The sequence below is a fragment of the Pieris napi genome, chromosome 10 (assembly GCF_905475465.1).
Source record: "Pieris napi chromosome 10, ilPieNapi1.2, whole genome shotgun sequence".
In the NCBI taxonomy this organism is placed as follows: Eukaryota; Metazoa; Arthropoda; class Insecta; order Lepidoptera; family Pieridae; genus Pieris; species Pieris napi.
Window position 1 is genome coordinate 11,591,531 of NC_062243.1, and position 121,896 is coordinate 11,713,426.

Sequence of the window (121,896 nt, forward strand, 5' to 3'; positions counted from 1 at the left end):
TTATAATGGAAAACCTATACCAGGTATGCCAGGCTCACAACTGGCTCCTGTACCAATAATGAGAATGTATGGTATTACAATGGAAGGAAATTCAGTATGTTGTCATGTCCATGGCTTTACTCCCTACTTTTATGTAACTGTACCTTTGAACTTTGATGTATCATCTTGTTTGGAACTTAAGACAAACCTCAATAAGGCTATTTTAGAAGACTTGCGAAATAATAAAGATAGCATAAGAGAAGCCGTTTTAGAGGTCAAAATAGTAAAAGCAAAATCTATGATGTATTATAAAGGAGATAATCAAATAATGTATGCTAAAGTGTCAGTAGCATTGCCTAAACTAATAGCAGCTGCAAAAAGACTAATTGACAGGCAACCAACATCATTTAGTTTGAGTGATCCTTCTTTTTATGAAACAAATATAGACTTTGATATCCGTTTCATGGTTGATACATCAGTTGTAGGTTGCAGTTGGATTGAGTTACCATCTAAAAAGTGGTCTATTAGAAGTAAATCTGGTAAATTACCACCTGAATCCCGTTGCCAAATTGAAGTTGATGTAGCATGGAATAGTTTTATTTCTCATCAACCTGAAGGAGAGTGGTCAAAAGTTGCTCCTGTAAGGATATTAAGCTTTGATATTGAATGTGCAGGGAGGAAAGGGGTTTTCCCTGAACCTGAAAAAGATCCTGTTATTCAAATTGCTTCCATGGTAATCAGACAAGGAGAAACTGAACCATACCTAAGGAATGTATTTACATTAAATACATGTGCCCCTATAGTTGGGTCTCAAGTTTATAGCTTCCAATCAGAATCAGAACTCTTGTCAAAATGGTCAGATTTTTTCAGAGAACTAGATCCAGATATTATAACTGGATATAACATTAGTAACTTTGATTGGCCCTACTTAATAAATCGTGCAAAACACCTTAGAGTAGCAAATTTTGAATTTTTAGGGCGAATTCAAAACATTAGATCAGTAATAAAAGATTCTGTGCTACAATCTCGGCAAATGGGTAGAAGAGAAAATAAATCCATTAATTTTGAAGGAAGAGTTCCATTTGATTTACTTCAAGTCCTTATAAGAGATTATAAACTGAGATCTTACACATTAAATTCTGTTAGTTACCATTTTCTTCAAGAACAAAAAGAGGATGTCCACCATAGTATAATTACAGACTTACAAAATGAAAATGAACAAACTAGAAGAAGATTAGCAATGTATTGCTTAAAGGATGCTTATTTGCCAATTAAATTGCTTAATAAATTGATGTGTATAATAAATTTCATGGAAATGGCTAGAGTTACCGGTGTACCATTATTATGTCTTTTAACAAGAGGGCAACAAATAAAAGTTGTTAGCCAGCTCCTTCGCAAAGCTAAAGATGCTGGATATTTAATGCCAGCTTACCATGGCCAGGGTTCCGATGATCAGTTTGAAGGAGCAACTGTCATAGAACCTAAAAAAGGATATTATGCAGATCCCATATCCACTTTAGATTTTGCTTCATTGTATCCAAGTATAATGATGGCACATAATTTATGTTATACTACCTTAATCTCTCCAAATATGCAAAAGGAATTGAATCTTGATCCAGAAAATATTACTATTACGCCTCTGAATAACATGTTTGTTAAATCTAATGTAAGAAAAGGTCTTCTACCAGAAATTTTGGAGTCACTTTTGGCTGCAAGAAAAAAAGCAAAAGCAGATTTAAAAAAAGAAACAGACCCTTTTAAAAGGTCTGTACTAGATGGGCGACAGTTGGCGCTAAAGATAAGTGCAAATTCTGTGTATGGATTTACAGGTGCACAAGTTGGGAAACTACCTTGTCTTGAAATATCAGGAAGTGTTACTGCTTATGGTCGAACTATGATAGAGTTTACTAAAACGGAAGTAGAAAAGAAATATACTAAAGCAAATGGGTACAAGGAAGATGCTGTTGTTATTTATGGTGACACAGATTCTGTAATGGTAAAGTTTGGAGTAAAAACATTGGTAGAAAGTATGGAATTGGGAAAAGAAGCAGCTGATTTTGTCAGTTCTAAATTTGTAAAGCCGATTAAGCTAGAATTCGAAAAAGTCTATTACCCTTATCTACTAATCAATAAAAAAAGGTATGCCGGTCTTTATTTTACTAGGCCCGATACTTACGACAAAATGGATTGTAAGGGTATAGAAACTGTACGCAGAGATAACTGCCCTCTAGTTTCAAATATGATGAGCATGTGCCTTCAAAAACTTCTTATTGATAGAGATCCTGATGGAGCTGTCTCGTATGCTAAGCAAATAATTTCTGATTTACTATGTAACCGAATTGATATATCTCAACTTGTGATCACAAAAGAACTTGCCAAAAATGACTATGCAGCAAAACAAGCTCATGTAGAGTTAGCAAATAAAATGAAAAAACGAGATGCAGGCACAGCACCAAAACTTGGAGACAGAGTGCCTTATATAATATGTTGTGCTGCAAAAAATACACCAGCTTACATGAAAGCAGAAGATCCCATATTTGTATTAGAAAATAGTGTGCCCATAGACTTTAGCTATTATTTAGAAAATCAGCTATCTAAGCCATTATTAAGAATTTTTGAACCAATACTAGGGGAAAAGGCTGAATCTCTACTATTAAAAGGTGAACATACACGCACTAAAGCAATGGTGACATCTAAAGTTGGGGCATTAGCGGCTTTTACGAGAAAAAAAGAAAAATGTATTGGATGTAAAGTAGTTATATCAGATGATACAAAAGCCTTATGTGATCATTGCTTGGATAAGGAAGGCCAGCTTTATATAAGTGAAATGTTTAAAGTTAGGAATCTTCAAGAAAAGTTTTCAAGACTTTGGACTGAATGTCAAAGATGCCAAGGCAGTCTACATGAAGAGGTTTTGTGCACGAATAGAGATTGTACAATATTTTATATGAGAAAAAAAGTAGGTATGGAACTGGATACACAAGAAAAAAGAGTTTCGAGATTTGGTGAACCCCTGTGGTAATTCATATTCTAATAAAAATATGCACTGTGTTGTACTGAAAGAAAATAAAGATGTATAAGTTTTTTTTTACTTTTAACTTTTATTTCAACCAACTTTAACAAACAACAAATAATTTAATAACTTATTAGGAATTATTATTCATATAATAGTGTTCAAGCTGGATTTGACTTTTTTATTTAACTTATAAATAATTAAAAATAAATTTTAATTTATAAAAAAATATTTTAAAGAATATAATCTGCTATTATACAGCTATCTTTATAGATCTGAAATAATACTTTAAGTACTTATATAACTTTTTAAAGTTATGTTTTAAACTATAATAATATGATGTTAAATACATTGTTTACTTAAATGTAGTATCATGTAAAATTGGAATGCACACAAAAGCTACCATAGAATGTAAAAAATTATTCTGTGAAACATACTAAGAAACAGTAAAAAATCTAAATGTATGTAGACTGAACCTAAATACATTATCATCATTTCTTTATCATAATAAAGTAATGCAGGGTGCTTTTAATAGTTGAAGCATTTTATTTTAAAATGTATACTTTTTATTTAAACATAAGATATAATATATTTTTCAGTGTCAAGGATATGCCAACAAAATTTTCAGTAAAAAGCATAAAAGGTATCACAGCAATAATTTTAAAGATAATCTATATATACTTATAAAGTATATTTTACAAATTAGTTATGAATGTAAAATCCATAGCCTATTTTTTAATAATTAAAGAGAAGATGAAATCTTTATACAAAAACTCTTAGATAGAAGGGTATTTTTCCTCAACAACTTTATCTAGTTTCCTGAGATAGAGATCTATTAAGGTTTGTTTTCATATTTTTACATATATTAGGTACTGGAATTTCAAAGGGTGTTATATTTCCGGTGGCAGTAGTGGTGTATTTCATAATATCTTCTAAAGTCCTAATAAATGTGTCACAAGTGGATTTTAATAAGCTTGATGCTTCGTCAAGCTTCTGTAACAAAAAAAGAATCATTTGAAAGGAAATCTGCCTTAAATCATACTTTAAAACTAACTTAATAAAAATAAGATTCTTATAGTTGACCATACATGTGACTGTTGTTGCATGTGACTAGGTCAATTTTTCCACTAGTATGCTAGTATGATTAAGGAGCTGTTTTAAGGATAAGAACCTAAATAATCTAATTATTAAATATTTTAAAATAAGAACCAAGTTCAAATTCTTCTGTGTTTATCAAGCCTATCATTTGTTTTTATTAGTGACACCCAAGTCAATCATTTCTTTCCTTGAGTGCCTTCCAAATTGAAACATTTTATTAAAATAACTAGGTTGTAAGAGGTATGGGTGATGAACATAATCAATTTCTTGACTTATTACCTCCATGTCAGGACCAGTTTCCTGGCTAGCTGCACTTTTAACAGCATGCACTTGTTGCATTAATAAATCACAATAAAGATGCAATTCTGATTTCTTATCACTCAAGGAATCTTCAAATCCAATCACTGAAATTTTTTATCATAGGTTCAGTTATAATTTCATTATTCATGGAATTTCAGGCTAATAAGATGAAATGGCAGTACCTTTTGAATCAACAATTGACTCCAAACATGCTTTGGCACTACCTAAGGCTACCAACCATTTTTGTCGATCCTGGGGAGATGGTGCTCTAAGGTACATGTGTTGCTGGCCAGGTATTACTAAATCCATTCTAGTGTTATCAATATTATTAACTGAAAATATTTTAATATATAACTGATTAAGCACACGTCTAATTTAGGAGTATAATAATTAGTTTTAAAATAATATACCATTAATTTGACAAACTGAAACTTTCACTGAACCTTTACATCCTTGACTAGCTTCATCTTGAGATTTATAGTAAGATAATATTCCGTTTTCTAAGACGAACCATCTCGTCTGCCAGCCTAGAATTTAGTTGATTATGAAATTACAATAAATGAAACATATGGATATTTTATGTCATATTTATTTGAGAACGTACCGTTCCAGTAATTTGTCCACTTCCACAAAATACCTTCCATTACGTCCCTATAGTTATCTTTATTATAATCAAGAAATATAATTTTAAAAAAGTATAAATCAAATTCATGGAGGTATAACAACAATATTTTGATATTTATTTTCCCATCTTCAATATTTTTAATTTTTGGTGAACCTAATAACTTGACAAATTTCAAATGACATGTCAATTGTGAATTGAGTACAGATTATAATATATAAAGGGGGGATCGAATCCTACCATATTACCGTACGATCCATAAATAATTCAGCATAAGTATTCATATAACCACAGGGTTATATCACTATAACTTATACTGCACTCCTAATTTAATTTTATCTGTTGATATCATTATTTTTGGTAGGAAACTTATGCGGTGACTTGTAGTTACTGAGGCAGTCTGCTATTACTGTGCTTTTCTGTGAAGTAAACAACGAAGAACTCGCCAAGTGCCCAAGAGACTTGTATCTAGCTTCAGCCTTCAATAAATATATGCAATAGCCAATACGTTTAAAGAAGTCTGTGAACTGTGAAGTGTAAACTATTCAACTAAACCACCGCCCTTGTTCTTACTGGTTTTTTGTAACTTTATAAACAAAAATTATACCGCGTTTTAAATCTACTCGTCACTTTCCACTGAATATTTACAAATCTAAAAATTTGTATCTAATATTTTTTTTAGTTGAGCGACCTTTTCGAGAGAACTTCCTTGTCGATTATTTGGTTGGAAATTAAGTTACAACGATTCGATTTATTAAGATTATTTGATTTCAGTAAAAACCGCCTAAAATGGTTAATTTAAGTTTTATATTGATGCTAACTCTTATACAATTGTATATCTATGTTAGTACAGGTATGTTTTACAGTGGAAAAAAATATGAAGTCTTCATATCCCTAAACTTAACACCACATTGTATTTTCAGTGAACTCGTTAGAATGTTACGTTTGCGAAAACCAAGAAGACAACTCCGAGAAATGTGCTAAAACTATTTTGACCTGTGAATATAATCAAGATGTTTGTTTGACTGAGATCAAATGGGGCAGTACACCCTATTGGTCTCAAGGTGCTAAAAAGCAATATTATGTATCTAAGAGATGTTCCAATAAAACAGAATGTGCCCTGACAAGACAGCGCTATATGCCTTTGTGTACTAACATTTGGTATCAAGACTGGGTATGTTCAGATTGTTGCCAAGGAGATCGTTGTAATTATTATATTATTGTAAGTATTCATATTTTTTTCTTTTTCTAATTTTATTTATAAATAATAATACAAAAAGGTAACAGTTTGGTTTACAATATTAATTGATGGGGTTTTATTTTTTTCTGTGCAAATTTAGTGTCGTGAAGGTTTTATCATTTTTTGAAATAATAAATATTTTAAATTTATTTCTGTTTCAGAATGATGGTTCAAGTAAGAAACCCCTAAATATCACGGTACTTGTTGGAGCAGTTTTTACCATTATTTATGGTATCAGCAAATATTAGGATATCCATTTTAGTGAGCATTTCTTTTGCACAATATGAAATTATTGATGTATCATAGCTATAATGATAACTAATTAGAATAGTAATGTCTTCACAATGATGAATATCACTTGCATACTGATGTAATGCGGCAACATATGTGTGTGTATGTGTAGGGTAAAGTTTGTGACCAACACAGTCAGTACTGTGCATCTGAGTACTCTTGGTTGTACACCTGCTAGAGTTGTAGTTGAGCAATACTTAATTTTAAGTTTTTGTAAGCAATTCCGTCCCAATATTTTTAGTAATAATGTTATGTATGCATTTTAATTTTATTTTGCATTTTATTAAATAAATTATTCATAAGATAAAAAGAGATAACTTTAAGTTAGCCTTAGGTGTTGTGTTCTGATTTTTTGCAATAAGATTATTGTCTAAATAACTAAATGACTGTTACCTCCGTCCTTTTTTACAATTGATTTAAGAGCAAAATATATTTTTTAAATTCTTCATTTTATTTCATTCTCTTAAGCCATTTACAATTTTGCAATTTTGAGAAGCAGACATAAATTTAGTTTTGAGATCTGTGAAACTATTATTGACAACTTTGAAACAAGATTGTGACTTGAAATTAGTTTTAGAATACAGGCTTATGATTATTTTTATAATTACAAAGAAATCTCCTCTACTTCTTGACAAGACAAAAAAGAAGATCACAGAGAAGGATAAAAAATTATGGAAGTCTAATTTTGTCATTCAATCACAGGCTTTTAGTATTACAGTTGTAGAGACTATTCGGTGAGAGAGACACTCGTCAAGACTAAAATGATTATTTTTTACGTACAGGAATTAATCCTTAAAGTTACGCTTCGAAACAAAAGGTTTGCCAAATGCCAATTTAAATGATTGCCGATGTCGGCCACTGCTAGGGTTAGTAACCCCACATGCATCGCCTTAGGTGGTCTGAGTTTTCTTTTTTAACTGTGTAGTTTATACTCTCAAATTGATCTCTAGTCGAGGACTCTTCAGAGTTCAGCTCTCGCCTAGAAGTGCTGAGAATTGCATACATATAATATTACTCTGGTACTTCATAGTTCTATACCATTCCATAATCCATACGGTGAAATGCGAATTTAATTTGTATTTTGAAATTTGAATCCGTCCCGTGATGTGAAATGTCATACAAAATAACGACAGATAATTTGTTTATTGTCACTGTTATGCTGACGAATGCTGACTGCGACAGATGAACTGACGAATGACGGCTAATGGCGGTTGTAGAAGAATGAAGTGGTAGACGAAAGCTGAATAATTGACGTCGGCTTGATTGTAATAAGTGGATTTTCTAGATGATTCGTTAATTAAAGTAAAAAGTGAAATTCATATAAAACTATCAAGATAAAAATCCAACATGAATACACATAAACTTTTAGGGATACTTATTGTTTTGGTAAGCACGACATTGTTTAATTCTATGCTTTTGAATCGATTACAATTTGGACACGTATATGTAAACGATTTACAGTTTATAGCCAATTAATTAACAATTTCTCGCTGTTAATTATGCAAAACTTATGTTTCAGATATGCCACACTTTTTATAACCCAACTGATAGTGGAGCTGTACAAATTACACAAAGTAATTTAGATATGGTTTTAGGTAAGGTTGCTGTTTTAAGTGTCTAGTGTATTTATTTATTTACAATTATGTAATTGTAATATACTTTAAATTATATTTCAGCTTCAAATGAAATTGTATTTATTAATTTTTATGCTGACTGGTGTAAGTTCAGCAATATGCTGATGCCTATATTTGATGATGCGGCGGACGAAGTGTCAAAAGCCGGCTATGATCCTGGACAAGTGGTTATGGGGAAAGTTGACTGTGATAAGGAACCTTCTGTAGCTACAAGATTTCATATTACCAAATACCCTACTTTAAAATTATTCCGAAATGGATTACCAGCTAAAAAGGAGTACAGAGGTATTTTACTGCTCTCAAGAACCATAGAACTGTTTTAACCAATTTAAGATTCTGAATTATTTGGTTAAAAGTCAAAATTTGTACAATGCATGATGGTTAAAATTTGTCTTGTAGTATGTAATCAAATAATATTAAGAATTATTTTTGAACCCCTAGTAAAATCATCTGTGTATTTAAATAGTATAAATATTAATGTTGTTTGCTTTAAAGTGTTTTCTTAATGCAGTTCAAGCAAGTAATAAATAATTTAGATTAGATTGTTGTAAATATTATTTTTAAAGGTAAAATATGCCTATTTCAGGTCAGAGATCTGTAGAAGCTTTTGCAGAATTTATTAAGAAGCAGCTGACTGATTCGGTTGTAACATTTAGTTCTTTAAAAGAGCTTCACAGCTTGGCGGAAGATAAGAGGCACATCATAGGGTACATGGACAGAAGGGATCAAAAGGAGTATGAAGTATTGCGAAAGGTGGCTGCTACTTTGAAGGATGAGTGTATATTTCATGCTGGATTTGGAGATGCATCTCAACAAATGCATCCACCAGGTATGGAATATTTAAATGTTTTTTTATTTAAAAAAATTTACCTATTTTAATATAAGTCCCATAATAGAAACTTATTGTCACCTCCCCTACTAAGTTGATAAAACATATGGGGTAAAAAGTAAATGTTTTGGTTTAGAAGACCTACTTGCCAATAACAAAGATCAAACTGATATAAAACTGTATCTCTTTTTAAATATTACTCTTGTAGCTCAATAAGAATTGAAATATATGGTTTCATCTAAATATTTCTACTGAATATTTCTTTGAAATAAGGCCCTAACAATTTGTAACTTGCCATTCTATAATTTTTTCAATTTGAAATTTGCATAAATAAAGAAAAAGTTAATATATAATTTGACATTGAATTTTATAACTAACACTTATTTAACACACACACTGTTCACTTCAAATTTATGACACAATATTAATTGGTAACCTTGAAAAATGATTTGAATTGATAGGCATATACAATACCGGTGAAAGTTAAACTTAATAAGTTTAACTTTAACTTAACAAGTTAAACTTAATAAGTTTAACTTTCACTGGTATAAACTTGTTTGCTGTCATATTTTATAGATTTTTTTCAATATCTTACAAAAGTTTGTCAACAACTAATTATTTAATTATTGCTAATTATTTAACAAATACCTTGCTTAAACAGTAGCTAGCTTTATATTACAAACATCATGTTCAATAAACTTTCTAAGGACATTCTGAAACATTGAAAACCAATAAAGACAATTAAAATCATAATATTGTTTTTAATTATTTTGCTTAAATTATTTAATAATTAATTATGGTTCATATGTAAAATGTTATCCTGTGCCAGTACTTTTTGAGCCAATTCATTACTAACATCCTTACATACAAATCTTTCCTCTTTATAATATTAGTACAGATTATGCGTCAAAACGAAATTGTTAATTTACTGATTTGTAAGAAACAGCTTACAATTGACTTATATTTAACAACTTCAACCATGTAATAAGATTTTTAAATACGGCTGTGATGTTAAAAAACAATTGTTATTTTCCAGGACAACCAATTGTTGTCTTCAGAACTGACAGGAAAACGTCTGCTGATCCCGATGAAACTTACACGGGATCTCTATTAGATTTTGATCAGCTGCATAGTTGGGTTCAAAAGAAATGCATACCATTAGTCAGAGAAATAACATTTGAAAATGCAGAAGAACTCACTGAAGAAGGGTTGCCATTCCTGATTCTGTTCTATCATCCTGATCATCCGGAGAGTATTAAGAAGTATAAGGAAGTTGTTTCAATGGAACTGGAGTCTGAGAAACGTATGTAAATAAAATACAATTGTCCAAAAAAGCAATAATAATTATATAATTCAATGCAGTAATCAATAGGGGACATCTAAACCTACAATGTACAAATCCCTTTAAGAAAGTGTTTTTGAAAATCCACTCTATTGAAATTACTGGCTTTTGATTTGAATCTGTCAAAATTCAACTAGCCTTTAAAAAAAATATAGGCATAATATCTTAACCTTAATAATAAATAATCAATGTCGCTCAGTATGAGATTATTTATTTATTTATTTACAGGCAGCTTTATTAGTTTAAGTGTTGTCTTACAAATTCGAACTTTGCTTCAGATCTAGATAGAATGCCAAAAAGCCATAAAAGAAAGAACATGAAATACTAACCCCATTAGTCGATTTAGATTGACTAGTGTATGCATAGACTTCTTATGAGTTTTATGTTTAGTTTTTTTTAAAATAATATACTAACACTAGTCTGTAAGTTTATACAAACATAATGATGGATTATTTTGTCTGAACTAAATAAAATAATAATAATAATTACTCATAATCTGTCTTATTGCATTTAAACTAAACATCTCATCTGTCTCTTTTTATCACAGAGTTAATACAATTTGATGGAAAGGGACAAGGGTTACAACGGTGCAATTGGTCAGATTTTGTCATACTCCTGTTCACACAATTTTAAAGAGACAAAAAACTTTTAGATTAGATTCTAAAAATTATTGTGCATGTTACAGAAAATGTCAACTTCTTGACTGCGGACGGAGTGAAGTTTGAGCATCCTCTGCATCACCTTGGCAAGTCGGTAGCTGACCTGCCTCTGATTGCCATCGATTCCTTCAGGCATATGTACCTGTTCCCCGATTACAAGGAGATGGACAAGCCTGGCAGGCTGAAGGAGTATTTGAAAGATTTGTATTCCGGAAAATTGCATAGGTAATTATTTTAATGACACATGTTATTTTATTAAAATATTTTTTTTGAATTTTCCATGTCCATGCTCATTGTAATATATTGTAAAACATATATTTAAATTATTGCAATTCCTATCAGGTAAATTCCAATTTATCAAACAATCAAGTTCATCGGAATTGGTTCAGTAGTTTTTGAGATATAGGTATATACTCCAGGGGACGCGTATATAATATAGGGTATCTAGTTTATTAATTTATATAGGTAAAAACTTTGTTATTTGATTTTTTTAAATATATTAATTATTGCATTAAAATTTACAGAGAATTCCACTACGGCCCGGAATCACCCCAAGTGATTATGGTGAATAATGATGTCAAGGTGACCACACCGCCCGAGTCTACCTTCAAAAAGTTAGCTCCGTCCAAAAACAGGTACACCCTACTCAGAGACGAATTATAATTCGATTTCATTTCTAACTTATTTATTTGAATGAATTTTTTTAATGTACAAAATGCAAAATGTTCTCATTTCGTCAATACACCTGCTTCATTGTCTTCAAAGTGCTGTTTTGTTTATAAGAATCTAAAGTCCTTTTAAAAAAATCTAATTATTTTAACTAAAATCGGTCTCTTTTCATCTGAGCGTACCGACAATGTAACAGAAAGAGATGAAAGAGTTAAAAGTGCAATTAGATTTTTTTAATTTTGTGAATTAGTTCATAGCTTTTATAGAATATTGAAATTTTAGGTAGGATAATCGAATAATTGCAATTTTTTAAATAATTTCTGTAATGTATTAAAAATTATACTTGAGTGTTAAGGTCTTAGAACATCTGAACATCAGACAGTGACATGGTTTTCCTTAATTTGTATAAAAATATATATTTTGTATGAAAACTTCCTAAAATAGCATATAATTATATGGCATTTTTATTAAAAATATTCAGTTATTTTACTGTTGAAAAATACTTTACGTTATGTGACCGCTATCATAATAGGCTCACACATTGGTCACGTGACATACAAATTAGATTAGCCTTAAAAAATCACTTTTAATATCAATATGTTAAAGTCTGTTAAATTCTTTAAAACTAGAGGGCGCTATTACCACTAACCCGATAGCGTTTTTGCTTAATCGCCAAAGCTTTGAATATGATAAAGTAGCAATGGCGCGATGTACAGGAAATAACATTACGAGTCTCATATATGAATTGCGAATGAACTTGGCTTATGTATTCACTTAAATGTTCATATATCTGAGGATTGTTTAATTACATTAAACTCGTGAATTGTTAGTCTATTGCATTATGTTAAATTGTATACAAAATATTAAAATAAAATCGTAGAAAACAACTTTTGTTTTGATTACAAAGCATATAGCTGACATCGTCTTGTGTTAGGAATGAAATACGCAAAAATGTCGGCTGGGAAGTAGTATTTTATTTAATTGCAATAGTAAATATTTAAATTTACTAATTTCTATAAATTTCTGAATAATTTTAATTATTATATTAATAGTGGTTTTACATTACAATTATAAATATGCATTTATGTAGATCAACTGCGCATTAAATTATATTTTATTTCTTCATGGTTTATTTTATATCTACCCGTTAGCTATATTAGTTAAATCATTACTATATGTGAATAGATATGGAATATTTTATTATTGGTTTTATTATACCCATTATAAAATAATATTAATTTTTCTACTTAAATTCCAAGTACAAAGATATTGTTTACAAATAAATTCTCTGCTGAACCGATATAAAATTAACTAAATTAATTCAAAAACAAACAAGAGTTATCTTTTTATTATACTTGATTATATCTAATCTTTGATTTAATCCTTATATCTACTCTGATAGAAGATGATTGCTGATTTCTAAACGGCATTAGTCAATTGTCATTGTGAAATGGCGCCATTCCTTGATATTGACAAACGTCATTTTGTACTTGGGAATTAAGTAAAAAAATAAAAAAAATTTATTAAATGTAAATAATTATATGAACTTGCATACTTTCTAAAACTCGCAAATCAATTTACCCTCCAGTACACCAAGGAGAAATTATAATGTATAATTAAATATAATTATTATAAAATAGGCTTAAATATAGATTTAAATGTATTAAAAAATCTTTCAACGCACATTATGTATTGCAACTGATGTTATAAATGAGTTTGTATACAGAATTGAAAAACTTTTTTTGGATCTAGTGGAAAAAACAGATACAGTGCCAATAATAAACTATAAAGATAATTATATCAACGACGTTTTATCATGGTACACTTTCGCATTTATAATATTAGTTTTCAAAAAGATTTTTGTTTGTTTTATTTTCTCCATTTAAGTCACTTTTTCTGTTATTTATCTTAGACAAGTTTCACTGCAAATTAACTCTATCATCTATAGTTCGGTCGAGTGCAGTCTATTTCCCTTCCTTGTTAAATTTCTATCGTATTTTGACAGAATTCTGGCCTTGAAAGAAAAGTAGAGATAACTTAATAACTCCTTTGTTAAAACGTTTGACAGCTCTTGAAACTTGACACTCTGGCACTGACAGATGCGAGAGTTAACTTGCATTTTCCTTAATTTTAACTAAATAGGTTTAAATTGTTCTCGGTTTTGGTATACGCTTTTAAATATATTTTCTTTGCGATATATCCACGAATAAAATATTGGTACTAATACTCATGTACTTTTAGTTCTAGAGTTTCTATAAAAATACTACTAATTACAAGTATTTTTACAATAATTGTTTTACCAAAATGTCACTCATGCATTGACAATTAACACCTCAGTGAACCAGGATTGCTATACAGCAAACCAGTTAGTATTATTTTAAATTAAGAATAAACGTGTGTGACAATTATTAGATTATCCCAGTGCATTGTGCAATGCTCGCGAAAAAGACAATTATAGTTAACATTAGAATTAGTACCAATATGCCTTTTTGAATTTTTCCAGTCTTACTAGATTCTCAGGTATTCCAAAATGTATTAATCCGGAATAAGAATTGTCAATTATACTCTATCTCCCTCATTCACAATAGCTATTTGATTGTCCTTATCGCTGGTAAGACGTTGTTACCATGGTAACCATTTTACACGGAATAAACATCGTTGCCATAGTAATAAATGAGCTTGAGCCGATTGTAGTTTGAATAGTACACTGGTTTAGAATGCGTTTTGGAATATGGGCTCAGACCTATTGATTTGTATAAGCCGAGACTTCGCGATAACTAAGTTAATGTCAACTGTATTTAGATTTTAACATACACGAGTCAAGATTCTGAGTTCGCGCCACGTCTCGGCTCTAAATCTTACCTTCCGGTAGCACTCAGAGTAGTCAATTAAGAATAAAAGGTCACTTAAAGCATTTAGTAACTTAAGTTGACTATAGATCCATCCAGAATCTAAAAAAGCCTCAAGTTATGGGGACATTAAATTTCCTAGCTAAGTTTATATATAATCGACCATTATAGAAAATTGTCGACTCTGAGTACGGCTGATTTAGTATATCACTATGTGTCAAAGCAATAGATAATCAGTAAATTTAAATACAATGTGTAAATGATTGTACAAATTGTACGTTTTGTGAAGCGTGTAATTAAATTTTTAATCCTTTTTTTTGTTATTTTATTTTAGCCTCTAATGGTTAAAATTTCTCAATTATGTAAGTTTAATTAAACGAAAAACCTATTGCCCTAACCTAGAACCTCTAGAGTTATCTATTAATTTATTTGTACAATAAAAACGATTTACATAATGAACAAAAACATAGCACTTTGTATTTTATTGTTTACTAGCGACCCGCCCCGGCTTCGCACGGGTGAAATGCTGATACTAAATTCAGTTGTTATACATATAAACCTTCATCTTCAATCACTCTATCTATTAATAAAAACCGCATCAAAATCCGTTGCGTAGTTTTGAAGATTTAAGCATACATAGGGATATAGGGACAAAGAAAGCGACTTTGTTTTATACTATGTAGTGATTATGTACCCGGCGGCCTCGCCGATATTAAGCGATCTCATCCAGGCAACTCTGATAATAGAAAATATAAAAAGAATAGTATGCAAGTGCGAAACTTATAAAACAATCTTATAAATATAATACAGACAAATTAAAAAATTAAAAACAAAACATGAATGATACGGAATTTGACAGAAGCATACGATATCTGATATTATTTCCAAAAGATTGAAAACGTTGGTAAAAGATAGTAACTTGATGTATCTTAAATAAGTAAGATACATTTTTGCGTATATTTTATTAATTTTCTAGATTAGTGAACTGCGTTTCAATGTCTACAAAACCAAACTAATTATTGTTTCCGAAATGACCTCAGTACCTCGGTAGTAAATACAATAGTACCTACTTGATACTGGCTTCGAAACAACGATTAGGTATTTTAGACAGAGATTAAATCCAACTCTATGTTGAGATCTAATAACCCTTTAGCCAAGAAGGTATAATTACTTTTAAGTGCGTGTATTTATTTATCTTAAAGTATGATCGCATAGAAGAATATCCCAAAATGTCGTAAAACTATGAATATAATATGAATTCAATTTTTTTATTACCCTAGTTATGACGAGGGTCCCTCAACGGCGTCAAATGTGTCATTAGGAGTATCATACGGACTGTTGTGTAAAACAAACTGTGTTCGGGACATCGTTTTTGCCAGTTTTTGTCCATTTGGTCTATTTCGGCTGTCAGTGACTAAAGAGATAATCGTTTGTGGACCGCCGCTACGCTACGGGGAGTCGTTTGGCGAAATTCTCGTGATTTAATTTTTTATATCTTTGCACTACTATAGTCTATTCTAGTATTTACTTTTACCGATACTTTGTCTTTAAAAGTATAAAGTTTAGTTTTTACTATGGATTTAATTAAATTATAAATTATTTTTTGTTATTTTCGGGTAGTTTTCTATATAAGTAGGCTTGAGTTATACTATATATATAAATTTTTTGATCCGTTACTTTATTTTTTTAGCTCATTTTAGTATGTGCGTTGCCGGCCTTGAGGGAGGCGCATATTCTTTGCGATAAAAGAAATAATTTATATATAAATATTTTGTTAGCTATTCTTATATTTATTGTTATTATAGCTTCGAGAAAAAGTTGGCAAGAATTTCATTTGTTTTTTTCATTATACATACTCAAAAATTATAGACGAAATCATCAAAAACTAAAATGGCCATTTATAAAAGCCGTGCATAATAGTCCCTTATTTAAACTTACATTAGCTTAATTACCTGTAACAAGAATAAGAAGCTAAAAAAGCTGTTTTACTGCGCTGATCAGTCGTAATAATAGGCTTCAGGCCTTCTTGAGATATAAATGAAAATCTGCAATTAAAGATAAATTAATTATCACCTCTAAAATCCGAGATTTTCTATTAAAAACTGCCGTTTAACACATGTTAACCTATCAGAACCTTTTTATGTCAATATTCGATACTTATAAGCTGCTCAACTTTTAACATTATTACAATAGAGTTACATGAATAGGGAACTCCGTGCGAACCTGCCAGGCTGTATTGTGAACAGGTACTGAGTTATCTTGTTACACATTCATCTATTCACTCCTTTGAATGAATTTGATACTTTGCGAAGTTCCGATCAGATAACATCAGTATCCGTAGACTTATAAAGTGACAGATGAAGCATACTTCATGCACTTACCATTTTTATTAATTAATTTTTAAAGGAAAGAGGCTATTTTTGTTTTATCTAAGTAGAATCGTTGTTTCCTCCAATTGAATCTTGCGTTTAAGCACGTAATTGAGGTCGTGGGGTTTTTTCTTCTGTAATACCCTAGATTCATGATCTCCTATCGCAAATCCGAACATAATGATGACAAAAATGATATTGAAGTCCGTATTAAATCGGTATAAAGTAACAACTGTGGCTCGTGGTGCAGTTGGGTTAAATTTCTGATGAAACTTAAGTTTCGAGGCAGAGACAAAACGCTCATCATCCCCTTATCTTTGGCCTGTCTTCTGTCTAGCAAACAAAAATCATTTTTTTTTAAAGAGGCAGGCTGAAGTCTTTCGACAATATCGCACAGTCTATCGTATTTCGTTATAATTATAGTCCTTTTCATGAAAGAAGTCCCCCAGACGCGGCGCTGCAATCGCATAACGTAATGTTGTCATTTATGAGTAAAACATTTACCTATTTTATTTACATTTAGCAGATGTAATTTATCAAATAATATTATTTTCTGCATACTTCGATGAAACAATATTTCTGTTATGTAAAAAGTATATTTTTATTTACTTATATTAGCGGTGTTCTACCTACTTACAGGGAAAAGATGAGAAAATAGGGTAAAGAAAAGCAATACAATTTTTTATTCAGAGTTTTATTGAATAATTGTTGGGTTACAATTTTTTTCGAAGTACACGCCGCTATTATACCTTCGTTTGTAATTCTTGTTACAGTTTTCTCTGACACACCTGCAATTAAATTATGTACAATTAAAAATAATAGTAACTTTAAGTTTATAATGCTTATGTAATATGTAATATATGTTTTAATTTCAGTTACCTAGTCTCATCACGTTATGTATTTATTCAATTTTGTCGCAAAAACTAATTTAAATCATAAAAAAACCCATCAATACAGCAAAAAATTATTAAATGGCAACTCTAAAAAGTACCTGTTATGGCGCCAACTCTCTTCCGAACATTGTTTAGTGGTATTAAAACACCTTGATTCTTATGTTCCCCTTCACAGAACTCTTTTACCTTTAATATCATTTCTCGAGCCGAAGTTTTTACAACTTTTGGCATTGTAATCAATCTTTAAAATGCACTAAGCTAGTTAAAAATTCACAAAAATCTACCACAACAAACGAACTTGATAACATCGACGAATGACAACATTGCCGACCTGTCAAATTTAGTTCCAAAAATCACCGCGGGACTTCTTTCATGAAAAGCACTATAACATGGTAACTGACAAAGAAAATTATTGTGAATGACAAATTTGAAATTAGAATATAAATCCTAAATGAATCAATAAATGCGAAACAGAATCACGGTAACTGAGGTTGTATCGGCCAGTAGCAACTGAGAAGATCGTGCAGTTCCGCAATTACTATTTAATCAAATAATTACGCAGGACATAGCGAAACTAAGAACGTGTATAGCTAGTTATTTTGTCATTATTGAAATTGCTGTTGGCTACTCATTTAATTTTCTATGGATTCCATGCTTTAGGTGAATAAAGGAGCTGGTTTGTTCATGTTTATTTATTCAGAATATTTCGTTAAGTTAAATGGGAGATATGAAGCTTTACGCTATTAAATCACACTGCAAATGTGAAATTTAATTGTGAATTAAATTCTCTCTAGAATGCTATTTGGCCACTATTTATCTACTTACTGGGGATAATTACAATTGTTGAGGGAAACGTCGTTATATTATGTTCATCATAGGTTATCGACGAAGCTTGCTTGACGCCTATAACCACGATTTTTTTAGGACAGGGGACAAACGGGCTGTAAGCTCATCTGATGTTAAGTGATACCGCCGCCGATGGACGCTAAATGACAAAGGGGTCGCGAGTGCGTTGCCGGCCTTTAAAGAATTGGTTCTTACCAATAGTCTCTTGACTAAATCAATGTAACTGTGTTACTTTTTGTATGAAAAAAGTAAAGCCTTTATTCATTATAGCTACCTAATGATGCCATAAATTTTAGTATAATAAAAAACTAATAATACGCATAAATAATGTCTTCTCACATATACAATGTAAAATATTTTTCGCGCAATTAATAAGTATTTATCCTTAACTGATGGCATTTAACATTTCAAGGCGTGGGTGCCATTCGGACCGCGACAATACATGCAATTTGACACCATCTTGTCGGTACTTTGTAGAAATCGGGAACTCGGGCGCTAAGCAAAAGACAGGAAGTGGAGGACAACGTACGATAAAGCCAATTATCCGCCCTCGATATATGAAACCAGCAATTAGTGTAAAATATATTGAGCGGAAGCTCGATGCTGGTAGCTTTCGGACCATGGATCTATGATAATCTTTATACGCGAATATGAGCGATCAGTTTTATTTGCTCTCAAACATCACACATGTTACAAGAAGGACAATCGAATACTTATAAATATATGTTATACATATGTGAAAATAATACGAGAACTTAAGAAGGCGTCAGACCAGATCAATGCAACTTCCTCACAGTCGAGCCCGCGATATCTGAGCACACAATTCACGAGGTGACTCTTTGTATTGAAGTCGCAATGGTCCGCCAAGCATCCCGGAGGTCGTAGGTTCGATCCCCGGCTGTGCACCAATGGACTTTTGTTCTATGTGCGCATTTAACATTTGACAGCGTTTATGTCATAGGCAAGCTGTTATTAACAATAGCGACAATATTATTCAATTTTACTATATGTTAACTGTTAAGATAATTGGTTTACTCTGACTTGATTACTTTTTTAAAGTTGATGACCTTGATTACGCAGACACGTAGATAGCCAAACTGAAAGACCTGAAGAAACAGCAAAAGCGGGACGCGAAATAAATGTTCGGAAACCCATAAAATGTGCACTGATAGGAGGAACCAAAATCCTCTGATACTCGGCTCGGAGTCCAATAGTGCAGTTTACCTACCTCGGAAGTGCCACTGTCCGGTGGAACTGATGAGGATATTCCCTCTAGCCAAAGCTAGAGCCACAACTCACACGTGGGGTGAAGATTAAAATCTTTGGCTTCAACATGTTTTGCTGTGTGATGCCAAACGTGGAAAGCTACAATAGCCACCACGTAGCGAATCCAGGTCTTTGTTAACCGGCGCCCTCTGCCTCACCTACCCTAGGTAGGTATAAAGAAATATAAGTCAAGTTAATTGATAAATTTAGTATTGCAAAAATAATTAACTGTGTAATAGAGGCTTTTTAATGAAATTAGTCACGCAATATTTGAATTTTATAAACACAATTAATATACCTGTCCATGTTGCAGACATCATGAATTACATTTGCGTATCATCTTCATAACATAAAACTTTCAGTGAATACTTGTGACGCAGTTGGCAATAGTTGCCATGGCAACCAGTTTTGTTAGTGATCGAAAACAATCGAAGCTACCGCATTCATTAACAAGTGTATCTAATCTATCATTTGCCTCCACTGAATGAGCCGACGACAATTCGGCTGTCTTGTCCCGCTGTGAAATTTTACAGAACAAAAAAACGGTAGCTAAGATTTATGGCGTGAGGAGCGATCATAGCGCATTAGTAGTTACAATTGTACTTGTGTCGTGTATTCAAAGGACTCCGACTTGGAACAGTAGCCGCTTTTGTTCGACCTTTTAAGCGCTTTTTTACCTAGGACACTGTTATATCTTGCTGCGTTGTTCTTTTGACATTTTGGTATCGTCATAAACATGTCAACAGGTTCACTTGTAATACAGGTTTGGTTCTAAGAAAAATCTAGTTATAGCTTTACTAAATTTGATCGTTATATTATACAAATTGGATTAATAAGAGGTGTGAGAAATCATGGTACACAAATCGCACTATTAAGATTTTAAAATTTAATCTAGATAGATATTACGTAGTGTCTGTTAACCAATAGTGTGGGTTTTTTGTAACGCCATGCTTGATCCGTGCTTGATCCGATTCAAAAACAGAAAAATTTGTTGAGGTTTGGAATATAAAACTATTCTTTTTTCTTTTAACAATGGTCTTCATTCTTATTATTAAACATGAATGATACAGACTTACAAATCAGTATAATATATACGCGATATAGTTACAAAGTTTCTGGGTTATTTTAATTTTATTTGTAAATAGAAAAGACTATTTAATTTCAATTTTTAATGTCTTAAATATTAGCTTAATTTGATATTATTATATTTGACACCACCGACTGTAGACAAGAGCGATTAGAAAAATAAAAATAATAAGAAAAGGTCGGCGCAGAGAAAGGGAACGTTCCCTAGCGGTGTTGAAACAAAAGCAAGAGAAACGATTTACAAACTGCCATATTTTAACAACGTATAATTAAAGGTTTGGCTCCACTCGAATATGCATAAATCATGCCTCTGCCGCGAACTGCCGACCGAAATAGAGAAAAAATTAACTCACAGCCTGGGAGTTGGAGAAACATAATAACTATTCAGAATTAGTAGATAAGAAATCTAATTAAATGCTTTATTAAGACAATATTTTGTCTTTTGGTTTAGTTATACGAGGCTTTACATGAAGACACGTTAATAGCGAATAATTGTTTTATTTGTCACATTTTAAAGAATTTGAACTGTCAAATAATGTATTATTTAAAAAAAAAAATTTGTTTATTACTTGAAACTTACTTTAAAAGTATCCAAATGGTATGTTTCAGTAATATCTAGATGTTAGGTACATTATTTGTTATGACATATTAATACCGAACGTCTTTATGAATAAATTTTGAAAAAATATAATATGTTGTGTCATGTATATTTTTATTTATAGCGCTTAGGAATGAAGATCGCCTCTGCTTTAAAAGATGTCGTTTCTTATATGAACATAAGGAAAGCTCACAGTTTTCTCTCTCAAGATTATAAGCTCATAATTCACGGGCGGGGCGGGGTGTGTCGGAGGCTGCGGCCGGGGGTCGGCTGCGCGCGCGCATCGGGGCCCATGGGTCTTAAGGGGAAGGGGCGCGGGGAGAGGTGACAACCGCTCGTTACGTCTATCCCAAGGCAGTTATTAAAAACGTCTCGGCGCGAGTGGTGCGCCGCCCTGTAATTATCCAGTTGATTCTCGCACTGTTGTCACCAAACTTACCGGATATGCAATACGTAGAACCACCCCCTCAACAGGTATGTTTAGTGATACTATATGGATTGAATTAGGTTATGAATTTATCTAATTAAATTAATAGATAAAAGAATTTTATAGATATGTATGTTTAATACTCTTGAAAGTGTAATAATAAAATACTTTACTATTAATAGTAAAATAATAAAATAGTAAGAAACCTTTAAAATAAATTAACACTAATTAATTGTGATTCTTGTAACTTATTGACGTTATTTTCAGATGGTGATGATGAGTGGCTACGGTTGTGGCTATGGGCGGAGTGATGCCATATCCCCTGCATCAGATCTCTCGTCATGCAGCAGTGCTTCATCAGGCGCCTGGTGTGGATCGACATGGCGGGAGTTGCCACCCTATCCGCAATACCCAGCCTACTGGCCCACGACAACTACCACGGAAGAAACTCGGGAGCTTCAACGCAGATGTGCCAAATGCCGCTGTCCCAACTGCCTCACTGAGGCCGCTGGTTTTGGCCCAAACTACGGAAAGGACGGAGCGAAGCGAGAACACGTGTGCCATGTACCCGGATGTGGAAAAGTGTACGGAAAAACTTCGCATCTAAAGGCCCATCTGCGCTGGCATACTGGAGAGAGACCGTTTGTGTGCAACTGGTTATTCTGTGGAAAGAGATTCACTCGTTCTGATGAGCTCCAACGTCATCTCCGAACTCATACTGGGGAAAAGAGGTTCTCGTGTCAGTTATGCTCTAAGCGGTTTATGCGCTCCGATCACCTCGCGAAACATGTGAAGACCCACGCGAATGGGTCCAAGAAGGCAAAGAAGACAAAAGAAGAAGAGAAAGTGGAGATGACAAAACCAGAAAATAAAAGTGAAGCAGTGAGTGAATTGGGCAGTGTTAACTGCGGTACGGTGCCGATGGTGAGTCCACCTAAGCCGATGTTGAACTATGCAGCACCAGCTCCCATCAACACGACTAACTACCACAGTGGGCCTGTATTGGGCAGTGGAGTTGTTTATGGAAATGGATGGTGTTCGGATGTACGGCAAGATTTGTATGCTCGTTCGACACCCAGAGACCCGCGTTTCTACCAGCAGTACGCACCAATAAGTGCTTACCAGTGTGCCTCGAAGGATAATTATTCAATGTTTCAGGGGCATTACAGCCTACAGCCTTCAGTTGCTATCGGACAGTGATAAAAAGCTTAAAAACTTTGTAAGAACTGGAACATATTGAATAACTGATGTGCGATGATTGTATTATATAGTTATTGTTAAGTTACCATTAATGTGAATGAGATGTGCCTTGATAAATGTTATTCTAGTTTAATAAATACTTTGATTTTAATATATGTTTTATTTTCCCACGTAACAACTAATCTTCTTTCGCTAAAGTTTTTTTGTATGAGGGCTTTCAATGATGCGCAAAGACAAATAAAATAAATTAAATATTACTTTCGATTTATTCAGAACATTGGCAAAGTTTTCAAGATTAAAGTACGTTTTAAAACGAAAAGCTTAAAAAGCTCATCGTGTTGTAGACGAAGTATGGGCGATTAAACAATATTCTTAAAACGAAGTGCTACGGAGCTACGATATGAGCACAGTAGCATAATGTTCGTAGCACGTAGTAATTAAGCGAGCTATTTTATTAATCTTTTCAATAAATTTCTCAAATTGAATTGAGGAAGGAACTTTTTGTAATATAAAAACCCAAGAGAACACTTAAATGTTGTTAATTCTGAAAAAGGGGACTACACATGTCATTCAATTTCGCTAAGAACACATGATTAAGTTAGATTTTGAATATTGGGAATTTTTATTTATAATTCAAACTCAAACTCAAAATAAATTTATTCATATAGGTAACCAAGTACACTTATGAACGTCAACAGAAAAGAATTAAATTGATTCTTAATTTAAATTGACTACCAGTTCTCAAGTAAAGGGCATTTAGCGGGCAAGAAGAACTGGCAAGAAACTCTCAGCCACTCTTTTTAATCGAATAAATAAATTTTAATTCTCTAATTTCGCTTGTGAGTTTCTTGTAAAAACGATTACAATTTTCATATAAGGAGTGGTTTATCTTCTGGAGCCTGGTATATGGTACGCTAAGATTTATTCTGTTTCGAGTATTATACTGGTGAATTACCTTCCATATTCCATTTGTCAGATATAATTTATATCATATCTATGAGTGTAGTAAATATAATAAGTTTTTGTTATATTTATTGTTGATAATAGTGTTGAGTCTTGAACCTGAGTCTTACTTCTCTTATATTATTTAAATGAAGTACTTTAAAATTATTTTTAATTGTCTCGATAAATAAAATTATGATATATTTCCGTTTTCTTTAAAATAGTTTCTGGATCATATAAAATGATGTTCCTACTTTGAATGTATGAAAATTACTTTTAAAACTTACTTCGTAATATACTATTTATGCCGTCCTATACTGTAAGAATGTTTTACTGGTTTGTGGCAGTTTTTTGGAAGTTATAATTGAAATTATAAATATGTATTATTAAATGTATGCGACCTATATTTTTAGCTACATTACCGCCTCTCGCCACAAGATGTCGCTAGCCGTTGTAGGTTTAAGACGAGCGGTGACGCGCGACGGTGCACCGAGGCGTAATTGCGCGCGGCTATTATCTGGGCGGCGCTCACCGCGCATGGCGGCCGGTGCGAGCGGGATGCATTCGATAATACGTAAAACAAAACGAGGGAGTAATAATGGTAAAAAACGAAACACGCAAATTATAGTGAGAAATGAGGCAGCCGGTAGCGGTGGGGGCCGCGCTGTGCGGCGGGGGCCGGCAGTCGCGCTCGCTCGACGCACGCAGACCGCCCGCGCTCCTGCGCCGCTCGCGAGTGACAGTGCCTGAGTGACATGCGCCGTAGACCTCCCAACCATGAGCGGCAAGGGTTCTTCCTCACCGGACCTGCTCATGAATGTGAGTCAGCACAGATAAGGCTTTTAGGCTTCATATGTCCAAAATGGAATGAGAAGTCATCCAATTCGTTTAATTGTATATAACTTTCGCGTTTACGTGACTAAGCGTTTCACTCCAACTTAAGTAATATACCTATGTGTGCAAATAAACTTTATAGTCAATACAAACAATAGAGTCCCAAGAAATCTAAACGTTATGAGTGGAAATAGGGCAATCACCACGGTCAGTTAAACCGTATCCGTAAAACAAATCTGAACGAAATAGTTCATAAAATCGTCTGTTAGAAGACGCCCCTGGGTATTGTCGATTTAGCACGCACTATAAGCGACTTCGATAGACTCCCTTGAGTTCGACCTCCATTAGTATTCATGACATTGTCCCTCTATAGGGACCGACGCACATAATGTTACCAAACATTTCATGATTCATCGAAATCTATTTAACAAAAAATACAGCCCAGTAAACTACTTATTAATACAATTTAATGACTAAACATTAATTGTTAAAGGTAGCGTTTAATTGGAATATATTTACGATTTTTGACATAAAAATGGGTGTTATTATGTAAGAATTGCCCATTTATGTTAGTTCCGAACGTTACCGGCACCTCGTAAAATGGAAAGGTAATTCAATTAGTTGTAATCAAATAAAGGTCCGTCCAATATATTCCGTAACAAATTTTTAATGATGCACAGGGCCTTCGTCCATTTTCTACTCAATTTCCTTTTCATATTAATCTAGAGACTACTGGCGCCAAAAATTATGCCGCGACGGCCGTGTCGGTCGGGGCTAATCAGTTTAGTGTTATATTGTTGGGCGAACGGCTCCTTTGTTATGAAAAATAAAGAAATTTATGCGTTTCGGCTCCGTGTGTATTTTTTGTGAGAATGTAATTAATAATTCGGCGGCAAAACTAACAGTGTTTTCGTAGTTACGTCGGCTGTTTGATTGATGCGCGACGGACGATTAGTTCTAGTTCTTCCTAGAGCAATCATTTACTTACATTTAATTATCATTAGGTTTTTATCATATATCATACTAACATCATTTACACAACGAGATTTCCAATTTTTTTATATCAAAGAATGAAATAGACGTTTTCAAAGTAGGTACCTATTTGGTATAAACAAACATACATGTATTTTAAATTATGTAAATTTTTCAAATGATACATAATAATAATTAATGATAAATAAAAATAAAAGATAAATATAAAAACGATGTGCCAAAACAAAGTGTATTTTTCAAAACGTTTTTTTAAAATATATAAATTCTTTTTTGTAAAATAGGCTTCACATATATATTTGTTTGATTATTAATAGATAAACCTAAGTCCAACTAAAACATATATGTATAATATATTTAATAAGACAAAGATTTTCCTATAATTTCGGACAGGTATATTTCAAAACGTGTTTCACCGGAACTCTAGGTTGGCGGCTGCGTAGGCGCATCGCTTTTACATTTTACAAGTCACGATGTAACGTGCCCGTGCTTCAGGTGTAATGGAGGGATTTATTTGTTTTGTAATGGCATCGGCTACCAGCATGACTTGCTTAAACAATTGATGATATCGTAAATTATAATGGAGTATCTAGGATATTGAAAGAGCTCTTAACATGTACCAGGCTATCATGAAGTAACTAGCAGTTACTTACAACTCTTATAGAAGTAGTCAACCATTATTTGCTTGCAATACAATTCTTTCTATACAATTCATCGGTGAATATATCTGCTCCTATAAACACTATAACACTCAAACCTCTTTGAAGAACCATAACCTAAAGAGCGCAGACACATGTATGTCCGTCGATTTGATAGTTTATGAGAGATCCCTTACTGCCTAGTAAACGTCGATAATTTCCCATATAATGTGATGATAGAATCGGAAACTATTAGTCAAAAATATGTTGTAGAGAATAGAGAAAACGCGGTAATTTAAATTACTTAGTTACATAGTTTTTCCCTCACCTATTTCATTTATACTGCAATAATTTCATGTCTGTAAAATCTGTGAAAAATTATGTGATATGTTTATTTATTATATTATTGTATTTACCGAATACAAGTCATTTATTCGAGAAGCTCAAATATAACATTGATGAAGCCATATAAATCGAAAAGATTTAATATCACATAAAAAAATCACACACAAATAAAATATTAATTCATTGTTCTTCTTAGTTTATAATGTTCTTCGTGTAATCCGTGTTTTATATTTAAAAGATTGTAAATAGTATCTTTGAAAAATATCTGTGGTGTATAAATAAAAATAAAACTACGATGAATTACTCTTAGTATAAACATAAAACTATACGTAAAATTAAACCTAAGTCAACTGAGACATTCACAAAAAATGCTTTTTTTAATAGGGGTAAACGGAGTCTCATCTGATGTTAAGTGATATATGCCCATAGACAATCACATTTCCAAGGTACTCGCAAGTTGCCGGCTTATTAAGAATTAAGATTAAGAAGAACCCTAAGTCGAATGGTTTCTGCTAAAATAATTCAGTTTTAATCATCATAATGTTAATTAACCTGACCGGCTCTAAATATGTAAATTGAAAGCGTATAAGAACGCTAATTCCCCGAGGTTCAATGACCTGAGTCAAATTTTATATTACCTACTGTTATGTCTTATCCTGCATAAATGCCGGCAACTCAAAGTCCAGTTGCATAGAATACCGTTGACCGCAAACACTTGTTTTAATTGACCACGCGATGTTATATCGTTCAACTTTTTCTTCTCAAATTGCTCTAAAGTGCTTAATGAGAGATGCGTGCAATAGCGTTTCCCCGTACGTGAGCCGTATTTTACATAAATAGTTTTGCTCGACGAACTAATACCGATTCTCGGTACAGTAATTGCGAGTGTGACAGGCTTCCGTCGCGTTCAGAGGCCGACGGTGGTTGCGCGAAACGTCTACCAAACTACTAATACTAGTTATTTTACTGTAATAGTAAGCATGACATTTACACATAACGCATCGATGGTGAAGGCGTCAATTTGTTCCTGACATGCGCTACTGTTTAAAAATGTCATTTGAACAGCTGGAGGGGCTTATCATATCGTGTGGATACTACATCATTACTTTAATAAACTTATATGGAGAGATAAGATAAGATATGTACAACTATATATGTGTAACTACGCTGCAGTTGTCAGACGAATTTTAGGCAAAGAAGCAAATTTTTTAAAGCTTCAACCTTTTCCTCTAGGTAAAACTTTTAAAAGGAACTTTCAAATGTTATTTTGTAATACTTGTAGCTTGGGTTTGGTGGTTTTTTGTTGCATTTAGTTAGGTAAGTTGCGCATTTCACTTGAAGCAGACTTCAAAAATTAGTGTACGGCTTATGCATTTCAAACAAGTATTATGAGGGAACATGTAAGCATCTAGGCACTAGGCATCTACTTTTTGTTCTAAAATTAAAATTAAATTAAATACTTTTTAGAACCTGGAAGGTAACGTTTTTAAAAAAATGTTTTTTATTTCTTCAAATCGATTTTCTTCTTTGGTGTGAAGTGCGTAAGCACGTCAATAAACATAAAGTAATTAACCTGTATTAGTAACTAATTCAGATATATAGAGGGATCATAAAATTATTTGAAAGTTGAATCAAATGCATTCCAGCACAATGGTAATTCAGAACAAGTCCGCTGACGTCACGCGCCAAGGTACTTACATAATTATATGGTTTGAGCAACAGGTTGAATGTATGATACAACAGATGTATCTCCAATGAATGAATATTACTTTTTCCTTTATCTTTGAGGCAAAGATACAGATTAATTGAACTATTACGTATTACAGACAAAAGTTTCTAGTATCAACGCCTGCTTTTATGAAAGAATTACCATCCCGGTGTACCGACATTGTATCTAGATGAAAGATGTTTGTAAGTATTGTTATACATAGATAATATAATTAATACAGTTTTCAGTCTTAGATTATCTATTGTAAAGATCTTTAAATTTAATAGAGCATTGTTGGCCTAGTGGCTTCAGCGTGCGACTCTCATACCTGAGGTCGATCCCCGGCTGTGGGTGCGCATTTAACATTCTCTCGAACGGTGAAGGAACACATCTTGGGCCGAATTAGATTGAAAAATGATCGTGAAACATACAAAAGTCTGAGGCCCATAGATTAAAGGTTGTAGCGCCACTGATTGATTTTATTTTAAAGATCTTTCTATACTTATTGGACATGCTCTGAAAAATACATATAAATACTGTTCGTAAAAGATACTTTTTATAAATTTTGTTGAGGATAATGCATAATTCGACATGGCCCATTGCCATATTTGATTTGCTTTGTCGTATCGCTTGGTTAAATACACTTGTAATTATTTTGATGTTTAACTAAAAATTGTTAATAAAATCAAAAGAATTTATTCGCTTTCTTCGCCCAACGTTTTTCTCCTTCCCTTTCATCTTTAATCACTTTCTTAAAATCAAAATTTTCACTATCGATTCAAAACTTTATACATTCACTAACCATCTCCAGAAACATGTTCTCAACCTGTCCTATGCTGAAACGGGAAGTATTCTTCTTGTGCAACAGTAGTTTATTTTTACAACTGCCCTGCGATTCTGTAACTCACTTTTCGAACTCACACAGCGGTTTTCGCGTCGCCGGTCGCTCTCAAATCAGTCGTGTAGCAGTCATTTTATTATTTGGCATTCTGAAAAGGTGGGAGCTTGTAGTTTATTGTTTATCATTGCCATGTTTGATTTGCTTTGTCGTATCGCTTGATTAAATACACTGGTAATTGTTTTGATGTTTAACTAAAAATAGTTAATAAAATCAAAAGAATTTATTTGCTTTCTTCACCCAACGTTTTTCTCCTTCCCTTTCATCTTTAATCACTTTCTTAAAATCAAAATTTTCACTATCGATTCAAAACTTTATACATTCACTAACCATCTCCAGAAACATGTTCTCAACCTGTCCTATGCTGAAACGGGAAGTATTCTTCTTGTGCAACAGTAGTTTATTTTTACAACTGCCCTGCGATTCTGTAACTCACTTTTCGAACTCACACAGCGGTTTTCGCGTCGCCGGTCGCTCTCAAATCAGTCGTGTAGCAGTCATTTTATTATTTGGCATTCTGAAAAGGTGGGAGCTTGTAGTTTATTGTTTATCATTGCCATGTTTGATTTGCTTTGTCGTATCGCTTGATTAAATACACTGGTAATTGTTTTGATGTTTAACTAAAAATAGTTAATAAAATCAAAAGAATTTATTTGCTTTCTTCACCCAACGTTTTTCTCCTTCCCTTTCATCTTTAATCACTTTCTTAAAATCAAAATTTTCACTATCGATTCAAAACTTTATACATTCACTAACCATCTCCAGCAACATGTTCTCAACCTGTCCTATGCTGAAACGGGAAGTATTCTTCTTGTGCAACAGTAGTTTATTTTTACAACTGCCCTGCGATTCTGTAACTCACTTTTCGAACTCACACAGCGGCTTTCGCATCGGCGGTCGCTCTCAAATCAGTCGTGAAGCAGTTATTTTATTATTTGGCATTTTGAAAAGATGGGAGCTTGTAGTTTATTGTTTATCACAAAGCCAAATCATAAAATGACTGCTTCACGACTGATTTGAGAGCGACCGCCGATGCGAAAACCGCTGTGTGAGTTCGAAAAGTGAGTTACAGAATCGCAGGGCTGTTAGTGTAGTAATTAATATTTTCGATGATATAACAATGATAACTGTCACGATTATAGTTAAAACAAGTTTTTTGCAATCTTATCTTTCATATGTAAGTAACATGTGTTACATTAGGTTAATTTGTTAAACACAAAAAACGCACCATTACTTAGCATTCTTAAATAAATCTCTAAAAACAATTGTAAGTCATATTCCTCATACAATGATTTTGGCTTAAACGGATTAAAACTATTTGTCTCTTTCAGATATATTGTGTTCATTTGACATGAAAGAGATGGAATTGTTAAAACGTAATTGGGCTGATTTTGTTTTGTATTGTATTTTTAAGTGAAAATACATTTGAAGCGAGAATCTAAAGTTTTAATAATCCGTCATTATGAATTACCATGCGCTGGTTAAGTAAATTGCGCGCCATTAGACATTATTTTTGACCTTGTGTGTCCTATCTGTATCGAGGTATCTGTAATACACGATAATTGGTGAATTTACATTCCTCATATAATTACAACATGTATTTAGTGGAAGTATTATCTTATTAATATGGATTTATTTACAATTATTTATCTATGTGTTATGAAATAATTTATCGCCCGATGAACATTATTTTGTGACTTTACTTTAGTATTTGAAGCTAAAAAAATTGAAATCGGTGGCTCTCGAACCTTTTTTAGGTCTGGGCCTCAAATTTCTGAATCTGTTTCATGATCATTTGACAATAATAGGCAAGTAGGTGATCAGCCTAGTAGTCTAACACACGCCGTCGAATTTTTGGCAAGTCGGTTTCCTCACGATGTTTTCCTTCACCGTACGGGTGAATGTTAAATGCGCACATAGAAAGAAAGTCCATTGGTGTACAGCCGGGAATCGAACCAACCATCTCAGGGATGAAAACCACACGCTGAAGCCACTAGGCCAACACTGCTCACTAGTAGTTGAGCCTTTTGCATACAATATTTGTATCAAAAAATTCATCCGTAATAATGACGCGTTATCTCTAGGCTACCTACTTTACCAGTCTAATACGAAACTAATCTAAAATAATATGATTTGTTTTATTTACATTAATTTGAGAGGTTTTGTTTCTAGAAAGTTTTATTGTATAAAAGCGTTATCTTTGTTAAAACGTGTTCGTGATCGACAAGTGTCAAGCTGACATTTCTGCGCATCGAAATAAGTCACGTACTGAGAAAATTACGCAGAATTATCTTGATTATTTTAATTTTTTTATTGACGTTGACTATTGACCCTTCGAATTAATATATAAAAATATGGTAAAATAATGAGGGCATTTTACGTGCTAAGATATAGTCTCGTCGATTTAACCATGAATATTTATGCTATAAGAATATTTAATTACACTTCGTTGCAGTAATACAGGAATACAGTACAATTAAAGTAATTAAATAAAAAGGAGGGCATCTTACGTGCTAAGAATTAAGATATAGTCTCGCCAACTTAACCTTGAATATGTATATAAGAATGTTTATTTATTTATAAACACTTCGTTGTAGTAATACAGTACAATTAAATAAAAATGAGGGCAACTCGCGGCCTTATCGCTATATCCAGGCAACCACTGTAAGAAAAAAATGTTAGATAAGCGCTGAGATGGGTGTGATGAAGTTTTAGTTTCTATTTAGTTTTAGTCATTTTATTTTATTTAATGGTTGCTTGTTTAATTTTTTCCCATGCCTAAAAAGCTGCCTTAAGAAACGCTCAGATACGTGAATACAAAATACTATCCGTAGATAGTGTTTTGTTTTTTTCTTTGACGCCCGATGATGAAACTCAGCTGTATTAGTCCGAACAACTCCTCTGAACAAATATATATCTATATAACAGGTGTTTCAAAGAAAATTTACATTTAGTTGATCGATTAAAAAAAAGTAAGTCGTGTATCAAAAAAGTGTTTATTTATTATTAAAGTACATATTTTGGGGGTTTATTTCTTAAAAATAATACCGTCCAAATATAGATCCTATATATACAATAATATAATAGGTTACATGGAGTACTGCTCTCACCTCTGGGCGGGGGCTCCCCAGTACCAGCTCCTTCCACTTGACCGTATACAACGCAGAGCGATTCGAATCGTCGACGACCAATCCCTCTCCGAGCGGCTTGATCCTTTGGCGTTGTGTAGAGATGTGGGGTCACTCTGCATCTTCTACCGCATTTACCATGGAGAGTGTTCAGAGGAGTTGTTCGGATTAATACCTGCAGCTGAATTTCATCATCGGACGTCGAGACAGAATACGAAATTCCACCCGTATCACCTCGACGTCCGCCGATCCACAACTGAGCGTTTTTCAAGGCAGTTTCTGCCGCGCACCACCACTATGTGGAACCAGCTGCCCACTGAAGTATTTCCGAACCAATTCGACTTAGGGTCCTTCAAGAAAAGAGCGTACCAATTCTTAAAAGGCCGGCAACGCACTCGCGAGCCCTCTGGCATTGAGAGTGTCCATGGGCGGCGGTATCACTTAACATCAGGTGAGCCTCCTGCCCGTTTGCCCCCGTTCTATAAAAAAAAAAAAAATACATACATTTCAATATTTTATACTTTGTATTCGTCTTCGTTTAACAGTAACTAAAAAGGTAGCTTTGACCATCACACATATTAAACATGGAAAATATACTAAAAATAATAATTATTATATACGTATATTAATAAAATATTCTCTTTTTTACCAAGATAAATTACAATAGACATTTAGTAGCACATTTGGTATGTTAGAGCACTCTTCCCCACCCTTTGGAGTGTTTCATTTCCGGAACAAGTCGTTTTGTCGTCGACTATATTTTATTTTCCCAGATAAATGGCAACATTTCCATAAAATGGCAGTTTACTTTTTATATCCGTCAGCGCTTGTGAGTGCACGTGGCGGGAAAGATGCATAAATTTCCTTGGAACATTTTTACTGCTAAATGAATGTTTTCTTATGACGTAGTTTTTTAACTTTAAAAATGATAGCTAACGTGTTTTGTTAATTCAGGCATCAGTGCATTAAACTCGTGGATTTGGCCTCAGATTTCTTTTTCATTTTCTTGATAATTTTATATAACAATTTTTATTTATTGGCGCGCTCTACAAACGCCGTAACTAATAGTATATTTTCCTACACCGTACTAGCATGTGTTAATTGCGAACATACGTAGAAACATTTATTGGGTTTAAACGCACAACCAGAGGGTTGAGATTCGCACACCATTTAACTATCTATATTTTAATGTATAGATTTTATTGTAATTTTCTTGGCTCAAATACAATTCACAAGTGTAATGTTTATCATTGTATACATGACGTACTTAGCTAACTGCTTTTTAGGAAAGGGTCCCAAAATTTGTTGTAATACAAGATCATTGATGTTTCTACATCATTACCCGTAACGAATCGTTTCCGGGTTCGCATATTTTTTTGCAACTCTTACCGGGCACTTAGATTTTTGCAGTTTTTTAGTTATAGGATCTAGGTATTTATATTTTTTAAAGTACCTTTTTCAATTGTAGATTTATCCATTTATTTTAATCCGGGATCCGGGATCCGGAATCCGGGGTCCAATGGCACTTTCACTGAAGGCTTCATATATAAGAATTGGTTCCAAAAACCATCTGGTTACACAATCACCACAAATAATCATCTCCATTTTCATAAATGATTATTAAATATCTATCTACTTAACAAACAAAAATTAAAATTATTGAGATTTATGAATATATTTTTAAGTGTGACTCAGTTGATATAACAATATCTTGCCCCAAAGCACGATTTTAATTTCGAGTTCCGATCGACATGAAACATTCATAAATTTATTAGACAAGTGTCGGTCAGTTCGCCCGAGGGTCGTATTATATGTCAAGAATTACTATTACGGGTAAAATAATACTGTTATTGAACTGGCTTCGAAAAAATGAGGTTTTCTGTATGTATGTGATAATAATAATAATTCTTTATTTTCCCCCATATAACGTTAACAAATAGTGCGATTACAATCAAGAAGGCATTGGGAGACTGGTTTCCAAGCTAAGAACCTGTGATATGGATAACCAGGCTTCCATTCCACAGCAAAGTCATACTGAGTCATAACAAAAAAGTACATAAATGAGTAGGCAACAAAATTTAAAGTTTCTGAAAAGGGAAAAAAACTAATCAAAACAGTCAACTAGAGTCCTACAGAAATAGAGTTTTATAGGTGATGTGTGTGTCTGTATGAGTGTGTGTGTGTGTAAGTGAGTATTTGGGAGGGATATATATATTTCCAGAATGTTTGCTAGATTTAGTATAGGTATGAAATTCTAGGAAACCAAGTCATGAAAGACAATCATTTTTATTTAATTAGAAATATTTCAACTAAGGGAATGGTGTACGTTGTATGAAAATAGATTAGGCAGTTTTTGAGATGTGGGTTCCATATCACTTCCGTGCGTTGGAATGGATATGAATAGCAGATAATAAATTAAATCATCACAATTTGAAGTAGTATTTTCAGTTTATTTTATTGTTTCGTAAAAAAACAGTGACGTAACCTTTTAAGGTCCGGGACTCAGATCTGTATCTGTTCTATAATCTAATAAGAAAGTAGGTAATCAGCCCCCTTTGCCAAACATATGCTCTCGATAATTCGGGTTAAGGCATACCGATTTCCTCACGATGCTTTCATTCGTACGAGCGAATTTGCACGGGATTTGCACTTATGACTTCAGTCCATTAAAACCACTAGACTAACACCGCTCCAATGTTTCGTAAGCATAGATATAAAACAAAGATTATACAAAGTAATAAAATGTAAATTTACTGCGCGATATTTTACATAAATTCAAATTGACCGCTATATATCTTATCCTACAACAAGTAATTACTGCGCGCACAATTATTATAATTTTCTTATAATCGCTTTCATGAGGACGTGCGAAAAACAATTTTATGGAGTAATTCGTGATGATTTATTGGCGTTGTATGATTGATGTCGAAATTCGAATTTCTAATCTACAATTCAATCTTTAAAGATTTATGTTATAGTTTTCCACGGTCTTGATTTATTCAAGAGGTAGGTTTGATTTCTGGAGACAAAACCGCTTCCTCGTTTAATTCCGTTTTTAATCCGCCCAAAAAAAAAATTATCTACTTAACAATTATTCTTACTTTTAATTTTATTTTGTTTACATTTTTGTATTGTTTTTGATATCTCTAATTTTATTTTTTCTTTGATTATTGTTATTTTGTGTGTTTTTGTTAGTAATACATGTTATGTCTATGTCTATTACTACTTACTGTAGCAATAGTATTCGTAAGCAAAGAAAATATTATGAAACCATCTGTGAGGTAGTTAAAATTTTACTTAGAAACTCAATAAGTTGGTGCCCTTGCGACCAGATTGTTTGTCTAAAACGATCACAGAAACAGGAGTATTTGTACTTTATCCCCATTATTCTTTTAAGTATCAGTTTGCATACTTTTAACTTAAGCACTCTTTTGTCTCTTTCTATCCAATTGTGTATATGCTGTGATGAAAAGAGATGAGTTCTTTAATGAAGAACAAGTGCGTTGTAAAAATATCTGTTTTGGTGACTTATAAAAAAGCAAGTGTATTTTGCTTTTGAATAATTTCAATTCTACCCGTTTTGTAAGAAAAGTATAAATATACCTATTTCATGGCTCTACAAACTTTTAGGTCTGGGCCTCAGATTTTTGTATTTTTTCTGTGATCACTTCGAATAGACAAGTAGGTAATCAACCTTCTGTGCCCGACACACGCTGTCGAATTATGGGTCTAAGACCTGGGGGCCTACCATGAACTCTTATTGCGAGCCTATTGACAACCTACAACTGAGATGCATCGCTAATTCGTACCATGACATCGAAAAAACGAGACAGTTTAGGTTCCCACGTGACCTTAGCGATTATCAGATTTCGTTCGTTCAATTTGTATGAAAATCCGTACCATGACCGCTCGGCTGAACCGAAATTTGACAGTTGCGCCTTCCAACTATGACAGGATAAGCGATTCTAAAAAAGTTACTTTTTGTTCAACTTTTTTGTATCGAAATGTCCAAATAATAGTTTAGAACCTATAAAATTCAATATTTGTATTAAAACTTTTTAATAAAGTTAAAATAATAAGATTTATCTACTATGGCTAACAATTTGAAAAAAAAATATAATCTTTATATTTTGGGGTATTTTGAGTTTAGAGAGTGTGATAATAAATAAATTATTAAATTATCGACGGAGATGAGAAACAAGACGGCAATGCCCTTCTACCGACTTCGTAGATATTGAGTTTATAATTTATTATAGATTAACTACTTTGACTCATTGAAGATTTCAGTGTACCTACAAATAATTGCACATGGTTCAATAATATTCAATTAATTATTTAGGCATATCTAACAAAAACATAATTCCCCAATATATCATATTTACAATAAATAATAATGCCATATCACTAGTAGATATTTATTATAGTTAAATTTTTCCTCATTATGTTCATGAATTGAATTATTCTTCTCTGCTTTTTCTTTAAAAAAACAGAGGTGTTTCTCAAATTTATAATGTGTAAATAATAAGCCATTTGAAAGTATTACAATAACAGTATTTATTTAGTTAGGATGACTCCATCAAGATTGAAAAATCTTGTCTTGTCTTGTCTTGAATCAGGCAATGTTCAATTGGATATAAACATATATTCATTTATATATTTCCTTTTCTCAATTCAGGGAGTTTGTCAGGTTTAAGCTGTAAAGACAATATAATTATTTATATTATATGAATTAGTTAACGTATAAATTGAATTTGTAAAATATTAAGGAATCAATTTTTATCATTATTTACTTATGATTTTCGAGTAATAGGTTGATTGTAATATCTTATGCAAAGAGTTTAATATCAGCAATTCACTTCGATATAGATATTTATTTTTAATAAACCAATTTTTGAACAATACTTACCCCATCATATTATTTTATAAGTTAAACAATTTGTAAAACTATATTTATGAAACCGAAATTTTGTAAACACTAAATATATTGAAAGCTCCTATCAAAATTTGAAGGAAACGTTTAAAAATAATAAGTGTCAACTGCACAGCACCAGAAAACTTTAAATTTAAAATATATCAAAAGAATAGTTTTATATTAAATAAATATATATAAAGACATAATAGCTTATTGTAATTGATGAATTATTTAAAATAATTTTATATTTTATTTATTTTTATAGAAACATCTGTCGAAGTAAGTTTGACAGTTAAATTTCTAAACTTACATTGAAACCACAAACAAAATTATCGTTCTTTCATTCGGTCTTGCGATGCTAATACGATTCAGCTTATAGGCGGTCATGGTACGAAAAAATGCGATTGACTTTAGGTACCTAAACTCAACTGCATCTCAACTGGATTGTTTTAAGAAAGTTCATGGTAGGCCCCCTGTTTCCTCACGATGTTTTGCATCACCGTAACGTGAGTTAAATTCGCATATAGACAGAAAGTCTATTCGTGCACAGCCGGAGATCGAAGCTAAGACACCAGGGATTAGTGCGAGATTCTATTGCAGAGCCTGGGACCAGCATTTGACCCCAGGCATGAGAGTTGTGCGTTGAAAGCACCAGGCCAACGCTCTAGTAAGAATAGTATATTGAACAAAAAATTCTATGTTGAAGATTATTTTCTTCCGAATCACCACAATTAAATGTTATTTTCGGGTCGTGAAAAGATCATTAAGTACGAAATGTTAATTATAATCTAAACATCTGCGTCCACGCCGTCATTCACTATGCATCTAATCGTCGATTTTAAAAAGAGGATTTAATTACACTCCTCTTTAATCTCTGATTTAATTATTGGCTCGGTGTTATGATTTATTGCGTAAAACTTAAGTTTTATCTGTGGCTTCACTATCTATGATATTTCTTTTTATTTTGTTTATGAATTATGTTTAATAGTATCGTCCTCAAAAATATTCGCGCCAGATCTTGTATACCGACAATTTTTTTTCTCTCCGTGTTTGTTTTCTTGTCACATTAGATCTTGTATATTATTTTTCTTCTGTACCAATGTATTAGTGTGGCAAGCGTGTGTAAATAAATAAATAAATACAACTGACCAGATATGATGTTACTGACCCAGAGAGAGAGAGAGGCTATCATGTCTAAAGCAATATTGGGTAGGCTCGTACGTAGGCGTCTTTCCACCTCATTGTCCTATTCAAAACTAAATTACAAGATGCCGCTCTAGAATTAATTTCAAAGTCAAAATAATTAATTAAGTAATTAATTTTACACTTATGAACGTCAAAACAATTAATATTTATTGCTAGTTTTCAAAAACGGACCAGAAACTCTAAGCCATTATTTTAAGCAAGTATTTTGTTTTACTGACATGACATACAATTATTTATGATGAAAAATCATGTTATGAATAGATAAATTAAAGTTATAATACGATTAAAACACTTAACTTAAATAACAAAACAGAAAATTATCCCTTATTAAAAGAACTACTGTCCGTCTTACTGCTAAAAGCAATGCAAACAACAAGAGAATAATTTAAATTCATGATTCTGTTCTGTATGAAAACTAAACAAAAATAAGCTAGACTTAAAAATACATGTAGCTAGGCATAAACAATGCGATGACTGAATTTAATATACGCCTATGATCAATAAACGTTTATATACTCATACTTCAAAATACACCATTATTCTTTGGAAAACACAATAAATATTAAAACACCAGTTAAGTGTTTCGAATTAACAGTTTCGAATAATTACAGAGGTTTGCAATGAAACTTTTGTAGATTTCTAAACTTTACGCCGTACGCGTGAATGTGGACACCTTTGTAAAGATAGTTAGTTATAATTACTTCCACCGGTAGTATCATTATGTCCTTTGGCCTATTTGTTCGATATAATTATCGTCTATTATAGAGTTCATTTAAAATTCACCTTGCCGTACCAAAATTGTCGTCGGAAAATTTAATTGGATCTAAATTAGTAATTGAATAGCACCTTTAATAAGCTTCGGTGGTGTATAAGTGGTATTTAGTAATTAGAAGGATGTTTAATAATTACGAAATAATTAGTGGTGGTTGAAATGATTTGCGTTATAGTTATATATTTCTAGCTAATTCCCCGACTATGTCGTCGGAGGTATTAAATAACTTACGTATATCTACAAATAAAGTAAATGATTTTCGTAACCCGGATGATTTAGCACTACTCCCTATTTCTTTTAACAACATTTTGTATAACATTTACAGTAAATTCCAGAAAGATGCTTCTTAACCTATTGCCAAATACAGGTCGATAGGTAGGCTCCGAATATGATTTTGTCTCATTCGGTGTCGAGACCCTTGATCCGTGGGGTCCTAGCGCTATAAGGCTTTTTAAGGAAATAGCAAAAAGGTTAGTCGACATCACAGGAGACCGAAGAGCTGGCAGCTACCTCGGACAAAGAATTAGTCTAGCCACGCTGCCAGTATCTTCGGAACCTTGCCTAAAGGGACTCCTTTTAATAATATATTTTAGTTATTTTATTATATTTTAAGGTAAGTTATTGTTTTTGTTGTGTTGTTCCTTCTGTTATAATAATTTCTATGTTTAGTTATAATAATGTCATTTCAGTCCATTTTGTGATTTTAATAATAATAATATTTAATATTTAAAAACATTACCTATTGTTGAACATTAATTATTTTAAGTTCGTCTCTTACTTTTATTCCTATAGCTTGTTCAGTGTTAAACCTATCGTATTAATATATTGGACAGTCGATCAGGACATGTAACACCGGTTAAGAAAGTAGATTATCAAAAATACTTCTAATAAAAACTCGGAAGTTACAGGTATAAACCCGCACGTTTGTTCAAAAGTATTTAATCACACAACCTTTTGTGGAAAAGCGCTCTCAAACTTAATGTGACTTTTATTGCTTTTACTTGAGAGTTCAGTGATTTTCCGGAAAATAATGCCTTTTGTAGCTAAATTCATGTTTTACTACAACTAGGTACTTCAGAAGTAAAAAATGACTATGTACGATCTTACCTATATTTTTAAGTGAGAATGGAGCAGTGTTGGGCTTGGTTTATCGTGCGACTCTTATATCTTGGGTCGTAAGTTCGATCCGCGGCTGTGCACCAATGGACTTTCTATGTGCGTATTTAACACTAGCTCGTTCGATTCAACAAAATTTAGTGAGGAAGGCCTTAGACCCGAAAAGTCGAAGGTTTCAGTCTAAATGAATTATGCTTGGTCTTATTACTTTAGGAAGGTTGTTGCAACAAAAAAATAGATTCAATGTTGGTTATTAAAAAATAATAATAATCAATATTTCTTAGCTTAATTTAAACCCCCCGTAAATAGAAACCTCCTAAATATACCTATAATAACACCTGAACTAAGTTTTGATTTGAAATAATTTTATTTTGTTTTTGTGTGTTGTTTTAACAATCTATAGATTGGGTATTTCTGAATTGAGCATTAGCTTCATTCTATTTTGTTTAAAAATAAAAAAAGCGCTAAGCGCCCATTTACAGCACACATGCATTTTTACTTTGGCCACGCATTGTCTCCCCCAAATGAGCCATATGTTGCGCAGGAGCATCGAAATGACCGCAGCCATTCATCAACCGCATTTCGCACTTTCATACAGTACTTAAAACCCTACACCCTTACGATAGAGCCGTTAACATCTCATCTTTAACAAACACAAGGGGAGTTGTGGTCTTGTAATGATGAGCGAGTAATATTTCTCTTCCGGTTCGCATAAGGTAATGAACCGTAATTGTTTTATTAAGGCTTCTAAAGCTCTTTTTGGCGTTAAGGCACAGTGTGAAAATTACACGCTCTAGTGTCAAGTCACTTCCGCTTTCCAATTCGAATTACTGATGAAGCAATTTGAATTTGGAATTCATATGGTCAGTAAAGAACGCTTCGGCTTTTAGTAGACATTCGTATTTCGTACAATAAGGTGATGTTACTAATATGTTGATATTGCCATAAATTGTGACACTTAGATATATATCTAATATCGTTCTTAAACACAATATGTATCTTACAATTATCACATAGCGTGACAAATACGGTAAGTGTTTATTTTAATACGGACAAATTTAATAATATCCTATGAACAACTATGTAGGTATTTAAATTAAGAATAAAAATTAATATTAACTAACATTTATTAAGTTTTTTTTATAATTTGTAGAACATTAGCTGAATATCTCAGCACATTAGAATATTATTACATCAGTCCCCAATCCCCCAATGGGACCTGTTTCTGCGTCTGCTTATTTGTAGGGTCTTTTAACGACATTATCTTGTTAAATACGACATGCAGTGATTGTAATGTACTGATGTATTTATACAAGAAAACAAAGAGGTGAGACGATAGACACCTTGTGTATGTGTGTAACATGACACTTATCTAGACCTTAGTGTCTCTGGTTAGCCACAGACCCTGAATATTACCATACCAGTTATAAGCATTCTGCGCCGCAGAGTGAGATAGAATGACTGTTATTTAAAATGCAGTCAATCGGGCTTGAGGTTCACCAGATGTTTAGTGATACCGCTGCCCTGGGATGCCAGATGATAGATATTATCAGAAGAAAGGCGAGTATGGAACGAGAGTTTTTTTTCTGCGGGTATTTGCCCTAAGCCCTAAGGCTATGAGCGAATCTGTTCTGTGGTGCTGACATGTGGAGTGCCTTTCCATAGGAAGCATCTACTCATCTTCTGCCTTGAGCTACTGTCTGTCTTCTATCTCTAGTTATGGTGACGTTTTAGTCGTCTCTCATACTTTTTATTAACGAGAGAATGAGAGTAATAATAATTTTATATTTTATCTGCTAGTCACACACAGTACATATTTCTTCCTGCAGTGTTGCTGTGTAATATTTTTTTATATGAGTCAAAGTCTGTCGTTAGACCTTACATCGTGACAAATTGGATAGCTGACGTCAGTCCTCGTCTGGTTTCAGTCGAGCGCGAATTAATTTTCGCCACAATTACCCGCTCACGTTACTAATTGAGACATCAAAGATTCCGGCGACAGCCATGGCTTTGTTATTATGTCGCGTTTGAACTCGACAGAGCTCAATTTAAATACTTTTTTACATAACGTTAGATTAGTGGTGAGGTGTAAACCTTGGGGTCGTGCGTTCGCTTTCAGCTGTAAAAAATTATAAATGTATTTCATAGAGACAAATGTTTTAAACCTTAAATACATTGCAGACTTTATGTATTTTAGAAGTGAAATTTTTATGGTTAAAAACATATATACCTTTGGATAAAAGTACAAAACAAGCGCGTAACTTAAATGGTTAGGAAGGCTATCGCTAACCGATAGTTTCTTCCAGGCAACGCTTCCAGATTATATATTAATTATATAGGGAAAGGTGCTTAATAATAATAACAAAGTCAGTTTAATTCCATTCTAATAAAAATTACAAATCAAATGGGTGTTAGTTTTTTATTATACACTTAGATAGTTTATTACTTCCATTACTTAGTGCTGTATGGACCTCTTTTGGGTAAAGGTCTCCTCCTGAACTTACCATTTGGTTCTGTTCTTTGCTTCCTCCATCCATTTCTCCCTAGAATCCTTAACTATGTCGTCAGCCCATAGCTTTTGTGGTCTTCCCAAGTTTACGTTTCTTTGTCCCCTGGAGCGGGTGAATTCGGCAGTCCATGTTTTATTTGTCCACCTTCACGTTCAAGTACTACGATACCATAATCAAATATGTATTAGCTATTCATTTTACATAATTCAAAAAATTCAAAATTCAAAAATCATTTAATCATATAGGTAACACATTGTACACATATGACTCGTCAGTAAAAAAATACATATTAATGCTTCTAATTTTACATTTAGTGCAAGGTTTCAAATTAAGGGCGTAGAACGGAAGAGAAGAACGGGCACTTAACTCTCCGCCACTCTTTTTAATCGCCATTTTTTATATTTTTTATACAACGTTTGTAAGGAGCTGCAACCATTAAACCATGTTCCACATGACATCTTAAGTAATTAATAATAATAACATAAATTAAAAACAAAGAGTTGTCCTCTATCAGCAGGAGGCATGGTGAAATAGGACCACGCACTTACATATGTATGACAAATGAACTTTCAATCAATGAAGTATATTAAATAGTTCATGAATAATCACGATTAATTCGTGAATGCAACTCACCCATAATGGGGTCACTTGATATGCAATTATTTGCCATTACCAGTTCGTAGATTAACTAATTCCTCGTTACGAACAAATGCCTACGTGACTTGCAACACTAGATTATCTTCTGTGAATTATTCGGTATCCAGGCGCCTTGCCAATGAAAAGGCATGCTTGTTAAAGTAGGAACATATTATATTGTCTCTGGTGTATTTTTCAATTCAAACTATTACTATGTAGTCTATGGTTTGGTCTAGTACTAAAGTTTTTGAATGCCTTAAAGAGGCAGTTAAGCAACACAGTTCTTTGTACTACGTATGAAAAAAAAAACATTACAACCTTTTAGGTCTGAGCCTCAGATTTCTGTATTTGTTTCGTAATAATATTTTTTAATAGGTATACTTCTGTGCCTGATACACACCGTCGACTGTTCGGGTCTAATGCATTTTTCCTCAAGATGTTTTCCTTCATGTTACAATGTAATGCACACATAGACAGGAAGGCTATTTGTTCAAACCTACTGCCAACCCTGCACAAGGTCAAGTATAAATAAATCCTAGACTTAAATAAAAATTATATAAAGAATTTCTTACATTATTTACTTATAAGCATTTTTAAAAACGCCTATTCAGGCCGAGCTACGCATGCCAAAACAGCCCGAGCTAAGCTGTAAAAGCCCTTAAGGCCAAAAGCGAGATTCCATTAAAAAAACAATACTTATGACGTCTCAAATGATAAGTCGTGTTCAACGAAATACCTGCCTTTTAATTTAAGTACAGTTAAAATTTTTATTTATATTAATATAAATTTAATACTTTATACGCCTAATTAACTCAAAAATTAATGGAAATTTTATTTGGAGGCATTATTTTAATCATATATGTAAAATGAGTCAGGCGCAAAATCTAAAGAAGTTTTAAAGTAATATACGTGTTCCAAATTCAAAATAATTAAAAAGTTTAACAAAATGCATTTTCATTTGTAACTGTAGGTACTTATGGCTGGACTCGGTATTTATATATCTTTTTAAGGTACATAATAATTCTTTATTTATTTCTCCCATATAACATTTGCAACAGTTAAGAAGGTATTGGGAGACTGGTTTCCAAACTAGGTGAGAACCTGTGGTATGGATAACCAGGCTTCCATATATAAAACCTCCGTAGCTTTGTACTTGGTTGGTGTTGGTTTATTATATTCGGTGTTTTAAAGATCCATTTACATTAAAACCGATAATTTATAATGACAGTAGAATAATGAAACATCGAATTATTACAGACTTTTCTATAAATAATATTTTAATAAGGCGTTCTTTTGTACAGAAATCCAAGCATTTAGTTTAGAAAATCGCCATTACAATCTTCAAACAATTGATTGCGATCCGACAGACTGCAATTTGTACGGCATCTCCCCGGGCAATTTGTGTCCGTCACATGGCCGTTACTCCGTAAACGCTACTGGAATATTTAGCCTGTGGTTGCATTCCCACTTTTAAACGCAATCGTCCATGCATGCTAATTATAGGCAATTTTCAAAATCGACTGTCAAGATTTTACACTTTGGCTTCCTGCGTTTCCTCTGACTGTGAACGAGTTTCTAAACTGTATTACAAGAATACAGTTGCTCTCTAATCTATATAGATATACCAATGGCGCTTACAACCTTTTAGGCCTGGGCCTCAGAGTTCTGTATCTGTTCCGTGATCACTTCTAATAGATAAGTAGACCTAGACATAACATTTATTACTAACAAAACACACACACAAACGCACAAAATAACATTAATAGAAAAAAATATAAAAAAATAATGAAAGATAACAATTATTTTCTTCTTTTAAAGAACAAGGTACCTACGTTTTAAGTGTGTAATGCGTGTGTGTTGTGGTTGTAATTGGTCCTGGCCTGAAACACGCCGTCGACTTTTTGGGTCTAAGGTATTCCTCACGTTTTCCTTCACCGTACGAGCGAGTGCTAAATTCGCACATTACACTCCATTAGTACACAGCCGGGAATGGAACCGACGACCCAAGGGATGAGAGTCGCAAGTTAAAACCACGGTATGTTTAGATTTAGCTGAAACAACTTCCTTATAAAAATTAAAGCAGTTTTATTAAGCCTTGATCTATCAGGAAACAAAGACAATTATCATAAAAATACGATAAAAATAAATGCAACATGCCATAAGGTGATTAAAAGCTTTGACATTATGGTATTATGTAGGTAGTTGAAAAGCTGAACATCTTCCATTGAGCACTAATTTTTATTAATTGTATATGTCACCGTAAAATTGTAAAAACCGTTAGATTGTAATCTATCTCGCGAGATTGTAAACTGTCGAAAGATTGTCAACTCAACATACTGCTTGCAATTTAACGTATTATTATTCGGTAGTTATATGAAATTGTTGGGAAGTAAAATTAATCTGTAATTGACCAAAGAAGTTTGAATGATAACTAAGTTAGTGTAGTACAATCTACCGAATACCGATAACCGATAACCGATAGATTATAATCTAACGGTTTTTACAATTTTACGTTAACATATACATAAACAGAAAAAATGAAGTCTACAATAATGTGGTGGAAACACAAACTGGAGACAGTTAGACACAGGCCAGCAGGTGATTATTCCGGTAATGACGGGTTAACTCTCAAAATACATTTAATAAGCGCAAGCACTTTTGCATACTCATAACAAATAAGCCTTGTCTGTAGGATCGTCTGTGGAAATGAGATAAACCAATATTAAGAATAAAGAATCTGTATCAGGAATAATATGGCTTTCTTATAGTAACAATTCTCATAGAAAATTTACTAGTTTCAGAGGTGTTCACAAAGTAACTTGCACGCCTTAACAACGACCTGTTCTAGTTGCGTATGGGTAGCTTTATCCATAAATAAAAATAAACAAGTCTTATTTCAATCTTTTAACTACTATTATACAGGGTGGCGCAATAGAACGTGCATTTATTAAGTATAGGCTAAAAAAATAAATACAAAAGGTATAGTTGAAATAAAATATAGGACGATTAGGTAATTAAATGAAGTTTATTTTTTAAAAATAACATCATCTAAATGACGACCCTCCCGAAGACGACACTCCTCTAAACAAGAACGCAGATTTGTGAAAACTCTTGTCAATAAATCTGAGATGATAATAGCTGCCATCTCCCCACGGATATTTTCCGTTAGCTGACTGATGTTCCTCGGATTGTTCATGTAGACTTTATGTTTGAGGTGTCGCCACAAATACATACCCAAAAAAAAAGTCAGGAGGCGTCAAGTCAGGGCTACGTGGGGGCCAAGGGATATCACCTCTTTTGGAAATTAGTCTTGCAGGAAACATCTGTCTCACAACCGCCATAGAGACATTTGATGTGTGACAGGTCGCTCCTTCTTGTTGGAACGAAGTCCTCTTATTCGCCATTCTCGATCTCGCAAGTTCTGGAGTCAAATATCCCTCTAACATCGCAACATAGCGGTCTGTGTTAACGGTGATGTTTCGTCCTCATGAATCTTCAAAGAAGAAAGGGCTAATCATTCCTTTGCTTGAGATTGCTGCTGTTACTTTCGGACTATGCAGTGGTTTTTGATGTTTCATTTTGAGGCTTAAGCTGACTGAGGAACATCAGTCAGCTCAAGGAAAATATCCGTGGGGAGATGGCAGCTATTATCACCCCAGATTTATTGACAAGAGTTTTCACAAATCTGCGTTCTTGTTTAGAGGAGTGTCGTCTTCGGGAGGGCCGTCATTTAGATGATATTACTTTTAAAAAATAAACTTCATTTAATTACCTAATCATCCTATATTTCATTTCAACTATACCTTTTGTATTTATTTTTTTAGCCTATACTTAATAAATGCACGTTCTATTGCGCCACCCTGTATATTAAGGTACTCTTTTGTTTCTTTCTGTTTAATTTTCTATCGTTGCGTTTAAAGGAGACGGATATAGGTACCTACTTTAAAACGGTGCAATTAGACGTAAGAGATTCTAAAGGAGAAATAATTTTAAATAAGTCCAGTTGTTATTGATTTTATTCGATATACACATATACAAGTACTTATAATGCTAGTAGCAGAAAAACCTCTTCGTATTTAAGCATGATTCCGTTCGTTACAAAAGCCTCGTAAAAATGTCATGTTAGACCTACCTAATGATTGGTTGCCGTAGTAAGCGAATTACCGACTCGATAGCTCCCAGATTGCATCTAAATAATGTCTGTTTGAAAACGATTACGCAGGCGCACTTTCTTACAATTTAGGACATTCATTGTGTTGGTACTTACGTGAATTAACTTTTGTTACGTTTATTTAGTATCTAAGTTTTAAGATCTAACGAAATATTATTTATTGGAGCTATATATGTGATGTAGTTGGGATTGGATATCATTGAGTATGATGATATCGTAATTATATGTTTGTCGGTATATCCAGGTGATCCTAGATATATTATGTAACATGGGCAGAAGGCTCATCTGATGTTAAGTGATGGACACTCATATTGCCAGAAGGATCGCAAGCGCATTGCCGGCCATTTAAGAGTTTGTACGCTCTTTTCTTGAAATTGATTCGGAAATATTTTAGTGGGGAGCTGGTTTCACAAAATAGTGATGCGCGGCAAACAAGTGCCTTAAATCGCTCAGTTGTGGAACGACGGACATCGATGTGATACGGATGGAATTTCGTATTCTACCTCCACGTCCGATAATGAAACTCAGCTGCAGATATTAATTTGAACAACTCCTCTAAGCATTCTTCAGTGTGTGCGGCAAAAGATGCAGAGAGACCCCACACCTCAACGCAACGCCAAGGGATCAAGCCGCTCGGAAAGTGACTGGACGTTGACGATTCAAATCGCGCTTCGTAGAGACCTAAAAAACAGTCCAGATTTCATCAAAATCCAGTATGTTTGGTCGCATTTGTGGTTATAGATAAATATTGTTGTTTGATGATTTGCTGTTTTAAAAGAGTACCGAGAGTTTTTTACGCCGGCTTTTTCTCTCGGCCTACACCCTCTGTCTTCTTTGCCGATGTGTAGGGATGCCGACAAATTCAAATTTATTGACGAGGAATACACTTATCACTATACATGTGTCTTATGTTCCATAATAAACATATTTTATTTTATTTTATTTTTATTTTATTCATTTATCCATATTAAAATTTAAATGTTTTCGCTGGAATCAAACGGACAGATCAGTTTTAGTTATAACAATGAAAACAATTATTGAAATAAACGGGTAAAATTACAATGTTAAATTTAACTTGAACACAATTGTTACAAGCGTAAAGTTAATTACATTTATTGAAAAGTATTCGAGAATGTGGATCTAGAATTCGCGGCAAGAGTAGTCACATAGTTAATACCGATTTTCTATGTGTGAACTGATGATGAAAATGTGACTTTGAATCATTTTTATTAAGAAAAACTTTTGAGATAAGAGATCCAGGTCAAGTCTTTTACGAACACCTCTAGACCCACTCTTGCTGCCAAGAACCTGGGTACTTCATCTATTCATCTGACTCTGATCACATGGTCTTTTGACCCTTGTAATTAATGAAATGCCTCTGAAACCAAACTGTTTTTTGATCAATGTTGTCGAAGAATGAGGTTAATCAAAAATACTATAAATGGCACAAGAATAGCACGTCTTGGCAAGCATGTGTGACCGCCGACGTTAATTGATGACGTGGCGGGCAAGCGGTGTCCGCCCATTTTCCGTCAATTTTCGTCACTTGAGTGATGGTAGCCGGGACCGCCCATCCCTTCTCCCGCAGGGACACCCGCGGCACGCGCCGTGCTAAATTTAAATAGGATGAACTTGTAACAGCCGCGGAATGCTGGACCGTTAATCATTTCGTGACAGAATATGATAGACTATGGTCATTTAAGTAAAATGGAGCATAAGGATAATGAAGAATTAGGAATTCAGAAGTACAATACAGGCACAGAAGGCAAAAGATCACGTGGCGTACCAACCAGATGGACCGATCAAGTGAAAGACTCAACGTCCTCAAAACTGTATACCCTAATGAGAGAGGCTCTGGACTGAAACCGATGGTAAAGAAATACGCTCCAGATGTTTCCTTGCTGCCCACGAGGCTCAGATGTGACCTACCTGAGAGAGATGAATTAAATTGATTAATTTGATGTCCTATTGGGTTTTGCCTTTGAATCAAAGCTGTGCCAATCAACCAATGGATTTGTCTTTTGCATTTTACATTCATAGGTGAAGGAATATAGCGTGTAGAAACCGACAAGCAAAAGGCGTGTGTCAGGCCACTGACCTTCTTGCCTATTAAAAAAAGAAATAAAAAGACAGAAACTTTGACTGAATAGCCTTAATAACGTATAAGTTCGTTCTGTTCTGATGACTATTCTCCCCGTATGAGTATTACCTATATTTATATATTTCACATATGTACCTAGTATCCTATACTCTTCCATACCCCATAAAACATAAAATGGGGATGAATGGATGGAAAGAAATTGGCTGTGCCAAAAATCAATCTGGAACTGTTTCGGAAAAACACATTTTGTATGGCAATTAAGGTTTACAATAAATTACGAAAATAATTGAAAGATCTTCCGACTAGATTATTTAAAAAGCGACTAGTGTTTTACTAATGGAAAAAATGTACTATTCAATAAATGATAATTTGCGTGAGACACTGTAGTTGATATAAATTTAATAAAGTATGATATGTACGATAGAGATAATATAAGAATTGACTTTGACTTCCTTGAAATTCCTTAAGACAAATTTGCGCGCCATTGTATGTGGAGAACAGAACTGACAATTGTACCACCTTACACTTTTTTGTACCATATTCTTGCAATAAATAAATTATTATTATTATTATTAATGAAAACTTAGGTACGTGTAGAATGTACAAGACCAGTACAAGAATGATGACGAACTAAATTGCAATAAAGAACTCATGATTATAATGCATAGAATGTTTGTTTACTTATGAAATTGTAGCAAAAACTGTGTTCCAGTATGTAAATCCTGAAGATAAATTGTTAATCATTACGCGATCATGACTGAACAATTGTACGCTGTCATTGAATAATTGTAGGTATCATATTATGTAATCTTGAGAATTAGTAGAGGCGGTAATGATCTACAAAGTGTACGTTTATTTCGCGTGCTGCGCGTGATTTATTGACGTGCGACGCGGAGGAATTGGTACGGTACTTTTTGTTCGCGACAGCTTTTGTTGGATTTTTGAAATTGGAACAAATTTGAATTGATTTCTGACAGGTTTAACGAAGTTTAAACATTGTTTTTTTTACTGAATAGGAGTTGTATTGATATACAATTTATTTAATTAACAGTAATTTCGATAAAAATAAACATTGTTTCAGACTTGGTTAGTATTTAATTTTATTACCTACCTGTACCCGCGAACTTCGTTTCGCCTTAAAATGATTTTTTTGTAAGCCTACCTTTTAAGTATCTAATTACCAACACATTGAACATTTTGCTATGCAACCCCATAGCGAATGTTCGTTTTTCCGAATAAAAACCTATTTATATATAATTTACTACTTAAATAAAACTAAATATTTCATTAAAAAAAATTCTTTTATTATATTTTAAAAAAAATCTCACCATAAAATCCTTCCTCAGTGTTCAAGGAATCACTCGCTCGGATTGGCCCAGACGTCTTCAAGTTTTGCGCCTAGCAACACATTTTGCGAATCATTGTCATTTGTAATTCAAACATCCAATAAACTTTTTATAGTATCTGGTCAATGATTTGGAATAGGAAAAATATTAAAGCCATGCACAGAGCATTTAGTTCATTTAGAGCATGTTCTATAATTTTTGACTAAACAACTCCCAAGTTGAAACTGCAATCATTTGACAACGTGTTAAACTTCAAGCTATAAGGCTTAGTTCGTACACTGCCTTTTATAATTGAATTTTTGATGGTATTGTCCTCATAAGAAAAATAAGGATGAAGGGCCTTGAATGATTTCTTAATCAAACTGTACTTGAAGCACGCTTGATGAGCCTTCCTTCCATTAGCAGGGAGGGGTTTCAAATGACGTCATAAATTAAACATAGACTACAAAGCATTTTGTAATTAGAATATGACAAAAAGGACATGATATCACGCGGTGACGTAACCCGTTGTAAATCGCAGTTGGGCGGAGTCAATCGATACGAATGCGATACACGTGATTTACCCACTAAAGGAATATACAGTCCGTTATCGATAATTAATACTATAATTCACGATTCGATGTTAATTAACTCCACGAGAGTGAATCGATAAATGGATTAGATAAGTCGAAGCATTGAGAAAAGTTTAGAAATTAAAATCCCATATTAACATATACTTGAGATTAATAGCCATACATAGTTTTGTTACTTTTGTTCATAAAAAAGCCGACAATAGAACTTTCCTCAGTATTATTTAACGTTATTTAATAAAAATACTTATATAAGCGTTACAGAAATAATGTAGTAACAGCTATTCATTCCCAAGGTACATAATCAACGGAATTCTCCAAATTCCGTCTGCACAAACCAACCTAGGAGTTCAGGCACCTCTCATTCGAATTCTTCTAAAAGAATAAACACTATTTATACGCTTGGTATATTTGGTAATTTGTGACATTTATGTTTATCATTATTGTCATATATTTTAGAAAAGATAGCTTGTAACATGTACATGTACTGGTATAGCATTATATTTATATATTTTTTTTTAGTTATTATTTTTTTTTGCTTGTTTAATTCTTTCCCTTGCTAGCTTGCTTATGTTCTAATAATATAAAATATAATAAAATATAATTGATAATAAATAATATATAATTGATATGTATGTATGTAAAATTAGTGATGTCATATTTTCTTGTTTAATTTTCATTGTTTTAGAACTTATAAATGAATAAATAAGTTGTGGCGAACTTTAATAAATAAATTAACAGTCACTTGTCATTACTAAGTCAGATATAATATAAAAAGCTCATGCATAGAACCTTGAGATAGCTGACGTGGTACCAGAGGGTTCGGCGTCACGCAGCCTACACACGTCGGAAACTCATACATTATTCAAAAGCGACGGCAAATACAAATAAATAGGCACGAAATAAATACAAACAGGCTGAATGGAGCCGCGGCTGTGGGCGGGGCCGTGCGACATAAATATCTGCCCGTCATAAGAGCAACGGATATCTTCGGTTATTTCGGACGCGATCATTTCCACCGCTTTTAATAGATACATCTTAAAGTCAGCACTTTCTTTTAGTAAATGTGTTGTAGTGGCTATGCGCAACAGTGAGCCATTGGTGTATGAAGAGTGATTTTTTCAGGGGGAGGGGGTCATACTGTATTAAAAATCTTTGCCCTGAAGTTCTGAGGTTCGATTACAATAGTAGAAAAGATTGTGAGATAATCAACTAGAACCAAAAACCACACCAAAACCAAAAATCGTTTTTATCACTTTGTTTTTGTCGTAGATTTTGATAAGGATTATGCAGAAATCTACGGCAAACACAAAGGCGAATGCGTAGGTTAAAATATGCGCAACCGTGGCCATTGGTGGAGTGTTTTTTTCAGGGATTAGGCTAGATCACACTGAAGTTCTGAGGTTCGATTACAATAGTTGAAAAGATCGTGAGATAACCAGCAAGAACCAAAAACTAAAGACACATAGACAGAAGAATGATCTACTGGCTTATAAATTTATCTTTGTTTTAGGCGTAGATTTTGATAAGGATATATGCAGAAATCTACTGCATAGACAAACTAAACACAAAGGCGAATGCGTAGGTAAAAAAATACTGTTTTAATGAATTATTTTAATACTAATATACGAAATAAAGCTAAAAATACTTATAAGTGAAGTATATATTCTTTAAGCTGTCGGTAAATCAATTTTCCGTTAAACATTATTCAAATGAGGATAGCCTTGATCGTATTTATCTTGTTTAATGGGATATAATTGGTGCGTAATTTGAACATAAAATTTTAATTGAATCTCGGAGCCAATTTTGCGTTAAACTCAAAAGTCGTTCGGAAATTGCATCGCAATAAATTGCACAAAATTCACTTCGACTTAGAACACAGTTCGTTTGTAGCAAGACTAGGTTTTTCAAGTTTTCTAATGTCATGATGCCTCGCTGCAAGAGACTCTAACATGGTTTGAAACAATTGGGCGATGTTTTTGGTACTAAAAATTCGACATTCATTTGTTTCTTTCGTATTCCTATAGCTATCATAAAAAAAACAATTAAACTAAACATATAGCCAAAGACGGAATACTTAATGGTTCAAATATTTTATACCTAATTCGGCTGTGCTGTGTGATGGTGTGAAAGTGAGGGTGTGTATATGGGGCTGTTCTCATGATGCAGGTGACTTAGCGCTATGGATATTCTGAATACTCCTTTTAAGCATATTCCACGATAACTTAAGGCTTAAATAGTGGTCGTTGTATGCCCAGGCAACACGACACAAAACTGAGTTTTTTGCACAGTTGGTGTTGAAGTGAGGAACGTGAAACAAAGCATGATCACGAGTCAAAGAGCTGTATTCTTAACTTGTCCTGATTTCCAAATAACGGCTGGGGTTCTGTTCCAAATGGGGCAGAAAATGTGTTCATAGACAACTTTGCTGCCCTGTCACATAGTTAATTGGCTACTAAAAAGTTTTCAATTCATCTACGGAGGCATCTACTATCTAGTCTATGATTATATAGTAATTCTGATTTGCCTTAGTAAATTGCAGTTTATATAATAATCTATAGACCCATGTTAAGTCGTGATCATGATCAGGAGCGGGTGCCCTCGGTGACAGTATAATGGTTGCATGTTATGGCTTACAGTGGTTTCTAGAGGCTGTAGTTTATCACTAATGATGTACTAATAGTTTGTATCCCGTAGGTGTTAGAGATGAAAAAATTGTACTTTACACAGTTGAAAGTGAATTCAAACTTAAATTTTTTATTTTTGGCTGTGTGTTTTTATCAACCTGTTGTATGATTTTGTCGTCGTAAATGGGAGCTAGGACCTCCAAGTTCTATTTTTTTAAAGGTATGGGGCCCGTAGGCTCGTTTCGTTCAGTCAGCGCAGTCCATGGATACCCGGTGCGTTCCCGGTCTTTGAGGGATGAGAGAATAATCGATGGATTCTCCCAGGGAAGATACCACCGGGAGTCGAATCCACAGTTCCCTAGTTCACAAAAGAAAATGTCTCATCAAGGTCTGTCTAAAAATGAGTCAGTACCATTTTATGTTCGTTCTAACTGCGTGAACCTCCCTTTCTAGCTTGGTTAGATTTGAACAAGTTGCGTTGCAAGATTATAATAACTTACCTACGAAAGTCTATGGAAATTATATTCGACTCTCATCTCCAAGGTCGTATATTCGGGGATCGAACATGCTGTGCATGTGGAAAACATTGTGAGGAAACCGGCTTGCTTTAGACCCAAAAAATTGGCGAGGAGCCACAGGAGGCTGATCACCTACTTGCCTATAAGGTTTAAAAATCATTTGACGCCCAGAAATTCTTGATTTTCCTTGATAGTCTAAAACATATAGCAGAATGTAATCGAATAAAAATCTTACGTTTTTAATTCCAACTTGCCTAATTTAAAACATTAAACAATAATTTGAATAATGAAAAACATAATGGGGGCAATTTTGCGTCAAAATTTCATCACGATAACCTCATCAGGACAGGAATAATATTGTCTTTTAAACGTAGTCCTTGTTCGTCCGGTTAAACGGCGAAGTTATTATGTTGGTAAAACAAAATTCTTCATAATGGCCTCATTATGTGGCGAAAATTGCGGGACCACTTTTTGGTGGTTATATAAATGTATTTGTAATAGCATTTTAGATATTGCGAAGAAACGGGTGAGTCGGGCGCGGCGCCTGATTACCAAAACTTAATTTATTTTCTCTCCTAAAAAACTAAAATTATCCTTAGCGGCGCGGCGTGGGAATCGACCCTGTCGCCGCCGGCCTCTATTACATCATTATTTACTATTAGATTTTATATTAAATCAAAAATTGATTGTGTTTCTATATCGATACGCCTTTAATGCTGGTTTCAATTTATAAAGCATTTATATGGATAAGAGCTAACAATCCATAATTGCGTTTTACGATATTAATTTTATTAGATTGTTAGAATTTAATTATAATATTCCACGAATAGTGCACAGACTATAGAGGTACTGTCAGTATGGTTACGAATACAAATTTTTTAACCAGCCAGCAATAAAAAAGTTTATAAAGTCACTAAAAAGGTTAAATATCTAAAAGAGGTATCTAGAAATGCGTCAAATATAATAATATCTTTCTTCCAGGTCCTTCAATCTCTCTTTTCTTCTCCTTTGTCTTCTACAACTAGCAGGGAATACAAATACAAGTTTTTCAACCAAAAAATACATAAGAAGTTTCATATACTGTACTATAATTCACTTTGACTTGCACAGAACCAAAGACCAGGTAAAAGGAAAATCCTCTAAATTCTTATCGAAGATTACTTCGATTTAAATGTGAAAAAAAAACTTTATGACACATTATAAAAAGTATGTATAGTTAAAACAGAGTGCATTGCAATAGGATTCCCTGTGTCGTGGGAAGCTTGTCTCTTCCATTTATGTTATTAATGATTTTGGGTGTCGTAATAATTTCTACATATTTCTTGTACAATTAAACTACTGTTGCACAAGAAGAATACTTCCCGTTTCAGCATAGGACGGGTTGAGAAATCGTTGCTTAGTTACCAAATGTATAAAGTTGAAACCATAGTTAAATTTTGTTTTAAAAAAGTTGTTAAAGATGAAAAGGCTTTTGTAAGAGAAAAAGCAATGTATATTTATTGTATTTTATTCAGTATTTTGTAATGACACTGGCATTTGTATTTTTTGTTCTCCGTAATTGTAAATAATAGTTTTGTCGGCATCTACAAATTGTCGGTGAGGTAAATGAAATTATTACACGTTCTTTATCACTGTCATAATATTCAATTCGCATACAATAACAGCCATCTTGCAATGATTATATGCATTACTAAATTGAAATAATATACCTTTATATAGCTAATGAGTAAATAACAATACTCAAGATTTAATTAGGATCTTTATTTTTAAATAATAAGCATAATTTTATAATGTGTCAAGTCCAGTTTTAAGACACTTGGTTCCAGTAATATTAATAATTTCATATTTCATTTCTTTTATGTGTTGGTCATGGGACAAACTTTCGAATTGGGAATTATTTAGAAAAAAACTATACACACAATACAGAGCAGTGTTGGCCTAGTGGCTTTAGCATGCGAGTCTCATCCCTGAGGTCGTAGGTTCAATCCCCGGCTGTGCACCAATGGACTTTCTTTCTATGTGCGCATTTAACATTCGCTCGAACGGTGAAGGAAAAATCCTTAGGAAACCGACATGTCTTAGACCCAAAAAGTCGACGGCCTGTGTCTTTTAAGGCTGATCACCTATTAGATTTAAAAATGATCATGAAAGAGATTCAGAAATCTGAGGCCAAGACTTAAGTGTGACCAGTGAACAATAAGCTAAGCTAAGACAATTACATGAATCTTTTTAGTAAAATATCAACTATGCGTCACTCCCGTAACCCATTTCATAATTTCGTCGGGAATCGAACCCGAGCGAGCCCATTACAAGTTCGCAGGTTTCGCGTTAATAATGAATAATTAATAGCGATTTCAAATTATTTTTATAACGCTTCTCAACAAGCAACTATAATAAAACCAATTGAATAGTCCATTGATCTTGTTAATGAATTCGCGTCATAAAATGAGCTACTGGGTCTGGTGTCGCGGGTGAACCGTCACGGGGGGCAAGGGCCCTAATTGGTTTAAGCCCGAGGCCACAATCAAAACAGATCGTATTTTATAAGACGTATCTATTGGGGGAGAGGGTGCATTATGCAATTGGTACGGTGGTTGAGGGTTTTGGGGTTGCGCTTCGATTCTGGTGATTGCGTTTGTGAACGTTTCGTGTCTATCTGTCATGTGACAGCTAAGGAATAGAGTGTGCATTGGTGTCGACAGTCTCAAAAAGAACTTTAGTTAATGTCTTAATCCACAGAAAAAAATAATCTTTTTTTTTATTACAAGAAGAAAACACTCTATAGCTAATTGTGCCTTCTTATGTGTATATATACACACATTTTAATATATAAGATGTATAAATACACATGGTTATTCAGTAATATATATACAATTATATTGTTGTTGTTGTATTTATTTTAGTTTTAATCTTTCGTCTCCTGTCAAATTGTTTTTAGTATGTGTTGAATATAGACTTTAGTCAAAACGGAGCAAATCCACTGTTTTATAAAAAACAGGGTAATATGATTAACCCTAAGATTAGCTTTTAGATTTTTATATATTTTTTTAGATATTAGTTTCATTTCGTTTTATTTAGTATATTAGTGTTACATGTTTTTATATTGTTTTTTATTCCTTTTATATTCCTATATTTATGTTTTTTTTTTTGTATTTATGCACTTCTTGTACTCTGCCCTCAGTTGGTTCTTTTTCCATAGGTACTACCTGTTTTTATATGTAAGGTAAATATAAAAAATAATATTCATATAAAAATAAGAGTGAAGCTACGATATTTGCATTCGCCGCTGTTGCAAATTCTAATGTGTTCAGTGATCAAACACAAGAAAATCAAATGATTATTTGATAAATTGTCCCTGGGGGAATGCTTTGTCGCGCTCGTAATGTGGTCAACTGACTCCCCCAATGGGAATATCGCCTGGGAAATTACTCTTCCCTATTTTGTTACGCTCCGTTTAAATCTCACTACAGCTAAATAGGTTTGATGAATGCTTATGAAGACCTGATTATATTTATTACTTAGTTTTCGGCTTAGTGCAAAAAGTGTGTTTGCAACTCAATATTTACGGTAGTATACGAAATCCACGGCAGCGGAGCAGTATTGGCCTAGTGGCTTCAGCGTGTGACTCTCATCCCTGAGGTGGTAGGTTCAATCCTCGGCTGTGCACCAGTGGATTTTCTTTCTATGTGCGTATTTAACATTCGCTCGAACGATGAATGACAACATCGTTAGGAAACCGACTTGCTTTAGACCTAAAAAGTCGACGACGTGTGTTACAGGAGGCTGATCACCTACTTGCCTATTAGATTGACAAATGATCATGAAAAAGATACAAAAATCTGAGGCCCAGACCTAAAAAGCTTGTAGCGCCACTGATTTATTTTTTATACGATAATGAATGAATAGACAGTCTAATATAGCGACGGTTTTCCAAATTTTCTGTGAGGTTTTTCCGCCCTTACCTCTACAATTGTCATGTCTAAGTGTTTTTACACTTTAGCACTTATGTTATTGGGTTTGATTTTTGATCATACACAAACCATCCAGTTCGTAGTCTCCAACCAATAGTAGGACTGACATATATGTGTTGATAGGGGTTAGAGGGAAAAATTTTCTGCAATTTCGCTTTTTCACTCATAGTGTGAGTTGAGGATGCAGAAGTCTATTACTGGTTGGTGGGTTCAAGTTTGCTGCACCAAATGTACAAGTGAGAAGGGAAACATCGGCAAAATTTGTTGCAGACTTCTATAAAACAAAAAACGATCATGCAGAAATCTAGGACGTAGCAAAATAAAAATGCTTCCCATATTTCCCGCCCCAAAAATCTACCGCTTAGGCTGCTTCTCAGCATGCTGGTAATTTCGCACTGGTCAAATCTCACTGAGTCACGGCGTTTTAGTATCTAAATTAAAAATCCAGTCAATCATGCCAATCTCCTTACTTTAGTAGAAGCATTTTTCGAAGACAATTTCGTCGAAGTTAAAAGCGTGTTAGAGCTTAGATCGGGCAGTAAATAGATGGACCATTAATCACGAGCGGCTGATTCGACGCGACTGTGAGGGTGAAGTCTTCATGCAATAAATCTTCCTGGCAACTGCATTGCGGTACATACACTGAAAAATTGCCGATTGAAATAAACATGCCACACTGTTCACGCCCACAAACGTGTACGGACTTATTTGTTATATTTGGACAGAGTCGAATAGGAGAGAATATATTTATTCATAATTGTAAGTATATTAACAATTAATATTGTTTTTTGAAGTTATACGGTATTGGCGCGTTAGGGAATTTTTTTTACGATGTGCCCGCACACCGTCACAAGAATCTAACACCCTGAAGATAGCACACCATGCATAGTAAACATTTTAAAATAAAAAATTGTCCATTTCTTTAATTATGCAGAAATATTTTTTTTTTTGTGATATTTAAATAAACTTTATTTAACTAGATAATGCCTTATAATAATACCTTCAATGTATGAAATACCTTTTTTCTATTGTTAGTGTCGTTTTTTCTACAATCGTAGAATGAGACGAAAGATAAAAAATTTAAAAAGATTTTTATCTTGTTACGTCAAAGTGTAACTTCTAACGCGTGTACATAAGTACACACAAATGTTTTTTAAATCTACTGTAAGCCTGTTTAAACTTACAGTTATAGTTTAAAATAAGATTGTTTTTACTTAATTTAAAGTCTTAAACTGAGTGTCGTTAAATATTAATAAGAAAATTTGTTGTTTAATTATACTCCATATGCAAAAAAGTTAGCCGATTTAAATAATCATTCGTATAATATATATGTATCTATATATTTACCTAATTGGACTTTTAATTATATTTCTTTGTTGTATAGGGTGGGAAAATCCCTTCTTTATTTCCATTTTTAATGATATTAAAATGTATAGTGGTGACTACTATTACCTGATATACTAACATCACATATGTGTAGGCACATTCAATAATATTAGCTCTATCGCTTCAGACATTTATTAAGTTTTACCAAGAGTTTAACTATCAAAGAACGTCTTCAGCAGATCACGTGTTCTTTCATCAAGACAAAGAAACATTTGGAAATATTAGAGTAATGTAAGCGAGGATGTAGGCACGCGCGGAGAATGCGCCCGCCCACGCCTAGTATTGTATGCAAATTGTGGGTCGCAGGTCGCCTTTGCGGCCGGCGGCCCTGATCGTCCTCTTTTTGGTACATTTCGACCGATTACGATGATATTTTTTAAAAAGAATTGATATATGAAGCTCCGTTATTCACCAATGGGATTTTGCATTAACAACACCGCAGCACACGAAAATCGGTACGAGCAATAACCTGTTCTATGGATTTTTGTGGGTCAATTTTGTTTAGTCAGTCTAGTAGAAATACTTTTTTGCCTATTACTTGGAAATAATAAAAAATATAACCTTTCTTATATCTACAAGGCAAAAGGTTACATCCAATTAAATTAATTCACGGAATTCCATCAGTGTTTCCCAACGAAATTTTGAATTAGGAACAAAATTAAAACCTTTTTTAACTCTGCATATAGTTATTTTTTTTACGTTTATATCTGCTTATTCCATATTCAAATTTGTATTACTAAACAAAGTATCAATGTGAATCGAATAGATTAAAGGCTGATTCACGCTACACCGTGTCTCGACCGGGCCGTGCCCCGGCCGGGGCACGGTCTAACATTAATGATATACTTTTGTATGAAGTAATTCATGCCTGACCGTGGCTCGGCCGGGGCACGGCCGGGGCACGGCGTTGTAATGTCGGTATTGTTTCCCGGCTCCGGCACGGTCCGGCCCCGGCACGTCGTAACATGAACGTAGGCGCCCGGGCACCCGCAGAGCAGTCAACGTCAAATCTTAGTGAGGTTAAATTTTTTTTTGTTTTTTTTTTTGACAAAAACAGATATAGTCGTCCAAACACGTACGTGCGTACACCCAAACAGCCCGGTGTAACATGAACCACTGTCCCGGCCGGCGCACGGTGGACGTGTCCCGGCCGAGGCCCGGCCCGGTCGCGACACGGTGTACCGTGAATCATCCTTTAAGATTTCTAACCTATTAGTTGGTGTTAGTATCGAAACATGTGTACAAGCATGAATGGCCGAGAATTGCTGAGTCACAGCGGAAATTCTATTGTGGTTTCAAATCACGACTAAACATACCGTGTCATATTATTGTATTCATTCACAAGAGGGTCAAAGATCGCCAAAAACCTAAATCTTGTTCGAAATACATTGTTACGGAGTTTGATATGACAGCCAACACCTGCATAATTGAAGCAATTGTAAATGTCAGAGAGTGTCCCATATAATTAGCCTTATTAATGGAACGATGAAATTGTTATAGATAACAAGCAGTTTTAAAAATAACCGACGTTTTATTTAACATAGATAATCGTTGGGGAGTACAGAATAAAAATGCGATATAATGCACTCAAGAAAACGCATGCAATTAAAAAAATATAAAATATATTTTTACATAACAACTCGTAATAATTACTACTGGTAAATTGATTTAGAACCCAGGCATAGAGGTGTGTTAAAATTTATCTTATTACAACTTATTTTGGATGTAAGATTTGGTGAAGATCAGTGCGAAGAACTACAACCACTGTCGTAACACTAATTGATTTGCGTCTGAGGCGCAAACTCGCTGTTGTGTTCTCTGGCAGAATGACTAGCGCTGTGGAATACATCTGCTCCTCAGCATAATGCTGAGCCAAGTCCAGTTACAACCACAACACACACACATTACACACTTAAAATGTACTTTATTCTTTAGAAAAATTGTTATTTTTCTTCTGTTTTTTTTTGATTATTTTTGTGTATTTCTGTGTGTAATCGTTAGTAATAAATGTTATGTCTATGTCTAAACCTTAATACACTCACTTTATCTTCTAAACGTCTAATGAATTATTATACAAAAGAAAATGTTACATTCAGAAGAATTTATTCAATCAAGTCACAACACAATATAGGTACATCAACTAATCTCCAATAAGCTCGCAGATAGAACAATATAAGAACAGCGGTCAAGTCGCGTTCAGAAATTTACTGTCCATAATTATAGGGTTAGCAAAGTTAATTGCAGGCGTTGGCCCGGTCGGCCCTCACTTTTTTGACTAAATAAAAATTGACTAATATTCACAATAAATAATCAACTCTCCATTCTGAGAGGATATTAATTCCATTAATGATTTATCAAAAATATATTTGCGTTTTTGGTCGTTCGTTTGTTTGATGCACTATGGTCGCTTAAATTACTTAGTTAATGTTTTGTCATATCAAAAAAAAAATCATTTATTCGATAGAGTAATTAAAATGGGAATTATGTATGTGTTTTTGACTTATATATGTCAACGAAATTAGTTAATATAGTAAACATATAGTTTTAATTTTATTTTAGTTAACAGACAGTAAATATAAAATTAGAAGCATTTAGCATTTAATATGTACTTTTGGTGACGTTCATAAGAGAACCCTTAATGAATAAATAATCTTGACTTTGAATAAATTAGTAATTCAATTCAAACTCAGAATAAGTTTACTACAAGTGCTTGTCGATGTCAATGCTAACTGCCATCAAGAAACATAATTTTTTATTTTTACTCAAAAATATTTTAAAATTGGTATATAAAAAATCAATAGCACTACCAACTTCTTAGGTCTGGGCCTCAGATTTCTGTATCTGTTTCATGATCATGTGTTAATCTTATAGGCAAGAAGGTCAGCTTCCTGTGCTTGACATACGCTGTCGACGTTCTGGGCTTTTGAAGCCGGTTTCCTCACATTGTTTTCCTTCACCGTTCGAGCGAGTTTTAAATGCGCACATAGAATGAAAGTCCATTGGTGCACAGCCGGGGGATTTGCCTACGACATCAGGAATGAGAGTCGCCAACACGGCTCACTAAATATAAAACTGTATTAGTAAACTTATACTTTATCATGTTTATTTTAAGCAAAGTGCCAAATTGATCAGCTGTTATTTGATTTGGTATTAATACTTTTGTTTCACCCTATATGCCTCCTGCTGATAGAGGAGAAATCTTGGTTTATAATTTATTTTATTATTATTTATTACTTAAGATGTCATGTGGAACATAATGGTTGCAGCTCCTTAAAAACGTTGTGTAAAATAAAAAACTTGGCGATCAAAAAGAGTGGCGGGGAGTTTATTGCCAGTTCTTCTCTTCCGTTCTACGCCCTTGATTTGAGCACTGGCCGTAAATGTAAAATTAGAAGCATTTAATATATATTTATTTGACTTTCATAAGTGTAAATTGTGTTACCTATATGAATAAATGATTTTGACTTTATATGAGTGAGACAAATATAGTATTTTTTGAATAATCATCCCGATCTAGTAGCGGTATTTATTTGGGAGAGCAAACTTGGCCGATGCATCTTGCTTTGGCTCGAGGCACTCGATATAATTGTAGGGTTAAAACCGAAAAGGCCTCAATTATAAAATAATAGCAGATGTGGATTGTAATAACAATTATTATCACGCAAACCGCTGTCATTATCGTTGAAATATGAACGATGATGTGTGAGGTGTATGCAAACTGGGATTCTGCGGAATTTGTGCTATCAATCGCCAGACGCTATGGGAGACAGATTGTACATTCTTTTCGCTGTTAGAGCTACAATTATAGTTTAGTATTTTTTATTTCAGTGGCTCGCATATAATTGCAGTGATTCGCAGGGGATTATGAAAGTGACTTAAAGATATGTAGAAGCTTTTGTAGCTCTGATGAGAATCGCATTTAAATCGTTGAAGTAAATATAGTAGAGGATGTGACTAATATAACCACTTATAAACAAAATATTTACGAACGATTCCAAACTTAATCACTAACAATCTCAACAGATTCACTGTCCTAGACCATATAAGGTCTTTAGACGGAAAGCTCTACACGTTCACAGTCCACATGTGGTCTGCTTGCAGGTACAACGTCTAGGCTTTTTAGAGCTATGGACGTACCGGGATAGTTGCGAATGTCGCCGAGGACATATCACTGAGAAAAAGTGCTGGGTATCTCCCATAGGCTATACAGGCCCGGCAATTATATTTTTTATAGTGATGTAAGATGCAAAAATGTGACAAATTTGGTGAGATTTTTTCATAAAAACGCAACTAACTGGACGTGAGGGGTATTTCCACTTTCATGCTTGGACAGTGAACCTGTTAAGCAACATCTTCTCAACCTGTCCTGAGCTGAAAAGTATTCTTGTGCAACAGTATTTTAATTATAAAATTGTAAGTGTTATGTAGAAATTATTACGACACCTGAAATAAGTTAAGCCCACGACACAGGGAATCCTGTGTCCAGTTTACTTTCTTTTTAACTAAATACCCTTTTTATTATGTATAATAAAGATTTTTCTTTCTTTCATTTACAAAGGTAATTATTTAATTTAACAATAATTTATTTGGTAATTCGAATTGTAGAATATTAATGAAAATAGATGTAATGCTACATATGGCGTAATGGCTTCAGCGTGCGATTCTGAACTGATAGGCTGTGCGTTCGAATCACCGCTGCACCATTGAACTTTTTTATGTGCGCATTTAACTCTTACTCTTACTCTTACTGCCTTTGGCAGAGATGGCGAAAGCTGAAGCACTACTGGTTAACACATCATCGTTGAACTCTCTCAGTCTGGTGTCCTCTATTCTTGCAGTCACGATAAGTTTTTCTAAACTTTCTGGATCTTTGCGTGTTACATGTCGATAAAAACTCAGAATGCCGTTATATATAACAAAGTGTCGAAAGAAGATTTTTTACCTGTCACCGTCTTAGTATGGACACGTTTGTTCCTTCGCTGTACTGCATTTACACATATATTAAACTTATATTATTAAAGAAATTTTAAATTACATATTTTACACAATACCTTTATTCAGAAAAACCAGTCTTTGAACTTAAGTACAATTTTGTCTCTTTCCGTCTAATTGTCAGCGACAGGACAATTTAGTTGAAAGACCAATAAGATAAGTCAAACAGTTTGATAATATTGAATTTAAATATACTGTTCTAAATTTCAATAGCAACAGCGGTTCGTTTATCAACTGCATTAGACCAATGCATTATTCAAATTCTCTAACAAGTTAATAGTCACGCCTCTTTGGAGTCGCAATCTCAATAAAGACTTCCTATAAGCGATATTTTTATGAAAATTATAATTGAAGATAGCGTTTGATTAAAGTTAATCGTTAAATACCTATCTAGGCGTTCCGCTTGCAATAATTGCGTTTAATATTGCTGTTGAAAGATCGTTGCAGTTAAGAGGAATAACTAGTAATGTTCGTATCGAGGAAGTTAGTTATAGATCTTCTATTTGTATCTATATATATATATTTATTGTAAGATTTTGGAGAGAAGAGTGGAGGGGAACCTAGCAGTTGAAAGCCAGGAATTAGTGGGGGGTAGCAGAGAACAGCGCTGGAAGATTCACATTTTGGGGGCCAATTAGTGTTTCAGATACAGCAGAGTAAGTAAGATAGCATTTATACTATCTTACAATATCTAGTATATGTCTAAGTACTGGCGAAGGACGTGGTGAATGTGTACCTTCGTCTTCGTGCCTGTCTTGAAATGCCCTATACGTCGAGTTGCTGCTTTATTTTTGGCTTGTGTAGAATAAGAGATGTTTATACCCATAATTGTCTTTATTTGACCAGACCTACGGGTAGTGATCTACCCCAACTCCTGCCGTCAATCCGAGACTATTCAGTTGTCTCCTGGCAATATGGCCAAAGCATCTAAGCACGCGTTTGTAAGTGATAGTTGTCAGTCTTGTGATCTTTTGGTGGTTGAGGGTGACTCGTTTCATGATGTCATCGTTCGTCTTTTGTTTTTTTTGTTTATTGCTGATTTATGGCTTTTATATAAATGTGTCAAATTTTATTTTAAATAAAATAATAAAGTCTTAAATGCATATAATTTTACAGCAGTTTTAATAAAAAAATTCATAATAATAAATTAAAAATAAATTAATAATAATTGTAGATTTACTCGCTTATCATTCAGTTTTAAAATGTTAATAGGTTAGAATTAAATCATGATTTAATTACGCACATATACATTTAAATTACATAGGCTGACTTCAATAAAATGTCAGCGCATAGGCGCGGTGACGTCAAACTCGAACTCAAAATAACTTTATTCATATAGGTACCAAGTTAAATTTATTCTAAATTTACATTTACTACCAGTTCGCAATACAAGGGCGTAGAGCGGGCAAGAAGATTTTAGAAGTGCTATGTAATCAGTGATACCTACTGTTATATTACATATTATACAGCTTAAAAATATCTTATGATAATTAAATAGTAAAAAAGGTATCTATTTAATTGTTCAACTCATCCTGATGTTTTAAAGTCCCTGTTTCATATATATAAACTAGATAATCATAGAGCACACTTCAAGGCTATATTTTGGCTGCCTAAAGAACAGCAATCTCCATCATTACACCTTCAACAGAACCGATTAATCATTGTTCTACTGGATAATTCGTTGATTTAGTGAAAAGCAACATATTATTACGGGATAAATCTCTATCTAGAAAAGGTAATACCTAAGTGCTGATTTATAGCCGAACGCTCTTGCCAAGTTATGTTTTGTTGATAGTCTTCATGTTTTGCCTCTTACATAGGCTTATGTGTAGAAGATTTTCAATTTTATTTAGCTTCATGGCTGAATGGTGATGCGTTCACCCGGAAAATATGTAAGCATTTTAATTAGTTCTGTGGTGTACTTGTGGATACTAGAGCGAGGGGGTTTGATTCACGGTTGAACAATAATTGTTTGGGTTTCACAGAAACTAGACTAGAAACATATGTTGTCTGTCCTTTTCCCTATTGAAGGCTGTAAAACTGAAATGGAATTACTTATTTTTAATTTATTTTATTATTATTTATTACTTAAGATGTTCTGTGAAACATGGTGTAATGGTTGCAGCTCCTAACAAACGTTGTGTAAAACAAAAACCCTTGGCGATTAAGAAGAGTGGTGGAGTGTTTATTGCCACTTCTTCTCTTCCATTCTACGCCCTTGATTTAAGAACTGGCAGTAAATGTAAAAATAATTTTTTTTTTGAAGTTTATAAGTGTACATTGTGTTACATATATGAATAAATGATTTTGAATTAGTCATCTTACAGCTATAGTACATACATACATATTAATGTATGTTAGCGTACGTTACGTGCGTACTTTTGACGTGCGCATTTAACACTGTCTTATATAATGAAGGAAAGCATCCTGATAACCGGCACACCTTAAACACAAATCTTATTTTTATAATTAAAACAAAACACTTAGACAATACAGAAAGTCAAAACAGATTACATAGATAAACATTATATATGAAATAGGAAATGAATAAGTACATTAATAGACAAAAAAAATAAAAAAAACTGAAATTTAACATTTGAAACAACAAAAAATACTTAATATTTTAAATTACTGCTTAAACAAAATCAAAGCCTTCAAATATTTCCTCTCATCTTCTTTGGTTAGGTGGAAATATCAATATATCACAGATATTCAAAACTGAATTGAAGTTACATACTAAGCCTGCTGATGTAGTCTGTTTAATTATAGACTATAGAGCCTCGAATCTCTGATTATAACATTTAGAATGGCATCTCCTTTATTTATATCTCTAGAAATAGAGAGTAAGACTAATGAATCATGTTAAAACTTTACGAGAACTGTAATTAAAGTAGATACAAATTATTTTTTAATTGTTTTCTGTTTTACAAAAACATTTTTTAATTGGTGGTAGATTATCTATACTAATATTATAAAGATGAAAGATTTTTATTTATGTACCTTTACTCAAAAACTGGGAATAATGTTTGAGAAAGTGTTTTAATGATTCGTAATAGAACGATAAATAGTCTTAGTAAAACCTCGGAATTTACGAATATTACACGATATTGGTGTATTTAAAGCAGTGTTGGCCTAGTGGCTTCAGCGTGCGACTCTCATCCATAGGGTCGTAGGGTCGCATTTAGCACTTGCTCATACGGTGAAGGAAAACAGCGTGAGGAAACCGGCATGGCTTAGACCCAAAAAGTTGACGACCTGTCAGACACAAGGTTGATCAACCAACCTTCTTGCCATTTAGAAATGATCACAGAACAGATACAGAAATCTGAGCCCCTGACCTAAAAGGTTGTAGTGCCATGGGTATATTGGTGTATATATTTTCTTATAACCACTACAACTTTACTGTACTAGGAGATTTTCCAACCAATATTTTCGTGGAAGAATATAATAAATTCTTGGAATTAATTCTACACTAAGTACCGATGCAAATAATTAAAATAAAATTTATCGTTTATAATTCTTTATTTTTGTAATGATTTCGCATTTTATATCTATTCAATGTGTAGTACCTACACACGAAACGCGAACTAAATCCGCCCTTGCATGGTCAATCATATTACACAAAATTCTTAATAAATCTATTCTCCGACATTAAGAGGCGTTATCCGTTACGGAAAATTAATGAAGTCTTCCGTAGAGTGTTTCGCGGTTTAATAGCTGCCATTAATTTTATCTCAACAACGGGCATCTGAGCGGCGACGCGTCTGTCCGTATCACATCATCTCTAGTTGAAATAAATGCTATTAATTAATTTTATGTTCTACGTTGTGGATTATGATTTAAAGATTTTATAATCTTTTTAAGTAAAATATTAACGCACTAAAGCTCCTTTATATGATACTAGCTGACCCGGCGAACTTCGTACCGCCTAACAGTCTATAAATGTCGTGTTACTTTTTAGCTGAACTAATTTAGGCTTTGATGAACGTAAAACAATGATACAAAATAATATATTTATATAGATAGAAACCAAAAAGTATTTTAGTATGATGAATGATGATGAAAACATACATACAGAATGAGAATTAAAAAAATAATTAAAAAATAATAATTAAGTACCTCAAACTCATGTCAGAAAAAAATTATTGAAAACTATGTTGTGCAGATTGGAAAAAAAAGATAACTTTAACTTGAACTTTTTAACTTTGTTAACCTGTAGATTTTTTTTCCTTAATCTTAAAACCTTTACCAACTGATTTTTTATTCCCTAAATTCCATTCCTTTCCGATGATTTTATGTTTTTACTGTAAAATAAATCTTAGGTATTATTTTCGGGAATTAAAAATTAAATAATTAATAAATAATTTTCGAAAATTAATGTCTAAAACAAACAAATATAACAGTACCTGAACTTTGTAGACATTTTACAAAAAATAAATTTCTGAACGCACACATGATGTCTTCAGAAAAAAATAAAGTTGTGGCTTAAAGATCTCAGCAACCAGGCCATAAGCTCCAAAAAAAATAATAGTTGTTACACTATTTGACAGGATTGGACAACAAATGTTTGACATGTAATAAACAAATCAGCATCTATTGAAATGACAATTCATTACAAATATCGAGTTTTCATTTTTTTTTAAGATGTATTCTGTTATTCGGGACGGAAACAAATCCAACAAATCAAAAACCATGGCAATCGGTCCAGCCGTTCTCGAGTTATAAGTGTTGTAACAAACACGACTTTCTTTTATATATATAGACTAGTAGACTCGGCCAAGCGTTGCTGTGGCTAAGATTTTTGTTATATTACATAGTAGTAAACTATTCAAGAGAAACGGCAGGAGAACACCAATCCACCATGCTTTTTTGGTGGTTATGCCATTAAATTGTAGCTTATGTGAAACGTTGGTAATTATTTTGATAAGGATCAATACCTAGGTACGAATAAAGAGCCTTTGCCTTCAAGCCTAGCGGTGGTATTTTAATAAAAAAAAATTAATAAAAGGACGCTTATTGTGACGTAACTATAAAAGATAGAGACATGCTGTCGCGACATTGTTTATAGATTGTGATGAAAAATTGTAATACATCATTTTGTTCTATCATTAAAAGTTTTCGCAGCGCACACGATTGAAGGAAGTTTTTTGTTTATTTTTTTACATCTTGGGTTTGATTATTCAAGTTTTAGTAAGCATCCCTATTTTTTTAAATGAAACATAGCCTATATAGATCGGGAATAGTGTAGCTTGCCAACGGTGAAAGAATTTTTGAAATCGGTCCAGTAGTTTCGGAGCCTATTCATTTCAAACAAACAAAAAATCAAACCTTTCCTCTTTATAATATTAGTATAGATTTATAAAAGGGCCTGGGACTAGTGCTGTACAGGCTACTTCTAATTAATTTGCAAAATTTTAAAATAAGTGTTGTTTGCCATAGTTATTTTGTATGATGATTATGATGATGAGAACCGAGAGTTATTACGCCGGATTTTTTTCTCGGCCTACACCCTCTGTCTTCTTTGCCCATGAGTAGGGATGTCCACCGATTCACATTTAACGACCTGTATCTTATATTCCATAATGAACATACTTTAATTTTATTTTATGTGAATTTACTAGCTACGTTTAGATTGCCTTCCAAAGTCGTAATAAACAAGTCGCTTTTGCGAGCTTTTAATGCTAAATCCGCTGGCTCGTCAACCTAAAACATGTGTTGGACTTCGTAACGTGCAACATCCAAGCTCTACGTTCTGCGTCCTTAATGTAGTACCGGACTTCATGTGGAGAAGGTGCTCTTTGACTCTGTCACCCCAGCGGTATTTGTAGCACTTGGTTGGCTCAGTTATGCTTCCTTCAACCTTTAGTTCTACTGTAGAAACAGATGGAGTTCTACTGTAGAAACAGATGGAGTTCCACTGTATTTCCTCCCCGAGACCATCCCGATACATCAGTTAACGAAGTAGTCCTTGTAACTTTATAATAACATTCACATACTCTTAAGCTTAGGTTTCCTAGAAAAGCGGTGCCACGGCCGTAATGTAACGGTGGGTGACGTCACCCAAACGTTGTCTATAAATAACATCAGAGTAGGTTTTCTAGAGAACGTTGAATGTCACCGTAACGTCAAATAACGGTGATAAACATTAGTTCAACGTTTTTCGCGTGTAGCCGTGCCCATATTTAATTAATACAATGAGTGGAAACTTGACTTGGATGAGCGAAAATGATTCTTTTTTGCACTATGTTAAAAAGTAAAGCCGGCCGTTATTGACAACTGTAAAATGACGGCCGTTAGTTAACGGCACCGCTTTTCTAGGAAACCTAAGCTTTAAACAGCATATGCGCCTACGTTCTTTTTATATAGTGAAAGCCAGATTTCCTAATACAATATATGGTGCATATCGTAAATTGTTTAACATAATATATCCAGTTTGCATTCAATAAAAACACGAGTTATGGCATTAACAAAAAACGCAAAGAAGCATCGACAAGCTCACAAAAGCTCGTAAAAGCTCTCGACTATTATGTAGTTATTGTTACGGGGTGGAAACACCATTATTACACGGGTTTGCTGGTTCATTTTGCCATAACCCGAATCGTCTATTTGCAGCCTGCAGTGCAGTTGAATGAATGAAGCGATTTTTTCAATTACCTTACCTTTTCATTTAAATGTATTTTTTTGTATTGATAGTTATAATTGACGACTTATATGTAATCTTTTAATATAGAAACTGTTTCAAATGGATCGTTGCTCGATTTTCAATTGTTTATTTTCTATTTTATTTGGAAATAGATGACCCTCTGAACTTAGTATCACCTAAAGTTAAAACTTTATAATTTTTTTGTAAAACAGACCAAAGAGATCGGAGGTTACAGCTATGAAACACAAATTTCTGAATCTTTAAATATTTTATTGTGATTATTTTAAGAACGACTACAATGGTATGTTAATCTAGAGTATTATTCTCATGTAAGTGACATTTTTTGTCTTTTTGAGAAAATAAAGTCTTTAGACCTAAATATATGACAACCAAGTGACAATTTGTTATGTCTAAAGAGACATCAAATATTTCCTTCCTTCTTGCCCGTTTTCAGCGACAATAATATATGAAAAATACTAATGGCTCGGTCTGGAAGTTAAATCTTTAATTTATTACATAAATATTTACTAAAATTTAACACTTGAAGTTCACACCAAAACATACACTCAAGTGTCACTAATCCGATAACAAAATAGATAATGATTGACACTTCAAGTTACACCATACTTTCGCGAATATCGGAACTCGGATTTGCCTTTGTTCCGGGATAAAAGAGAATTTTGCATAGGAAACGCTCGTCAAATGTCTATTCAACGCGCTGATCCTATAAAAGGAGCGTATTGTATCAAAAAGATCGGAATCACACGTGTTTTGAATAAAATTTCGACAATATTTTGCCTATTTGACAAGAGATTATCCCTGAACGTTAAGTTCATTCAATAAATACTTTTAACACAAAATGAGCACGGTATCTAATAATAATAATAGATCATGTATACATTATGACGAAAATGTGTAGGTGTGTGCACTAATTAGATTTTTTCATAATTAATCGATCTCAATGAACTAGTTTCTTTTCAACTAAACGATTTATATATTTATTAGAATTTTCAGAGTAAAAGGCTGGTGCTTCGTTCGGGCTGAAAAATTAAAATTGCGATTTTTCTAACGAGTAAATTTGCTATGTACTGTTGGCTTAGTGGCTTCAGCGTGCGACTCTCATCCCTAAGGTTCTATCCCCGGCTGTGCACCAATGGACTTTCTTTCTTTGTGCGTATTTAACATTTGCTCGAACGGTGAAGGAAAACATCGTGAGGAAATCGACATATCTTAGACCCAAAAATCGACGGCGTGTGTCAGGCACTGGAAGCTGATCACCTACTTGCCTATTAGATTTAAAAATGATCGTGAAACAGATTCAGAAATCTGAGGCCCAGACCTAAAGAGCCACTGATAATTTTTTTATTTTTAAAATTTTCTATGCTAGATTTTATTTGTTGGCGGCCGCCATGACTACGTCATTTTTCTATTCCACTCAATCTTCTAATTGATCCAATTTTGATATCAGCAAGACGGTAGCATTGTTAGCAATCAATAAGATAGGTAAATGACGAAAATGTTAAAATTATTTAACAATTCTATAATCTATATTATACGACAAAATTTCGATATTGAATAACATCTTGATAATTGTTTGTTTTAATAATAATATATTAAAATTATTATTAAAACCAACAATTGAATAACAATATTATTAATAGGTGACAAAAATATGTCTCTAAGGGGTAACAGGACTTTCACGAAATGAGACTTCCTTTAATCACTGCAACAATGTTCCGTGCATGAAAGCGCCGGAAGTCGGTGTAATATTGCAGCACCCTTTGCTAGGGACTAAACGAGTTACGATTTATTTTTATAGTTGCTTAGTACTTTGACGTTTAAATTTATTAATAATTCTCAGAAATCAAGCTCAAACACATACTAATTACCACATAATATTAAAACTCTAATAATCTGATTAGTGATTAACAATAAATTTTTCAAGCCCGAGTTGGTCTTCAAATTTTAAGAAGATTGTATAGTTACTTAGTACGTTGACGTTTAAATGTATTAATATTTCTCAGAAATCAAGCTCAAACATACTAATTATCACATAATATTAAAAACTTAGTAATAAATTTGTAGTGTGGACTCAGTTTGCCCACCCCCATTTGGTCTACGACAATATAAGACAGCCTAGCTCCGAAGCTCAGAAGTTTCTAGGGCATTTCGCAGGTTTCATGGAGCGACCTCGCTGCTGTGAGTATTTCTGTTCGAAAGCCACGTTAGACAATACAAATACATACCACTAATGTCCTAAAAAAAGAGAGTCAAGAGACCGCTAAGTTTTTCAAAAATTACATTATTTCATTATTACTTTGTTTCTTTAGAATCAAATAATAGACTATAGTCGAATGGTTATGAAAAATTGCAAACGGGTGACTGTTTCGTAACCATCAATTACTCTTTATAACATTTATAATAGTAACAAAGGAATGCCCGTTGTTTAGTAATGGGGCATGTTATTTGATATTTGGTGACTATAGCCGTCCAGAACTGGGCGGATTTGGGCGGCGACGACAGATGCGCACGCGTTGAATCGCGTGTTATTCAAATTTTTATATGGAATTTCTTAAACAAATAATAAAATATTTTAATATCAGAAATAGTTTGATGGCGTTTTTTAGATATATATCTCTAATAATAGTGGATTGAATATGATATATTTTGCAATCAATTTTTAAAAGCAAGGTTCCTTTAGCGAGAGTTCCTTTTTTTCTAATACTCACCGTATTTAGACCAAAAGTTTTTACAACATTTATATTATATTAATTATATATTAACTGTTCTTATTATTATGACATTTGCATGCCTATTTTTATATGGCTGATAGTGTGTTTTTTATAATTAATCAATCTGAATGTAGCACTTTCTTTGAAACTAAACGACTTTTTATTTATTAATAATTGAAGTACCTTAGAAGAAACTATGCCCATATTCTCATCTTAAAAAGGCTTTAAATTGGTTTAATAAAGCAAATACAAGAAGTTCACTAACGTATAAATAATAATAATAAAGCCTTGTTTTATTTCCATAATCTTAACTTCCATTTCGTTGTTAGTAGTATTGTTTGTAATTACTATAAATGTTCGTAATAAAATGGTACTCGCCCGTGGGTATGGATCCCTCTTCAAGGGCTCCTCCGACCCTTTCCAGGTGGATCTAGCATTGCCAATTGTCTACAAGATATTTCTATTAAGTCATCACCATCCTTTTGGCATGCCCACTCTTCTTTTTCCGGTTGGTATGTACCATTAAAGAATAACTCAGTCTATGATGAACAACTAAAATCACAATGAAAATGTGAAATGTTCGTTGAACGTTTATAAAACCCAAGCCGCAGAACGAATTCCGTTAAAATTAATTTAAAGAAAAGAAATAAACACTAGATGAAATCCTAAAATGGGAACAATAATAGAAAAGGCGTACCCAGCGGGAGCGGCGCCGGCGCAGATTACAATAATTATGAACGCACGCGTCGCCCTCTGCGACCTAATAACTATCATTTAAGAACTAGTCACAAAACTATCGCGAAAATCTATTGTCGCCTGATGTGTGTTCACATTAACAAACTCATTTGTCAGCTTGTAATTAAAGTTTCTTCTATTTCTTTATCTAAAATTTACGCAGAAATTTTAAGCGCTATCTTTAGTGGTCATTAGGAGTAACAAGGTGGATAGGGCCACGAAGAAAAGAAGGGGGGGGGGGTCTTGCACGGTGGGCTGACGAGATCAAAGGAAGGTGAGGAAGATTGGGAGATAAATGCAGATAGAGATTGGAGGAGGACTATACTGTACAAAGTCATTGTACACCAATGGGCTTTCTTTCTATGTGCGCATTTAACATTCGCTCGAACGGTGAAGGAAAACATCGAGAGGAAACCGGCTTGCCTTAGACTCAAAAAGTCGATGGCGTGTGTCAATCACAGGAGGTTCACAAATGATCATGAAACTGATACAGAAATCTAAGGTAGTAAGGTGTAGCGATTCAGATTTTTTGTATTTTTATCTTCAGTGATCCGGCTACTGCTTTGCTTTAGGTTTCCGAAGAAATTTTCCACTAACAAATACGATGATAGACCAAGATACTCTTGGATTAGATTGTTTCTGGATCCAAGTATTTTATATATCATTTAATTTAATTCATTTCTTATACATATTCAAACATACACAATATTACATTTAACATTTCATTGCGTTATGGGCCGATTCCATTCAATACTGCTAGTACATGTCGTTCTTTTTTTTTTATGGCCATGCCACTCTCAATTCCAAAAAGCTCGCGAGTGCGTTTTTTTAAGATTTGGTACGCTCTTTTCTTGAAAGTCGAATTGGTTCGGAAATACTTCAGTGGGCAGCTGGTTGCACATAGTTGTAGTGCACGGTAACTGCCTTAAAAATCGTTCAGTTGTGGAATGACGGACGTCGAGGTGATACGGGTGGAATTTCGTATTCTGCCTCGATGTCATTAGATCTGACAGGGCTTTCGTGCGAGACAACATTCGATCACTGACCAATGAAAAAATTCGTTGTTACCCTTTTAGGTAAATTCAAATCAAATCTTTCAAAACATCTGTTGTATCAAACAATTTGCGTGTTCCAAAAATGCATCCTGTCATACGAAACGTATCCGCCCACGCACAGATTGGGGATGTAAAAAATGGATCAATTTTTATAATAGTCCTAGGGTAACGCGTACTTTATTACAAACCGGAAACATTTATAACCTTTGTACAATGAAAAACAGTGTAGTTTTAGTGAAACTTTATATCCCAGCTGATATTATTAAGAAATGGGAAATCTCACTAAAAAAAAACTGTTCGTTGATGTAATTAGTTAAAGCGTAATATTGCGTTTGATTTACGTAAAAAAAATCAGTAGCGTTAAAACGTTTTTAGGTCTGGGCCTCAGATTTCTGTATCTGTTTCATGATCATTTGTTAATCTAATAGGCAAGTAGGTGACACACCGTCGACGTTTTCGGTGTTAGGCAAGCCGGTTTCCTCACGATATTTTCCTTCACCGTTCAAGCGAATATTAAATGCACATAGAAGGAAAGTCCATTGGTGCACAGCCGAGGATCAATCCTACGACCTCAGGGATGAGAGTCGCACACTGAAGCCACTAGGCCAAGACTGCTCTGCTTTGATTTAGGTACATTAATTCAAAGTAATCTGCTTAGACATTTATTTATTTTATAAATAATATAGATATCTTTTGTTTATTTTATATATATTATTATATACATAATATCGCTACCGTGACTATCAGACTATTCTTTAAATAATTTAATATACCTACCGTTGTTTAGGCATTTAATATTTTCATTCACATTCACAAGTATACATAATTAAATGAATAAATAAATAAATAAATATAACTTGATTTTTGTTAACAACTTGGTGGCTTAGTTGTCATGGTCATTGGAGGACACTGGATTCGATTCTGGAGAAAATCTTTCGATCCTCCTCGCCACGCCTCCGTACCTGTCTAGCTCCGATATGAATCATGCCTTGGTCAAACTTGGTAACTTGGTAAACTAAGCCTATTCATATTTAAGTTAGGCGGTATTATTTCTCTACCAACTCGTTATCATTAAAAAATGAGAGAGTATGAGAAAGTACATCTTTTTAGCAGTGTTAGCCTAGTGTCTTAAACGAGTGAGCCGCATCCATAAGGTCTTGTGTTCGAATCACGGCTGTGCACCAATGGAATTAATTTTTTATTTTTTACGTTACAAGAAGCAAACGGACAGGGGGCTCATCTAATGTTAAGTGATACCGCCCACGGATACTCACATTGCCAGAAGGCTCGCAAGTGGGTTGCCGGCCTTTTAAGGACCCTAAGTCGAATTGGTTCTGAAATACATCGGTGAGCAGTTGTTTCCACATAGTGTTGGTGCGCGGCAAAAACTGCCTTAAAAAACGCTCAGTTGTGGAATGACGGACGTTGAGGTCATACGGGTAGAATTTCGTGTAAAGTCTCGACGTCCGTTGATGAAACATCGTGTTAATGGACTTCAAAAATATCGTGAGGAATTGGCACACCGAATATTTTTTTTTTAGAAACGGATGTCATCTGGGGCAGACCATACCCATTTATGGTAGGGTATGAACGCCTGGATTATTATTACGCGTCTCTTTATGATAAATTAATCAGCACAAATAACAATCCCAACGACAAACACTAAGTTCAAAGAGCTTGATTACATGTGCGTTATCGGTTTATACTTGAAGTGCCCGCCCTCGCTGCGCGGCCCGCCCAAAGCGTACGCAAACACGCGCAACGTAGAAAGGGACGCGAGACTTGAGTGAGCTCACTCAACCACCGAACCCTACAATTAGTAGGCGAGATTCGGCCGCGGCATCGATTCGTCGCGTTAATTGTACGGAAGGATTTTCTTGATATGATTTTCCGCGTGTGCTGTGAGCAGTGATGAATTGTGCGTACTATCAACAGCACGGGGGCGGCCCCGTGCCTCATAATGTCAACAATAATTACTTCAACGAGGTAACTGTGGATTTTTGTAACCGGTTCGTTAATATAAATAATTTTAAAGTGTTAAACATACGCATAGAACGTAAAGATTAGTTAATTTATTTTAAGATAAGTCATACATACATACTATGTTTTATTTTCATCTGATGTGCCGTAGAAGCTATCTTATTATTTTACGTAAAATAAATGAATATAATAAAAAACACTTTATTTACATCACAAACAATATCCCAAAACAGGAAAATTATAGACAAAGAATGTAATTGGGCGGGTTTTTGGTATTCGTAAATAAAACCTCATTTAATATAAAAATTCATGCACAGAGTATAAAAAAACAACAAAGTTTGATTGATACTGTCTTAGCTGATTCTAAAAACAATAACTTACTTAACTTTAATGTAAGAATTAATTTATTTACAGCACATTAATAATAAATAATAATAATAATAATAATAATAATAAATAATAATCATTAAAAGTAATGAATAGAAAATTTAAACAAATTTAAAAAGTTTGGTGTGGCAGCGTACCTCTAACGCTGGCAGCACTTCTTCTCTATATTGCGATACTTATTAGTCGAGCGAGGAAAGCACCAGCTCTGGGGTCACCGGTACTATCTACCGGAGGCCAACTTATATCTTTAATAAGCGCCTGTGCCCTTGAACCCTACGGCCCAAGAGTCTACTCCAAAGGGAAAGTAATATACTTTACTTAGTTTAAAACAACTGACGCTTGAAATTTTCATATTCATGCAAATATTGATACAGCATAAACCACAAGAGTTGCATTGTCTGTTATTTGTTAGCTGGTTACAAACATCTTGGATTCTTTAATGTTGGCGCGTATGAAATATCGCCCAATGTCAATCTAAAATTGTCTGGCACTGTGCTTAATAATGTCCATATAAATGGCATCGATAAAATATCGATTCATTCTTATCGAAGATGACAATCTACGATGAATAATGAGCTTTTTATAAAAAAGTGTAATGTCAAAAAAAATTGCGCCATGTCAGTTCGAAAATTAATCGATTGACAGTGACTTCAATAAGTTGTTGTCGATGGCTGACGACCTAAAAAGGCCGGCAACGCACTTGCGAGTCTTCTGGCAATGTCAGTGTCCATGGGCGCTATCACTTAACATCTGGTAAACCTTCTGTCAATTTGACTCTTATTGCATAAAAGAAATTAAGAAGACAAATTAAGACCTCATTGCCCACTATTTAAACCGCTGTCTATGGGGTTAAATTTAAATAAAAATTAAAAACTACTATCATGCTACAAGCTTTTAATTTTGTAAGACGGAAATGCACTATGGTAATCTGTGTCTATTGTGCTTTATTAAAATTATGTTAACAGTCCAATAACTAAAAGATTCCACAGTTGGTGTATCAAATGATAACTAATGTATAGACATTTATTCTTAGAAACAAAATATTTTTTATATGAGAACTTAATTATTACAGAATGTATGAGACCATTAGAAAGATTTATTGTTTTGCATCTTCAGTATTCTAGGCTCAGAATGAGTATCTTTTTAATTTAACAAATAGGTAAAATAATGTTAAAAACATGCTTTGAAAATTCAAAGTAAGTTCGGAGTACGATGTTCAAATTTTCTATCCTCACACTAATAAGGTGAAATATGGTTAGGTCCTAGTCATGTGACAGCCGAAGGTGATGCCTTCATATGTCTTCCACCTTTAGGTAGCTTAAAGTGACCCCTTTAGGGCTAATTATGCTTTTCACTGTCGTCCTCCCATTTTTAGATTTAGGTACATTTCTTGTTTACTATTTGGCACTCCGTTATTTCAGGTACATAAATGTACAATCACTTGTCAAGTTTATGTGAAAATTATGTAAGTAATAGGTACTTACAAAATGCAATTAATATTTGAGTACTAACTGTAATGAAATTTAATTTGCTCATTAATAATTTAGGCAGAAATGTTTGAATGGAATGCTCAAATATTTAACATCTAACCGACGTCAATATGCAGTAAATACGCAACTTAGTAGAATATGTTCACAATCATCTTTACCAAATTAATACCAAAATAATACGCATATACATAAGAACCCCATATGTTTTATTATTTTACCAAATCTTAAAAGTCCGGCAACGCGCTTGCGAGCCTTCTAGCAATGTGTCCATAGGCGGCGGTATTATTTAACATCAGATGAGCCTCCTGCCCGTTTGCCTCCTATTGCATAAAATAATATATATACACTGTAAGAATCCCGAATGTGCTTATAATTCAAGAATTACCTTTTCTATCTCCTTATACTAGACTCCAGATATATATATATATATATAAGGTTATGGGAATTTTCAATTTTAATTTAATAAATATTTTTAATAAAACAAGAATAGATTCACGAATCAATAATTATGTTTTATTTTATTATTAATTTATATTTTTATTTTATTATATATACATATATATATATATATATATATATATATATATATATATATATATATATATATATATATATATATATATATATATATATAAGGTTATGGGAATTTTCAATTTTAATTTAATAAATATTTTTAATAAAACAAGAATAGATTCACGAATCAATAATTATGTTTTATTTTATTTGTGTAACACAAAAAATCCTTGAGTAACAAAAATTACATTGAGCCCATTTGAAAATTCTCTTCTCTTTTTAAGTAAAAAAGCTCACCATTTCTGTAATTAAATATAAATAACGTACCTTTATAAATATAATAAGCCTGCTCACACGATACACAAAAGCTAAATATCTTAACAAAAGCACACCTTGACAAAGAAATAATGGGAATTAAACATTTAATTGGTGTGATTACACACAAATACCGCCCGTGGTCCTCTCACAGCCCTAAATTGATATTTGATCTCTGATTTATTAGCTTGATATGTATTTTTTTTTTAAATGTATAAATAAGCAAAGTAAGCCTATACGAGCAAGAGAATTTTCGGGCAATTAGCTTATTTGTTATAAGGCTATTTATTTCTTTGAAATACATTGAAGGACTAAAAAGAAAGCAGGTACATTGTAATTTCTAACATATATCGAAAGTGAGGTCGGATCGTATTATATTCTGAACAGAATTTAACATTGTCCCTTTTTCATTCCCAAGGATCAAAATCAGAATTGTCCAAATTCCGCCTGCAAAAACCAACCTAGGAGTTCAGCCTTGCGATTCTGTAACTCACTTTTCGAACTCACACTAAAATGACAATGAGATAAAATTACTGCTTCACGACTGATTTGAGAGCGAACGCCGATGCGAAAACCGCTGTGTGAGTTCGAAAAGTGAGCTACAGAATCGCAAGACTGGTTCCCTGAATTCTTCATGAGTATAAGAGAATAAACACTAGCGCCTATCTGGTACCCAATGTTTTGGAAAAAAATTACAAGCAAAAACTAAAATTAGAAGTGTACATTTTTCTTATTTTGTAAAATTTATGTTTACCATCATTGTCAACTGTTCTGGATAAAGTGTAACCTATTTTAACTATAGAAGTTACTGTTCTTGAATAAAAATTCGTAATGTTGCAAATAAAAACAAGCAACATATATATATATTATTAAGGATGACACGGGTAGGCAAAAGCGATATATTCCAGGCAACCCTAGTAAGAGAAAGAAATACTAAGGGTAAAGTGCAACAAAAAATAAAATTACAGGTAACACTGAACAATAAACAATTAATTAGTAAGCGTAATGTATTATTGTATTTGTATATTTTCTACAAGTGAATGTTGTAATGTTCGTATTAAGAAATAAATATCTTAAAACGGAAACTTTTAATTGGTGTTTTATGTGTATGTGTGTTAATTTAAATTTTGAACACTAAGGGTCTGTTTCACAATGTACAGATAAGTTCTACATAAGTTCCAAATTAGCTATTTATTACTTATTGGTAGGATAAACACTATTGTTGCGTTTCACGACTGTCAGATAGCGCTATTCGTCACATAAAGTCCATCATAAGTTATGAGTCCGATGAATGTCAAATAGCACAATTTATCTTCCAAATAATTTATGTGTTACATAGCTATTTGGTACTTTATACATACATTGTGAAACAGACCCTAAGAATGACCGGTGTGTCATATCAGAGTACCCGAAATATTATTGAAACGTTTTGAGACTTGAACTTCTCCCTCACATCTCCTTTAAGGCAATTATCATAATGTCGGTCGAGTCATCACAATTAAATACAATCCTTTTAAGGCGGGTTACGTAAGTGCATCTGATGCATATATGTTGTAATAACATCAATTTAGGAAATTGGTTTTAAGTATGTTCTGGTTGATCCTGAGTTGATCCTTAGTTTATTATAAATCTTTAAAAATCCACAATGCGTTTGAATTGATCTTAAAAAATACAAATAACCAATAAATATAATTAAATAAATAATGTCATCATAACAATAAAATGTACAGTATTTACAATTTTCTTAACCTACATAGTCATAATATAAATAATTAAAAATACAGGTACTATCTACCAGGCGCCAATTTAAATCTTTGCACCTGTACACTTGAACCCCACGGCCGAAGAGTCTCTAAAAAAATATATTTATTTACATCTTTATATATATAATTCTTCTGTGAGTGTGTATGTCACTGAACTTCTCTCAAACGACTGGACCGATTTTGATGAAATTTTTTGTGTGTGTTCAAGGGGATCTGTGAATGGTTTAGATTCACAAATCAGCCCGGCAGGTAGCGCTGCAGTCGGTACTTTCATACTTTAATATCCTAATAGCTTGAAATATCATGCAGGACAACGTCTGTGGGGTCCACTAGTATGTATATAAAGTATTAAGTATAATAGGTACAATATGTATAAAAATTCTTAAGGGGGAAAATTTCGGAATATTACCAACCATTTCTATGGAACATCGCATTTTCTTTCAGCCGAATCATTTCATAATCTTTATCATACGCAATGTAATCACCGCGCGCGCATATTGTACGTCGAAACATATTCACCCACTTTGAATGTCAAGAACATTGAAGTATGTAGTGTGTACTCAGTTTCCACACTTAGACGCTCATTTGGTACGTTGTGCGTAAAGTCATGGCTAATTAAGCCAGCCTAGCTCCTTCTAGAACTTTCCTGGGTATTTGCAGGCTCCATGACTTAAATAACCAGTAATATAGGCTAATGAATGAACTGTCAAATTGTGATATGTTCTGTCGTTGTGTATATGCTGTGATAAAGAGGCGAATTATTACTTTGGTCAGGTGACTTTAGATGTTTTAATGCTACGTAATTAATTAGAATTTAGCCTTTTTGAAAATAGATGAAAATTTCAAGGCAATTTGGTCCTTCATCAGTTGTTACCAAAAATTAACGTTACCCTGATGGTTTAATTCTGTCGCTATCCCATTCTTGTTTCAGCGGTAATAGACTAGACCTAGGGCTGTCAGCTTAAATTAGATATTAAAAATCTCTATTAGACAAAAGATAAAAAGTATAAAGATAAGTATTAGATAAAAGGTATACGAGACTTAACATAGACATACTTAGATAGGTCTCAATCTTTCTAAAGTCTCTTGGTCTTACAAATACCAGGAAACTCATTTGAATGAGCCTTAGTTCAATGTGGCGTTTATTTTTTTACTATTTTTTTTAGGTGTGTTGATTTGAAAAATACTTATTTGTGAATCAATATAAGGACATTATTTAAATACATACCTATTTTGTATAAACTTTCTACATATTTTGTATTTGTGATGTGTCTGTCATATTTCCTTATTAAAATAAATCAATAAAATTGGTGACTTTACTCACTGGTGGCTTTTTTAGGATCTAAGAAACCACGTAGTCCACTTACGCTATTTACTCTAATTGACGTGTATGTGATAAAAGACGTCTTGTCTGTTTAGGAAGAGAGAGCTAAGTCTAAGACTCCTGTAATCTAGCCTATTTAAGCTCAAAACAGTTATAGTTTAACGTAAATTACTAATGTAATAATAAAATACGTCTTAGGAAAAAATAGAGGTAAAAGTCTAAGTCTTAGTCTATGTCTTAGTCTATGGCTAACAGAATCGTTTTCAAAGCTTTTTGACCATGATTTGAAATTCTATAGCACAGTCGACAACCCTAGTTGCGGGTGGGAAGGGAGAGGAGAGGTCTCGCAATTACGGGGCCCATAATTACAGGGCTGGCAGCCGCTCGGCGCCGAAACCGACCGACTCTTGCCATAATTAAAAACGTTCCGAATTAAATTTGCTCGGACTTATGATATTAACTTTTTAGATGCTTTCTAATTAGTTTTTATTCATGAATAGACCTTCATCTGATCCTTTGATTATTTGCGTATTGTGAACTCATTACCGTAAAAGATATGTTTATAATTTATTAATTAAATTATTGTGCAAACTGTCATACTGTATTTCGCGTTACCAATGAATGAAAATTTCGCGCTGAATACCATTATTTACTTATTATCTTGCATACGCGAAGACATTTATCAATTGGTTATAAACGCATCATTGACTTTGGCGACGACTCCAGCAACAACTATTGTTTATCTCAGATCTTTCTAGGAGCTTTTCTCTTTAATCGAGTTAATTCCCTTGCTTGCATCGCCATAATATTTGGATGTTAGTCATCTCAAACATTAAAGATATTTCATAGTAGGTACATTTTCTTTTATACAAAATTTTATTGATACAATTTTTCTTTCTAGGTTAGTATCGACAACGCGGATCACAAGGATATGAAGATCTTAGTAAGTACTAAATTTTCTAAACAATTACTTAGTACTCACTAATATCAGGGAATCTATGCGTTTCATAACCTCACTGTAAACGCCTTTTTGGGACTTTTGGCTAACCATTTATCTATGTTAGGGAAATAGGAAAATTACCTTACGTTTAAGTTACTCAAACTCAAAATAACTTTATTCATATAGGTAAACAAGTACACTTATAAACGTCAAAAAAGAAGTTAAATTAATTTTAATTTTCGGACGTCAAGGCAAAATACAAAATACCATCCGTATCACCTCGACGTCCGTCGTTCCACAACAGAGCGTTTTCTAAGGCAGTTTTTGCCGCGCACCACCACTATGTGGAACCAGCTGCCCACAGAAGTATTTCCGAACCAATTCGACTTAGGGTCCTTCAAGAAAAAGCGTACCAATTCTTGAAAGGCCGGCAACGCACTTGCGAGCCTTCTGGCATTGTGAGTGTCCATGGACGGCGGTATCACTTAACATCAGGTGAGCCTCCTGCCCGTTTGCCACCTATTACATTAAAAAAAAAAAAACATTTACTACCAGTTCGCAAGTCAAAGGCGTAGAGCGGGCTAGAAGAACTGGCAAGAAACTTTCCGCCACTCTTTTTAATCGCTAAGTTTTGAGTCATACAAATTGTTTGAACTGGAGCAAATCAATCCCAAGGATTAGGATCATTTAAATATTCGTCAAATTTATAAACAGCTTTATTGATTAATTTATTTAGTAATAATTCTCTAATTTCGCTTGAGAGTTTGTTGTAAACGAATACAATTTCCATATAAGGAATGGTTTATCTTCTGGAGCCTGGTTGGCCCTGATGTGAACTAACACCAAAAGGCTCGCGAGAGCGTTGCCGGTATTTTAATTGGTGCGATACTTAAATCCCAAGTCGTAACAGAAATAGAATAGTTAATACAAAGAATCCCCTCGTGAGTGGTGTGCTGCGATATTGCGGGTTACTCCATTGTGAGGAAATTGCATGACTGGTAAGCATGCACGCCTTCTTAGGTCGTCATTTCATTTTCACGCGTGTATATGTTAACGTAAAATTGTAAACACCGTTAGATTGTAATCTATCTCGCGAGATTATAAACTGTCGAAAGATTGTGAACCTCAGCTTACTGCTTACAATTTAACGTATTATTATTCGGTAGATTGTACTACACTAACTTAGTTATCATTCAAACTTCTTTGGTCAATTACAGATTAATTTAACTTTCCAACAATTTCATATAACTACCGAATAATAATACGTTAAATTGTAAGCAGTTCGTTGAGGTTCACAATCTTTCGACAGTTTATAATCTCGCGAGATAGATTACAATCTAACGGTGTTTACAATTTTACTGTGACATATATCCTCTTTGTAACATATTTCCATAAGTGTCTGTCCTCATGTGTGATGGTTGAGAGCAAAACAAAATCACGTAGCCAAAAAAATCGTCATACCTAGTCATAGAATAGTGACGGATCTGACAAATTGTAAACTTTACAGGGCAGCCATTTAAAAATATAATAATCATGTTAGTTTTTGTCATAACTATTTTAATTCATATTCTGTTATTATGAAAATTGGCATACAAGCAAACAAAAGGGTTTGTTTTGAAACATAAAAATAATAACGTTACACTACACAGTTTTCTAGAAAAATCACATGTTTTAATCAAATCCGTCACTTTCCCGACTGATTAATTAAAAATTTAAAACACCTGGATTTTTTTAAATGTAGCCGTAATATTTAGCCACTGTAGTATCCAAATATGATCCGACATTATTCTAAGATCATGACGAAATACAAAAATCAACCTTTGACCTTATTTTTTTAGCGCACAAGATCCTTGATACAACAGAACATCACGATCATCGTAAATTAGATCGGAACGAATAATAAAATCGATAATTTAGTTTGATTTGTCGTGTTGATGTTCCATTGACGCTGTGAAATGTATTGTGAGAGGCGATGGTGATTGATTCGTTACGGCACGCCACGAGACCGGCTCCATCAAGTATTTTAAAAGAATAGAATAACTTTGCTTGGTGAAGTATTATTAATTTTTATTCACAATTTAAAACAATATTTGAAGTGAAACTTCTTTATCGGGGTTGGAAAAAAATTTCGTGTAACATTTTTTCGTTACGCGTCACATTTTTCCATTGCCATGTTTTGATTGAAGTCAAACTTGTTTATCGGCGTTGGAATGAATTTTTTATCGACGTATGGGAGAAATTTCTAATTCTGATAATTCTATTACAATTAATGAAATTCTGTAATAATCTTAGTAGTAATAAGGGAAAATGAAATAATTGTATTTGTATTCATGTCTATGATAAATAAAAGCCTTTTGTTTAACTTTATTTAACCAATTTCGTTAAGTTGCGTATAGTAGATCATTTTTCGAAAAATAAGGTCATAAAGAAGTTTCAAACGGGCCTGATGTTAAGTATTACCGATGCCCATACATTTCCATAGGGTTCGCAAGTGCGTTGCCGGCCTTTTAAGAATTGAAATTTACGAATAAATTCCTTCAATTTAAAGAAATCTGTGGAGTAGCCCTTCAGGAACCAACGTTCTTTTAATTTAAAAATTACCTATTTTACCCATTGTGCATTGGGGCATACTAGGGCATGTTATTATTTTCATTCATGGATTACATTTAATGGACTTAAGCGAATATAACATTGTACTTGACGTTTCGAATGCGTTAGAGTCGCTAACGAGACTTTTGTACTTTCTAACTTAAAATAATTATTATTACATTAATGAAACGAAGGGCTCTTTTTACGCTAACTTAGGGCAAGATTCCGAGTCAAGACTAAGCGCTAAGTATAACTCAGATATGTCAAAAAACTTATTGGATTTGTAATCCATTCTTAATGATTATTATTTAAAAAATCAAATTTATTTAAACGAAAATCTAACTGGATTAAATGACGCGTGATATCGATTACCAAACTAAAGGAACAATAAGCAATTGATTTCAATTGAATTAACACAAAGATTTTACATACAATGCGCATTGGAAACTGCAAAAGCACACGCGACGCCGCAGGCGTTTTGCAATGTACGTGTGGCCAATTCGTGTTCTATTGCATAGTTCAACGCCTTCAAGTTTGTATTACACGGGTGACGTAATCTTGATATAACTATTTCGTATGCATTTTCTGTTAAGTAAAGAATTTTATCATTATTTATCAAAACTCGATATGTTTAAATTCAAGCTAAAATTATATTGTTTAAATATCGAAGGAAAAGGGTGGGGCGACAGATGTCACTATTAAAAACAAATTGTTACAATTCTATTTTTTGAAGTTATACTTCTTTAGGCGCGTTATGAAAAATTGGTGAGAGTGAAAATTTACGATGCGCGCGCACCGTGACACAAAATTAAAAAATTGAAGTTGCCCACGGAAGATGCTACGGCATTGGACATAATTTAAAAACAACATTCGAATAATAATAGAATTTATGTTACACTCAATGTAAGAGAATAATAATAAATATTTATATATTTAATTTTTCAAATGTAAACTGAACTTTATTGACTATAATGACTCCTTTTCCAGTCTTTGATTATTAATGATTTATAATTAATTATTTGCATGCAATCAAAAACTATTTTTAATAATGCCAAAGAAGTATAACTTCTTACGCGCGTACATAAGTACACGGACCCTTTTTTTTTAAATGCCCGTTAACATGTTAGTTCTGAAATTTAAAATTCGAATTTTACATTGCGTACAAATAATAATAATAAAATGTGTCGTAATTCTGATATTACAGTTCTTATAAATTAATATAATAGTTAATATAATGTTGAAAAAACTCCCTAAAAACCATAAAACTATACGATACATAAGCTGTGTAGGAATTCATGGCCCCCGAAGAGCCGTCAAAACCTGCTACCCTTATGTAAACGTAAACTATTGAGGGTTCTCTTGACCGAGGGTAAACCTGGCTACTTATCTTGAAATATCGCTTTCAGGGGTTCTATATGTATCAGTTTTTGGTTCGAAACAGTTAAGGATAAAGATTCTTTTGTTTTTTGAACTAAAGCGATTATGTTGATTAACATATGTATGTATCATCTGTGCCAGCCCGAATCACACACACACATATATGTTACACAAGATTATTATTACTAATGAAATGGTCTAACAATCCTTTTTGGTTCTTATTGGGGCATCTCTTTGGAGGCAGCGTTTTATTTACAGAACAGGGGCAAACGGGCATGAGGCTCCTGATGTTAGCCAAAGACACTCTTGATTCTCAATGCTCGCGAGTTCGTTGCCGGCCTTTTAAGAGTACGCCCTTTTAGTGAAGGACCCTTTGTAGAATTGGTTATCCATTGCTAACATTAAACATAGTCGAAGTTTTATTCACGACCTGAGCAACGTATGAAGTAAATATAGCGTTCATTTTAGTGTCAGTTAAATCGAATGATTGTCGGCAAAGCCGGCGTCGCCAGTTTCCGTAAGTTAGCTCAATTTCCGCCGGTCATTTACCGACATCCAATACTCTAGCGTCTATGACGGTTTCCATTCGAAAGCAGAGGTTTTGTTTTCAAAGCATTTAAGTTAGATAAGATGTACCTACCTGTCGTGGCTTTGTACGTCTGTAACATTGTTATATTTGGTATGTAATTAAAGTATCAGGGTAATTTGTTCCGTCGTTCCGTGAGCGTTTTTTGAGGCATTTTTGGCCGCGCACCATCACCATGTGAAACCAGCTGCCCATTGAAGTATTTCCGAACTAATTCGACTTAGGGTCCTTCAAGAAAAGAGCATACCAATTCTCAAAAGGCCGGCAGCGCGCTTGCGAGCCTTTTAGCAGTGTGAATGTCCATGTGCGGTATCACTTAACATCAGGTGAGACTCCTGCCCGATTGCCTCCTGTCACATAAAAAAAATAGTTTTTGGGTTGGAAGCACTAAAGTGGGCAAAATAAGATACATTGAGTGCTGTGGAGTCGACACCCGAGAGAGAAAAAAAGAGAGGAGTACCTACCTACTCACGCACCCATAAAAATGGGTGTCTATGGACTGCGATGACTGATGACTTTTGGTGGTCCTGTAGGCTGGTTTGCCCCCATTCCTATAAAAAAAAATAGAACTCGTCATAGTTTTTCTCTCCGGTGTTGTAGGTTCGAACCCCGGCTGTCCAACAATAGACTTTTCATTCGCTTAAAACTCGCTTGAACGGTGAGAAAACCATCTTAGACCCAAAAATTAACTACTAGGCTCAGATACATATATATTCGTATGAAAAATCACGAAACAGAATTAGTAAACCCTTGGGGGTTCTTGATTACCAAGCACCACGCTTTATATATTCTCTGAAACACATGAAATCCCTAGATAATTCGATTTGCTTACACCCACTGTAATTTTGCATCTCAGCGTGAGATTCGAGTTGAAATTAAAACGTTTATTACATTTTCGCACGATGGGTGAATTTTATCTCGTTAGGTACACGCCTTCGGCCCCCAAATATCGCCCCATTTTGAATATTATGACAGACAATTTCACCCCCTATTTATACACCATAAAGACTAATTCAGTGTGCGTGAAAGTGATGATATTTTCGTGTTATGCGTGTCATAAAACTATTAGACAGTTTACCTATTCTCAAGCTGTCTTGAGCAAGGGGTCAGGGGCTTTTTGTGCCCGTTTTTTTATGTGCCATTAGGAATTATTTGGTCGATGTGAGCATTATTTCATTATCTTTAACACCTTGTTGCGTTAGAGGGTTCGAACAGATGTTTTTTCAAAATTACTTTGAAGTTAAAAAACGAAAATTTACGTGAAAGATTCCTAAGTGACTTTTGGGTGATATTAATTCAGTTATTATCGTGAAAAATAATATTATTAGGTATTTTTTAACTCGAAATACATTCTAAAATGTTATGCTTTAAAAACAGTATTCCCCTAACGTAACAAAGCTAACAAAGAATTAGAAGAAAAGTTTATGCAAATCAAGAGTCGAATAAAATGGAGTCTTGGTCGATCGATACGACCTTGGGGGCGGGGCTTCGCGTGGGCGGGGTTAAGTAAGGCCGACCCGCCCACCGCCCGCAAGCGCACAAAGCCAATGTTCGCGCGCTGCGCTCTAGCACCGACGTCATGTGCTGCGCTCCTCGCGTCCATCACAAACAGTGCAACCATCTGTCAAGTCATTCCGAATTTGAATTTATGTCAATTTTATCGGCAGTTATGTGTTAGTGTTCTGTGGACATAATGATCACCGATATGTACGCGCCGCTGCCGGCGCCTAATAAGACAATTGTGAGTTTTTATATTATCTATAAATTTAGTAGTCTGTGAAAAGTATACATTACAGATTATGTTGAATCAATTTTATGTATCATATCATATATAGACAAATACCGTTAAATTAGTAGGTACATTATCTATTTGGTTATAATAACTTTTTTCTGAAATATTTAATACACGATAATATGGTTGTTCAAAAATAATTATTTAAAAATAAAGTTTTATTACTTTAAATTAATTATACTAACTTGACGTAGAATTTGTTTGAATTTGTTTCCGTCACTAAGTTGGTGCTTTTAATTTCTATAAGTATATAAAAAACATAGATTATAGATTAAAATTTGCGAAAATACATTCGGTAAATAACATTTAGGTTTGGAAATACTTCTTAAACAATAGACCTAAAAAGATCATAGACGGCTAAACCATAGATAATTTCTTTATAAGTCAACAAAGAAAAATTAAACAGATAAAGAAATGTCTACACCAATTACACAAAATTAATTCATTCGAAAAATATATGTCTTCGAACAAATTTCGTGAATGATTTTGACACATCGAACAATTGTTTTCACCGAGAACAATGCTGTATTGTTCTGTATCGATTGAATTCTCTATTCAGCTTACAATCTTATCGAATAATAGGTACATGATTTTATCTAAATTGTATTAAAAGTAATTGATACTTCCAGTTTAAAGATAATCTTACTTTGAGTTTTTGTTATTATTGTAATAGTTTCATGAGCCCATCAAACAAACACCTATTTTGTCCCATGCCATTGGGTAGTTAATCTATCTAATAGAAAAGTAGGTAATACAGTTAAGAATTACGTGTTGGCTTTTCATCCCTGAGATCGTAGGTTTGATCCCCGGTATACCTATATGATAATTTGCTAATCTAATAGGCAACTTTTTGGGTCTAAGGCAAGCCGGTTTCCTCACGATGTTTTCCTTCACCGTTCGAATTTTGAATGCTCACATAGAAAGTCCACGGCCGGGGTTCGCTCCTACGACCTCAGGGATGAGAGTCGCACGCTTCAGCCACTAGGCCAACACTGCAAAACAACAATAATAAATTTAATACAGAATAGGTTGTCGAATTTTATGTTCCATAGTCTATATATATAGAATATATATGGTACGGCAAAAACTGCCTTAAACAACGTTCACGGTTGAATACATTCGATGATATAGAGCTCTCCGGAACTGGATGTTGAGCACCCAAAGTGGCCAGTTAATCCCGAAAATCCAACAAAAAGTGAGTGCATTATGCGAAATGTCATTGTCACCGTGGATTTGTCGAATGGCACTCGGTACGACAAAGCCGAACTAATCCCCACAACAGCCATTTAGTGCGAATAAAAGTCGGCTCGATGCCACAATGCCATTCACGCTTGAGGCTTCACGCTGGGCCAAAAAAATCTAAGACCATAATAGGTTCAATGATAATGCTGATTGATGCTCTTGCATCTTAGATGTGGAAAATTTTGTCAAACCTTTGTTGATTTTACAAAGTACTCCAAAGGTTCTTATTTTGGCTTTTCGCAATTATTGTTGTGATGTAGCATTGATAGTAAAAACGCAGAAATAGTATTGTCTTTGAGAGGACATCGTGAGCCATTTTTCCCAAAACTCTCCATCTTTTAGTCGATACCAACTCCGGGTTTCTCTACAGCTGTGATACTTTTTGACATCCAACATCTTTTGTCTTCAGTCACTGTGACCATGCACGCTGTAAAGCACGCGAAACGTTGGATAAATTTAAAATTATGTTAAATAGTTGTAAATTTATAATAATACATAACTTCGATCCGGTTAAAAAGTTTTTTCTTTAAACGCAGAAATGTTTTGTCCCAAATCCCATTAGTAACGTGATAAACCAGCTTTAATCCTCCGTATATATATATATATAGGAAGTAAACAGCAAACACAAAAATATCACTGTCAAAGCTTTTTTGAAATGAAGGAATGCTATTCTACTTTATAAAAACAATTCTAATTCCTTAAATGTTTCTTTTAAGAAAGCGCTAGCATCTTCTAGATCTGGTCCTCAAATTTCTGTATCTATTTCGTAAACATATCTAATAGGCAAGTAGGTGATTAGCCTTTTGTGTCTGACACGCCGCCGTAAGCGCGCGCACTATTATGCGTAGGTACACATAGAAATCTGAGGCCCAGACCTAAAAAGGTTGTAGCGCCACTGATTTATTTTATTTTTATTGTGGTATTAACAAATATAGTCGTAAATTAAGTTAATATACTAATTAAAATATTTGTCACATATATATAAATCCGGAACGGTAGCGGTGAGCCATTTGTCTTTTTTATCGCCGTTGCGTCGTGTTTAACCCGTTCATTGACAAAAGGTATTTAAATTAAGCTGTCAGGAAATAATATTTAGTGCGCAAGCGACATTCCTAACGTTCCTGTTACAGTTTTAGAATAATACTATGTAATGTGTGACGTTTTTAGACGCAAGCTGATTTCGCTTTGGGATCGAAACAACAATCAATATCGTTATGGGTTACAGAATATCAGTGCTGTGTTATACGGTATCTTTACCGTCGCTATGTATAATTTTTATAATAAATTATTAATTATAAACCTTCTTGAGTATGGTTGTTTTTATGACATTTTTTCTGTCAAAAATATTAAAGTAGGTACGCTGTAATATAATACCTATATAGATAATAATATTTATTTTCACACCAAACATATCTATTTTTCATTAAAAACTAAAACAACTGGCACTCTTTTAAGTAAACTCTTTTGTCTCTGTCTCTCAATTTGCGTTTACGCTGTGTTGAAAAGTGTCAGAAAACGATTCTTAAACGCCGCTCTGACTAATATGACTAATAACTTATCTACTAAGGTAAGGCTTATGAATTTATAAACAATATATAAAGTGTCATGAATTGATCTTGTAATTTTAATTTAAAAAAAAGCATCGAAAATATGTAACTTGACGGTATCTACAAAACTCAAACATTTGACGATAGTCTGCCTGTAAATTAAAACACGAAAGTCTTCATTATTTTAGAATTATTTATGGGAACATCCGTCAGCGTGTGTCCGCCGCCAGACAAATTTAACTATGTACAGCACTTCAACAGTTCATATTTTTATTTTATTATATTTTTGCTCTCAAATATAACACATGTTACAAGAAGAACAATCAGATACTTATGAATATATGTTATAGAAAGAATACACTTTTATAAAATAAAATAAAATAAAATATGTTTATTATGGAACGTAAGATACATGTATCACTTATTCCACGTCATTAAATTTGAAGGCATCCCTACTCATCGGCAAAGAAGACAGAGGGTGTAGGCCGAGAGAAAAAGCCGGCGTAAAAAACTCTCGGTACTCTTTTAAAACAGCAAATCATCAAAAAACACTTATTTATAACAAATATCGCAAATTAATTAGAAGTAGCCTGTCTAGCACTAGTCCCAGGCCCTTTTATCAATTAGATAATCGTTGACTTTATAGTAAGCCTTTTTACACAGCTTTTCTTTAATACATTTCTTAAATTTATTGAAAGGCAGTGATAAAAGAGCTTCTGGGATTTTATTAAAGAAGAGTATCCCTTTCCCCAAAAAAGAATTACTAACTTTAGATAGTCTAGTACGGGGAAATTGCAGCCTGCGTTTGTTCCGTGTATTAACATTGTGCGTATGTTCTATTCTAGTAAACTTATCACTATTTTTGTATACATACATAATATTTTCATAAATATATTGCGAGGGAAAGGTAAGTATATTAATTTCCTTGAATTTATCTCTAAGAGATTCCCTACATTTTAAATTATAGATTGCACGAATAGCCCTCTTCTGCAGGATGAAAATAGTTTCGACATCAGCAGCATGACCCCATAATAATAAGCCATAAGTCATTAAGCTATGAAAGTAACTAAAATAAACAAGTCTAGCTGTATCGACATCAGTTAGAGAGCGAATTTTTTTAACCGCGTAGGCTGCAGAACTAAGTCTCTTCGCCAATCCGTTAATATGAGGGGACCACTGAAGTTTTGAATCCAAGGTGATTCCGAGAAATACAGTTGTATCATCCAGATTCAATTCCTCACCGTTTATAATTGGTCTAGTATCCATAATCCTTGAATTTTTTGCACAAAATTTAATGCATTTTGTCTTTTTTGCATTAAGTAGAAGGTTATTCATACTAAACCAATGGACAATCGAAGACAGAGCATTGTTCACATCGTCAAAATTTGTTTATAGACATCAGACTGACGTGTGAAAATGACATGAGCACTGAAGAAGGCGCAGAGCTAACCAGATCCATGCAACTTCCTCACCATCGAGTAGCCCGCAGTATCGCAGCATACAACTCACAAGGGGATTCTTTGTATTGAAGAAGTCGCATGGGTCCACTAATACGATGTAAATATGTACATAATTAGGTGTGTAGGAATAAAGTAAGTAACAATCCATGAACCACGAAAGGTCTTCATGGAGTTGCTGAAAATGTCCACCGTCATTTTTATCACAACAACACAAAAATAACATAACTACAATTATTGTATCAACTAAAAAATATTTAAAAGTAACTATTTTTGGTGATAAATTCAACTCGTACTCAACATAACTTTATTCATATAGGTAAGTACACTTATGAACGTCAACAGGAAAGATGTTAAATTGAATCTTAATTTACAATTATTACTACCAGTTCGCAAGTCAAGGGCCTAGAGCAGGCGAGAAAAACTGACAAGTAACTCTCCGCCACTCTTTTTAAGCGCCAAGTTTTGAGTCATACACATTGTTGGAAAGGCGGAGCAGCCATTAACCAACCTAGCTGCAAAAAAGATTTTATGTATTTCAAGTAGTAATATAAACAGCCCTAAGAAAGGATTTCACGGGTGTAGGCATGAAATGAATATTTATCTTCCTCGACTGAACTTATCCATGAAGTTTCAATAAATACGGTATGTACCTACTAGGAAATCTAAGTTAATATTAAGACGTAAAATGCTGTAATTTAAAATCGGGCGCTTAACTATAAATCCAAAGAATTTGACATTCGAGAGTTTCAAGTTTCACTGTCTCTCATGGTCACTGGAGCAGGCCCACCAAGGAATTGTTTATAGTATAGCGAAACATGTAAACTTCATTCACAGTATAAACATTAATAGAAGAGTACTTTGTTTAAGTCTCCAATTAGATTTGGTACTTTTTATGGTAGATTTAGTCTATAGTTATGATTAGAGATTAGTCTGTGGTAGTCTACGGTTTTCGATTTTAGTCTATGGTTATGATTAGTCTATGGTAGTTTGCCATTCGATTAGATGCAACCCACAAATAGGGGTAATTACGATAATGATATAGCAATACAGGAACATCCCGTCTTTACATGTCGTTGACTGAATTAATAAAGCAGTCAGCATTAATTTCAACCTCCATTGGGATATGCATAACGTTTAAAATATATAGAAAAACAGTTAAATGGTCTGACCACACTTCCTGCCACAACCGCAGCCATTTTATATAGCTTGTTAGTTGTCCTACTGGGGTTTGGTTTACTTTATTACGAGTATGAATTTTACTAAGCATAACGGACTTAAACATGAAAAGTAGAAGAGCTTTCTGCTATTTCTTTGTGTATTAATTCTTTAAAGGCCGAGAACTTGCGAACTTTCTGGCTGTGTGAGTGTCCAATCGAGTCTCCTTCATATATCTGCTTCTTTTTATTTTGACTACAAAATTAGCACAAGCATGATATAACAAAATATACGTAAATTAAATTAAGTAATAATCTACCACCTCACTGGTATGTAATTTTTACGCAGATCATTATAATATTTGTTTGCACAGACTACAGTTAGTACGTTACTATGGCACAGAGTACAAAACAAATAAACAACAACAATGAATGACATAAGTAAAACAATTGAATAAATAACAAATGGATACTATAATGTCAGACATAATGAAAAACAAATTCAATTTCAGTTTATTATACAATACTTAGAAAAGTATTGTAGCTTTAAGGCGCATAAAGATTTTGTTCACATTTGTTAAAGAAATAACTTAAGTTCTTGAGTTTGTTTTCTTTTGACAGTTGTGCGAAACGTAAATGTGAGAAGTCGTTAAAGGGCTGCAAAAAGATGCATATTTAATCATACACTTCTCGCATATTGTAAAAACATTACTAATAAGATTACGTCAATTTAAACATATTTGAGACCTCAGTACATGTTGAGAAAGATTCATATTAAATTCAACATTTTGATTTAATTTTGATTATTAACCATTTAAGCATTATGGTGGCTGATTTTCGGCATTTAAGCATTATGGTAGCTGTTTATTTTGTTGCAGAGTTATTTTAACACTATCTACATTATTATCATACAATTTTGTTAAATTAAATAATATTTTACGAATTTATTTGGATATTAAATGCGTTCGCAAATAACCAATTATTTTAAAAGGAATATAATAGAAACTCTCTCTAGATACTGTTCAGTGTCTTAAGTATTTTTTTCGGTCACTGTGAATTAAGTGCTAACCGCCGTCCACGAACACCTGCAATGCCAAGTTGGTTACGGGTGAGTTGCCGGCTTTTAAAGGACTGATACGCTCATTTTATTTTATTTTTTAATATCAAAAATTATTAAAGTGATTCAGTTTAATACTGTTTTTTTATAGGGGGCAAACGGGCAGGAGGCTCACCTGATGTTAAGCGATAGCTACCGCCGCCCATAGACACTCAATGCCAGAGGGCTCGCGAGTGCGTTGCCGGCCTTTTAAAGTTTTTGCTTTTTGATACGTCATTATTTGTCTATATATATATATAATGTTGTCGTAGTGGTATAGGAGTATAGTAAACAAGTACACTTATGAATTTTCAAGTTAAATTAATTGTAAATTTACTACCAGTTCGCAAGTCAAGGGCGTCTTCAACCTTATAAGGTCTGGGCCTGAGATTTCTGAATCTTTTTCATGATTTGTCAATCTTATAAGCAAGTAGGTGATCAGCCTCCTGTGCCTCACGCCGTCGACGTTTTGGTTCTAAATCCGATTTTCCTTCACCGTTTGAGTCCATTGGTGCACAGCCGGGGATCGAACCTACGACGTCATGAGAGTCGCAGGCTGAAGCCAGGCCACTGCTCTTAATATTTCTTTAGTTCTATATTATTTACTTTTCAATTTAAAATGAATCTTTTGAACTCACCGCTCTAATTGAGGTCGAAATTAACTAATCCATCCCTTGAGAATAAGATAAGTCATGTCGTCGGCTTCTGAATGGGTTTTATATTGGTCTGAGGCCGCACTGCGGAAATAAAATCACCGTTTTTACTCGCCTTCGTTGTTTAATGGAGTAGCGGCCGCACTGCCCTTTCTCTGCTTAAGAGATTTAACAAAAATCGTCTGTACACGCGTTAAAAATTATATACTTCTTTGGCGTATAAATATATATACATATAAATATGTATATAACAAGATAAAAATGTTTTCAAAAATTTTATTCTACGTCTGTAGAAAAAACGTCACTAACAATAGAAAAAAAGTATTTTATACTCTACATCTAGTTAAATAAAATTTATGTCAATATCACAAAACAAATTATTTCTACATTATTAAAGAAATGAACATTTTTTTATTTTAGCATGCATCTTATACAATATATTGATATTTACTATTTAATTAATACATACAGTAAACACGTGAGTTACAAGAGGCTAAAGTTTGATACAAATATTCTTGTAGAAACATTAGCTAAATATTGTCCAAATACAGCATCAATAGTTGTAAAAAAAACTAAAATATTGACTACAGCTAACTTCAGGGTGTCGGTTTTTTGTGACGGTGTGCGCGCACATCGTAAAAATTTACTCTCATCATTTTTACTTATTATACTTCTCTCGCTCCATCCACATTCATGGCATTCACCATACATGCTCGTCGGTTATGGGTACTTTTAACTTGTCCCTTCCCTTGGCCTACTCGACCTGACATTACCATTTCCATCCACGGCTTCCTCTGAACTATTAATGACACTATCTCACAAATACTTATCATACCAGTTTTGAGCGACATCTATTGTCTTTCGACAAGCATTAGTTTAAAGTATGCAAAGGTGCCAATTGACAGGTTTATAAAATGCCAAAAGTTAAAATGGGTGGGCCATACGCTCCGGAAGGATCCAAGTCACATTGCCAGACCTGGCAAAGCGTCATTGCAGAAGAAAGAAGCTGGTGGCTAGTTATATTAAGACAGGCCAGGACCGATGAGGCTGGTTTTCTACGCTGGATGCCGTCTGACCCACTCGGGGGATTGCCACATAAAAACCGCAGTGCGTTTTGCAAATCACGGCTTTAAGACGGCTTGTTACGCGATCGCAAAATTCACGTTACCATAGTGACGTTAGTCGACGCTTTCTGTTATCGTAAGCGTTTTTGCGATAAAACGCGAGTAAAAACCGTAGTGCGTTTTGCAAATCACGGCATTAAGACGGCTTGTTAGTCGATTGCAAGTCATGCGGCGCCATTGCCTTAATGCTAACAGAAAGATGCAACTCACTAATTAATACCCTCTCCATCGGCGCCTTTGTTCTTCTGTCATCGGACTCTACCTCGGGTGCTCATTTGTGTCGAAATTACCGCTTCGATGACACGATTCTGTCAATATGGGACGTGTTAAGGTAGTTTCTGACATAATTCGAGTACATTTTTTCATAAGACTATTATAACATTAGATTAAGACTTAGGGTACGTACCTAACTAAAATTGTCTACCATAATTGAAAAAAAAAACAGCTGACGGAGTCGGGCACACCTTTAATAACACTATTTGCTATATTATAAGTTTTGCAATTCTAAATTACTGACGTTGCGTTCATAGATTATAGTCGTCAACTAAATAAATAATTTTGAAAAATTCATTTGATACCTCTTATTCAAATTGGTCCACAGACTATGAAAACAAAAAAACATGTTAATAACTTCCTAAGGCATTCGTTAATATTTATAACACCGACTCATACACAAAACTGTATTAATACTCCAATTAATCTGTGTTTGTAAATAAATCTTATCACCGATATTTGATCTGTCATCGACCCAAAACCCCAAAAGTGTCGCTAAACTGCCTCATGAACAATTAGTTTAGCACTTATCACACAATAGGCACCCCGTGGTGTCCCACCCGTAGCGTCTCTCCACATTCTATTCACCTTATCAACGAAGTATGGCCACAAATAGATTGTTTTTTTTGAAATAATATGATTCAGCAGTATTTTGCTAAGCTATATCTGAGTTTAAATGTTAGTACTATATAAAATTTATAAGATTAGATTTAATATATAATAAGTTTTGAGCGTCAATCAGCGTAAGCTGAAAAGGACAATATTCAATATAAACTCTTTTATAGATAAAATAAATAATTACAGTAATAACAGTAGTCAGTAACCTCATTCGTAGAAATTACTTTATTTTGTTTTAGTCTGTGGAATTGTTTTTAAACTCAAACTGCATGTCCTCAAACTATATGCAACTCAAAAACTTTCGAACTTTGCGAAAACCGCTGTACGAGTTCGAAAAGTGAGTTTCAGAATCGCAAGGCTGGTCTCCCTAGACTTAGTTCAGGGGCTCTAATATCTGCTAAAAATGTAACTTGTTCTTGAATAAATAAAATAGTTTTTTTTTAAATTTTCATTTTATTTATAAATAAGATCTTATATCACATTTGTTAAATCGATTTTTGCATAAGACTAGAGATGAGTTCCGACTTAAGAAAAGAGTTAGGATAAGAAACAAAAGTACCTACTAAAATAGTCACCCATAGTTGAAATAAAATCAGCTGACGGAGAATCGGTCGGCCATTGAAACCACTATTCTCAGATTATTTTAAGTTATATTCTATTATATAGTACCCACACTCATAGAAGTCTATATTAGAAATATTAAATAATAGATGCATAATATTTTTTTTAAATGAATCCCTCAAAATGGAGATCACGCGCCCCATTATTGCTAACAAGAATGATAGGAAATTGCAAACTATTAAATGTTGCATCCGGCTTTTAACTGTAAATTTTCCGTTTGCAATTTGTCGTTGCGTACTTTAAATTAAGTATATATGGACCGTGGAATATTCCATTAGTATGATGTCTTTGCCGCCATTATGTGATATATAATATGCTGTATAGATAAGAATATCTTTATTTAGTTACAAAAAATACATACACTTGTATAAGCCAGAATAATAATAATTTTTATAACAATAATTCAAAATTTTATGTTACACGGGCAATATTATACTTATATATTTTAATTTGTAAGTAAGATTGTCACTCGACCATATATAGACCATATTTATTTTTCCGTAGTATAAAAGTTAGGATTTTGATACGGTCAAGTTTCAATTTACAATACTAGAAGTGGGATGTTTTTGCTGTGCAGTAAGAGAGTTGTAGATTGGAATTCAGAAGGAAAAATGACTTTATAAGTAATAAAGGAATTATTTATAACAAAGCAGATTTCGTACAAGTGTATTCCAGAGTATCAAAAATAATATAACAACCGTTACTAAGGTCATAGGCACGAAAGAGGTTTTATATTTTTACGTTAACATAATTAACTATATATAATACAGTCAATGTTGTTACCACAGTCTGCATTCAGAGTCAAAGTTTAGGGCTAAGTACGACTCCATATTGGATGAACCCGTGGATAAATTACACTCAGACAAACCTTTTAGTAATACTAAGTACAAAAACATCCCTTCAAACCACCGTAATACAAAAGACCTCAGATCAAAATAAAGCCAAATTGTTTTCTTTTGGGTACTTGAAATCCCCGTTCCATTAGGAGGGTCACGTGACGTCACCCCTGCCATAACTCACGATACACGACCTCAATGAATTTCACTTTCGACGGTTTAAACCACGTCTGTCGTTGATGGCACTAATGTTCACTGTGATCACTTGAGGGTCTATCCCTTATTGACAATCTCTATGGTTACAGTTAACTGTAGTCTGTGCAAAATTTAACATGAATGCTGGCTGGTTAAAAGAAAAAGATTTGACGCCATGTTGGTTTTAGAAAAGGTATATTATTATTCAAATTTGGAACCGTTGACCACAATGTCAATGTTTGCATTATATCTTTTTACTATAAATATAAAGACGATTCTTGGCTGTGTGTTTACTTTACAACATACAAGTTTGAGTTTCATTAAAATATCTATAAGTTAACTCCAAAATGGTAATCTTTAATAAAACAAGTGTTAAAAAGCATACAAAAAATATAATGTAAAAAAATGAAATCGGATGTGAGACGTACATTGGTGGTCGCGTGGCGAGGACCGCCCGCTGCGGCAACTCCACTATGCTAATTCAATTGTTACGAGAGCGGATAGCGATACAATCGGCCCCGCCCGAATTATCATAATAATGCGCGAGTCACTCTTGCCTCAACGCTATCGATATCTCCAAGTACTGGAAATCCATGTAAGTCACGACAGGCGTCGTAACTAATCGATTCAGCGTAGTGTTGAAGTGGCGAAAGCAGTTCCCAAAGCCCGCGGCGCGTACAGTTCTTGCCAACCATTTTCTATGCAAATTGAATTATGGGATCTTCAAGCAATTTGCCTTTGTTCTTACCGAAAGTACGTGACGGAACTCTCAACACCTTGAAACAATTGTTCCATGGGAAATTATAGAGTTTTATTGCTCATCAATTAAAATGTATCAAAATCAACAAGTTACTAATTAAATGCTAACATGCTGGAATCCTAGAGGAACTTAAGTATGTATAATTATTTTATGAGCTCCAGAGCCGTGTGTTTAAGCGCCTCGGGGTTCGTGAGTAATTTTCTCAGCAATTAATACCTTCAATAACAGGAAAGAAAATGTAAAAAAAAATCCAACCACATCTATTGACGCTGGAGTCAATGTACTAGCTGTATAATTGCGATCAAGGGTTTTGTATACAGCTGTTGTGGTTTAAGATGAAGAAGTAAAAATAAAAATTCATCAAGCTTAAACCTTTTTAGGTCTGGGCCTCATATTTCTTTATCTGTTTCATGATCATTTGTCAATCTAATAGGCAAGTCATATCACACGCCGTCGACTTTTTGGATCAAAGGCAAGCCGGTTTCCTCACGATCTTTTCCTTACCCTTCGAGAGAATGTTAAATGCACACATAAAAAGTCCATTGGTGCCCATCCGGGAATCGAACCAACGACCATAGGGGTGAGATCGCAACACTTAAAACTTTGCTAAGTATATTAAAACCGTCTAAATATTTTTCAATCTAGTTTTGGCTACAGGCTCCAAAGCCTCACATATGCAAAAGGGTCACGTGATGCATCTTATTTGGTGATTACTTTTCATAAGCACCCGCTGATGGAAGTCAACTATCGAATTAGTAATTACTGTAAAGATAGAATAAGGATACGGAATAAATAAATAAATAAAAACTTTCAATGAGGTATTATTAATAATAATAATTATTACAAAAGTATATACAGCTTAGATTTATAAAATTTTTCTTATTACTCTTAAAACCCTGACTTCGTTCAGTACCATTGATCGGGACCCGTTCACGGGTAAAGGCCTCTTCCAGCTTTATCCTCATCTGTAGTCCATAGCTTCTTTCTCCATTCGTTTCCTGCTAACGCTTTTATATCTTCTGTACGGTTCCTGGCTCATCGGGGTGCTCTAAATCATAGAAGATTTAAGTTTTATTCTATACTAGCTGGCCTGGCGAACATCGTACCGCCTAACAGTCGATTCTTTATTTTTTTTAAATACTTATTCTGCTATTCGGGACACCGGTCTAGCTAGTAAGATAAAAAAAGAAAGTTGATAAGACAACAAATAAATTATGTCAAAAAATAAAAATTTACCTTCCCGGAACCCCTCCACTAACACTTGAACTTTAGTCTTTATGATATGGCATTAAAGTTCAAATTGACTTTTAAGTATTATTACGAATCTTTCGTATGGGAATATAGAAGTGTTGTTTTTAGACTTTTTCACTTAATTTTTTTATTTTTCTCTCCGTAAGAACCATCCTCGTGTACATCAAGGAATATTATTAAAAAAAAATCTGACAAATCGGTCAAGCCGTTTTCATGTTATGTCGTGACAACGGAAAACGGGTTTCATTTATATATATATATAGATTAACCACTCTTACAACAATAGAATATAAGCGAAATAATGAAATGTTTGCTATGTAACGAATGAATGCAATGTAAGTCGAAGAGAGTGCCTACGTGTATACTCTCGGGAACTACCCATGATTTAGGAAATCGCCATGCTTATAAAACTAAGAAAGCCTGAGTGAGCAAAATGTACAGCCTTCGTACATCTTCTATCCCCCCTTTTGTGGGGCGCTCTCTTCTCTTGCTTCCCCTTGGTCCTTTCCATATCTGTCTTTAGGTGGTATTAATATCGGTATTTAGATCGACTCGGGCGTCAAAGAACCGTCAATAAATTAATGAATGACGTAAATCGTGGAAAAGGCCGCCGCGCACGCCTCAAGCAATGTTCTAGATATTTTATTTGTTTGTTACTATGGTTTAAATGGAGCTAATTATTATAATTTCAGTAATTACTGGAATTATCTGGCTACCAAAAATACGTGAGTTTAACGATGATTTCTCGGAACTGTCGGAGGAGGCCTTGGGCGACGGCTTGAGCACGCAACGAGATATTATCCTCACTGAAATTTACAGCCTTCAACCTTTTACAATCACAATAACCAAATGCCTTATAAACGTATAAATTAGTTTATAAATGTCTTGTGTCGTTCACTATCAATCATATTAATTTTGCTAAATATTAATAGCGTGTTGGCCTAGTGGCTTCAGCGTGCGACTCTCATACCTGAGGTTAGATCCCCGGCTAAGCACCAATGGACTTTCTTTCTATGTGCACATTTAACATTTGCTCGAACGGTGAAAGAAAACATCGTGAGGAAACCAGACCCGAAAAGTCGACGGCGTGTGTCAGGCACCTACTTACCTATTAAAAAATGTTGAATTTGCCGCGCTTTTTCGTTATCTTCTTTCATTAGCCAGACTCTATCACACTAACACACAACACAGCTGAATTAAAACTATAAACTTACTATTTGCTAAAAGTCCATTATTATTAATACTTCGTTCTAGAAACTAGGACTTCTGACTTATAAATATCTTAATACCTTTACAGAATTAAGAAGGTTATTTAACTTTACAAGCTTGTATTGACTCGTATCGCGTATACAATGTTGCTTTTTATGGAACAGGTTCTCAAAATTACTCTTATTATCTACCCAACTTATGAAGGTCGTCACTAGCAATTTAGAGCAGATTCCATCACGCCAAATATAATATTATTTCAAACAAAATAAAATTATCAATATAAGTCGGGATTTCTAAGATTTTTACTAGAATCCCAGTGTTGGTGACTGTTATTAATATACTTTTGTGGGTTTTTTTTGGGGTTTATGGCCTGGTCTAGATCTTTAGGCCAATTTTTTCGTCGTTTATAGTTTATGCGTCGTATGCACAGATTAAACAATAAAACATCATATTGAAATATGACAAAGTAAATACTAAATTATATACAGAGAGTAGTTTATGCTAAGAAAAGCTTTTAAAAACGTTATTTTGCTGCAGAGTAGATTTTACTAGACCCGTTCTTCAGTTTCTATCTTTAACAGTCCAACCCGTTAAAAATGTTTTCTTCAGCTTCTAAATCTATACATCTTATTTTGACTACTAAAAGGTAGTTAGGTAGGTATATAATGTATGTTCAAGCCGACTCTGCCACGATGGTTTAAATCTTTTGAGACTGGACATGTTAGCTGTTTTGCCTCTGCCTCTCATTTTAGAACGTATTTTACTTTTCACAGGGACACTTGTTGTTTCTTTGGGCCATAAAAAAGGACAAACAAATGTTTTAACAAAAAAAATAAAAGACTATTTAGACTATATAGACTATACCTACCTAGCTGACCCGGTAAAAGTTGCCATAAAATTATTATTTCACTATTAATATCGCTACATGTATTATTATATAGGGTTATATTTATTAGGTATATCTCTAATATCCAAATCATAAGAGATAAAAATTGTATCATCCTTTTCACTTTTCACAAAACTTAAGGCATTAATCTAAATACACAAAAATATCCATTAAAATCTGACTACGCGTTTTGCATGAGTTTGGTAAAAGATTTTATTGCTACCGTCCCTATCATATTTGGACAGGACAATCTTTAAAGAAGTTTCTAGACGTAAATTAATCAATAAAGCTTTTTATAAATTTGACGAATCCTTGGGATTGATTTGCTCCAGTTCAAAAAAATTGTATGACTTACAACTTAGCGATTAAAAAGTGTGGCGGAAAGTTACTTGCCAGTCTACCTTATTGCCCTTGACTTGCGAACTGGTAGTAAATGTAAATTTACAATTAATTTAACTTTTGTTTGTTTGACGTTCATAAGTGTACTTGTTTACCTATATGAATAAAGATATTTTGAGTTTGAGTTTGAAGACATCATGAAGGCATTAGTCCGTGAACAAAAGATCGTAGAAGAGCGACTATTATTTTAAAAAGTAAATTGTAATTTGGCCACAGACCCCTTGATGTGAGTGAAGGCGTGAAACCGCGCTAGTTACGATCATTAGTCCGCTTCACGCGTCCACATGCCACAGTGGTCCTCGAAATTGTTCCGAAAATTATTTATTTAAATGGCAATTATCGGCCTGTGACGTATACGCATGTGCGATCGACATGTGTCAGAGGGGACCGCTTTTTCTAAATTGTCACGGTCTATTGAAATTCGGCCTTCTTTTCTTGTCATAGATTAAAATGCATAAAGTAACTGGCCATTCATATGTTTATAGAAGTACGATTGTGAGTTTTGTCTTTGTTTACGCGCGAAATTCAGACTAAGTGCTCTGTGCACGCGTGGTTATATGATAGTATCTGTGACTTGTATAAATAAACATAAAGTTATTTTATGTAATTCAGATATTTACTTCTAGCTAACACATTAATAATATTAAGCATGGAAATAAAAGACATTACGTGATGAGTGAAAGTTTTGAATTTGTAGGGTTTTTTATAAGGGCATTTTTTTCCAAGAGACAGCCAATAGTGAAGTATTTGATAGAATGAAGCGCGGGAAACGAAAACATAATGTCATTATTATCACTAAATTGGTGTTTGGCAAGAGATTGAGAAAAGTAAATTTTTACATTACCGTATTGATCTTTCAAAGTTTGATGTCGAAAAGTAATAACAGGGTTCGAATTAAGTAAAAGATAATGGCACCCAGACATTATTTCTACATTAAGCGCCTACAAACACGCGATACCGGATGACTTTGGAACATTGCAATTTGTTTTATCTTTTAATGAACTTTGTAAAATATGTTACATTAGTAGAAGGCTGGTAAACATATTTCCGTGTCTCTCATACAAAAATATCATAGGGACGTAGAGACGCGCAAACTATGACACCTGTATGACAAAATAGTTTTTGACATACTAAGTACGTCTCGACTCTGAATTTTACCTAAAAAATCGTTGCCAGCTAAGCCACGCTATGGTGGTTAGTATATATTTTGTAAAGGAAGACATTACGTGAGTAAAAAAGAAAAGGAAATCAATGAATTATTTTTCATACTCTAGACACACGTTTTGTTTTTAGTATGCAAATTTGAAAGAATACGTTGACAGCTTCAAATATGTTAATTGTCAATAGAATTTTAGAATGCTAAGTATGAATAATACTCTAGCTCTGTTTTGCATTATTTATGCAAATAATGCAAAACAAATTGATTAAAAAGCAGTTTCCCGTAAATAATGTACAAAATTATACGCAATACATCAGAGAGATTTATTAGGAAAAATATTATAACGGTACTCTGTGGAAAAATATGACGCTGGCAAAACTGTCGGCTGTCACTGCAATGACAATTACAACCTCATTCAACCTGAAGTCTGTGCTGAAAGTGCGTTGTGGGTGTTTCGACTATGCAGTGCTAAATTACCTCTTTTGTAACATTTACCACGCTCTTACATTATAGTTTGACATTACGTATCAATGAATGAAATGACGGGTAGAAAATAAGAAATATGTTAGTTCGAATAACTATCACACCGGCAGCACAGACTAACACGCTTGTTGCACGCGAAACAAAGGGACAGGAATATTTTTTTAAATGGTCATATTCATACCGGTACCTTTTAAAAATATTATGGAAAAATTTATTCCACGCATAAAAGGAGGTATCAGATTCGGAGGTATCAGCTAGTATCAAACATGAACCTGTTTTGTGGGTCTCAATACGTCTAAAGTATTTTATGCCCAGCGGCAAAATCGAAAGGAATGAGCTTGTCCCACACATTACACGATTATTGCATACAACGCGTAATCTATTGCATATCTCAAAAGATTTGAATAAAATCTATAAAATAGCTAACATCGTGCTTTACAGCAGTCGCGGTCGCCAAATGCTGTTCTATAATTTATGAGTCGTAAACCTCTGTGACTCTCTCTGTAAGTGAAATTATAAATCAAATAGAAATGTACAGTATAAACGTCAATATTTAAAAATAATAAACAATCGTAAATTAAGTCACTATGGTTATATTTAAGACACAACTTGAAAGATAACGAAAATAAACTATTCCTATTCTCTTTAGGACAACATTTGTGTGAGAGCAGTGTTGGCCTAGCTCGTAGGTTCGAACCCCGCTTGTGCACCAATGAATGTCTGTCTATGTGCGCATGAAACTGATTCAGAAATCTTAGGCCCAAACCTAAAAAGGTTGTACCACCATTGATTTTTGAAGTTATACTTCTTTTGGCGCGTTAGGGAAAAATGATGAGAGTAAATTTTTACGATGCGCGCGCACATCGTCACAAAAAACCAACACCCTGAAGTAAGCTATAGTAAACATTTTATTTTGTGATATTTAAATAAACTTTATTGAACTAGATAATGCATTATAATAAAACTTTCAATGCATTAAATACAATTTTTCTATTGCTAGTGTCGTTTCTTCTACAAACGTAGAATAAAATTTTTGAAAACATTTTTATCTTGTCTAAAGAAGTATAACTTCTAACGCGTGTACATAAGTAGGTATACACACGTTTTTTTTTTAAACATTTTGTGTTGATAGTGGAGTCTAGGTACCTAATTACAAATATACATTCAGAGACACGGGTAAGAACTAAGAACTTTGGAAAAGACCTAGGTTTGACAGATGGGACTTTCGCGTCTATACTAGTCAAGACTTAGCTTAGTAGAAGAAGATCCTTAAATGTTTTTGAAATACGGAAGTCACATTGACTCTGAGCCCCACATTTTGGGGTCCAAGTTAAGGAACCTTAGATACGCTACGCATTTCGTACTGAGCTAAGATATAGCCCACACATACACACACACATACATATACACACACATATATATACACACCAAATTTATTTTTACGACTACGTTTGCAATGTTTTCTTTTAGCACTTACTTATTTTCTTCTATTCTATTGTATCTTATGACAATAACCTGATTGTACGTGTTCCGGTCCGGTGGTGGAGAGGCTGGCTATCTGTCACTCAGGTCTCCTGTTACAGAGACCAGTCTCTCACATACACTTCCAAATGTTATCATCTTAGTTTAATCATAGTAACCTTGTATGTATATGTGAGAGAAGAAATAAAGATTATTTAACACGTTAAACGCCAATAGAAAAAAATGAAAATCGTAAAAAAACTTTTTTGCTGTAATTTGTTTATTATGATAATATATGTATAGAAAATTAGTTTTATTAAATTCTGCCCATGGGTTACATAGTTACAGCCAAATATATAACTGAGGTCACCGGTGCACCCCATGGCGCACAAATACAGAAAAGACATTTTCCGTTACCCTGCGCCGTGCCGCCCACCCCGCCGGCCACCCGCTATTCACTTCGACAGTGTTAATGCGCTCGCGCTTACGACGATTGCCTCTGCTTTACTCTTTCTATTAGTTTCCTACTAAATTTGTTTTCGCTACATAACGAACTTAACTTAGATTGCGTTAATAATGTACGAGATCCTTAGGCATTGGCTTAGCTATGGAGGAATTAGACACAGAATGAATTGCAACAAATCAACGCGTTAGCATATTATTTTACAACAAACCCTTTGAGAAACAATGATTGCCACTCAGAATCAGATAGCGAACAGATGCTAATACCGAAAATAAGACGTTAGGGCAACTGACAACTGGTATACAAGCTTAGAACTAGGTTATTGGAGAAACAAACCCATTTAATTGGCACTTTGCGAAAAAACAAGAGAGTTAGACTGTTCTGGAATTCAGAACTATAGAAAGGTAAAATAATGGCTGTGGAGAATGAAGACGGAGTAACGGTGTTAAAATGGAAGGATAAGAGGGACGTGCTTTTGCTTTCGACAAATTTGCTGTGGTAGAGTAAAAAGGCAAACAGATTCGGAAGCCGAAGATCATATTGGATCATAATAAATCCGAAGACCGTAGATATGAGTGACCAAATAGGTGCCTATTCTTCGGCATTGCAGAGAACCGTAAAATGGGCGGTTTAAAAAAATCGTAATCATCGTAAAATTAACCGTAATTAAAAACGGTTTGGGCTTAGGTTGACATAATTGTGAACCCTGTATGCATGTTTTGTTATTTTTTTCCTTTCTGACATCTTTTCTCATCAACTTTTACTGTATTATTTGACAAATTAAGGCTAAATATTAATATTTCTAAGGGTTGGGTTGTTGTAAGGCGTGCACTTGTGGATTTTCCGAACTTTTTTACACTTTGCAATTTCCTAGTTTTTCTAAAGATAAATTTTATTTTTCAGTAATATTGGTACACAACACAACACACCATACTTTCTGCTAATTTTTGTTTAAAAAATAAAGACTGAATTGAGTTAAATATCCAACATTTTTGAAACGAAGTTTTATTTTTGCTTCTTTTTTAAAATCTTTCGATTTTTTCAATGTCCTATCTAGGTACATTTGTCCCAATGGGAAGTATTGTTCTACGGCGCCGTGCCGGTCACATAATACTTTAAAATCAACAGTGGGTATGGCAGATGACGAGAAAAAACGGTTTGAATATGTCTTTAACTTGAGGTCACCGGTGACCCCCATGGCGCTATGATAGAGGAATGATGAGGTCACCGGTGACCCCCATGGCGTTCAACGTGTTAATATTATTATTACAGTAAAATAGGACTTTGTCAATTGTCCCCAATACGAGAAATCGATATGAATGTAAACTTCGCTCCCCCACCAATGGAATCGGATTTCAAACCCTTGCCTTAATAATGTCCTGGGCAATTATGGAGTTACGCATCCACCGAAGACACCAACAAATTATTTTGTAATTTGACATCACTATCACTAATTGGGCGCCAACGACGCGATAAATCAATAACTATTGTCGCTTTAATGGTAACAGAAAAGCTTTATTTACGGTTATTTAAACATATAAAAAAACATTTTTAATGGCTGCCATACAAAAAGTCATATAAATTCGGAAGAGCGCAACTCAAAATTTGACTCCTCCCTCAAAGACTGAAATAAATAATTTTGCACTAAACTGAAAATAACTTTATTCATAACGGTAACCAAGTACACCTATGAAGGTCAACAGAAAAGATGTTAAATTGATTCTAAATTTACATATACTACCAGTTCAAGTCAAGGGCGCAGAGCGGGCAAGAAGAACTGGCAAGAAACTCCGCCACTCTTTTTAATCGCCAAGTTTTGAGTCATAAAATGTTTGTAGAGCAGCCATAAATACATGACTCAAAAGAAATTAAATACTTAATTCATTTAAGTGAATAATGAAATCTTCTGGAATATACTATCCTTAAGCTAGCTTATTCAAATGCCAAATTATCCTCTCCCCTTTCACAAACGTCACTAGATTGGTTTAAACGACATAACCAGACAATATGTCATAAATTGTGGGAGCAACAAGAGTTGATTTGCATTAGACTAACGGTCGGGGATTGAGAGGGCAACTAACACATTACGGCCATTTTCAACCGAAATTAATTCAGTATTCGTTAATTCATTAAAAGTTTAGGAAATAAAGATGTTTGTAAGCATTTACAAGTTATAGGAGTATTCTCGTAGAATGTTTTTTGAAACCTAGGAACACGTATTTAATAACGTTGTTTAGTTTAATTTTCTTTGTGCGAGTGAGGCGCAAACTAGCTGCTGTGGTCTCTGGCAGAATGACCAGCGCTGTGGAACATTCTGCTCCTCAGCATAATGCTGAGCCAATTACAATCACAGCAAACACACGCATTACACACTTGAAACGAACCGAATGGGGAAAACAATTTTTTTTATTATATCTCTTATTATATACCTCTATATTTTTTTATTATTGTTATTTTGTGTGTTTATGTGTGTGTGTGTTGTGTTCGTAATAAATGTTATGTTTATGTCTATGTCTAATTTTATAAGACAATTGAAACAGGTGCAAAGGTACGCAAAGCTAATTATGGACCTCCAGCTCAGTTTCTGGTCTTACCGAGTGTGGATTCCCCTCCCTCAATCCGGGGCCGTGACAGCAAGATTTTCGCTTAACCTGTGTGTTTGTAATTGTGTGTATGTCGCAGCCAACTAGCTTAATAAGCCGTTCAGTTAACAGCCTAGGTTTTTTAACTAAACAGAGCCCGTTAACTAGCGAGCTGCAGATATTCAGCCATTTGTAACATGTAGGTACCTATGTAGATTCTGGTGCGAATTCTCAATCCGCTCTTGACTGAGACGGAATGTAAGATTCCCTCATGCTACATTATCTCATCAGTGCGAAATCGCTAACTTTATTATAGGGTAATAAATAATTTAACTTGTCCGTTGAGTACATAGAGATCGATAATAGCTCTCATTATTTTCAATAACGTGTTTTCGGAAAAATATTAGGTAATAAGTATAGTTATGAGTTTTATGAAATACAATTTTCTCAGTAACGACTTCACGATCACCGTAATAACACGGAGAGATAAGCGTTTCTCTTGAATATTCATTTGGGTTCATCATAATTTTGGTAGATAATTTTAAATTATCCAATAAGACATTCGAGACGTGATGCGCCCACGCGGCGATTTATTAACCTCTCACATTATTGCGAGTAATTTAATTGTGATAAACTATTATAAATCTTGCGTAATACATCGCTATAACTCATTTGAAGTTTTAACTATTTATATTTTATTTTTAGTGCGGAATTTATATGAATTCAGTCTGTCAAATAAATACTTTAGTTAAATAAAGAAATCATTACGGAAGAACTTGAGTTCTCATTGGTAAAAATTCCTTCCTCTTTACGACAAATTTTGGTCAAGTTGAGATCCTTTTTTGAATACAATAACTGCGTATTCCTTATATAAATTTTTAAAGCGATATCAAAGTTCTTTCAAATAAACACTATTCCTTTTTGAATAAAATAATTGCGTATTCCTTTTTTAAATTTTTAAACCGATATCAAAGTTCTTTCAAATAAACACTGTACCTAAATACAGAGCGTCTATTGAAACGAGTAACCACAGATAAAAAAACACACCGGTTCCGCGGAGTTTTTATAACAAAAGATCTTCGTCATTTTTTGACAAGGAAAAGGCCATCAAATTTGTAATGGAGCGGCGCCGCTCTGTCGGCGCGGAGGCCTCATCTACGCTTTGATCCAATCTGCCGTCGGAGCCAACTTTGACCAATTATCCACCTATATCACTCATGGCTCCAACCCGAATGAGCCATAATGCCTGGGTAATTATGACGACGTCATTTCTGCTTTCTTTTAATACAATCCATGTTGGTGCATTGTGACGCATTATTCTTTGTACTTAGTTGAAGTATGTCCTAAAGTCTAAACCACATTATATAGGTATACTTACGTGTGGATTATGATTTCATTTAACACTTAATATTATTGCTTACATCAAACCATATGTGATTTACTGAGTTTGGGGTCAACGGATTAAAAGCATTTTCAGGGAACTAATTCTGAAAAAGTGTTGAAAGGTGAATATTTGAAAATATGTATAAAATAATAATCCTTTGATTTGCCGTGATTAAATCTTTCAGACTTTGGCTTATGTCGGTTAAAGCAAAACCTAATACAAGCTCAAAAATGTTTCTTAGTACTTTAGAATACTGAAGTTTGACGACAAAATGTTAGCAATACGCAATGCAATCAAATCAAATTATTCAAGAATTCATTCCCAGTACACTCTAATACGTCTCCATTTATTGTTGTCTTATATTCGTAATTGTTTTATTATAACCCTAATTTAGTAGTAAGAAGCAAGAAGGTAGATCTTCGGTCCATCGAAACTCTAGATCATAACTCTAGGTCACCTAGACTAAAAGCGTTGGCGCGACACTAAAAGTTTGGAATGGAACTAAATCCATTTAAAATTAGTTAAATTTCAATCTCTCAAGAAAATACGGAAATTTATACGTGAGAAGCGAATCTAAACATTCAGAGATAGAATGATAAAAATTTAATTGGTCCAATTCAACAGTTAATTCACTTCAATTATAGTCGTGATAGATCAAACTTTGATAGCCATATAAACAATGCATATGTGGGTTTACTGGTAAATTTTGCTGTCTTTTTTATGTAATAGAAGGCAAACGGGCAGGAAGCTTATCTGATGTTAAGTACAGCCTTGCGATTCTGTAACTCACTTTTCGAACTCGCACAGCGGTTTTCGCAGCGGCGGTCGCGCTCAAATCAGTCGTGAAGCAGTCATTTTACGATTTGGCATTCTGATAAGGAGGGAGCTTGTAGTTAATTGTTTAGTGAGAGTTCCAAAAGTGAGTTACAGAATCGCAAGGCTGCTCACGCTCCTATTGCCAGAAGACTATGGCTTTTTAAGAAATGGTCCGCTCTTTTCTTGAATGACCCTAAGTCGAATTGGTTTGGAAATATTTAGTAGGTACATTAATAGATTTACGGTTATTATCAAAAACAAAAAGTAGGTATGCCTTTAGTGCCAAAACTCTGCTGTCTCCATGACTAGGTAAGTTCTTTAAGGATATTCAAAAATTGAGTCATAAATGTAACTCCCGTTAGTCAACAATGTATGGAATTTGACATTTGACTAGCATATGTATACTAGCATAACACCCTTATTTGAATTTTGGCATTGGATGTGGTGGTTTCTTAACGATATTTGTCTTGACGATTTAAACTATTAGCACTCACTATTTTTGTAGATACAAGTTTTTTTTAATAATAACTAAATATATTTAGATTATATATAAAACAGAAAGTCTATTTCTGACAGACATTTTATCCAGATATAACTTTCTATGTGCGCAATTAACATTCGCTCAAATGGTGAAGGAAAACATCGTGAGGAAACCGGCCTGCCTTAGACCCAAAAAGTCGACGGCGTGTGTCAGGCACAGGAGGCTGATCTACTTGCCTATTAGATTGACAAATGATTATACAACAGATACAGAAATCTGAGGCCCAAACCTAAATATCACACCGATTGTATGTCGTCATAATATACCTAACAAATTTTTAAAGTATTTATTTATATACTGGCCTACAAGAAGTTGCCTTGGTAACAAACAAGTTATAAAAAAAGTAGAACGTTGATAAAAAAATCTTATAGAAAAGTATTGTATTTCATTAATATAAATAAAACCTTAAGTTCTAACCTATCTCTCCTATCGACTCATTAAAACTTTGACAATTACAAAATTGAATAGTAATAATTTATTAAATATTACTTAGCCATGTTTCAATGACCCCAATACCCAGAGATTATCAAATAAACATACTTGATGTGCAAGATATCGCATATAATTTAGTAAGGACACGACAGCTGCACCAATCACAATATAAGGGGCGTGGCTGCACCCCACCCCACATCCCGAGTGATCCCCGGATTATTTTATTGTTCTCAATGAAACTTTTTATCGTGCCATTGTCTCGTATTGGGGTGAAATATCCGGTCGGATATACCGTTTCAACTCATCTTTATTCACTGGGAACACGAAAGGATTCATTTTTTTTATTTTAATTGGGGTGAGCTATGCTTATACATATGTATTTTATATTATGTATTTTCAACACTGTATTTACAATATTTTAAATTAAATAGTTATAACAATAAATAAATAGAAAATTAAAACAAATTTAAAAAGTTTGGTCCCTGTGGCAGTGTACACTGGCAGTATTTCTTCGCTGTATTGCGACTTATTTCTTGTGCGAGGAAGCACAAGTTCTGGGGTCACTGGTACTATTTACCAGGTGCCAACTCAAATCTTTAAGTACCACATGGCCCAAGAGTCTACTCAAGAGAGTCTGGGCAACACTCTTTTTGAGTCGTTGATTATTTTCCGCCTGCTTTGCGGCCGCGCCGCTTGGACAAGCTTGGACAAGCTTTTGTGCTTGTCCAAGCTTTTATGTATTATTAAATCTATCGCTTAGTCATACCTAGGCAATGTCATCAAACCTTGATGCTAAAGACTGCCTTTATATGTAGATACTAGAATTGAAATTCAGTGCTAATATTCAAATCAAACTTATTCTAAAACATTTCTTTTCTGTATTTATTTGAAGTCGTTAGCTTTTATTAATTAGGACGTCCCGCCGCGGCGTTGAGCGGTAGCGGTCGGGAGCTGTCACCGATCCACGTAATTGTAAATATGTATAGCCTTCTCTTAATTTATTTATATTGCTATTCAAAAGCACCTCAGGCTATTAGGAACACAACATTGATTCCCATATAAATTAGACTATAAATCAGAGCCAACACTAAAACCGATTCTCACGGTCGAAACCGGCTCGGTTAATATTAAATCGTATTTCGTTCTTATGATTATTAATTAAACATTTCTCATATTTCAGGAGCATCCCAGCTTACGCGGCACGCCTTTGGCTATGCTGGCGGCGCAGTGTAATAAGCTATCGAGCAAATCTCCTCCGCCTCTGGCTGACGCGGCTGTCGGGAAGGGCTTTCATCCCTGGAAGAAAAGCCCAGGAACACATTCACCACCGGGCGCCGGAGTGGCCCCTCGTTCACAGCCACCCTCTTGTTCACCCTACGGCCGCGGTCCGACGGCATGCGCAGCTGCACCCGCCTACGGAAATGACATATACTTCCCATCTTCAGGAGACCAACTATTAGGAAAAAGTGAATCGAGTGCGAGCCTGGGTTCAATGTACTCAAGACACCCTTATGAATCGTGGCCCTTTAACGTTGGTGGAGGAGGCGGCGGTGGGGCGCTCAAGGCTGCCGAAATGGGGGGCGTCAGTGCTGTCGGCAGTACTTGGTGGGACGTCCACAGTGGTTGGCTCGATGTCGGAGGGCAAATGGCAAATTATGCCGGACAAGATTATTCACAACTTACCCATTCCCTGTCTGGTGGAGCGCATTTACTTCCACCAGCTCCACACCTCTTACAAGACGCTTACAAATCAGTATTGCCGACACAAGGATCGTTTGGATTACACGCGCCTGGATCTCCAGCTCCTCCAGCGCAGGCACCCTCACCCCGGTCCCAGCGGCGATACGCCGGTCGAGCGACTTGCGACTGTCCCAATTGTCAGGAAGCCGAACGACTGGGACCCGCTGGAGCTCATCTCCGCAAAAAGAACATTCATAGTTGTCACATTCCTGGCTGTGGAAAAGTGTACGGAAAGACTTCACACTTAAAGGCTCATTTACGTTGGCACACTGGTGAACGACCTTTCGTTTGTAATTGGCTCTTCTGCGGCAAGCGATTTACGCGGTCAGATGAACTGCAAAGACATCTTCGGACTCATACTGGTGAAAAGAGGTTCGCATGTCCCGTGTGTAACAAGAGGTTTATGAGATCGGATCACTTAGCGAAGCACGTGAAAACTCACAACGGGGGCAAGAAGGGAAGTTCAGACTCGTGTTCGGATTCAGAGGAGAACAGTCAAGGGGAATGCGGAGTGGGTGGGCGGTCACCTGAGCACCAGTTGGACGTGAAGCCCGGGCCGCTGTGACTGGGGCGCGCGGCGCTGCCGGTGCCCCATCACGCGTCGCTTCTGTGATACTGCAGGCCGCCCGCGCCCTCTGTACATACCACATATCAACATGAATAGTTACGTGAAAGTGTAAAGTCCACTCGATATTAATCGACGGACTTTGTGAGACTAAAGTGTACAGTATAAAATACTAATTAGTAATTACGATAATATTATCCTACTAACATAATTTAAGTAGTTAACACGTTTGTCCAAAATTGCAGTTGGTACTTATTGTAATGATAAAATACCTCATGGTCCCAACAAAATCAGAGTTTATTTATAAATTATATTAACTAGATTATTGCTAATTAATTGTTACGTACAGAGATCATAAATGCATTTTGTGTCAACTTTTCTTGTATAAAAGTAGAATATTGTTTTAAATAATGAATTGTCTTAATATTTTATTTTAAGTAGATGCCTAAAAAATTCACAAGAAATAACCATAGCGGTACATCACAGAATATTCTAATAATGTTTCGTCTGCACAAAAATAGTAAAATGTTGGATTGTTCTTATGAAAATTTATAAATTTGTATAATAAAGCATGCTATGTATGTACAAACTGTGTATAAACGAAGCAAATGCCTGAAATTGATTTTATAAACTTGAAATATATTTTCCGAGTGGATTTATGCATTTTTATTTGGTTACAACAATCATCAATTTTGTGGCGAATTTATAGAAAATTTCATTCAACTCATTAAATTCGACCGATTTGAAATAGCGCCATCTATACGACGCAGGAGAAAACTAATATTGAACCACATCTACATGCAACCGATATTTATTAGTTTAAATGTTAAACGACCTACAAAGAACATAGTGATAGATACATTCATGAGATATATGTGAATATAGTAAAATATACTAAAGGCATAGTTTGGACTCCCACCATTTCAATTGTTTTCATTCAGTGGTGCAACCCCTTTTTGGGTCTCCCTCTTGTTTCCTTCTGCTTGCTCCCTTTGGTCTTAGCCTCGAAATACAACTATTACATTGATAATTTTATTGGTTAGTACGTGAAGAGCCTTTTTGCCTTCAATTATTTGTGCTACAATAGTAGATAATACTGATTCACAGTACGCATTAAGTTCGTAAACAAATCTACGACCAGAACTAATTTTATTCTCTATGCTCAGATGGTCCGTTAGAAGCTTAAATTAATAAGGTTTACAATCGTCCGTTTCATTAAAGAAAATAACCTCTATTCTGAATTAGTACAAAAACCCTAGAAGTTTTTTTGACTAAAATTATAATATCATAAATAAATCAATGGCGTTAAAACCTTTTTAGGTCAGGGCCTCAGATTTCTGTATCTATTTCATGATCATTTGTTTATCTAAAAGGCAAGTTGGTGATCAGCCTTCTGTGCCTGACGCACGCCCTCGACTTTTTTGGGTCTAAGGCAAGCCGGTTTCCTCACGATGTATTCCTATATAGAAAATTTCGAACCGTTCGCGTTCGAGCGAATGTTAAATGCGCGCATAGAAAGAAAGTCCATTGTTGCACAGCCGGGGATTGAACCTACGACCTCAGGGATGAGAGCCGCACGCTAAAGTCACCAGGCCAACACTGCTCTTTTTAATATATATATAAAATATACATGATAATTAATATGACATTTGCATGCCTGATTATTCTTCAAATCACATAAAAATAAAATAATTTCGTGTACACACACACAATTAAATGATAGTCGTGTAATTTTCGCGTAATTCATGCATATGATTTACGTTTTGTTATGAACGTTTTTATGCTGTTTTTGTTAGGTAGGTAATTAGTGTACCACTTTTATTGAAAATAAATTATTTATTTATTTTTATTTATTAATAAATTACTTAGGGTCTGTTTCACAATGTATGGATAAAGTACCAAATAGCTATGCAACACATAAATTATTTGGAAGATAAATTGTGCTTCATCGGACTCATAACTTATGATGGACTTTATGTGACGAATAGCGCTATCTTATCTTAGTGAATAATAAAACTTATGATAACAATTCTTATTTCAAAAACTCTACCAAAGCCCAAAGGGATAGCTTCACTGATTACAAGATTAATATAAAAAATACTATTGAAACAGTAATTTAATACATTTAATGAAATCCTTTTGTTTACACAAGAAGCCGACGTAAAAAGTAAATTGAAACCGCAAATGAGAAGGGGATGGGTTGAGGCTTCGCGGGTGGCGGTAACTCGTGCCGTAAAAACCAAACTCATCTGCGACATCGGCATACCCATTAAACCTAGCTTTATCTTCTCTTATTAATGACGTTTTCGCGGTGGTCCGACCTTTATTGACATCTATATTTGCCAAAAGTCGCATGTTATTGACGTCTTATTAAAATTCTGACGGGTAATCTCTCAATATGGGTAATAATAGGTGATCAGCTTCGAGTTGACACGTTGCAAGATTTAGAAAGATTAATCTATGCCGAAATTAAGTACGGAGACTGTTGCATCGAAGAGCTGTGTTTTTCTATATACATATTCTATAGCTAATTCTCTGACTATAATGTCGATTGAGGCATTAGGTAACTAACAACTGTTTGTATAATATTTATAGAAGTTATAGAAAAATTTCTTTTAAGTTCAACATTATTTCTTTAAAGTTTGTATCTACCGTAGCCATTTATTGGACATATACTGTCTCCTCAGCTGTAGACAAGGACAGGCAGTACTGTGCTTAGCTCTGAATCTGTGAAGATACGGTGAGTATCTACCTGTGACCTGTCATCTGTGTGATCAATCCCGTTGGTTTTATTCCTTTAATGGAATAGGCCGAAACAACATTTGGGAGGAATAACTTAGTTATTGCAGCTGTTTAGCCGGTGCTATATCTGTGCTTCCATATATATGAGATATGGGGATCTATTGTACACCGGCGCCTCTTGTAGATGCACAGCTTTCTTTGCCAGTTGGTCTGCCATTTTCCCCTCCATAGAAGAGCTGTTTATCGAACACATACCTTTAGCCTAAAAGATTTGAGGTGATCATAAATTGACCTAACAGAAGTCACGTAAGGGATTGAAATTGGAAGCTTTCGGTTGAAATCCATTAATAAACACGCCATAAAAGTAGATATTTGGTGATAGATACATATTCTACCTTATAACGTATAATAATAATAGCCTTTATTTCCAAAACCTAACTATGATAGATTAGAAGTT

The 121,896-nt window shown here is 34.1% G+C and overlaps 6 protein-coding genes and 1 long non-coding RNA gene across 13 annotated transcripts in view; 5 read left to right on the forward strand and 2 right to left on the reverse strand.

Annotated features, from left to right (window-relative positions):
- LOC125053005 (DNA polymerase delta catalytic subunit) overlaps positions 1 to 3,070 on the forward strand; it is a 3,619-nt gene extending 549 nt beyond the window's left edge. For both annotated transcript variants that reach the window (XM_047654160.1, XM_047654162.1), the window contains exon 2: positions 1 to 3,070. This exon is cut by the window's left edge. In XM_047654160.1, coding sequence (XP_047510116.1) covers positions 1 to 3,001 — 3,001 coding nt within the window. In that variant the 3' untranslated portion in view covers positions 3,002 to 3,070.
- A 645-nt stretch (positions 3,071 to 3,715) lies between these two features.
- LOC125053008 (pleckstrin homology domain-containing family A member 3-like) lies at positions 3,716 to 5,228 on the reverse strand. Of its 2 annotated transcripts, none has more exons than XM_047654166.1 (5): positions 4,995 to 5,228; positions 4,834 to 4,917; positions 4,573 to 4,722; positions 4,370 to 4,494; positions 3,716 to 3,985 (listed from the first exon to the last, which is right to left on the reverse strand). In XM_047654166.1, the coding sequence occupies exons 1-5, from the start codon at positions 5,032 to 5,034 to the stop codon at positions 3,800 to 3,802; spliced, it is 585 nt and encodes a 194-aa protein (XP_047510122.1). In that variant the 5' UTR covers positions 5,035 to 5,228; the 3' UTR covers positions 3,716 to 3,799. The 2 variants fall into 2 exon arrangements, with proteins under 2 accessions (XP_047510122.1, XP_047510121.1); XM_047654165.1 differs by having other exon boundaries at positions 4,801 to 4,917; positions 4,995 to 5,218.
- A 292-nt stretch (positions 5,229 to 5,520) lies between these two features.
- LOC125053010 lies at positions 5,521 to 6,989 on the forward strand. The gene is made up of 3 exons (XM_047654169.1): positions 5,521 to 5,865; positions 5,936 to 6,234; positions 6,414 to 6,989. The coding sequence occupies exons 1-3, from the start codon at positions 5,802 to 5,804 to the stop codon at positions 6,498 to 6,500; spliced, it is 450 nt and encodes a 149-aa protein (XP_047510125.1). The 5' UTR covers positions 5,521 to 5,801; the 3' UTR covers positions 6,501 to 6,989.
- Positions 6,990 to 7,663: 674 nt separating this feature from the next.
- Positions 7,664 to 14,839, forward strand: LOC125053007 (endoplasmic reticulum resident protein 44). The gene is made up of 7 exons (XM_047654164.1): positions 7,664 to 7,929; positions 8,063 to 8,138; positions 8,220 to 8,462; positions 8,764 to 9,006; positions 10,043 to 10,309; positions 11,034 to 11,232; positions 11,532 to 14,839. Exons 1-7 carry the CDS (start codon positions 7,891 to 7,893, stop codon positions 11,668 to 11,670), a joined length of 1,206 nt encoding a protein of 401 aa, XP_047510120.1. The 5' UTR covers positions 7,664 to 7,890; the 3' UTR covers positions 11,671 to 14,839.
- A 7,069-nt stretch (positions 14,840 to 21,908) lies between these two features.
- Positions 21,909 to 23,361, forward strand: LOC125053172 (transcription factor Sp5-like). Its single transcript, XM_047654406.1, has 2 exons — positions 21,909 to 22,057; positions 22,278 to 23,361. Exons 1-2 carry the CDS (start codon positions 22,028 to 22,030, stop codon positions 23,208 to 23,210), a joined length of 963 nt encoding a protein of 320 aa, XP_047510362.1. The 5' UTR covers positions 21,909 to 22,027; the 3' UTR covers positions 23,211 to 23,361.
- Positions 23,362 to 24,824: 1,463 nt separating this feature from the next.
- On the forward strand, positions 24,825 to 119,352 carry LOC125053171 (transcription factor Sp9). Of its 5 annotated transcripts, none has more exons than XM_047654401.1 (3): positions 24,825 to 24,971; positions 85,365 to 85,406; positions 117,573 to 119,352. In XM_047654401.1, exons 1-3 carry the CDS (start codon positions 24,930 to 24,932, stop codon positions 118,695 to 118,697), a joined length of 1,209 nt encoding a protein of 402 aa, XP_047510357.1. In that variant the 5' UTR covers positions 24,825 to 24,929; the 3' UTR covers positions 118,698 to 119,352. The 5 variants fall into 5 exon arrangements, with proteins under 5 accessions (XP_047510357.1, XP_047510361.1, XP_047510356.1 ...); XM_047654400.1 differs by lacking the exon at positions 24,825 to 24,971 and adding an exon at positions 78,502 to 78,677; XM_047654405.1 differs by lacking the exon at positions 85,365 to 85,406.
- On the reverse strand, positions 37,095 to 37,657 carry LOC125053173. Its single transcript, XR_007117539.1, has 2 exons — positions 37,600 to 37,657; positions 37,095 to 37,387 (listed from the first exon to the last, which is right to left on the reverse strand). It is a non-coding gene; the product is annotated as an uncharacterized LOC125053173 (long non-coding RNA).
- Positions 119,353 to 121,896: the final 2,544 nt, after the last annotated feature.

Bases quoted from the DNA above. Each gene is read 5' to 3' on its own strand.
- LOC125053172 (XM_047654406.1), top strand. From the start codon at position 22,028: ATGCAATACGTAGAACCACCCCCTCAACAG. The intron at 22,058-22,277 runs GTATGTTTAGTG...CGTTATTTTCAG, and splicing joins TAGAACCACCCCCTCAACAG to ATGGTGATGATGAGTGGCTA.
- LOC125053171 (XM_047654400.1), top strand. From the start codon at position 78,603: ATGAATTGTGCGTACTATCAACAGCACGGGGGCGGCCCCGTGCCTCAT. The intron at 78,678-85,364 runs GTAACTGTGGAT...TTTTCTTTCTAG, and splicing joins ACAATAATTACTTCAACGAG to GTTAGTATCGACAACGCGGA. The intron at 85,407-117,572 runs GTAAGTACTAAA...CTCATATTTCAG, and splicing joins ACAAGGATATGAAGATCTTA to GAGCATCCCAGCTTACGCGG.
- LOC125053007 (XM_047654164.1), top strand. From the start codon at position 7,891: ATGAATACACATAAACTTTTAGGGATACTTATTGTTTTG. The intron at 8,463-8,763 runs GTATTTTACTGC...TGCCTATTTCAG, and splicing joins AGCTAAAAAGGAGTACAGAG to GTCAGAGATCTGTAGAAGCT. The intron at 9,007-10,042 runs GTATGGAATATT...GTTATTTTCCAG, and splicing joins TCAACAAATGCATCCACCAG to GACAACCAATTGTTGTCTTC.
- LOC125053008 (XM_047654165.1), bottom strand. From the start codon at position 5,034: ATGGAAGGTATTTTGTGGAAGTGGACAAATTACTGGAACG. The intron at 4,918-4,994 runs GTACGTTCTCAA...ACTAAATTCTAG, and splicing joins GTGGACAAATTACTGGAACG to GCTGGCAGACGAGATGGTTC. The intron at 4,723-4,800 runs GTATATTATTTT...AAATATTTTCAG, and splicing joins TTCAGTTTGTCAAATTAATG to TTAATAATATTGATAACACT.
- LOC125053010 (XM_047654169.1), top strand. From the start codon at position 5,802: ATGGTTAATTTAAGTTTTATATTGATGCTAACTCTTATACAATTGTAT. The intron at 5,866-5,935 runs GTATGTTTTACA...TTGTATTTTCAG, and splicing joins GTATATCTATGTTAGTACAG to TGAACTCGTTAGAATGTTAC. The intron at 6,235-6,413 runs GTAAGTATTCAT...TTTCTGTTTCAG, and splicing joins GTTGTAATTATTATATTATT to AATGATGGTTCAAGTAAGAA.